General features: G+C 47.4%; 3 protein-coding genes and 1 non-coding gene across 7 annotated transcripts; 3 read left to right on the forward strand and 1 right to left on the reverse strand.

Annotated features, from left to right (window-relative positions):
• Positions 1-308: 308 nt before the first annotated feature.
• Positions 309-19261, forward strand: LOC109549248 (solute carrier family 2, facilitated glucose transporter member 7; the record flags this gene model as incomplete). Its single annotated transcript, XM_033840990.1, is given in 16 exon segments — positions 309-398; positions 3821-3981; positions 6315-6351; positions 6354-6444; positions 7248-7400; positions 8912-9034; positions 9513-9599; positions 9602-9699; positions 10340-10397; positions 10400-10449; positions 12733-12813; positions 16445-16479; positions 16481-16509; positions 18310-18357; positions 18360-18433; positions 19040-19261. Coding segments are annotated over 16 exon segments (1437 nt in total), but the record flags the coding sequence as incomplete, so codon positions are not given.
• Positions 19262-25235: 5974 nt separating this feature from the next.
• On the forward strand, positions 25236-25308 carry TRNAV-UAC (transfer RNA valine (anticodon UAC)). The gene has a single exon. It is a non-coding gene; the product is annotated as a tRNA-Val (tRNA).
• A 10008-nt stretch (positions 25309-35316) lies between these two features.
• CA6 (carbonic anhydrase 6) lies at positions 35317-65695 on the reverse strand. Of its 3 annotated transcripts, none has more exons than XM_033843747.2 (9): positions 60576-60702; positions 59045-59504; positions 58236-58415; positions 52327-52475; positions 51592-51684; positions 47818-47887; positions 44208-44365; positions 41290-41413; positions 35317-35856 (listed from the first exon to the last, which is right to left on the reverse strand). In XM_033843747.2, the coding sequence occupies exons 2-9, from the start codon at positions 59199-59201 to the stop codon at positions 35807-35809; spliced, it is 981 nt and encodes a 326-aa protein (XP_033699638.1). In that variant the 5' UTR covers positions 59202-59504; positions 60576-60702; the 3' UTR covers positions 35317-35806. The 3 variants fall into 3 exon arrangements, with proteins under 3 accessions (XP_033699638.1, XP_033699641.1, XP_033699634.1); XM_033843750.2 differs by lacking the exons at positions 35317-35856; positions 59045-59504 and adding exons at positions 40178-40600; positions 65626-65695 and having other exon boundaries at positions 60576-60716; XM_033843743.2 differs by lacking the exon at positions 35317-35856 and adding an exon at positions 40178-40600.
• Positions 65696-109658: 43963 nt separating this feature from the next.
• ENO1 (enolase 1) lies at positions 109659-124625 on the forward strand. 2 transcript variants are annotated; one of them, XM_073796588.1, is made up of 12 exons: positions 109659-109680; positions 112638-112731; positions 115230-115325; positions 116724-116782; positions 118461-118530; positions 118991-119124; positions 119513-119735; positions 120867-121064; positions 121713-121914; positions 122325-122433; positions 122683-122741; positions 124191-124625. In XM_073796588.1, the coding sequence occupies exons 2-12, from the start codon at positions 112647-112649 to the stop codon at positions 124258-124260; spliced, it is 1305 nt and encodes a 434-aa protein (XP_073652689.1). In that variant the 5' UTR covers positions 109659-109680; positions 112638-112646; the 3' UTR covers positions 124261-124625. The 2 variants fall into 2 exon arrangements, with proteins under 2 accessions (XP_073652689.1, XP_004315377.1); XM_004315329.4 differs by lacking the exon at positions 109659-109680 and adding an exon at positions 110106-110261.
• The last annotated feature ends 15040 nt before the right edge of the window (positions 124626-139665 follow it).

Below are 139665 nucleotides of genomic sequence, written 5' to 3' on the forward strand. Positions count from 1 at the left end.
CCTCACTAGAATATAAGCTCCTCAAGGGCACAGTACGCTGGACCTTTTTCCTGAAGCTTCTCCTACTTCATCCAGGGCCAGGCCCAGAGGAGACGCATAGCTGTATCTTTAAGGAGGGGGATTTGTTCAAGGAACAGGAAATGATGCCATCCACTCCCCCCAACCTCCGGCACCTCCCCCACTCCCCTGGACATGGCCTGGGGTCCTCCACCCCCACTTCCAGCCCAGCCTCGGCCTCACTTCCGGAAGTTCCCAGGACTAACCTCCCAGTCCCTGATCGTAAACCTCCTCTCCCGCAGCACCTCTAATCCACGCTGGTGCTGGCCACGCCGAGCACAGCCTTTGGCCAGGCCTTCCAATACGGCTGCAACATCGCTGTGGTTAACACACCGCACAAGGTGGGTGGGCAAGAGGTGGGCAGGAGAAGGTGGCCATTTTGTTGTGTGGAGGCCGCCATCTTTCTTCCGGAAGCCACCGGCTTTCTTCCGGAAGCAGCTGCCTTCCTCTAGTAGTCCTGGGAGGCAGCCTCTGCAGACCAGGGAATGACTAGAGTTGTGGACTATTCCCCTCCCCCCCCACCCCCACCCCCCCGCCCCACAGTGTCATCCTTTCCAGGCACATTGGGAAGCGGGTGAGAGGAGATGGGCTTGGATTCCCTGCCCAGTCGCTTTGGGCCTTAGTCTCACTGCCTTTCCCCTGGGAAGACCACTTGCAGATGACAAAGAGGATGGAGTCAAGGACTAAACCCTTAGGGGTTAGGATTGGGGTGAGGGGAAGCAAAGGAAAAAGAGTCTCCCAAAGGCCTAGTAAAGCATGTGAGTCAGGAGGGAGGGACAGGCCCTGATGACGAGTAAAGATGAAGCCTGAGAGTTGACCACTGGCTTTGACCTCATGGAGGGCATGCGTGACCTTGACAAGAGCAGCTGAGTTGAGACAAAAGCTTGACTGCAGTGGGTTCGGGGAGGATGGGCAGAGTGGAGGAGAGACAGCTTTTTAAGGAGTTTTGCTGTACAGGGGAACAAAAATGAAGCTTAGTGAAGGGAGAAGGGGGGTTGTGTTAGGGTTTTATAGGGCAAGAGTCATGTTTGTATTGTGATGAGAAGGATGCAATAAAGAAAGGTGTATTGGGAATTCTCTGGTGGTCCAGTGGTTAGGACTTGGTGCTTTCACTGTGAAGGGCCCAGGTCAGGGACTGAACCTGGGTCCACAAGCTTCAATTCCACAAGCTTCAATCCCACAAGCCATGCCGCGTGGCCAAAAAAATAAAGGAACCAGTGATGCAGGACAGACAGGGAATAGTTACAGGAAGAAGGTCCCTGAAAGGGCAAGGACAGGACCCAGTGTCTGTTCCTATGCATTTGGGTGTATGAGTCCTGCTCTACTTTTAAAAATCACTGTCATTGGGCTTCCCTGGTGGCGCAGTGGTTGAGAGTCCGCCTGCCGATGCAGGGGACACAGGTTCGTGCCCCGGTCCGGGAAGATCCCACATGCCGCAGAGCAGCTGGGCCCGTGAGCCATGGCCGCTGAGCCTGCGCGTCCGGAGCCTGTGCTCAGCAACGGGAGTGGCCACAACAGTGAGAGGCCCGAGTACCGCAAAAAAAAAAAAAAAAATCACTCTCATTACTTTATAGCTACACTTAATTCTGCTTTATAGGAGGTACTGCAGTAGTTGCTCATGGCTTATGTTAATATACTTATCATTATTACCATTGAAGGAACATTTTTTTCTCAGTCAAGCAATGTACCATCACTATAGCACAGTGAAGCTCTTAAATTCTCTATTGGATATATATTATTTCTATAACCAAGGAGGAAACTAAGACTTACAGAGGTAGAACTTGCCCAAAGTCATACAATTAGTAACAATATTTCTTTTTTGTTTTTTTAGCATCTTTATTGGAGTAAAATTGCTTTACAATGGTGTGTTAGTTTCTGCTGTATAACAAAGTGAATCAGCTATACATATACGTATATCCCCATATCTCCTCCCTCTTGCGTCTCCCTCCCACCCTCCCTATCCCACCCCTCTAGGTGGACACAAAGCACCGAGCTGATCTCCCTGTGCTATGCGGCTGCTTCCCACTAGCTATCTGTTTTACACTTGGTAGTGTATATATGTCAGTGCCACTCTCTCACGTTGTCCCAGCTTACCCTTCCCCCTCCCCGTGTCCTCAAGTCCATTCTCTACATCTGCCTCTTTATTCCTGTCCTGCCCCAAGGTTCTTCAGAACTTTTTTTTTTTTTTAGATTCCATATATATGTGTTAGCATACAGTATTTGTTTTTCTCTTTCTGACTTACTTCACTCTGTATGACAGACTCTAGGTCCATCCACCTCACTACAAATAACTCAATATTGTTTTGTTTTGTTTTTATAGCTGAGTAATATTCCAGTGTATATATGTGTCACATCTTCTGTATCCATTCATCTGTCGATGGACATTTAGGTTGATTCCATGTCCTGGCTATTGTAAATAGAGCTGCAATGAACATTGTGGTACATGACTCTTTCTGAATTAGGGTTTTCTCAGGATATATGCCCAGTAGTGGGATTGCTGGGTCATATGGTTGTTCTGTTTTTAGTTTTTTTAAGGAACCTCCATACTGTTCTCCATAGTGGCTGTATCAATTTACATTCCCACCAACAGTGCAAGAGGGTTCCCTTTTCTCCACACCCTCTCCAGCATTTATTGTTTGTAGACTTTTTGATGCTGGCCATTATGACCGGTGTGAGGTGATACCTCATTGTAGTTTTGATTTGCATTTCTCTCATGATTAGTGATGTTGAGCATCCTTTCATGGGTTTCCTGGCAGTCTGTATATTTTCTTTGGTGAAATGTCTATTTAGGTCTTCTGCCCATTTTTGGATTGGGTTGTTTGTTTTTTTGATATTGAGCTGCAAGAGGGGCTTGTATATTTTGGAGATTAATCCTTTGTCAGTTGCTTTGTTTGCAAATATTTTCTCCCACTCTGAGGGTTGTCTTTTCGTCTTGTTCATGGTTTCCTTAGTTGTGCAAAAGCTTTTAAGTTTCATTAGCTCCCACTTGTTTATTTTTGTTTTTATTTCCATTCCTCTAGGAGGTGGGTCAAAAAGGATCTTGCTGTGATTTATGTCATGGGGTGTTCTGCCTATGTTTTCCTCTAAAAGTTGTATAGTGTCTGACCTTACATTTAAGTCTTTAATCCATTTTGAGTTTATTTTTGTGTATGGTGTTAGGGAGTGTTCTAATTTCATTCTTTTATATGTAGCTGTCCAGTTTTCCCAGCACCACTTATTGAAGAGGCTGTCTTTTCTCCATTGTATATTCTTGCCTCCTTTATCAAAAATAAGGTGGCCATATGTGTGTGGGTTTATCTCTGGGCTTTCTATCCTGTTCCACTGATCTGTGTTTCTGTTTTTGTGCCAGTACCATACTGTCTTGAAGTAACAATATTTCTTATGTCGCCTCTTGCACAGCAAGGTTCTGCAAAGTGAATTTTTTTGTTGTTGCCATGTCGCTCAGCATGTGGGTTCTTAGTTCCCCAACCAGGGATCAAACCTGCACCCCCTGGCGTAGAAACTTGGAGTCCTAACTGCTGGACCATCAGGGAATTCCCAACAGTGAATTTTTAACATTTTGAGCAGCCTGGTTCCTCATCTCACCCCGTCATACTGTAGGCTTTTTTTTTTTTTATCTCCAGGTAACAACAGAGAATCAATTGTGTCCTGAGCGTATTGATAGACACATCCTTCAGGACAATGACCAGGGGCAACTGAGAACATTACTTCTTGGTCTCTCATGAGTTGCCTGATTGTCTATGGATGGGGCAATGTCTTCCAGGTCTTGAAGTCCTTTTATAATGAAACCTACTTTGAGCGACACGGAGCCTTCATGGACGAGAAAGTCATGCTGCTGCTGTGGTCCTGCACCATGACCATGTCTCCTCTGGGCGTCTTGGTGGGGTCCCTGCTTATTGGCCTGCTGGTTGACAAATGAGGCAGGTAAAGAAGAAGGGTGCTGTTGTCACTCAAAATTCATATTAGTAAAGCATGTTGTCTCTTGGCACTTGTGCACGTGGTGGGGAGTTGTGCGACCTTGAAAAGCAGGAGGCCTGAAGTCCAGCCCCCACTTTGCCATAGACATCCTGACCCTAAAGCAAGTCCTTGAATTCCTTGGGATTTCTTCCCCTTGTCAGCTGCATGGGAACAGCAGCCCCTCTGTTGTCCACCCCGTGGAGATGGATCAGCCTTTGAGAGCAAAGTCTTGACCATACTCAGCACTTCTAGCAGGTGTTCAATAAATGCTTGTTGACTGGGTTTGATTCGAGGTCAGGTGACCCATGGCTCCAAGTTGTAACAGCTGCAGCCTCTCCCCGTGCAGCCTCATCCGTGTTGTTCTGAGCTTTGGGGTTCAGACCGAGTCAGTCCATGTGCCCCTGACTTGTGTCTTGTTTGAGAATGAAGAATAGTTCTTGTACTTTGCTTGGTTTATACAGACTCACTAATCTTTACACGTAAGCCCAGTTGCTGCCAAGACGTGGTTCTGCAGATAAGGAGGGATGCCCAGATCAAGGTTCCCGGGAAGGAAGGGAGTGAGCCAAGTCCTCAGGGCGAGGCCGCACGGAATCCCGTATGGCCAGATCTCACTCTTGGGAATTCGCAGTTACACTTGGACTTGATGTGCCATGGCCGGCAGTTTGTAGGGAGGAGTGGGGAGTCCTCTAAAGAAAACTAGCTCTTAAAGAACCATACCAGTTCAGTATTCATGCATAAAGGAAAATACTGGGGAACTCCCTGGTGGTCCAGTGGTTAGGACCCCGAGCTCTCATTGCCGAGAGCCGGGGTTCAATCCCTGGTCAGGGAACTAAGATCCCACAAATGGCAAGGCTCAGCCAAACAAACAAACAAAAACAAACAAAAAAACGAAGAAAATATTGGCAATTGAAAATTAATTATGTATTAAAGCAGGACTCATAGGACCTCTTCTCATAGATACTTGATTAACAATTAATTTGCCATTCGCTGTATACTTGAATGAAGGAAACATTCACTATTTTGCAATTATGCCATAATCCAGGCTTTTTTGTGACTCACACTGTGCTGTTCTCAGCTACACCAAGAGTGCCTGGACTGTTCTAGCAGCTTGGCCCCCACCTCCTTGTCTGAACCCAGAGTTACAGAACTTGGGACCTCAGAGATGGCTTCATCATTGCCCTCATTTTGCAGATGAGGACCCTGAGACCAGCTGGTGCGGTGGAGCTGGCCTTGCCCTAGTGGGGTCAGGACCAGCCCTGAGCTAAGCTAAGGCTTCCTGGTCACCAGGAAGGGGTTCGTGTGGGCTGTTTGTTCTCTCCTAACCTGCAGCCTCTGGGCTGGCTGATCCTCTGCTCTGAGTTTGGGCTTGGATGGCAGTTCTCTCAGAGGTATGGCCACCCCAGGAAGAGAAAAGTGGCCTGAGAAAACCAGTCTGTGTATCTGATGAGTCCTCAGTGTTGCCTAGAAGGGGACTTTTGTAGAACTCTTACGACTGTCCCCCCAGGAGGGGTGTCTGGGTTTCTGTTTAGAGATCCCCCTCCTCCACTCCTGGCCTCAGAGATGATGCACCTGTGTCACTCAGGGCCCTGATGGTCCTCGAACGTGGGCAGCGTGTGGAGAGATCACCAAGGGTGGTGCAGCCAGCAGCTACCCTATAGCTGGGCCACCATCTTCCTTCCTGATCCACTGCTGTTTTCTCCTTTGGCAAAATCCAAGCCACATGTGGGGATGAGGGGGGCAAGGGAGCCACGATGCCAGTCAGCATGGGGCACAGAACACAGTCTGGAATGTAGCTATGGATCCTGGGAGACAGGCAGGGGCATCCAGCGTGTTCTATTCTTCAGACACTCCCTCCCCCCACTTCGTAGACTCATGGTTTTTCAGCCTTGGGAGGAATCTTAGCGATCATCTAATCCAGCTCTGTCTCCCACCTGTTGTGGGGTTCCCCTGTTCACCATTCTTGACAGTCTTCATCCGGCCTACTCTCTGCTTGAATACCACCAGTGACAGGAAGCTCCCTCCTTGCAGAGGCAGGCCCATTCCTTCCTCCTTCCTCACTGTCTTCAGTCAGCTCCAATGGTTAGCATGCTCACGCTCCTCCCGCCACCCCTGCTGACCCCAAACCTCCCTTCCTGGGGCCTCTGCCCACTGGTCCTTGCTTTCCGCGCTTCCCAGCCATCAGCCTTTCTCAGGCACGTTCCGGCACTCCTGTAACGGCTGCCCTGGAGAATAGGAGTTGGTGTCAGGAGAGCTTCTGCTGCCTCAGCCCCCATGCCCTCTGGGCTCTGCTGTCCTTGCAGAAAGGGAACACTGCTGATCAACAAAGACTTCGCCATCCCTGCCATCCCGCCATCCCGAAGGGAGTCAGCAAAGTGACCAAACCTTCCGAGCTGATCATCTTTTCTCGAGTGGCACTGGGATTCTGTGCAGGTACCTACAGTGATGGCTGAAGCCCCAAGCCCATGCTCAGGGTCAGCTGTGGGGAGAAGGGTCTGAGTCAGACACACTGGCCAAGGCGGGAAGCAGGGGCAGCAGGGTCTTCCTGGTTCTGAATGGCTCTTTTCCCTTTGGGGGCATCCTCTTGTCTCCATCCCCAGACTCTCGAAAACCTCATGTTCTCTCTCCCCTTCCCCTTATTTAACAAACTCTATCAGAGGAAGATCTTTAAAAACACACTTTTACCTTGAAGTACAAACTGATAAGGCTTTACAAGGTATCTTCCAAGGAAGGTGTCTAGTTCACGCGGAGGGTGAGAAGCTTCAAGCAAAAGAGCACAGAATTTGGGGACTGTCAGCAGGGGACCGAGGTTTCTTAACTAGGGTGGTTTCTTCTATAAAAAAAACAAAAGTGATACAAGTAACCTGTGCTTCAGAAAAATCAGAAAATAATCCCAAGCAAAAGACCTATCTTTCAGTCCCACATCCCAGGAACACAGTCTCGCCTGTAACAAGTGGCCCCAGCTCCGCAGCTAGGAAGGAGAGGACATCCTGCCGTGTCCCCTGGGAGTCTGAGGATTCTGGAAAGGTTTCCTTCTTAGTGCGAACTAAGTCCACGTGGCCAATTTCCATCTCCGTGGAGGGGAGGTGGGGGGCGTACAGGCTGCCTGTCCGTGGTGCTGATGCCACAGAGAAACTCAGGGACTATGAGATTAATTAAATCTCAGGTTTCCGGGGCCCCAGGAGACTGGGACTGTTTCTTTTCTCCTCCCCTGGTTTTTGTTTTGCTAGATCCAGGCACCTCCTACAGTGCCCTTCCCGTGTAGCTGGGAGAGTTAGCTCCCAAGAACCTGAGGGGTGCTCTGGGAACAATGATGGAGGTGTTTGTCATCGTGGGAATCTTCCTGGCACAGATCTTCGGCCTGCAAGCCATCCTGGGCAACCCTACGGGTACCTGTGGCTCACCAAGGTCCGGGGGTGGTGGTGAGAGGGAGCATGGGAGCTATGGGGGGGCCGAGGGGGCGGGGTCTGGACACATGGGCTCGGCTGTGCCCGTGTGTCTGGCGGATCAAGTGAGGTGAGGCCAAGAGGTGCCCTTTGGGTTGGGCAATGTGTGGCTTGTTTGGAGACGGGTGACCTTGACGAGAGCAGTTTGGGTGAGCGATGGGGACAAATTGTGCATGGGGCTGGGAGGAGATCGGAGACAAGGGGCACACACGACTCTTGGGAGTTTTGCTGTAAAGGAAGGAAAGAAGTTGGGGGGTAGCTGTTTCGCTTTGTTTTTTGTTTCGCTTTGTTTTTTCAGCTGGGACGCTGTGCGAGTGGTCCTGCAGCGAGGGCAGTCGATGCAGGAGGGGCAGGCCCACAGCCACGGTCACTGTCACGTGGGTGGATGGTTGCCTCTACTCTCCAAGTGGAAGGTGGCCAGGCCATTGCCTGAGAGGGAGGGTTGGGGAAGCAGGAGGGAAGCTTTAGGACAGAGGAGAAAGGGGGAAATGGCCCTCTGGGGGAGTGGGCGAGAGAATGGCCTCGAGAGTGTGGCTGGAATGCAGGCCAGCATTAAAGGCCCACAAGAACACAGTGGGGTTTCTTTCTTTACTTTTTTTTCCTCGTAAACATTTTCAAGTTACCTAAATTCCACAGGAATTCCTTAATGGGTGGACTTATGACTTTGTATTCCCCAGAGTACCTTGAAGAGACTCAGGACCCAGTCGTGCTCAGTGAAAGGTCATTAGTTTTAACGATTCCCAAACTACCCCAGTGCAGCTGAAGGGGAAGCCAGGCTGGGCCCGTTGCTGCCAACAGCTGCCTTGTAGTGATGCCTAGTGTGCGATGCCTGTCACCCCTCACCACTCTTCAGGGGGCACTTTATCACCATCATCATCATCATCATCTTTATTTTACTGATGAGAAAACTGAGGCCTAGAGAAGTAAAATGCCTCTTCCAGTTCCCATCATAGCTAGTAAGGCTTAGATGAGTCTCAGTGCTGCCTCCTGAACCCAGACCTTCCCGAAGGAGCTCACACAGCCACGGTGCTGGTTCCAGCACGCTCCTCGACCCCCGCCTCCAGCAAGGCAGAGATTATGCCATTTCCAGCCATAAAGTTAGGAAGCAAGACATGGGTTCACCTTTTCCAAGGCTCACACTTTTAAATCATATGCTGTTCCAAGAAAAGCAATACTCTTCCTGCAGAACGAGTTAACAGCAGATCTTTTGAAAACTGTAATTATTTTGTCCATTTTAAAATGTGGAACCCTGCTGTGGGTGGGTTCTGGGCAGCCACGTCTTGGCAAGGACTAGGTCCCTGCTGTCCTTGGCTCTCACGGAGGGGTGGAACAATGTGGGCGAGTGAGTGTGTAAGAGGAGAGTCAGGACAGAGTCGGGACATGCGGAAGGTCAGCTGAAGGGCAGGGATTCCCCAGTGTTGGGTGTTCTTGTTCTCAGTGTTGGGTCCTTCCAGGCTGGCCGGTGCTCTTGGCACTCACGGGGGTCCCCGCACTGTTTTGGCTCCCCTCTCTGCCATTCTTCCCCGAGAGCCCCAGGTCCACCCTGATTCAGAAAAGAGATGAAGAAGTTCGACAAGGTACTGGAGATACAGGCTGCTCCGTCAAGACCCTCCCACCACGTTCACTTCCCAGCCGCCTCCCCGTGCCGCCAAACATCCCTCCCTAGTGCCCGAAGCAGAGAACGGGCAGGGGGCAGGGTGGGGAAATGCACTCCGCAACGCAGGCACCAGTGGGACGGGACAGAGGTGCCCTTGGCACTGGGGAGTCCAGGGCAACTCTGAGGTGTGGTCCAGCGGAGAACATGGTGAGAGCCGGCATCATGGCTGGTGGGCCTTGACTTCTGCAAGCTTGCCCAGGTGGAGGTGTGGTTGTGACTGGGGACACGGTCACGGTGTTGGGGACCTAGCTGGGGTCCAATGAGCATCCTGCCCTGGGAAAACGGGGAGCCTGTGGCCAGGGCTGGGCCGAGCTCCTGGGGAGCTGTGCCCCTGTGTTTCCCTAAGCCTTGGGTCAGCTGCTGTCAGCGACAGGAGGGGACCGCTCTGCTCCCCACAGCTCTGCGGAAGCTGAGAGGCTGGGCAGATGTGGAGGACGAGGTGGAAGAAACGCGCATGGAGGACCAGGCCAAGAGGGCCGAGGGCCACTGTCTGTGCTCAGCCTCTTCACGTGTCCGCCTGTCCACTGGCAGCTGGTCTCCATCGTCTTGCCCATGGCCGGCCAGCAGCTCTGCAGGGTCAACACGGTATGCGCAGTTCTTTTGCTATAATTGTATCTATTGATGGTGTAGGCGAAGGGTGAAGATCTGCAAAAACAGGGCTGGGAGGCTGCTTCCAGAAACGTCGGAGACTGGATGCGTAACCCATACGGTGCTTAAGGAAAGTGTCAGGAAGTGATGGCATCAGGCCCTCGGGGACTCACGGCTGCTCAGCGGGAGACGTCGAGTGGTACACAGCTCAGGCAGGAGCCAGGGCACGTGGTGGCTTTCGGAAGTGCTGCATTGCCCACATCCTTGGGGCTGGGCCAGGAGAGAAGCTTGAGCCTGGGGCTGCCTAGGCCTGGAATGAGAGGCGAGGGGTCATTCTGTGGGGCCTGAGATCATAGACTAACAAAGCGACAGAGGGAAAATTCTCGGGGTCCCATTTTACAGATGCAGAACTCAAGGCCCCGAGAGGGGAAGAGCTATAACCCGGGCTCCGGCAGAGCCAGCCTCCATCCCAGGTCTCAAGTCTTCAGGTCACGGCTCTTTTCTCCCACCTACTGCCTCCTTCCTGTCCAAGGGGTCCCCTAGGCTTTCAGGACTGTGTGTCCTGACTGAGTCAGGAAAGTTGTCAGCGGCTTGGGCCTTCAGGTCTCTCCTCACAGCCCTTGTGCTTTTGTTTTAGGTCAGCTACTACGCGGACGTGATCTACGCCTCCCTCGGCTGGCATGGAGGGGTTCATTCCCCATAACAGTGGGTGCCAGCGTGGTGAACACAGGGATGAGCTTCATCTTGGTGAGCCACCCACAAGCGTCCCTCCCATTGGGCATCTCTGAGTCGGTGCCCCGCAGACAGAGAAGAGCCCCCCAGGGTCCACTGCTGGTGGCACTGCTCCTGGGGTGACTGGAGTGACACAGACTTTCGGACGTGCCCACACTTACCACTGTGTGACCTTAACCAGGCCACTTAAACACCTTAAAATTCAAGTTTCTTCCTTTGTACAATGGTTATGGTGATTGAAATACCCAGTATACTGATGCACGTGTTGTTACTGTTGGCATAAAACTATTATTTCAGAGTTTATATTTAAAATCTGAACCACTTATGCCTGTGTTAAAAAAGTGAATAGACAGGGGCTTCCCTGGTGGCGCAGTGGTTGAGAGTCCGCCTGCCGATGCAGGGGACACGGGTTTGTGCCTCGGTCCGGGAAGATCCCACGCGGAGCGGCTGGGCCTGTGAGCCATGGCCGCTGAGCCTGCGCGTCCGGAGCCTGTGCTCCGCAATGGGAGAGGCCACAACAGTGAGAGGCCCGTGTACCAAAAAAAAAAAAAAAAAAAAATGTGAATAGACATTTACAAGGTCAAGTGACCATGATGGTCCTTTCTCTAGAACTTTTCCGAGTTATCTCACTATTATTTTAGTTCCTGTTTCTTGAGTTACCTTGGAGTTTAAAAGTGTTTTAAAAAATTATTTATTACTTATCTGTATTTTCCCCAGAGCCAGTTTAAGCCCCAATCAAACTTCAGAGGATTCAGCATGGTGGGGAGGGCCGAGTGAAGGAAAAGAGCCGGAAATGGGAGGAGCTGGGAGGCCCCCAGGCCCAATTCTCCACCCTCCCGGGAGTCTGTGCACCCCTTCCTCCAGCGGATTCCCGTAGCCCCTCGCCTTCCTCTAGGGCAGGGTCCACCCTCTGTCCTCAGAGCCCTCCTCCTCTAGGGTACATCGTCATAACTAGGACCCTCTTCCCCATCATCCTACCTGGAGAAAGCCAAGCCAGAAAGACAGGGGCGCCTCCCTCTCTCTCCCTGAGGAGCGGTGTCTGGGTACTAAGCACAGAAGGAGACGTTGGGCTTATCTCTACCTTGTTTATACAATCCTGGGATTGCCGTTTTGCTCCTGTTGGGCCCTCACTGAATGGCAGTGATAATCCCCGTCTGTAGGGTTGTTGGAAGGACGGAGGGGACGTGTAAAGTGACCGTACAGGGCCTGGCGTGGGGTGACAGTGATGCCTTGCTGGTAGCACTGCTGTGGGTGCTACAGGTGAGGATGGAGTAGAATGAAAAGGGCATTAGAACAAGAAGGAAGGCAGGCATGCTGGTCGGACGAAGCATTGTCCAAGCTTGGAATATTCGAGAAGGTACCGGCTGATCAGGAGGTGTGTGTCCTGGCAGTGGAAAAGAAAGTACCTGGGGGTGAGAGGGACCCTCATGAAGTGAGGCCAGATTCTGGGCGGCCTCGACGTGAATTGAAGCAGCAGGTAATGGGAGGGGGTTATGTGAAAATGTAGGTATTATTATTATCTCGGGGGTGTGAGATGATTGCCCCTGAAAAGGCAGCGGTGCTCACGGTTCCCAAGGGAGAGAGGTGCACACAAGGCCACATGGAGAAGCATCTGGCGGGGGGAGGCGGACAGCAGTACGTGGGCAAGAGCCTTTCTTATGGTTTCCGTGGGAAGGAACAGGCAAGGCAGGGTAAGCAGGTTTAGGACTGCCTAGTTTGAAAGATTTCAGGCGGTTCCCGGGCACCAATGCCGGGCTGTTCCTGGTTGTCTGGTACCTGCCCTGGGCGATAAGGCAGAGGGACGCTGGCTGGGGGCGGCGGGGGCAGGTGAGAGCCTGATGGAGCAGGGGGTGGGGTGGGGTGGGGGCGGCTCCGGGCGGGTTCCATGTGAAAGGCGCACGCACAGCTGAGCGGTCTGCTATCTCTAGAAACCGGCTAACGGTGTGTGGGGGGCAGTCCCTCCAGCGTCAGGAAGGCCCCCAGATGTCAAAGCATCAGACGCAGAAACTAGAAAACATAGTTATTACAGTGCGGGGGGCTGGCGGGGGAGAGGTGGTCAAGGAGCCTAGACCCGGGGTCTGTAGATGCCTGAGACAGGGAGGAGTAGTGGTGCAGAGTCTGCGGCACGAACGTCAAGTTCCCGTCGGGATAAGGGCCTAAGTTCCACGGAGCAGGCAGCAGGGGCGAGCGGGCACTTAAGGAGGGGCTGAGGAGATAGTGGTGGCCCAGGCCCAAGAATTCCGGGCGCCCCCCGCCTGGTGCCGTCGAGGCTCCTCATCGCCCGTCCTTCCCCTCCAGGCAGGCGCTGTCGAGCGGCTGGGTAGGCGGCGCCTCCTGCTGGTCGGCTACGGCATCCGCGTCTCGGCGCTGAGCTTCCAGGTCGGACCTCGCTCTTCTGCCCGGAAGGGACGGGGCGGGGGCACGCAGAGGGGTGGGGCGGAGGGCGGGGCACGCAGAGGGGTGGGACGGGGGCCGGAGCACGCAGGGGAGGATGAACAGGGTGGGGTGGGAGGTCCCTGTAACAGAACCCACACCGCTAGGGCCAGTGATCTCAAACTCTGCGTGTCAAACTCCACGCCCCCTTCGTGTGCAATGTAACGCCCCGTCCTGAAGTAGAGTTCGTGGGTGACTTCAATTACCTACCCATGTACATGCAAATAAATAATTAAATCGAATGTCCTAACCATGAAGTAAAGGAGAAACAAGAAGTTCCATAAAACATATATTTCAATATGCAAATGTTTAAGCGCACTGCACTAGAAGATGTCCACCAATAATGATCTAGAGTAGAATAAAGAGACGGAAGATCGGACGTCGTTCCATTCAACAAGCAGAAGAAACTGAGGACGGAGGTCGGCGTGGACGGCAGACTCTACACTAGCGTGAGGATAAGTGATGACCAGGGACCAAACGCATTCGTATGCGGGAAGACGAAGAGAAAGATACCTTAACTGCAGTAGGAACACCACTCACAGGCCAACCGGAAGGTTAGGATGGGGGACATGAAGGAAGGTGAGGTGCTGGCAGGTGAGCTTGGTCTGATTGATGTGTGCCGCGAGTACAAAATGGGGTAGAGCTCTCATCTTGAAATCCTAACACGTGTCAACAAGCATGTCGGTCTCTACCATTAAAAATATCTTGGAGCCCAGATCAGAAAGAAGTAGGGAAAGAAGCAATGAGAGGCTATGGAGTAACTGGGAACAGTGTCAGAGCGAGATTAAAACACAAAAGGCCGCCCAACAAGAAATACGTCACTCTAATTTGTCATTTTCTTAGCATATTTTTGTTATACGTGTTATACAAAAATGTTGAAAATACATAGGATGGCCATAGTATGAAATATTCTGAAAGCAGACAGCATTTTGTATATCCTCAGCTGTTTCTGCCCTGTTGTTGCTTTTGCAGTAACTGTGCCTTTACAATTAAAACTATACGCAGGGGCTTCCCTGGTGGCGCAGTGGTTGAGAGTCCGCCTGCCGGTGCAGGGGACATGGGTTTGTGCCCCGGTCCGGGAGGATCCCACATGCCGCGGAGCGGCTGGGCCCGTGAGCCATGGCCGCTGAGCCTGCGCATCCGGAGCCTGTGCTCCGCAACGGGAGAGGCCACAACAGTGAGAGTCCTGCGTACCGCAAAAAAAAAAAAAAAAAAAGCATTTAATACACCTAACCTACTAAACATCATCACTTAGCCCAGCCTACCTTTAATGTGGTTAGAAAACGTGCATTCGTCTACAGTTGGGCAAAATCATTTAACACAAAGCCTATTTTATAATGAAGTGTTGAATGTCTCATGTAAGTTATTGAATACTGTACAGAAAGTGAAAAACAGCGTGATTGTCACTGACCTTCATGATCATGTGGCTGACGGGGAGCTGCCTGGCATCACAAGAGAGGATCGTACTGCCTATTGATAGCCCGGGGAAAAGATCAAAATTCAAAGTACAGTTTCTTACTTTTTTTTATAAATTTAGTTGTTTTTGGCTGCGTTGGGTGTTCATTGCTACACTCAGGTACGGGCTCTAGGCGCGCAGGCTCAGTAGTTGTGGCCATTCGTGGCATGTGGGATCTTCCTGAATCAGGGATCAAACCTGCATCCCCTACGTTAACAGGCAGATTCTTAACGACTGTGCCACCAGGAAACTCCCTGAAGTATAGTTTCTAGTGACTGTGTATCACTTTCCCACCATGGTAAAGTTGAAAATTTTGGACCTTCTTAAGTCAGGGGACCGTCTGTAGTTGAAAATGCAATCGTATGTGAGGATGAGAATGTGCGAAGAGATTATTCTTGTAATTCAGAGACAATGTCTTCATTCTTCGCCTTTTTTGCCAAGCTGTCCTCTCCATCATGACTTCCTTTTTAATTCCTGGGTGAGCACAAGGACCTTCAGGGGGACAAAGCTGGCTGTGTTCAGGGAACAGCAGGGCAGGGGAGCCTGTGGAGGAACAGGCGAGGTGAAGGGTGATGATGCAGCTATCGAGGAAAATGCTAGTTACAGGGACTTCCCTGGTGGTCCAGTGGTAAAGAATCTGCCTTCCAATTCAGGGGATGCAGGTTCGATCCCTGGTCAGGGAACTAAGATCCCACATGCTGTGGGGCTACTGAGCCCGCACACCTCGACTAGAGCCAGCGTGCCGCAAACTACAGAGCCCACACGCTCTGGAACCCGCGTGCCACAGGTAGAGGGAAGCTCGTGCACCACAACGAATATCCCGTGTGCTACAACTAAGACCGGACGGAGTCAAAAATAAATAAATAGATAAATAATAAATAAATCTTTACCAAAAAAAAGGAAGTGATTTTTTTAAAAAAGCTAGTTACAGTCCTGTTTTGGTTTAATCAAAGTTTCCTTTTTAAATACCTTATTTTCTCATTTGAAAATAATCTAAGTTCTTAGAACATTTAGGGACTTAGGTGAAAAGAAGTAAATAAAACTGGACATTATCTATAAAGATAGTTGCCAGTTGCCTTTTGGAGACCTTGGTGGCATCCCCGGCAACTTTTTTTCTCTCACTCTCTCCTTCCAACCCATTGGCCAGTCCTGTTGGCTCTGCCTGAAAACGTAACCAGCAGCTACCCAGGTGGCACCAGACCCAGGATATCCCTTCCAGCTGCAGCCAACTCCTCTCTTGCTTCAAATACTGAAATGGACCCCATCCTGCCTGCCTGCGTGAATCAGAGCTCGTCACGCCTCTGCTCAGCGGCCAGGCTGGCTCTTCATCCCCAAGTCATCCATTCTAGGAGGCTGCCCCTCCCCCAGCTCATCTCTCACCTTGCCCCTTGGAGACAACTTCATTGAAGGAGTTGTTCTTGGTTCACCTCCACCGCCAGCCCTGCACGAACCCCACCTTCGCAGCGTTTTTCATAACTGTAGTGAAATCGTTACCTGCATACTTAGTTTGGTTGAGGTCTGTTCACCCTGAGTATGTGTCATCTGTTGCCCCGGTAGTGGGGAGCAGAGATAGGGGTCTGCCAGCTCTCCTGGTCTGATGCCTTCTAGAAGGATTCTAGCAGAGAGTGCAGAATCCGGGTCCCAGCTCCATCTGCTGCTGATCATTTGACTTGGGCCATTGCTTGACCCCTGAGGGACCCAGTGTCCTCTTTGTCTGTGTTCAGGCTCTCTGTGCTCTGATTCCACATTTGTAGGATTGAAACAATATTATCCTCCCTCAGAGGGGTGTCAAGAAGATTCAGCGGGTTAGCATCTGTGAAGGGCAGAAAATAAATAAGTGGTCGGCATTCCTCCTGTTACGTTTCTCTCAATCAGGTACGGCTCCCGGAGGCCCCCGTTGACTAGAATGCTAGGTTCACTCCTGATCTCATCTTCCCTCTCTTGCCCTCAGAGCCCTGGAGGCCCACGCAGGTGCTCAGAAATCCAGGTGTGGCTCCTTCCTGTGGCAGGAAGGTGAGGCCCGCATGTGGGCTTGTCCGCATGTGGGGCTCTTGGCCTCAGGCTCTTAGAGGTCCCAAGCCTGGGCCTCTCAGGCACAGACAGCCCTGCCTCTCCCCACAGAGCACGGTCCCTGAGCTGTCTTACCTTGGCATCATCCTACATCCCAGGACATTCCATCGGGCCCAGTGAGCACCTGCATGCCCCACCTCCTCCCAGGGCCCAGCACATAGGAGGTGCCCGGTATTTGTTGAATGAATGGATGCCCTTGACTGGTATTTCTCATGATATTCTCTCCACCTTTTCCCCTGTTCCTACACAAGCCCCATCCACACTGGAATTCTCAGTTCAGTTTACCTTTTTCTTGAAAGGCCATTCCAGCTCACATTCATTCATTCATTCATTCATTCAACAAACATTTACTAAGTTCCAACCAGTGCCACGGCCAGGCTGGGGCCCCCCAATCTCCTGTGGCTCCCAGAGTTGCCCAGCTTCAGTTCCAGTGTCCAAGAACGGGATGAGCCTCTGCAAAGAGGGAGCTCTTGCCAGCCAGACCCCACTGGGGGCCCCTCAGTTTGCATCCAAACCCTCTACATGCTCACGTTAGCCTCCAAGCCCACAGCCCACCCGGGGCTCAGTTGTCTTTGGTCCCCTGGCCTACAGCTACAGTCCTGTGTTGCTTTATCCCCGTGTCCATGTGCTGGCAGCCTTGGGCCTTCACTTCCACCTTCCTTGGGGGCAGCCTCCAGACTCCAGGCTTCCCCTCCCCTGTGTGTCCTCCTGAGAATCTAACGCAGTTCCCACTGCTTGCGGAAAGACCCCTCTGACTCCTAAGACTAGAATATTCCCTGCAGAATCTTGGTTTTGAAAGAGCTGTCCATAAGCCAAAATAAAGGTATTGATCCACTGAACACACGCTGATGGAACACCTGCTGTGCCAGGCACTGGGGATGCAGCTGTGAATCAGACCGACACGGTCGTGTTGAAGGATATTTAAGTGGGATTTTCAACAGGAAGCCTTCCCGGCACACCTCCAATATGGAGGCAGGAGGGCCTGGTGGGAGCAGTGCTGGTGTTTGTGTCAGGAGACCTGGGTTCTGGGCCATTCCACCCCTTACTGCCTGTGCGTTTCCCAAAGCAAGCCACTGTGCTTCTCTGGGCCTCGGGCTCCTCCTGGAAGACCAGGAGTAATCAGCTGTGCCGGCAGATGTGGGATCAGATGGTGGACTGATTTGACATGTGAGCTACCTCCTAAAGGGCTGCTTGGCTGCCTGGCCCCAGGGGGCAGGAGGCAGGAGGCCAGGGAGGGCAGCGTCGATAACTTCCCTCACTGCTACCCCTTTAGGGCACAAAGCCCTGAGGAAGGGGCCCCCTCCTCGCCAGTTGTAGGAGTTTCCCATTTGACTTCCCAAGGGCAGCGCATTCCGGGGCTCTGAATTCCTCTCCATCTTCAAGGGTCGGAAATTAACTGGGGGGAGAGAGAATCTTATTTTTGTAATAAAGAATATAGATAATATGTTAATATATAATGAATATATAAAGTCATAGATAGACCTACTGTATATAAACGGATATAAAGTATATCTGTTGTATTATAATTTCATGAGGGATGGTGATTAAGGGGGAAAAATGGCCTTAGACATTTTAGACAAGACTCCTGAATGAAAAAAGGCTGAGAAACTGCCCCAAGGCAAGGTGCCTGCCATTCCCCAGATCTACCACAGGGGGCAGCACGTCCCACGCTCAAGCGCTCATTCAGCTCTGCTCCCCCTCCCCTTGTCTGCGAATTTCAAAATGACACCACCACGGGGAAGAGCGGCCTTGGTGTGACCTTGAGGCCCTCAGAGGCTCAGCTTGAAGCTCAGCTATGGGCGCACCCAGGAGGAGAGATGTGAACTTCCTCCCTCGGCCATCCGGAACAGACTGTGCCCCTAAAGGGCCCTCCGCGCCCCTCTCCGCTCCCCTGGTCCTGCGCTCTCTGCCCCCAGGTCCCGTGCCCTCCGTGGTGAGGACCGAGATCTTCCTGCAGCCCTCGCGGCCGCCTTCGCAGTGGACGGGGCCGTGCTCGGGCTCACCAGCGTCATCGTGGGCTTCGTGTTCCCGTCCATCCAGGTGAGTGGGGACATGCGGTGGGGAGCACGGCGCGGGGGGGGGGGGGGCGTGCGGCCCCTTGCCCCCAATTCCTGCTCCACCTGCCTCCCCCGCCCCGCCCCAGGCAGAAGGGGCTCCGGGAAATAGGCAGGGGTGCCTCGTCTGCTAAGAACATCTGCGAATTCGACAAGGGGGGGCGACTCTCCAAGGTCCATAAAACACACAGGGCGCCACTTCAGCCAAACTGTAAGTACGCCAGTTTCCCACCACTGAAGGCAGGTCCCACACTCAGGCGGTGACGCGTTCATTATGCAGGGGCTCTGGTCGGCCAAGTGCAAAGCAAGCTAGAGCCAGGGTGAGGGAACGATTCCCCCACGTCCACCTCCTCCCTCTGTTTCTGAAGGTGTGCGGTCAAGTCTAGAGGACATTCTGTCCCTGTTGTTAAAAGGCCGAGTCCTTTCTGATGTGAGGGCAGGACCCAGTTGTCCAGCTCTTCCACTCCTCTGGGCGTAAAGCAGAACTGGCCACTGAGAAACTCCTGTGTGACTCACAGAGCCCTCACCCAGAGCTGTCCCCGGCATTCCTTTCTTCCTCCGTCCCCTCCTGTTTTCTGGTCTCTTGGCCTAGGAGGTCAGTGGTGCCTACAGCTTCATTATCTTTGCCGGAATCTGCCTCCTCACTGCTGTTTACATCTATGTGGTCATTCCTGAGACCAAGGGCCGAACATGTGTGGAGATAAAGCGGATTTTTGCCCAGAGAAACAGAGTGGAGTTTCTGGAGAAGAAAGAAGAAATCACAGATGCTGGGCCTCACATACCGTCTCTGCCTCCCAGGGAGACTTCCTTTTAGTGGCTCCACACATCCCCCAGGTGGCACATTTAAGGCTTCCTTCTCTGAGGAAGGGTCTCCCTGCCCCAGGCCTCGAGGGAGGGTGACTGCTGTGAGATTTCCGTGCCCCCAGGGGCAAATGGAAGACTTTGGTCTTCCAGTTGGGTCCCTGATTTAGTTAAGAAGCAGTTAGCTTCCAACGCTAACCCTGGGAGGAATGACCTAGGAGGACGGGCAGGTAACGTGAGTATTGATTGGCAAGAATAGATTCTCCAATTCTACATCAGCATCAAAACTCAAATGGTGGCTGCACACACTTTTTTAAAGTAAAAATTTTCAAGTTCAGCATTTGATATGGAGGCTGAATCCTGATCAAAGTGTCAGAGAATCGAAGAACTAGAAACCAAGGCTCTGGATCCCATCGCCTTCCTGGGGTGGCTTCCTCTCTCTCTGTAGCTGTAGGTTGCAGGGCTAATCCTGGTCAGCGTGTACAAATTGCAGGAGTTGTTCACTCGCATTTCTGATGGTTGATGCTGGCTGAAACTGACGCATGATCTGGGCTTCCTCATACCTTGGTAGCTGGATTCCTGCGTGTGGGGGAAGGAGAGAGAGAAACAAAATGGTATACACACTCACACCCCTAGCTTTGAACATCACATAGATAGCATCAGTTCTGCCACATTCTGTTCTTTAGAAACTAGTCACTAATTCCAGCCCACACTGAGGGTGGGTGGAATCAGACTGCAACTTTTGAACAGAGGCATGTCAAAAAATTTACAGAAATCGTTTAAAACCATCTTAAGATCTTTTTTGGGGCCCCAACATTTTTGCCTATTCTGGTCCTTTGTCAAGTAAGTTAATCTTGTTTAGCTTCAGTTTCTGCATCCCTGAGTTAAGGCTCATCATTCTTGCCTCATATAAACCAGGTGGAAACGCTGGGTAAGTTAAGAAGCATTTTACAAATGTCAGGGGTTATTTTTATGATTACTGTTATAACCTATCTGTTAGCCGAGCCCCCCAGCACACTCATCCCAGAATGCAACCCCCCGCAGGCCTCGTTCTCTTTACAAGGATATGTCCAATGCCCTGTGGCAGTGACTGAATCTTCAGGAGGTTCAAGATGTGGCCCCAGCAGGCCCTGTGGCTCATCCAGCCTGGGTGTTTCATACAGGAATTCCAGGAGCTCACCAGGATTCTCCCCCAGAATGATGATTCCTCCCTCCTAGATCACATACCGCATCTAGAGGTCTTCTCCACCAGCCTTTCCCATGAGCCACAGATAAGCCTGTCCTGAAGTGGAAGCCCAGGTCTCATGGTGATGGGCCCAGTTGGTGGTTGCAAGAGCAAAACAATAAAGGAGACACCCACCACAATGTTGGCCGAATGAGCCCAGGGTCATCCAAACACATTAGCTGCCTCTGGAGTAAAATAGAAGGTGGTCTGGTGCATTTGTCATTGGTAGGAGTGGACGTATAGTCTGAGCCTGGATAAACGTGACTCGCTTCTACCCAATAGAATACAGCAAGGTGATGGGATAAGAAGGGAATATTATGAACAGTTTTATGCCAATAATTTGGCAACTTAGATGAAATAGACAAGCTCCTCAAAAGATACTAAGTGCCAAAGGCCACACAATAAGAAATAGATAACCTGTATAGTCCTCCGTCAACTAAAGAAATTGAACTCATGGTTAAAAACCTCCCCACAAAGGAAACTCCAGGCCCAGATGGACTTACTGGTGAATTCTACCAAACATTTAAGGAAGAAATCATACCAATGTGACACAAACTCTTCCAGAAAATTAAGAGGAAGGAATACTTCTTAAATCACTTTAGAAACTATCATTACTCTGATACCAAAACCAAACTAGAGACAGAAAACTACAGACCAACACCCTCATAAGCATAGATAGGAAAATTATTAACCAACTTTAAATAGAATATAATAAAGTGTTATAAGGACAATAATATATCCTGTCCAGGTGGGATTTATTTTAGGAATGCAAGGTTGGCTTAATCCTCCCCAAGTTGATCTATAGATTCAACACAATTCCAATCAAAATCCCAGCAGGACGTCTTGGGGGGGGCATAGAAATTGACAAGCTGATTCTACAGTTTATGTGGAAATGCAAAGAAGCTAGAATTACCAAAACAACTTTGAGAAAGATGAAGTTGGAGGACTCATATTACCTGATGTCAAAATTATTATAAAGCTACAGTAATCAAAACGAATTTAGATATAGACAACTGATTTTTGACCACAGCAATTGAATGGTGACAGGATAGTATTTCTAACAAATGTTCTGGTGCAACTACAAAAAAGCAGAAGAAGAAGAAGAACTTTTATCCATACTTCACATCATATATAAAAATGAACTCAAAATGGATGATAAGCCTAAATGAAACTAAATTAAACTTCTAGAATAGAACATAAGAGATAAATATTTGTGAGCTTGAGTTGCACAAAACAACACCCAAAGCACAATCCATACAAGAAAATGTTGATAAATTGGACAAATTTATAATAATTGGACAATAATTGGACAAAATTAAGAATTTCTGCTATTTGTAAGGCACTGTTATGAAAATGAAGAGACAAGCCATGGACTGGCACAAAGTATTTGCAAATCATATCTCTGAGAAAGACTTGTATCTAGAAGTATAATGTATAAAGAACTCTCAAAACTGAATAATAAGAAAACAAACGACTCCAGTTTTTAAATGGGCAGAAGATTTGAATAAACACTTCCCCAAAGAAGGCATGTGATGGTAAGTGAGCACATGAAAAGATACTTAAATTATTAGTAATTAGGGAAATGCAAATTAAAACCACAATGAGATACCTCTACCTACCTCTTAGAATGCCTAAAATTAAAAAGACCAACTACATCAAGTATTGACAGGGATGTGGAGAAACTCTTGGTGGTACACGGCTGTTAGGAATGCAAATGGTACAGCTACTTTCAAAGACAGTTTGCCAGTCTCTTCCAAAGTTAAACATACATCTACCATACGATCCAGCATTCCCTCCTAGGTATTTACCCAAAGAAATTAAAGCCTATGTCCGTATGTCCATACAAAGGCTTGTACACAAATGTGCATAGCAGGTTTATTTGTAATGGCCCCAAACTGGACACAGTATCAAAGTGCATCCCTAGGTGAATGGATAAACAACTGTGGTATATCCATACAGTCGAATACTATGCAGCAATAAAAAGATATGACTGTTGACACATGCTACAGTATGCATGGATCTCAAAGTAATTCTGCTGAATGAAAGAAGCCAGACAAAAAAGTATATACTATATTATTTCACTTATGTAAAATTGTAGGAAATGCAAACTAATCTATAGCGACAGAAAACAGATCAGTGGTTGCTTGGGAGTAATTTTGGAATGATGGAAATGTTCACTATCTTCCCTGTGGGGATAATATCATGGATGTGTACAGATGTCAAAACATCAGATTGTGCATTTTAAATAAGAAATAAAATGGCTAATAAAAACATTTTCAAAATTCACATTAGTAAACCATGCTGTCTCTTGGAGATTGTGCACGTGGTGGGGAGTTGTGCGACCTTGAAAATCAGGAGGTCTAAAGTCCACTTTGCCATAGACATCCTGACCCTAAAGCAAGTCCTTGAATTCCTTGGGATTTCTTCCCCTTGTCAGCTGCATGGGAACAGCAGCCCCTCTGTTGTCCACCCCGTGGAGATGGATCAGCCTTTGAGAGCAAAGTCTTGACCATACTCAGCACTTCTAGCAGGTGTTCAATAAATGCTTGTTGACTGGGTTTAATTCGAGGTCAGGTGACCCATGGCTCCAAGTTGTAACAGCTGCAGCCTCTCCCTGTGCAGCCTCATCCGTGTTGTTCTGAGCTTTGGGGTTCAGACCGAGTCAGTCCATGTGCCCTTGACTTGTGTCTTGTTTGAGAATGAAGAATAGTTCTTGTACTTTGCTTGGTTTATACAGACTCACTAATCTTTACACGTAAGCCCAGTTGCTGCCAAGAGGTGGTTCTGCAGATAAGGAGGGATGTCCAGATCAAGGTTCCTGGGAAGGAAGGGAGTGAGCCAAGTTCTCAGGGCGAGGCCGCACGGAATCCCGTATGGCCAGATCTCACTCTTGGGAATTCGCAGTTGCACTTGGACTTGATGTGCCATGGCTGGCAGTTTGTAGGGAGGAGTGGCAAGTCCTCTAAAGAAAACTAGCTCTTAAAGAACCATACCAGTTCTCATGCATAAAAGAAAATCCTGGGGAACTCCCTGGTGGTCCAGTGGTTAGGACCCCGAGCTCTCATTGCCGAGAGCCGGGGTTCAATCCCTGGTCAGGGAACTAAGATCCCACAAATGGCAAGCCTCAGCCAAACAAACAAACAAAAACAAACAAAAAAACAAAGAAAATATTGGCAATTGAAAATTAATTCTGTATAAAGCAGGACTCATAGGACCTCTTCTCATAGATACTTGGTTAACAATTAATTTGCCATTCGCTGTATACTTGAATGAAGGAAACATTCACTATTTTGCAATTATGCCATAATCCAGGCTTTTTTGTGACTCACACTGTGCTGTTCTCAGCTACACCAAGAGTGCCTGGACTGTTCTAGCAGCTTGGCCTTCACTTCCTTGTCTGAATCCAGAATCACAGAACTTCGGTGGTAGAGGAACCAGAGATGGGTCCCATCACCTCCATCATTTTGCAGATGAGGACCCTGAGCCCAGGAGGTGTGGGGAGGATCCATCCTTGTGCTAGTGGGATCGGAGTTTGCCTGAGGCGAACACGCTCCTGGTCATCAGGAAGAGCTGTTGCACGGCTAGCAAGGTTTGGGCTCCAGCAGTTCCCCAGGGTTCTCCTCAAGATGTGGAGCCCGGTGGCCACTAGAAAACCCACTCAGCAGAGATTTCTTCTAGGCCCCCACCCACCCACCCCCATCTTCTGGCATCAGAGCCTCCTAGGTTGTCTGTCTGGACCAGATTTTCAGGTACTCCCCCTGCCTCTTGATAAGATCTTGGATTTCAACACTGAAAGGGGCCTTAGCTGTCTCTTAGTCCCTGTCCCCAGTAGGAATCCCTCGTTCAACATCCCTGCAGTTGTTATCGGACCTCTTCTTGAATGCCTCCATTGACAGGCAGTTCACTACCTCTAAAGACAGCCCATTCCAGCATGGACTCTGGAGACAGACTTCCGGGCTCTGCACTCGGGTGAGTTACTTAACTTCTCTGTCTCATTTTCCCATCAGAAAAATGGGGATAATAATAGTATTCGCACCTGCCTTGTAGGATTGTCGAGAGGATTGTATGTGTCAACGTGTGGAGGGCAGACACCCTCCGCGTGCTCTGGCTAACACTCTATGTCCATGTCTGCCTTCCTTCTCTTCACCTGAAGGCACTTTTCTGAGCCCAGGTGAGTCCGAAGAGCTGGGTGGTGGGTGCCCTGCACCGCTGGCTGATGGAGGTTGTGTGTAGATGCTCCGGTTTCCACAGCCCCCGCCAGGTCCATCTGAGTGTGTTCTACATGTTTCCTCATGTCCCTTCTGGGATTAAAGCAACAGATGCCTGTTGGTAGCTGGCCCCAGAACACACCCTTCATGGGCTCCTTGCTCTTTCCAGGATCATTTCTCCACTCCCTTGCCGTGTTTTCTTCCACTTTCCAAATGAACTCCTTGCCCTTGACTCAGGCTCTGCTTCTGGGGAACCCGAACTAAGCCAATGTTGAAAGCACTTTGCAGAGCGGCCGGCATGAAGTGCGTGCGTATTCATGTTAGCAACTGGTGTCAGCAGCTTTATGCCATAAAACACTCCTCCTACATTGATCCCAAACCTTCCTCATTGCAGGTGGGCCCCATGGTCCTCACTTTTGTGTTTGTCCCATCCATTGTCCTGTCATAGACACCTTCCCGGCATCTCCGTAAGGATGCTCACCCATTACATTCCCCCTTGTCATTCAGTTTGTTGCGTTTTTATGTCAAAGTTAGATACCACCATCTCTGGGACTTCCCTGGTGGTCCAGTGGGTAAGACTCCACACTTACAATGCAGGGGGCCCAGGTTCGATCCCTGGTCGGGGAGCTAGATCCCGCGTGCACGCCGCAACTAAGAGTCTGCATGCTGCAACTAAGACCCTGTGCGGCCATTACATAAATAAATAAATAATATATATTTATAAAAAAGAGAGATACCCCCGTCTCAACCACCTTCTGTCCCCAGAGTCTGACCCTAGGTCATGCCCTTGCTCCAGAAGGGGAGCCCCGCTGATCAAGAACATTTTCACCATCATTCCCGTCATCCTGATGGGAGCTTCAGAGTGGTCCAGGCCTTTGAGCTGAAAGACTTTTCTTGCTGGCAGTCTGTACGTGCACAGACTGGTGGGTGCTTGTGCCCTGGCCCTGTGCTTAGGTCACCAGCTGGGGGAGGATCTGTGTGCTTTGGTTTCTGAGAGGGACGGGTCAACACCATTGGCCAAGGTTGGAAACAGGAGTGGACAGGGTTCAGGGCTCCTGCTGATTCTCCTGACTTGGCAATTAGAGTCTTTGCTTCCCTGTGAGGGCACAGAATGTGAGCAAGTAAGAGAGTCCCAGACTCCAGTGCTTATTCCCCGCTCTGCCTGTCACAATCCCTTAGTCCTCATTCTCAGGTCTCGAAAGGCTCCAGTCTCCTCAAACTCCTAGATACGTCCCAGTAATGACTTTTTAAAAAAAAACACTTACAAATTTGCCATATTTCCTCTCCTCCTTCTTTGTGGATATATTTTAAAGTAAATTACAGACATCATGAATTTCATCCCTAAATACCTCATTATGGATCTTTTAAAAATAAAGTCATATTTTTATTAAATACTTTTATTTCACATAAAAATTTTTCAAATATCAGTAAGCCCTTCATATCATTTAATATTTCTGCCATGTTCAAATATCTGCAATTGTCCCCAAAACATTTCTGTGTGTGCTCCTGTCAGGCACCAGGAGGGGCCATTGAAGTTTCTAGTTGGTTTTTTTTTTTTTGGTTTAGCTGGGTGTATGTGCTTTTCTATTGTTTTTATTTTTGAGTCCTTTTAACAAACAGATAATATGAATTTGAACCCTGAAGCCAGGGAAGGGCCAGCTGGTGTTTATGAATATTTGCTCAAGGCCCACCTTCTCACCCTCCGCCTAGATCTGAGACCTGGATGCTGTCTCCCTTTATTGGGTGGACTTGTGTCCTGCTCTCCCTTTTGCTGAAGGTATTCTCCCCAGGGTCCCACTTTAGATAGGGGTCCCTGTTCCAGTTCTCCATCTTGGGAACTTCTCCATCTTGGTTGCCGAGCCCAGAGGACAGAATCCTGGAGCTTCTGGCGCCCACTTTGAGGGACCACTTTCGTGAGAACAAGGCCAGAGGGAGGAGGGCAGGGCTGAGGGAGGATGAACTTAGTTCTGACGACATGGTGTGAGCTGGAATCCCACCGAGCCTGAATTTTTTTGTGCTTCACCTGAATTTTTCAGTTCAGTGAACCAATAGATTTCCTTTGTTCCTGAAACCTGCTTGATTTGGGTTTTCTGTCTCTGAAAACAAAAGTCCTGAATGAAATAGCTTCTTAAGGAACAAAGCAAGTCAGAGAAATTCTTCACAGGTCACTGGAGATTCAGACCCACACCCCAGTGCAGACTTCTGGTAAACTAGGTAAGCGACACTAGCAATTCTCAAGTGCTACGTCAGCATGACCTGGGAGCCTGTTACACATACGGATTCTAGCCCCCACCCCCAGACCCCCTGAATCAGAAACTCTGGAGTGGAGCCCAGGAATCTGTGTTTTAACAAGCCTTCCCGATGATCCTAACCTAACACAAGGCCCTCACTCAAGTCTCACCCTTGGACCCTGTCAGCATTCCACTTTAGAAAGGTTGTTTTGACAGCAGCTGGATTGGAATTGAGCAACCAAGTGTGGAAATAAGGAGACTAATGAGGAGGCTGCTTTAGTAGCCCAGGGAAGGGATGATGGACTTGAAAGGGGTCAATGGAAAATAGAGGTAACCGGAGAGAGTTAAGAGGTATTTAGGAGATAAAATCAATGGGACTTAGGAGTGGATTGGATGGTGGGTGAGGAAGAGGGAGATGTTTAAAAGGTTTGCTGTTTTGTTTTGGTTTTGTTTTACATCGTTCATTGGGTGCATTGTGCTACCATTTAGAGTTTGGGGTCACAAGAAGGATACTGGGTTTTGTGGAGGAAAACCCTGAGTTTAGTTTTGTGCATGTTGTGGTTGAGTTCCCCCAAATTCTGGGATTGGCTTTGATTGGGCCACTTGGAACCCTGTATCCCTGAAAACAACCCTTGTGGCCAACAAGGATGGAGCACGTGACTGACCACCCCACCCAAAGCGCGTGGACTGAGTGTTGGGGAGGAAGAAGAGAATTAGCTGCTCCTCACAGAGACCTCTAAGGAAGGGGGCTCTGGGTCAGGAATGGGTATTCCTGGCACCCTCAGCCAGTGCTGTTGAAACACCAACTTGATCACACCACCACATCTCAAATATACGCTATAGCTACTCTTTCAACTTATATTTCATACTTTTTAATCTTGAATTCTACATTCAAGCAACCAAGACTTGCTTTCTGTTTGCATTTGCCTGGTATGTAAGCACTCACCCCTGTATTTTTAGCCTCTCTGTGTCTTATGTTTTAGACATGCTCTAGATTTTTTTGTTCTTTGATCTAATCTGAGAGTCTTTGCCCTTGAATATCAGAGTTTAATCCATTTATATTTGTTATAATCAACGTTTTGCTCTTTGGCATCTTATTTTATGTTTTGCTTCTTATATGTTCTTGCTATTTTCTTTTTCCAATTTCCATTCTTTTGCTATATTGATTAACTTTGCTTATTTTTATATACACATTTGGAAGACTTGCATCCTAATTTTATTTTACTAACAATGCCCACAGACCCCCTGAGGCCCATATAGGTGCTCAAAATCCCAGGTGTGGTTCCTTCTTCCTGTGATGGAGGGTGGGATCCACAGGTTTATCCATGCACTCAGGGCTCTCAGAGGTCCCAGGCCATGCCCCCTCAGCCACAGACAGTCCTGCCTCTGCCCACAGAGCTTGGCCCCTGAGCTGTCTGACCTTGGCTGTGTCCTCATATCCATTTCACTTTGTACCTCCCCTACCACCACCATCCTTCCAGGAACAGCCCCACTGATGCCCTAGCAAACCTTCTTCTGTGGCCCCAGAGGTTCCTAGATTCAGATCCAGAGCCCAGTAAGGAGATGAGGCTCAGTACGGTGGCCTCACGGCCCACCAGGCTCAGGTGGAGGTTCCTTTGGCTCAGTTCTGAAGCCCTTTAAACCCTTGGCTTGGACGACAGACCACGGGTCACCACAGAGAAAATAGTTTCCAGCGCCTTCTCACCTTCCAGACCCTCTTTCATCACTGTATCCATGAACCCTCAAGCCAACCACCTCAGGCCCTCACGCAGTCAATCCTAGCCCTCCAGCAGCCTGTGACACTCCAAATTACTCCCACCTCTTCATCCTCATCAAAACCACCATTCTGGGGCTTCCCTGGTGGCGCAGTGGTTGAGAGTCCGCCTGTCAATGCAGGGGACACGGGTTCGAGCCCTGGTCTGGGAGGATCCCACATGCCGCGGAGCAACTGGGCTCGTGAGCCACAATTACTGAGCCTGCGCGTCTGGAGCCCGTGCTCCGCAACAAGAGAGGCCGCGGTAGTGAGAGGCCCGCGCACCGCGATGAAGAGCGGCCCCCGCTTGCCACAACTAGAGAAAGCCCTCGCACAGAAACGGAGACCCAACACAGCCATAAGTAAATTAATTAATTAATTTTTAGAAAATGCATTCTATGAACCTCTTTAAAAGAAAAAAAGAAGAAAACACCATTCTGGGGCTTCCTGGTGGCGCAGTGGTTGGGAGTCCGCCTGCCGATGCAGGGGACGCGGGTTCGTGCCCGGTCCAGGAAGATCCCACATGCCGTGGAGCGGCTGGGCCCGTGAGCCATGGCCGCTGAGCCTGCGCGTCCGGAGCCTGTGCTCTGCAACGAGAGAGGCCACAGCAGTGAGAGGCCTGCGAACCGCAAAACAAAACAAAACAAAACAAAACACCATTCTAAACCCAAAGGAAAAGTATCACAGTCCTTCACCTTGCAAATATTTACTGGGCTTGAGCTATGCCATTTAATTCACACTAAGATTTAAATAACTGGTAACAGCCTAATCTTTGAACTCCCCGTAGTGTTTTCATTTTCAAAGAGAAGCTTGTGGGTTTTTTTTTTTCAGTCTTAATGATATTCTAGGTTTAATCCAACATATCTAAAACATTATTTCAACATGTAACCAACATAAAAATAATTATTACTGAGATATTTTGACATTTTTTATGCTCAGTCAGTGAAATCCCAGGACATCTCAATTTGCACCAGCCACCTTTCAAGTGCTCGATAGCACATTTGGGGATTCAAAGAGAAGCATGTTGACGATAAAGGATTTTTAATCTCTGATGGTATAAACTTCTGACAGAAGCCCTGTGGTTCTCCTCAAGTGGGAAATGAGTAGAAAAAAACTAACCTAAGGAACAGGAGGCCTGGCTCTAGATCTTGCTCTGCCATCTGGTACCCGAGGCACCTGGAGCAAATGGCTTAACCCCCTCACCTCTGTTCCTTGCTCTTAAACGTGCGTGATATGGGTGCCCTATCTCGTGGGTACGAATACTGCATCCTGAAGGGTGAAGTGGAGCTCACCAGGTGGAGAGGCGGTGACAGAGTGAGAAGCACATATGACGCCCTCCTTGTTGTACGTGAGGAGGGGGCACTGCCTCAAGGGACCCTTCCATGGATGGTGGGTTCTTTCATCCTTGACAAAGGCTAGTGGTCCCATCTGGTATTTTTGATCCAGGGCCTAATGATGGCTCTGTTTGCCCACGTGTGTCTCCTCTAAGAAAGATGTGATCAGCAGGTTTCTCCCGCGTCCCCCCGAAAGAGGGGCCAGTGCTTGAGCAGCCCACCCCGGAGCAGTGGGGGGCCTCTCTCTCTCTCAGCTTCCACCCCCAGGAGCCTGTTATGCTATTAGCAGTGGGGTGGGGAACTCTGGAGCAGGAGCCAACGGGACATTTACCATGTTTCTGGGAGATGCTGGGGTCCTGACACCCTAAAACTCAGCCTAGGGGTATTCCTTGGTGGAGCTGAGGCTTCTGAGCTGCAACCCCGAAAATGAACACCATGCCTCTTCCTGATTTGTTCCCTAAGTCAGTTCCAACAGTCGAACGGGTCAACAAGAAAGTGGTTGCAACCCAGGACTTCGAGTTCGCGCTTCCCTACTAAGATGCTGTGTGTCAGAGCACGCTATCTTGTCCCAGTTTCTTCAACTGGAGATAAACCAGGACCTCCAGCATCCCTGGTTGCTTCAGAGGCTCCAACAAAATAAGACGTGTTGTGTCTTAGTTGGGGATTGTGTGTTTGTGGAGAACAAAAATGCAATCATGCTTGCTCAGTCAAGACCTGGGGCGGGGGTGCGGGGGGCGGGATTTCCAAGGGCAGGAAGTACGGCCCATACCAGTGGTCACCAGCAGGTCATCATCACCCCCCACCTCAGCCACGCTGACCCCCCTCTCTGAGGCCTGGAGGTCCTTCTCTGCTGCTCTCCAGCACCTGCCTCCTTCTCTCTGGACACAGCTGTCCCTGGGAGGGCAGGGTGTCTGCTCCTCCAACATCCACTTATGTGAGGTGTGGGGTTACCAGGTGCCAGTCCTGGGCCCCTCAGTACGGCCTCATGTGAGCTGGGCCTCAAGTCGCTAACTCAGGCCTGAGAGGGGGCATCTGAGTGGCCAGCCTTGTCCATTCAGCGGGGGCAGGGGAGGTGGCCCCCCAGGTGACAAGAAGTTAGATGGGAACGGTTGGGTTTCTATCATCCAGGGTGACGGTGCTTTGAAATTCTAAAAGCAGGACATAGGGGCAAGAGGGACCATAGCCCAGAGCAATCCCACGTCTTATTGTGTGAGAAAGGATGGTAGTCCAGGAACATGCATTGTGTTGTTTGTCCCTGACATGCCTGTAACTTACAGGAGACCTTTAGGGGTCCTGTGTATCCCAGTTTACCAATAAGAAAGACGGGAGGGGTGGACGGGATAGCCAAGGTCTCCTGGGCACGGACCTCGCCATCCTCAGAGTGGCCACTGGAGGGCAGCAGCTTCCCTGCAAACGCAGCCCGTCCGCTCAGCCTTCTAATCCGTCCTCCGCAAACACCTTTGCTTTAGTTAGTTTTTCACAAAATGGCACTAACACAGAAGGCCTTTGGGGAAATTTCTGGCACTGGTGAGAGAGGAACATCAGCTGAGAACACCATGGAACAGCTAAGGGGCCGTTTCTAAGGGATATTTTGTTTCTCAAAACTTTTCTCGAGAACCACGAACTCACAGAAACCAGTTTGGGAATTCTGAAATCCCAGGGCCCGCTAAGGGGGGTGGTCTTCCCAGCTTCTGCTCCCGGGGGACCCAGCCTTGCCCTTGACGGGGGCAGTCGGCCAGGTGACTTTCTTCCCACTGACAACCAGCAGCTGTTTTTAAGGCTGTTTAAAAAGCAGATTCTTTCTGCTTTCACCGGGAGAGGATGTGTTCTCCATCCTCAGCGGCTCCCAGGAGAAAACTTTTGGAAAACAAAGTTGACAGCAATTTAGTTTAAAAAGTGTTCACAGTGACAATCTAGAGAAATAACATTAGCCCCAGATTAATACCACCTAAAGCCATTTTATTTTTTTCCTTGGGTGTTTTTTTTCCTTGGGTGTTTGGTGTTTGGGGGAATTTTGTTATCTTAGTTGGTTTTTTTTTAGTTTTTAAACTAAATTCATCCAAATTCCTACTCTGTGTCGTTTGTAATAGTGAAAAGTTAGCATCATAAATTAACAGTAAGTAATAATACGATTAAACAGTAGTATTTATAGTTTCTATAAAAGTTATAAAAATAGCAATTGATGATTAGAAACTTTCATTTTCAGCCTTTCAATAAGGTCTGTGGGAACTTTGGGTAACTTTTGAAGCACAACATAAATGTGAGTGGGTTTTAATTTTATGTAATTAAAATGTCCCTAGAAGCTGGGTCAATGCTGAGTCTGACTCCTGCCTAGCTCATCCCAAAGCCTCCACCAGCCTCACACCTTGTACTTGGAGTTGTGTGTCTCCCCAGAGCAATGTCTCAATCCGCTGGTGGCCCAGGGAGGCTGCAGAGAGCACGTGGCTCATCCAGCCCAGGGATTCATTGGAGAGGACCCTGGAGACCACCACGATTCTACCCGCAATGACAGTGCCCCCCCCTTCTACATGACACATCTTGTCCAGAGTCATTTTACAACCTCTTCCCCCATCCACAGATGCGCCTGCCCTAAATGACCACACAGCAATGGGCCCAACCCTGGTATCATAGTTCAGGAGGGTGAAGAAGCAGCCCACTGCAGTGCTTCATAAGAGAGCCAGGGTCATCTCAAGCTCATTGTCAATCTCTAGGTTAAAACAAAAGCTGGTCTGGTGGCTTTTGTGGAGATGTGAGTAGAGAAGCATAGCAAGAAAGAGTAAGAGCCTATGCCCTGCATTCAATGCAGGGAGAATAGCATATGCAAAGGCCCTGAGGCTGGACCGTATTTGGTATGTCTGGTATGGCCAGAGCTCAGTGAGCAAAAGGGAAAGTGGTGACAGAAGATGTCCAGGAAGTAGCCAAGAGCCAAATTATGTAGACCAAAATTAGGGCTTTGGAATTTATTCAAAGTGTAATGGGAAACCATTAGAGGGTTTTGAGTAGGAAAGTGATTCCATATTTTAAAAGGAATAAATAGTAATTAACGAAGAGTAATGACCAGCCATGTATCCACCACCCATTTTAAGCAATGTCATTACAGACACAACTGAGGGCTCTTTCTTCCCACCCCTCCCTCCCCATGCTGGATGCAACCACTACTCTTGTAATAGGGAAGAACAAATCTGACTCCATATTAAATCTGTTTCTTTTACTTTAACCTTTGTATTCTAGTACTTTTGCTTCCGGTTAAGAATGTTGCCTATAGCCTGAAGTATATAGGATAGCCTATTCCCAAGGCTCTGACCTTTAAGGGTATAACACTTTTCCATTCATACACAGATAAAAAGTTACAGAACAGAGAATAACATTTTTCTTGTTGGAGGTTTACAGGAACATCATGACCTGACCCACGTGGACAGCTGCAAGAACAAAGGATTCCAACACCAAGAAGTCTGCAACGACCAACAATGCCCCTCCCTCACCTTGCCTTTTAAAATGCTTTGCTGAAACCCTTTGGGGAGTTCAGGGTCTTGGGGGCACGAGCCCCCCATTCTCCTTGCATGGCCCTGCAACAAATCTTTCTCTGCTCCAAACTCTGACATTTCGGTTTGTTTGGCCTCACTGTGCATTCAGTAACATTCTGAATTTGGAGTTTTTCTTATGAATCACCTTTACCGTGTATTTTTAAATACACCTTAAAATTATGTAGGTATATAATTCCCTTGTTATTGTTCAGCTTTTATAAATAATACAACACTATATTTTTCCTGCTACTTATTTTGTTGCTTGTGACTTTCTACCATGTTGGTAGGTGTAGTTCTGGTTCATTCATTCTTTACTGCTGCCCAGTATGTTATTTTACGTGATCCTGTTCAAAATATTTCCCCTATTTTTCAATTACAAGTACTGCTGCTGCGAACACTTTTGTTTCTCATGCATATACGCAGGTTTCTCTAACGTAAACCCCTAGGAGTGGGGTTTCTGGGTCATAGGATAGGCACATTTTGCAAGTATCGTCCAAGTGCTTTCAGAGCTGTTGGAGCAGCTCACACCCCCACCAGCAGGAGGAAGTTTGCTCCACAACCTCAGCAGCATGTGGTATCGTCAGATCCCAATCTGGGGTGTGAAATGGTATCGCATTAAGCTTTTCATTTTTATTACCTTAATTACTAGTGAGACTGAGACTCTTCACGTATTTATGGATCCTTCCCATCTTCTCTCTCTGTAAATTGTCAGTTCATCCCCTTTTCTGATTTGCTCTGGGGTTGCTGGACCTTTTTTTTTTATTGGTTTTTAGGATTCGTTTATACAGTCTGGATTCATTCATTCAGCACCTTTTCATTGAGCACCTTTATGCGCCAGATACTCCTCTGAGGTCCTTGGAGTTCATTGTCACGGAGCTTATATCTTCTTGGTGAATACACGTTCTTCTATCCTCTGAATTTCCTGAAAACTGCCTGTTATAGTTAAAGCCTTAATTACATCCAGGTTCAAAAAAAAAATTCTCTTTGCCACTGGTCCTCATGGGCAGTGCTGGGTACTCCAAGACGTCCAGAATGTCAGCTTGTTCCACGTCAAGTGGCGTTAACCCTGCTAAGTGTCCTTAAATCCATAGTATGAAGACCCTGTCAACCTTCCATCTGCAGGTGTGAGGGACCAGTGATGATCAGCTCTTGGGCCCATTTGTTCATTCAGTTGCAAGATGATTCTTTCTGAACTTAATAGCTGGAACTGCTCCAGGAAGAGCTTCCTTTCACCGCGTGCAGTGGGTTGGATGGCGGCCCCCAAAAAGATACGTCCATCTAGAAACTGTAGACGTGAACTTATTGGAAAAAAGGATCTTCACGGATATAATGAAGTGAAGGGTTTTGAGATGAGATTGTCCTGGATTATTGAGATGGACCCTAAATCCAGTGACAAGTGTAATAAGAGAAAGACAGAGGGACACAGACACAGAGACGAGGAGGAGGTGAGGTGAAGACGGAGGCAGAGGCTGGAGGGATGCAGCCACAAGCCAAGGGACACCTGAAGCCACCAGGAGCTGGAAGAGGCAGGAAGGATTCTCTCCTGGAGGCTTTGCGGGGAGCGTGGCCCTGTCCACACCTTGATTTCAGATTTATAGCTTCCAGAACTATGAAACAATACATTTCTGTTCTTTTAAGCCATGCAGTTTGTGGTCATTTGCTATAGCAGCCATAGGAAACAAAAACAACCAACTATGAGGCTACTGTACTTTGAAATACAATTTGGACAGGAAAAGCAGGACAAATGCTTGAGTCTCCCCCTCTATTTGCCGATTTACAGAATAATAAGTGGTTTCCCTGGCAACCTCCAAATTTGGCCAATGAGTTTTATTTTTTTATTATTATTATTATTATTTTAATTTATTTTTGGCTGTGTTGGGTCTTCATTGCTGCACGTGGGCTTTCTCTAGTTGTGGCGAGCAGGAGCTACTCTTTGTTGCGGTGCACGGGCTTCTCATTGCGGTGGCTTCTCTTGTTGGAGAGCACAGGCTCTAGGCGCGTGGGCTTCAGTAATTGCAGCACGTGGGCTCTAGAGCGCAGGCTCAGTAGTTGTGGTGCACGGGCTTAGTTGTTCCACAGCATGTGGGATCTTCCCAGACCAGAGATCGAACCCGTGTCCCCTGCATTGGCAGGCAGATTCTTAACCGTTCTTAACCACTGTGCCATCAGGGAAGTCCTGGCCAATGAGTTTTCCTTCCTTTTTTTTAGCACCATTATGAGTTCATGTCTTTCTATATATTTGCTGCGTTTCAATCCATTGCAGCTATTCTTCTTTTTCTGATATTATTCTTTTTGATGCTTAAGTTGTCTCAGGAGCCGCTTCAAGACGATCCCTGTTCAATATATGCAAATCAATCAATGTGATACACCATATTAACAAATTGAAGAATAAAAACCATATGATCATCTCAGTAGATGCAGAGAAAGCTTTTGACAAAATTCAACACTCATTTATGATAAAAACTCTCCAGAAAGTGGGCATAGAGGGAACCTACCTCAACCTAATAAAGGCCATATATGACAAACCCACAGCAAACATCATTTTCAATGGTGAAAAACTGAAAGCATTTCCTCTAAGATCAGGAAAAAGACAAGGATGTCCACTCTCACCACTATTATTCAACATAGTTTTGGAAGTTTTAGCCACAGCAATCAGAGAAGAAAAAGAAATAAAAGGAATCCAAATCAGAAAAGAAGAAGTACAACTGTCACTGTTTGCAGATGACATGATACTATACATAGAGATTCCTAAAGATGCCACCAGAAAACTACTAGAGCTAATCAATGAATTTGGTAAAGTTGCAGGATACAAAATTAATGCACAGAAATCTCTTGCATTCCTATACACTGATGATGAAAAATCTGAAAGAGAAATTAAGGAAACACTCCCATTTACCATTGCAACAAAAAGAATAAAATACCTAGGAATAAACCTACCTAGGGAGAAAAAAGACCTGTGTGCAGAAAACTATAAGACACTGATGAAAGAAATTAAAGATGATACCAACAGATGGCGAGATATACCATGTTCTTGGATTGGAAGAATCAATAATGTGAAAATGACTATAATACCCAAAGCAATCTATAGATTCAATGCAATCCCTACAAATTACCAATGGCATTTTTTATGGAACTAGAACAAAAAATCTTAAAATTTGTATGGAGACACAAAAGACCCCAGATAGCCAAAGTAGTCTTGAGAGAAAAAAATGGAGCTGGAGGAATCAGACTCCCTGACTTCAGACTATACTACAAAGCTACAGTAATCAAGACAATATGGTACTGGCACAAAAACAGAATCATAGATCAATGGAACAAGATAGAAGCCCAGAGATAAACCCACGCACCTATGGTCAACTAATCTATGACAAAGGAGGCAAGGATATACAATGGAGAAAAGACAGTCTCTTCAATAAGTGGTGCTGGGAAAACTGGACAGCTACATTTAAAAGAATGAAATTAGAACACTCCCTAACACCATACACAAAAATAAACTCAAAATGGATTCAAGACCTAAATATAAGACCAGACACTATAAAACTCTTAGAGGAAAACATAGGAAGAACACTCTTTGACATAAATCACAGCAAGATCTTTTTTGATCCACCTCCTAGAGTAATGAAAATAAAAATAAACAAATGAGACCTAATGAAACTTAAAAGCTTTTGCACAGCAAAGGAAACCATAAACAAGACAACCCTCAGAATGGGAGAAAATCTTTGCAAACGAATCAACGGGCAAAGGATTAATCTCCAATATATATAAACAGCTCATGCAGCTCAATATTAAAGAAACAAACAACCCAATCCAAAAATGGGCAGAAGACCTAAATAGACATTTCTCCAAAGAAGACATACAGATGGCCAAGGAGCACATGAAAAGCTGCTCAACATCACTAATTATTAGAGAAATGCAAATCAAAATTACAATGCGGTATCACCTCACACCAGTTAGAATGGGCATCATCAGAAAATCTACAAACAACAAATCCTAGAGAGGATGTGGAGAAAAGGGTACCCTCTTGCACTGTTGGTAGGAATGTAAATTGATACAATGGAGAACAGTATGAAGGTTCCTTAAAAAACTAAAAATAGAATTACCGTATGATCCAGCAATCCCACTACTGGGCATATACCCAGAGAAAACCATAATTCAAAAAGACACATGCACCCCAATGTTCATTGCAGCACTATTTACAATAGCCAGGTCATGCAACCTAAATGCCCATTGACAGATGAATGGATAAAGAAGATGTGGTGCATATATACAATGGAATATTACTCAGCCATAAAAAGGAACGAAATTGAGTCATTTGCCGAGACATGGATGGATCTAGAGACTGTCATACAGAGTGAAGTAAGTCAGAAAGAGAAAAACAAATATCATATATTAACCCATGTATGTGGAACCTAGAAAAATGGTACAGATGAACCGGTTTGCAGGGCAGAAGTTGAGACACAGTTGTAGAGAACAAATGTATGGACACCAAGGGAGGAAAGCCACAGTGGGGTGGGGATGGTGGTGTGCTGAATTGGGTGATTGGGATTGACATGTATACACTCATGTGTATAAACTTGATGACTAGTGAGAATCTTCTGTATAAAAAAATAAATAAAATTCAAAAACTAAGAAAAAAAAAAAGACGGTCCCTGTGTCTTCTGGGCATGACCCCAGTAGACTTAGGTAGATTTCTTGTTTGCTGGCCTAAAAAGATAACCCAGGTTCATCTTGTGTATCCTCGCCCCAGATCTGGAATCAGCCACTTCTCCAAGGAGCCCTGGTTCCTATTAGTGGGAAATAACATTGAGAGACCACTGTCTGGATATAAGGGTGTTCATTGCTATGGGGTTACTGTTGCTTCTACACCTGAGTGCACAAAGCGAGGAAATACCTGCTTTTTTTTTGGCCACGCAGCACAGTGTGCGGGATCCTAGTTCCCTGATCAGGGATGGAACGCCCACCCCCTGCACTGGAAGCATGGAGTCTCAACCACTGGACCACCAGGGAAGTCCCAATATGTGCTTTTAGAAAGAGAAAAATATTTTATAAATTATACTGATATTTCCAATTCAAATCTACAAATACAGGGCTTTTACTTAGCTTTTTTTTTTTTTTGAATTTTTCAATTTTGTTTTATTTTTTTATACAGCAGGTTCTTCTTTTTACTTAGCTTTTTAAATTTTATATTTGGATCTCTATGTTCCTATGCTGAAAATCATGCTAATCTGACATAAACACAATTATTTATGTATATATAGTAACATATTATAGTAATTACACACACACACACACATCCGTTCTTCTTGTCCTTAGGATTAAACCTCGCTAGGTATGATAGTAAAAATACTGTGTTTAAGGAAAAACTCTTCTCTCTGTGTTTGTGCTACCAACTCAGTGTATGATTGTTCAATCATTTTACTGTGTTTTTACATTGTAAGTTAACTGAAGTTTTAGGGATTTTAAAAATCCTTTAAATTTAATTTAATTTTATAACTATTTAAAACTAAGATTCCAAGGTTAAAACTACCAAACAGGGTGCCTCCAGAAAAGTCCATTTCCCAGCCCACCCTACACCCTGTCCCGTGCCCACCAACCCCCTGCTTAGGTAACCATTGTAATTAAGTTTGGTTCCTTTTTCCCTTTTTTTCAACCTTTATCCAAAACTGTAAAAAATGTTTAAAATGTGTAGTCCTGAGCTTCAGATGCTGAACTACAGCCTCACAGGCAAGTGGGGAGAGAGGGTCAGGATGGAGGTTCAGAGTTCCTCCCACCCCCGTACCACGCTCCCGGTGTGGTACAGGATTAGAACACCAGGGCCCTATGGAGGATGGGACCCCCTCTCTCCTAGCACCAGACCAAGACCCCACCCACCCCCCCGCTACCCTTCCTCTTCAATGGAGAAGACACAAAATTCCTGAAACTTGTACGGGAACCTGGAGCATGGTGCACGTGGCAGGCAGCTAGCTAACCAGGGAGGGTCAGCGCTGCCCCCCTGCTTCCTGGCGGGCAGGATGTGAAGTCAGATATGAAAGTGCTTTGGATACGATGAATAACGACATGGAAGAACAAAGATAGTAATGAGAGCAGATAAAGGGATTCAGAAGAATGAGGGTGAGCTCAGTCGGAGATGAGCAGGAAGCTGAAGAAGGACGAGGAAGGTCCTCCGTGAAGAGGATGGTAACTGGCCGGTAAAGGTTAGCGGCCACTCTGCGGGCTGCTCCCCAGGCTTGTCTTACTTACTCAAAACCACAGCCCTAAAAGACAGGTAATTTTATTATCCCATGTGACTAGTGACAGCAGACACCATCGGACCAACAAGGACACGACCTCAGGGAAGCCCTTACCCCTCCCCCCAGCCCCCACCCCCACCTCCTCTCCCGGGAGCCCGCCTCCTCCCTCTTCTGTCTCTCTCTGACTCACTGGGCACGATCACTGCTCCAAACGTCTCCACCCACACGTTCCTAACGTAAGAGGAAAGCACCAAGTCCTAACCGCCGGACCGCCAGGGAATTCCCAGGTCTCTTTCCTTTTTCTTAATCTTCGTCCTGGAAATCCCTCCCACCTTGATTTCTACCCCATCACCTGGGTCTCTCAGGATAGAGCAAAGAAGGGATATTTGAAGTGGTACAAAGGCATAGAAAAGAGAAAACTAAGTAACAAATTTCCAAAGTTACTTTATTTCATCTAAATGCTATAGGGATGTTTGGGCTGATTTGTAATTTAGGCACATCAATGTGCGTGATTCGAGAGGAGGATAGTTAGGTCTCCATCTCCTTTAGATTTCTATTCCAGTCAATTCCCATTGACGTTGTCTAACTCAAGTCCCTTCTCATATATTTAAGCCATCTCACTTCCTTTCATGGATGGTGGTTTCTCCTGTTTTAATCATAAATTAAACAGGTGCCTCAGTGGGAATGGTGTGATCCAGACATACAGGGCTTCTTGGAGACAAGGCAGGGCTCACTCTTCAAGGTCATTACCCTTGTCTTTTTCTCTTTGCTTTCTTCTGTTCAGTAAACCTTCTCGAGTACTCAAGGTTACTGTCAATATTGTTTGGATAAAACTGGAGCTCAGAGCCTATAAAAAGAAGAGTGAATAGGAAAAGTTCAGAACTTTGGAGGTCCTCATGCCTACCTCCAGCACCCTGGTGTCTGCAGCTTGATCTCCAAGAAAAGGGAGTAGACAATTGTGGTCTAGTTAACCCCACCTTGAGGGAATTTATAGGAGGAGCTGTGGATGGGTTTGTAATAGAGACCAAGATAGAAGTGTGAAATATCTGAGTTGGATTTGATAAGATTAACTTGAGCCAAAACTCTTATGGGAGTATCTGGATGTTGCTTGATATCTTGCTTCTCCTACTGTCTCTGGCCAAGACTAGGTGGGTTATAAATCATGTAGCTTCTCATACTCATCGTCCCCTCTGTTTTACTCACTGGTACCACTGTCTGGACTGGGAAAATGAGTCACCCCCTTTGCCAAAGTCCTGTACAGCCCTGAGCCTCCTGTTGTTTAGATAACTCTCCTTCCTTTACTATTTTTTTTTTTTAGGCCATGCCGTGTGGCATGAGAGATCTTTGTTCCCCGACCAGGGATCGAACCCATGCCCCCTGCATTGGGAGCATGGAGTCTTAACCACTGGACAACCAGGGAAGTCCCTTTTCCTTCCCTTACTATTGCCAGAAGAGATGGGTCCACCCAGAGAAGCAGGAAAACAGGAAATTATAATTGCAACTTGCAAAGAACAAACAAGAGTTGATCTCACTCACACTGATTAAGTTGAGACATAAAGTTGGCTTCTACCACTCTGTTGTTCAGGGTCTGGGTCCCACGGTAATCATTGTGGATGGTCTTGTTCTGGTGATTCAGTAGGGAATTCTCCAGCTTCCAAACCTGCAGGAAACGTGAAGGGAATTAAGGAGAGGAGAGGCACTGGGTGAGTTTTTAAATTTAGCTAGCAACTGAACTAGAGCTTGGATTTATATAACCCTGATAAAGCGGTTGTGAGAAGATCTCAATTCCAGAAGTGGTTCTGCGTGCTGTGTGCCAGGCCATTAATCCACCCATTCATTTCTCCAACAATCTCTTTTAATCTTTTTCTATGAGTGTTTAGTCAATAGTAGAAAGGAGAGGAAGAAGTAAACAGAGACATACCAAGCAGCAAGCTCAATTTTTGTTTTTTCTGAAAATGTCTGTATTTTGTCTACATTCTTTTTTGGTTAACATTTATTTATTTATTTATTTTGTTGCTCCGGGTCTTAGTTGCGGCAGGCAGGCTCCTTAGTTGTGGCTCACTCACTCCTTAGTTGTGGCTTGCCAGCTCCTTAGTTGCAGCACATGCAATCCTTAGTTGCAGCAGGCAGGCTCCTTAGTTGCAGCATGTGGGCTCCTTACTTGTGGCTCGCCAGCTTCTTTTTTTTTTTCGGTACGCAGGCCTCTCACTGTTGTGGCTTCTCCCATTGCGGAGCACAGGCTCTGGACACACAGGCTCAGTGACCATGGCTCACGGGCCCAGCCGCTCTGCAGCATGTGGGATCTTCCCGGACCAGGGCACAAACCCGTGTCCCCTGCATCGGCAGGCGGACTCTCAACCACTGCGCCACCAGGGAAGCCCTCGCCAGCTTCTTAGTTGCAGCTCACCGGCTACTTAGTTGCAGCTCACAGTCTCCTTAGTTGTGGCTCACTGGCTCCTTAGTTGCAGCATGTGTGCTCCTTAGTCACAGCAAGAGGGCTCCTTAGTTGCACCTCGCAGGATCCTTGGTTGCAGCTCACAGGCTCCTTAGTTGCAGCATGTGCGCTCCTTAGTTGCAGCAGGTGGGCTCCTTAGTTGCAGTTCACTGGCTCCTTAGTTTCAGCACATGGGCTCCTTAGTTGCGGCTCACCAACTCCTTAGTTATGGCTTGCAGTCTCCTTAGTTGTGGCTTGCTGGCTCCTTAGTTGCAGCACGTGAACTCTCAGTTACAGCATGCATGTGGGATCTAGTTCCCTGACCAGGGATCAAACCTGGGCCCCCTGCATTGGGAGTGCAGAGTCTTATCCACTGCACCAGCAGGGAAGTCCCTTGTCTATATTCCTGAGAGATATTTTTGCTGCCTGTACAACTCTAGGTTAGCTATTCATTTCCCTCAGTTCTTTGAAAATATGGTTCCACTGCTTTCTGACTTTCATTGTTGCTGTGTTGAATCTACTCTTGGTCTATAGTATTTTTTTCATGAAAATCTGTCTTTTCTCTCTGGTTGATTTTTAAATCTTCTCTTTGTCTTTGATATTTTGTGGTTTCACTGTGATGGTTTAGTGTGGGCTTCTTTTTGTTTTCATTGACTCGTTGGGCTTCCTTCATATATGACATGGTGTCTTTCAATTCTCTGGAAAATTGTCAGCCAATATTTCTCAAATTGTCCCTCTTCTCTATGCTACCTCTCTTCTCCCTCTAAATTTCAACCAGACATTTGTTGGACCTTTCTAGTATGTTCTCTATATCTCTTTACTTCTTTTTCATATTTCCATCTCTTTTTCTCTTTGTGCTGCATTTTACATAATTTTGTCAGCTCTGTCTTCCAGTTTACTAATTCTTTCTTGAACTGTGTCTAACATGCTATTAAACCCATTTGTTGGGTTGTTAATTTCATTACTATCTTTTCATTTCTAGAAATTAACAACCCATTTGGTTTTTTTTTTCTTCTTTGAGTTTACTTCGTCATTTTTATACTTTGTTCTTTCCTCATATTTAAAACTCCTATATATATTAAACATACTAAATATGTTTAATTTTACATATTATGCATTATTTATGCATATTAAACATATTTTATATTAACTGACTGATAATTACTATATCTGAAATCTTTGTAGTTCTATTTCTGCTGACACTCATTCATAGTGCCTTTTTCCTGATATTTTGTGATTTTTTAAAAATTGAGCTCATTTCAGGTAACTTTATTCATGTAAATTCTTATAGATCTGGATTTAAGGTGCATTTTTCCTGAGATAGTTTACATTGGCTTTTGTTAGGTATCTAGGGGCACTTCAAACCTGGTTGGCAATGTTTTTTGTGTGGTTATAAGAATAGGGGTCTTTCCACCTTTTTCCTGGAATAGGGAAATGAAAAGTTTAAAAAAAGAAATATTTGTTTCTGAGGACGAACATCACCCAGAAGGAAATGTCAGCTTTGTTTTGAAACCTCAGTAACGTTTGTCCTTTATTTAACTCAACAAATATTTATTATGTACCCATGCTATGATGAAGGACAAAAGACAACTGATACAGCTCTTCCCCTCAGAGAGCCACAGGGATTTTATGTGATGAAAGGCTAAATATGAAGCTATCCTTCTTGCATGGAGTCATTTATGAAGTAATGTGTTACTTCATATAGAGCAGTGCCTGATGGGAGCAGCACTCAGTAAATATTTGCCTTCACTGTGCAACTCTTGTCCTATGACCTGGACCACGTCCCAGTTTTTTTTTGTTGCATTACCTATAGGTTTCTTGGATTCCCTGATGCCTGTTTGCCCATTTCTGCCACAACACTAGTAAGATCTCCCCTAGCAATAGAGGTGAGGCACTGCAGCCCTGTACATGGAAAACACTGTAGGAGCCCAGGTATCAGCATTAGGTGAGATTTAGGGAGCGCTCTTGTTAACCAGGCCGTTGAAAGGAGAGACTTTGATAAAGTGATTCTACACACTACCTGTGTCCTGGAGAGCTTGACGGTATCTGCCAGCACAAACCAGTGGACATTCTCAGTACAGGGAGGAGTGGTGAGTGACCCCCAGTAGCTGTAGTAGTAGTGGAGGTTCCCAGGTAGCATGTCCTGAACATCAAGGCCCCTCAGAACTGTGCTTTGTCCTAAAAGAGGGGACAAAAAAGAATGTTAGGAACCACTGCTACCCCTTGCAAGGACAGCCCTGGCTCAGATCTCACCATCTTTAAATCTCCTGATTTAAGCAGGGGGACATAGAACCTGGTCATTGGGAAACATCCCCCAGTGTTCTGCTTCCAGGGGGGTGTTAAGAGCAAAGACTTTGGGCAGAAACCCACTCAAATACCTCCTCCTGGCTGAGTGGCCCTGGCTGGGTCTGTAAAAAGGGGACCCCCAGGAGCATTGGGGAATGTGTTTATAAAGTGCTGGCATTGGACCAGCACATAGGAAAGTGCTCATGGGTGTAGCCATCACCATCATCATTGTTAGGCAGAGGATATATTTTATGATAAATGAAAGCAATTATGACTCCTAGGGGCTTGTGGGTAAGTGCTCTCAAAGAAAGAACAAAATTCCTTGAGTTGTGCTCATCTGTAAATGAAGGGGAGGGATAGAGATTAGAAAGGCAGAATCAGAACTAAGCAGGAGTCCAGGTGCAGGCGTCAGGCCACGAGCACCTCCTGCCATGCGCATTGGCAACCAAGCTCAGCCACAGGTGAGGTGTAGAGAGGGGGACATCCACAGGGCATCCGAAGCCTCCACGGCACCCACATTTATCGCTGCATCTAGAGAATTCCTCTTTTGTTCCTGTCAGTGACGCTGAGTCCCTGAACTCAGCAAGAGACTCTATCAAAGCAACACGGAGTTGAGTTGACTTTTGCTTCACCTTCCCTGAGCACTTTTGCATTTTTCAATGGCAAAGACGATATCATTTTGATCTATACATAAAAGGTTTCTTTAACCAAGCATGTGAAGTGTAGTAGTGCATAATCCCATGAATAAGTAAAAGATTTCTAAGTTTTGTTTGTTTTTGTTTTTTGCGGTACGCGGGCCTCTCACTGTTGTGGCCTCTCCCATTGCGGAGCACAGGCTCCGGACGCGCAGGCTCAGTGGCCATGGCTCACGGGCCCAGCCGCTCCGCGGCATGTGGGATCTTCCCGGACCGGGGCACGAACCTGCGTCCCCTGCATCGGCAGGCGGACTCTCAACCGCTGCGCCAGCAGGGAAGCCCTAAGTTTTGTTTTTATTGGATAGATTTCAAGATATAACCGTCTAAAGGACTCTATTGCATAGATTTTGTTTCATAACTCCAATACGTTCAAGTCAGTGAAGAATTCAAGAACCATGATGAGCCACTGTGGAAAATAATATGGTGGTTCCTTTAAAAATTAAACATAGAATTACCGTATGATCCAGAAATTCCACTTCTGGGAATATACCCCAAAGAATTGGAAGCAGGGAGGTAAAAACAACAGGGCCCACTGATGGTTTGGGTGTGGCAGGGCAGGGTGGGGAATGAGAAGAGGGAAGTCCAGAAAAATTTTGGGATTTTTGGCTTAAACAAGGGGATAGATGAGGATGCTCTTTGCTGAAATGAGGAAGTCGGTTTAGGGACAAGCCTGGAAAGGGATGGGAATAAGTGATGCTTTGACCATGTTAAATTCTAGATCCATCGGACAACATCAACTAAACAGTTGGGTAAAGGAATCCAAAGTTCAGAGAGAGGCCAGTGTTGTGGGCAGTATTGATCAGCAGTGGAATTTATTGAATTGGAGAAGGAAATATATCAGGATCAGTTAGTAGAAATAGAATATCTGAGGTCAGTGAATTCAAGGCAACTCCTTAGTTATACCACAGGCCTGTGGTGTCTCCTGCTGGCTTTGTTCATGGTCAGTAGATGAACTAGACAGTTCTTGCCTCTACTTTGCCTCACCTGTCCTGCCTGGTGCTGTTGTTGCCTGGAGGACCAGATAGAGATTTTTGGAGTCCACAGCCTAAAGATGACATTTCAGGCCATAGGACTGAAAATGAGGTCACCGAGAGAAGTCAGAGTCCTGGCACCCTCTGACATTAAGGCAGGAGCCAGGAAGAGAGAGCAAGAGAGTAGTGCTGGGGGTGGGGGCGGGCTTTGGCCAGAATGCAAGCCGCGTGTAATGCATCACTCTTTGGAGGTGGAGCAAGAGAAGAGAAAAGTGCCCAGGAGATCTGACAACCAGGATGACCTTGAAGGCTTAGGGTGAGTGAGAAAAGAGAACAGGACAGTAGACAACTCTTTCAAGGGGAGATGAGAATGGGGTGGAAGCTGAGGGAATGATGGGGGTCAAGAGATGGAGTTTGTGTTTTGAAATGGAAGAAATGAGAGCACTGTGCTTTGTGTTGAGTGGAGTGATCGGGTGAAGGGTGAGCTGCAGGAGAGAGGGGAGACGGGCAGGAGAAAAGGCCCTGAGAATGGGGGGGTCAGTGCCCACATGGAAGGCTGGTCCTGGACCAGAGCAGGGACCTCTCATCCAGTGTAACAGAGGAGGGAACATGGAGTTTGGTCAGACGCAGGCAGGTTAAGATGAGTGAGTTTCTGACTACCTTCTCCATGGAGTGGGAGGCCAGGCATCACCTCCAAGGGAGAAGCTGGGGCCAGAAAGGAGGGGCTTTGGGAGAGAGGAGAAAATATGATGCAGTAATTTTGGAGAGGGGAAAAGCAAATGTCTAGAGTCGTATTTCAGGATTTCTGAGCAGTGTTAGTACTTGTGTATATTTGTCGCTGTGAATGAAGCTAGAAATCTGTGTGCTTCTCTCTGGCTACATTCAGCCATTTGGCTACAGGCTGTGAGCAAGTGGGAGTTAGTCTGGGGCTTTGCCAGGTGAGCTTGTGGAAGGATGGAGGGCATTTGAGTGGGCGTGTCAGAAGTATGGCCCGTGGAATCCAAGCTAGAGAGATGAGAGGCATGAGGCGTGGCTAATAGTGAGAATGCGGAGGTCCATGGATAGGAGGTCAGCAGATTGCTGGAGGGGGTGAGGACTGAGGTCAGGGGCCTGGAGTCTGGGAGATGTGGCCAAAGTGAGATGCACACAGCCAAGGCTGCAACAGACCTGGTTACTGCTCAAGGTCAAGGGTTGACCATGGGAGTGGGCAGACACTCTGACAAGAACCCTGCCTTCTGGCGGCAGAGATAAGGGAGAGCAGCCCTGTGTCTGTGTGTACAGGCACCGTGACAAGAGGCTTCACTCTTGAGATTCTGCTCAGCTTGAAGCCAAGGAGGTCATCTCTCTCTAGAGACCAGGATCATTACTACCAGCTGGGGCCAGAGGGGAGAGTCACTTAAACGAAGGTATCCCTCATTAGTGGAACTCTGGCCATCCAGAAGTTCCAACTGTGGCAATTGACAGGTAGAGTTTATGAACGGGTTTCTCCGAGGTGTGCACAGCCTGAGCCAACCTTGGGAATTGCTGGAACCAGAGACCCTGCACAGGGAGGGGAGCGTCCCCTGGCAGGCTTATCTGCCACCCTCTCCACCAGTGACACTCTTCCCTGCTCCCCTGCCCCGCATCACACTCACACTCATTCCTCTGCCCTCATGCAGCCGCTGTCGGTTTCCCTTACCTGGATACCTGATGCTCTTCAAGTGAGAAACGAAGTTGCTATAGTAAGTATTTTCAGCATCATCCTTGACCTGCAGGAGAAACACAGAGCAGTTCACCTAATGGAGAAGGGCCGTCCATCCAGAACTATCCCCGCTAATCCAGCTATTTTGTAAACTGGCTGATTGGGCAGGGCCTCAAGGGCAAGGAGGCAGCCCACCCGTGCCCCACTTGTGCTGGGGGAGACCATCTGGCTGTTCTTTGCCACCAAGTGCCTGGGCTTCCCTGTCTCTTCCAGAAAGACAAGATCTGAAGCATTTTGGCAGCTTCCAGGGAAAAGAGCTTCTTGGTGGTGACTGGTGATGTCCTCAAGGAATGGCCAAAAGTCACTGTCAAGATATCCCCAGTGACCCTGTTTTGGGCAATGTCAGCCACAGTCAGATTCACTGTGTTTTTTCATTTGTTTGTTTGGTTTTGGTTTTTTGGCCATGCGGCATGCGGAATCTTAGTTCCCTGACCAGGGATCGAACCCATGCCCCCTGTATTGGAAGCATGGAGTCTTAACCACTGGACCGCCAGGGAAGTCCCCAGATTCATGGTGATGCAGGGGCTTGCTCTGAAGTGCTCCCTTCTTCATCCTCAGGACTTTTGACTGAATGAAGGAAAGCCAGATGTCCAAGGCAAAACTGCTCCAATTCTGACCACCGCCATCCTTTATTTATTGTATGAGTGTTGACTTTTTAGAAGTCAGAATAGTTGCTTTTTGTGAAAAAGGTCTATGGACAATGGTTCTTTTCAGTCAGTGATGCTGACCCATTCTTCCCCTGGGTGTAAATTCAGACTTTCTTGGATTTCTGATTGCCATTTATTTGTTTTCTAAATGTCTCATCTTTTTCTGTTCCTCTCTTCTACCTTTTGTGTTAAACTCTGTTCTATACTTTTAGTGTACCAGTTAACCGTGTTAGGTTATTAGTGGTTGCTCTAGTGACTACCACATACAACTTATCACAATCTATATCAGGTAAATACTAACTTAATTCTAGTAAAATATAGCAACTTTGTTCCAATATAGCTCTATTTCTTCCTCATTTTTCTTCTATTTTTGTCATACATTGTAAAGCTAATACTACAGGGGTATAATTATTGTTTTAAACAATCTTATGGTTTTTTTAAAAAAAGAAATTAAAAGAAGACAAGAATATGTATATATGTATATATATATGTGTATGTTTGTATATGTGTGTATATATATATATATATTTACTATTTTCTGGCAGTCTTCATCTTTTTCTGTGGATTTGAGTTGCTATCTGGTGTGATGTCCTTTCAGCCAGAAGGATTTCCTTTAATTTTTCTTGTAAGACAGATCTGTTAACAATTATCTCAGTTTTACTTTAACTGGGAACGTCTTTATTTTGCCCCATTTCTGAAGATTGGTTGACTGGACATAGGAATCCTGATCGTCAGTCATTCCACTGCCTTCTGATGCCTTGCTTCTAATGAGAAGTCAGCCATTAAAGCACTGTCAGTCCCCTCTATATAATGAACCCTTTTTCTCTTGTCAATTTTGACCGTTTGATTTTGATGTGTCTAGGTGTTTATCAGATTTGGAGTTTGTTGTGTTTCTTGGATTGGTAAATTATTGTTTTTTCATCAAATTTGGGAAAATTTGGTCATTGTTTCCTCAACAGTTTTTTCTGCCACTTTCTCTCTCTGCTCTCCTTCTGGGACCCCCATTACATATATGTTGGGAAGCATGATCTTGTCCCCATGAGTCTCTAAGGCTCTGCTCATTTTTCTTCTAGCTTTTTCCTTTGTTCTTCAGATTCAATAATTTATTTAACCTGTCTTCAAATGCACTGATTGTTTCTTCAGCTGCCTCAAATCTGCTTTGAGCCCATGTAGTGAATTTTTCATCCTTTTATGATACTTTTCAACTCTAGACTTTCCATCTGGTGCATTTTTATAGTTTCTGTTTCTTTATTGAGATCCTTTTTGAATCATTGTCATCATATTTTCCTTTAATTCTTTGAACATAGTTTCTTTTCATGCTTTGAACATATTTATGATAGTTGTTGAAAGTACTGTCTGCTAGGGAAATCCCTGGTGGTCCAGTGGTTAGGACTCCATGCTTTCACTGCTGAGGGCCAGGGTTTGATCCCTGGTCAGGGAACTAAGATCCCACAAGCCACGTGGAGTAGCCAAAAAATAAAATAATAATAAAGAAAGTACTGTCTGCTAAATCACTCTTGGTCTACTCAGTTTATATTGACTGCTTTTTTTTTCTCCTAAATATGGATCACATTTTCCTATTTCTTTGCATGCCCAACTTTTTCTTTGATATCTGGACATTTTAGATAATACATGGCAGCAAATCTGAATTCTGATTTTTTTTTTTTTTTTTTTTTTGCAGTACGCGGCCTCTCACTCTTGTGGCCTCTCCCATTGCGGAGCACAGGCTCCGGACGCACAGGCTCAGTGGCCATGGCTCATGGGCCCAGCCGCTCCGCAGCATGTGGGATCTTCCCGGACTGGGGCACGAACCCGCGTCCCCTGCATCGCAGGCAGACCCCCAACCACCGCGCCCCCAGGGAAGCCCTTGAATTCTGATTTTTAAAAATTGTCCTGAGGGGTTTTTGTTGTTGTTCATGTGACTGTTTAGTGACTTGCCTGGACTTCTTCTGCAGGATATGTCTCACAACAGTATATAGCAGCTGATGAGCCTGCTTAGGTCTTAAGTCTTATTTTTAATTTTTAGCCTGGGGCCATCTAGGGTCAACATAGTCTTGTGGCCAATGACTTTGCAGAGGTTGTGCTCAAACCCCATGAGCCCAAGATTTGCACCCTCTGCTGATGGATCTGTATGTGGGTTGAGAAGCACATTCAAAGCTCAGCCAGTTACTAAGTCAGCCTCAGCCTTTACTTTCCATCAGGGTTTCTTGGGAAGCTTATACAGCCTTCCTGTGGCTCATCTCCCAGTTAAATTTCTGATTGGTCTGCCACTTGCCACTCGCCTCAACTAGGACTGCAATCTCAGACCATCAAACCTGCAGGTTTTCCGTTTTCTGTCTTTTCGGTTGTTTGCTACTTTTACCAGCAGTGCCCCCTGGGCATGGGTTTTCAAGTTCTACTCCAAATCAAATTAGTCCCCTGTACCAAGCAGTGAAGCTGCTGGTTTTCCTGTCCATGCTGCCCTGATAAAACTACCTTGCTGACCAAGTTAGGGGAAGGGGATGGGAACAGCCCCAGGCAAGATGTCCACAAACTCCCATTGTTCTTACTCAAAATTATAGCCATTTATCATAAATAAATGCCTCACCTTGTTATTTGTCTTTGGTCCATTTCCAGAGCACTGATACGGTTGTTTTTGACAATTTTATCCAATATAAAACTTGTTTGGGGGTGATTGGATTCACTGACCACTTCTTTCTACCTAGACATAAATCCCACCCTCCAGACTTTCTGAGAAATGCAGAGATGTTGGCTTTGTCTAGGGGGTTGCAGGCTTCCTCTTGCCCTCAGAGCAGTTTTTGTCAAGTGGACCCTTCCGTGATCCCAGCTCTTTTAAGTCAGCTCGTCCAAGTTATGCAATGTCCTTGAGGTTGGTGACACAGAAGGAACACAGTAACTGTGAGCAAGGACTGGAAAAAGGGTAGGTCTTTCATTGGGTGAGTGTTTCCAAGAAGTGTGAGCTCAGGAACAGATGAGGAGGGGCAAGTAGGAAGACCCTTTGTCTACACTTAACACCTTGTTTTGACACCAGTTTCTAACTCTGCATGTGTAGTTTCAGCTTTACCTCAACGAGGGCTGCCAGCACAGCCAAACCATCCGGTGCTTTCTGAGCCTGGTCGTAGCTCTTGTATTTAGAATTGTAATGAACGACGTGAATCTGTGGAAGCAAGAAAGTGTAAGTCGAGGGCAGTTCCTGTAAACCTCCAGTGCTTCAGGTTTTCAGGGAAGGAGGAAAATAAAAAAGGGTGCTCCATCCCACACCTCAGCTGACCCACATAAACACCTCTGACCACCATGTCCCTCCCTCTGGGCTACAAGATCTATCAAGACCAGAAAGTTCTCCAAGAATGCGAAGAGTATGAGTGGTATTCTGGGGAGATGGCAATTCACCTTCCCCCAAGCAGACAAGCTGGCAGAGTCCAAGGGATCATATGAGGCCACTGGGTTCTCCTGAGGTCTCCCTAGAGTGGGCATGTGCCCCCTTACCCCAGGAGGCCACTGTAAACCTGTGGTCATCCTGAGCAAGAGGGGGAACCGGCAAATCTACCACATAGAAATCCGGTTGAAACTAAGGAGGGCTTGCCCCACTCTGTGGGCTGTAAACTCCTGCGTTGGGGTGACTTCTGTGAGGTCAGGGACCCTGCCCGAACCCCCAGCACATAGCAGTGATCAGTGAATTGTTGTAAATCAATGAAAAATAAACTCAACCTCAGGGTGACTTGACTCAGCAAAGCCTTTTTGGCTGTTTTAATAAGAAAAGTGACCATGGGGTTTGAAAGAAAGAGGATCCTCAGGGTACCTCCATCACATATCTGATCCCGTCAATGGTGTGCTCGGAACCGCTGATCTCCAAGGAGGCGCCACCCCAGTGGAAGTGCATCTGCTGGGCTATGTACTGGGTACCATTGGCAGCCGTCATGCACATGGTGGGGGGCAGGCTGATCTGTACTGGAAGAGAAGACGAGGGGCAGGGAGTGTGCAGATGGGCGTGGATGGCTCAGGCCTACAGGTGAGGCAGCTTCCCTGGTCACCTGCCCACTCCTGGGGCAAGCTGGTACTATAGACAGGCCTAGACTGCCATGAGCAGGGTGACCAACAGAGAGGGGGCACCTGGCACATGGGGAAGGATGGTGACCAGACACTGAGTAAGCTGGGCTGGACAGGCACCCGTCCCAGGGCACGCACCTTCCCACCCAGGACCAGAAGGTCAGGGGCAGGACCTCTAAGTGGCAGGTCCAGCTTGTTAGCCCTAACGAAGGGGGGAGCCCTGAAAAAACAGGGCTAATGAGTGTGGAAATCAGAATTCCGCTCTCCACCTCTGGCCAATTTTGGAATTTGCCCACAGGATAGGGATAGGAAGTAGGGCCTCTTGGACTATTTTGATTACTTTACTACCCAGCGTGAGTACTCTGTAAGGTCAAGTTGAGGTCATTATCTTCTCTATGATGTGGTTAAAATCTTCATCCCATATCGACTTCTAGAACTAGACCAACTACCAACCCATCCCACTTCGTAGAAAGTAGCATCCCTGCGGGGCTTCAGTACTTTTATTTTATGGACAAGGAAGCCAACCTTGGTAGAAAGATTTGCAGAGTCACTCAGTTCATTGGTCAGGGCAGAGCTGGGCCAGAACTGGGCCTGGACAGGACATCACCATTATAGGCTTCAACTTGTCTTCAGAAGACGAAAGACCACATTCCGCGGCAAGTCAGGGGACACACAGACTCTTGGCTTGGGATTGAATTTGACGTGATCATCAACAGATGCTTTCAAACGTTAGGTTCTTGCCGATGGGAAAATGGATCCCTCTTCCAGCTTCCTTTTGCCCTGTGCCCCACAGACTTTCTACAGGGAGGTTACTTTGGTGAGACAGCTGCCTTGTTCATTCCACTGGCTTAGGTCTTAGAGAAATCTCTATATTTTGGAATGACCCAGGCAAAAGGGAGACATGGAGAGTGACCCCAGAAAATGACCAAGAAAAATATCTATGAGGGTATAATTTAGGACTTGAAAAGGGACAGTCAGCATCTCTCCTGATAACAAGGTTTTTCTATTTAAAGTCATCGAAGATGGTTATAAACAAGTAAATTTTCTTAAAGAGCAGATAGTAGGTACTTGATATCTGTCAAATGACCCCTTCTTCCCTTCCAAATCATCTAAAGCAGCAGGAAGCTGTGATGAAATTCATAACATAATATGACAGAAGGCAGAAGTCCAGCCTCAAAGATTCTTACACGCCCTTTGGCAGAACAGGTGCTTTGTATTCAGTGCTTAAACTGTAGCCGGCCTCAAAAATCACTGCTCACGTGAGAAAAATGGAAGAGGTTTTCAAAGGAGATACGCAGTCATCTGTTCCCAGAGATTGGAGAGCTGAGGAGAGTTAGTACCACAGGAGCAATAACAGAGATCCAGACAAGCATGTTTCCCTTGAAACACAATTCCCTGCAGACAGAATGTCTCAATTCTCAAGCTGTGTCAATAGAATCGCACAGGCCAGATTGAAAAATGGCGGCAATTCTGGGCTTATCACTGTGCTTTTGCAAAGGTGAGGCCAAATATCTGTCCTCCCACAAATCAACTTGCTGAACCTTCCAGATTCTGAAAAAAAATGGATTTAACTTGCAGAACTTACTCCCCTTTGTTTGAGACTAATTTAACCAAGTTCTTATCAGACCAGAGAAGAAACACATGATCTGAGCGTTTACTGTGCTCAAGAAACAACTGCAAAGCGTCAAGGTTACAAAAGACTGAGGAGCTGACCATGATTGGAGAAGACTAAGGAGTTATGATGACAAAATGCAATGTGTGGTCCTGGATTAGATGCTGGACCAGGATAAGGACATTCTGGGCAAGTGATGAGATTCAAATGAGGTCTAGAGTGTAGTTCATCATGTGGTATCAACACAGTCCAGCTATAAGATAATAAAATTAGGGGAAGTGGGAGAAGGGTATTTGGGAACTCTGTACTATTTCTGCAATTTTTCTAGCCTAAAACTATTTCAAAATAAAAGTTTAAAAAAACAAAGACAGAACCAGTCTTGCTCCTGCAGCTTTCAAAGATCAAAACCTGCTCAGGGGACTTCCTTGGTGGCACAGTGGTTAAGAATCCGCCTTCCAATACAGGGGATGTGGGTCTGATCCCTGGTCAGGGAACTAAGATCCCGCATGCTGTGGAGCAACTAAGCCTGCGTGCCACAACTACTGAGCCTGTGCGCTCTGGAGCCCACGAGCCACAACTAGAGAGAAACCCGGGTGCCTCAACGAAGAGCCTGTGCGCCGTAACTAAGTCCTGACGCAGCCAAAAAAAAAAAAAAAAAAAAAAAAAACCTACTCAGAATACTGCATCGCTCATGGAGCCTATTTGGGGATTTATCCTTTCGTGCACAAGTCTTTTCGCCTCAAATGCATTAATCTATGTCAGGCTCTGTGCCAGGTACCAGGATAGAAGGATGAATAAGAGATCATCCCTCCTTTCAATGAGCCCAATAAGTGGAGTGGCTGATAGTACCTATTAAGAGAACAGTGTTGCCCTTCCCCTTGAACACTACAGGCCCAGTACTCCCAGCCTTTAAGCTTTTCTGGAGCCTATGCATGTGTGTTTCGGGCAATTAAAAAAAAAAAAAAAATCAATCAATCAGTACTGGTCCACCTACTGTCCCTTGTTTACAACAAAATAGAGAAATTGAAAATAAGCTTTAGGGCTTCCCTGGTGGCACAGTGGTTAAGAATCCCTGCAGGGGACATGGGTTCGAGCTCTGGTCCAGGAAGATCCCACATGCCACAGAGCAACTAAGCCCATGAACCACAACTACTGAACCTACGCTCTAGAACCCGTGAGCCACAACTACTGAAGCCCGCACACCTAGAGCCTGTGCTCTGCAACAAGAGAAGCCACCGCAATGAGAAGCCTACGCATCGCAAAGAAGAGTAGCCCCCACTCACCTCAACTAGAGAAAGCCCGCGCAGCAACAAAGACCCAATGAAGCCAAAAAAGAAAAATTAATTTTAAAAAAAGTAGAATTTGAAATTAAAAGCACAGTAATTAAATTAAATAATTAAATTTAATTAAATAATTAAATTAAATAATTAGGTATAATTAAATTAAATAATTAAGTTAATTAAATTAAATAATTTGGTATAATTAAACAATTAAATAATTAGGTATAAATTAAATAATTAGGTATAATTATTAAATTATTAGGTATAAATTAAATAATTAGGTATAAATCTAACACATTACATATAAGATCTATATGAGGAAAACAGAAAAACTCTGATGAAAGAAATCACAGAATAACTAAATAAATGGAGAGATATTCCATTTTCCTGGATAGGAAGACTCACTACTGCCAAGATGTCAGTTCTTCTCAATTTGACCTAGAGATTCAATGCGATCCCAGTCAAAATCCCAGCAGGTTATTTTGTGGATATCAACAAAGTAACTCTAAAGTTTACATGGAGAAGCAAAAGACCCAAAATAGCTGACACAATGTTTAAGGAGGGTAACATAGTTGGAGGACTGATGCTACCCAACTTCAAGGCTTACTATAAAGCTACAGTAGGGACTTCCCTGGTGGTCCAGCGATTAGGACTCTGCGCTTCCACTGCAGGGGGCACGGGTTCCATCGGGAACTAAGACCCCACAAGCCACATGGTGTGACCAAACAAAAAAAAGTATAGTACTCAAGGCAGTGTGGTCTTGGTGGGAGAATACACAAATAGATCAGTGGAACAGAATAGAAAGCCCAGAAAGAGACCCTCATAAATATATTCAACTGATCTTTGACAAAAGAGCAAAGATTATCAATGGCGCAAAGAGAGTCTCTTCAACAAATGGTGCTAGAACAACTGGACATACACGTGCAAAAAAATGAACCTAGGCACAGACCTTACACCCTTCACCAAAATTGACTCAAAGTGGATCACAGACCTAAATGTAAAGTGCAAAACTATAAAATTCCTCGAAGATAACATAGGAGAAAACCTAGACAACTTTGGGTACAGTGATGCCTTTTTAGATGCAACACCAAAGACACAATCCATGAAAGAAAGAATTGATAAGCTGGACTTAATTAACATTTAAAACTTCTGTTCTGCAGAAAAGAATATCAAAAGAATCAGAAGACAAGCCACAGACTGGGAGAAAATATTTGTATAAGACACATCTGATAAAGAACTGCTATCCAAAATATACAATGAATCCTTAAAAGTCAACAATAAGAAAACAAATAACCCAGAGACCATAACAGACACCTCTCCAAAGAAGATATACAGATGGCAAATAGGAAAAGACGGTCCACAGCATAGGTCATCAGGGAAATACAAATTAAACCAACAATGAGGTGCTCCCACACACCTAATAGAATGGCGAAGATCCGGAACACTGACAGCACCAAATGCTGGCAAGGTTGTGGAGGAACAGGAACTCTCACTCACTGCTGGTGGGAATGCAAAATGGTGCAGCCACTTTGGAAGAGAGTTGGACAGTTTCTTACAAGACTAAACATACTCTTACCATATGATCCAGCAATCACACCCCTTGGTATTTACCCAAACGAGCAGAAAACTTATGTCCACACCAAAATCTACACACTGGTGTTCAGTGATGTTTATAGCAGCTTTATTCATAATTGCTGAACCTTGGAAGCAGCCACATGTCCTTCAGTAAGTGGATGAATAAGCGAACTGTAGTGCATCCAGACAGTGGAATATTATCCAATGCTAAAAAGAAATGAGCTATCCAGTCATGAAAAGACACGGAGGAAGCATAAGTGAAAGAAGCCAATCTGAAAAGGCCGTACACTTCTGCCAACATGCTGGTAGCTTCAGAGAGTAACTTTGGAAACAGGAACGTGATACGGGTGATAAAATGAGGCTTTCACGAACTACGTGTGGAGGTCAGTAATCCAAATCACAGCTGATCTGAGGGCTACTACCTTCACCAGCCCCATCGAGGGCAATTGGTTTTATTTTCTTAATAGTGCAAAAAGGAAATCTGAGTCCTATGACCGCCCCCACATACACCTGTGCGAATGGACAGTAAACTGTCCCAACCCAGGTGGGAGTGGAGAGGGAAGTTTCCAAGGAGGACATGACCGAGGAATCAGACATCCGAGGCCTGGATCCAGCTCGGCCACTAGAGACTGTGTGACCATAAGTCCCTTGGCCTCCCAAAGCCTCTGGTTTCAGCTTAAACAATGCCCCCCTCTGGGCTTGTCATAAGGCTCAGAGGAGACGAGCCCACTTGAAAAACATCAGAAGGATGTCTGCAAACCTTAAGCAGGATTTGATGGTTGTCCAGTCTAGGCTTCTGGAATGGAGGCCCCCCAAACCAGCTTTTCCTGTCTGACCTTCCCACATAGAAAATATGGCAGATCAGACCTGGGCACAGATCAACAGAACAGACAGTGGGTCATGTGGCTTCTCGGTGTTGCCTCTCTGTCCGCTGAATTTCCTGCTGGTTGGGTCAGAGTGAGCTCAGAGAGAGGCCAGTGCAGGATGAAGGGGCCAGTGGGGAACCGAGTCTACAGACGGATGCTGCCCAACCAGGGACGAAGTACCAGGGCTCGACACCGGTCTGCCCCGAGTCTGAGGCCTGCAGCCCCCAGGCCGCACTCTGGATCTCTGAGCATACAGCTCCTGGCAGCCTTGCCTGCCTGCCTCCCCCCGATGCCCGCGCGGGCACGGGAGCCTGTCGCCCGCCCTTACCTGTGTGGCCATTGTTGATCATAAGGAACGCCCCGTGCTGGACCTCGTAGCCTGACAGGTTCAGAGCCCTCAGGGAAGGGTTGTACCACACTTTCTCCCTCTGCAGGTCGATGGGCGACTGTCTCTTCCCCCCGCAGTCGGGGTACTCCCTCGGCCAGTGTGCTTCATCCAGCACCCCATCTGACACAGGAGAGAGTCCAGGGGGTCACAGTGCAAGGGGCTCCCTCTGGGCACTCACTCAGGGCCCGCTCGACAGGAGGCCTGCAGAGGCCACAGTCGAGACTAGAGGCCTGTCTTCTAGAAAGCAGGGCCAGGCCTCCAGAAGGAGGTGGGAGGGGCACCTAAATCAGCTCCACGGACCCTGGTGTCTGGGGGGCTTTGGGGCTGGTTCGTAACTTTCCTGTTGCACCCACTGGCCCTGAGAACATGCCTTCGTGTTTTGAAAGCAATGGATGTCTTTAATACAGAGCTTTGGTTTTCCGTTTACGTGACTGTCGGCTGATAAATGCACTCGAGGGCTACTTGGGCTTCGCATGCCTGTGTTACTCTCAGGGCCTTTTCCTCACTTCTTCTGAAAGACAGTTTCTCTTTCCCAGCCCCCAACAATACCACGGCCCACTCCACGCCCTACGCCCTACGGCAGGACCTCCCCACCTCCTTGCTTGACCCCTCCCCTTTAACTGGTTCCCAATATGGTAAAGACCACCTGGGTGCCTACACTTATGGATTCAGGACAAGAAAGGAAGCATCGGGTTCAAGGATGACCTAGAATGATTAGTTGAAAAAAATATCAAAATAAGGAAATTTACCTTTTTTTAAGGTAGTTACTAATGACAGAAGAGAGGAGAGAGGGTGATAAAAGCAAGTCATTATAATGGGTGACTCGGCCTCCAAACAACTGTGGGTCCTGGTCTCATCCATTTGCAGTAGGGAATCCAACTCTCTTTCCCCCTTAGGGGACAGCATCACCCATAGCTTGTTTTGAGGAAGATGTTTGTACTTAGGCCTCTCACAGCTTCTCGGTTCAATAAAAAAGGCAATTCTTTTTTTCTCTGTTCCTCTCTTCACTGTTTAATAATACAAACCAATCTGTAGACAATTCTTTCCTAGGGGCAGGTGCCAGGAGCAAGGCCAGACGTCTTGAACAAAGCCCCTTCGTGGATCAAAAGGTTTTTTAACAGCATTGGTGTTTCTCAAGTATCCCCGACAGGCATTCGCAGCAGCTGCTGCCGGAGTTCTCCTGGGCCCCGTCTCAGAGGCTGTGTTGAGCTGGGGAGGACAGACTCCACTGTCGGAATCCTCTCTCTTCCTTACCCTCGAACCACACCCAGTACCAATGGGCCTGACCGAGCGGAAGCCCCGGGGTCTCGTGGCACTGGGCCGGGTAGGGGAATCCTCTGGTCCAGACAGAGCAGTTGGTCAGAGTCAGCTGTCCCGCCCTCTGAAGCTGGACTTCCTGAGCCTTGCCACAATGCTCCTAACTCTGCTGCCCTTGACTTAGAGGGCACACATGCACCCTGGGAGGACGCTTCACCCTGTATCTGCGGCCAGGGCAGACTGTGCAGAGAGCAGGCTCAAAACCCTGCTTGCTCCTGGCTCCTGCATCAGCCAGCGGCCACGAGCATCCTCTCCGGCCCCATGCCTCCATCCAGGACAGAAAAGAGGGGGACCAGGTAGGCGCTCTCTCCCCTGCCACACAGAAGGGGTGTTTAGTGTCTGAACCCCACTGTCTTCCTCTCTTTGGTCCACACGTGGGCCGGGACCTGTGCTAAACGCCAGGGTTTTCCACTTCACGTCCTATAAGTGGGGTTCTGGATGTGAGACTGGGTCTCAGCACGGCCACGGCGACCAAGAGAGGCCAGCCTGGAGGCCATGCAATGGTCACTGGGTTCTCGGCACGTCGAGACGCTCTGGATAGACCGTGTATCATGAAATTTCCGGGAAGAAAGTGCTGGCAAACCCCACACACCCTCGGTGGGGCTGCAGGGAGCCCCCTGCAGCGGCTTTACTTTCTGTCTACACAGACCAAGAAAGCAAATGGCTTTGCCCTCGTAAGCACTAAGTGGGCTCTCAAGCCAGCTTCTGGGGCAGCAAAGCAGAAACCCTGCGGGTGGCTCAGGGATCCGGGAACAGGGAGAGTTCTGCCCTCCGCTCCTTAGCCGAGGTCTAAGTTCAGTATGCTCTTGCCCCAGCCCGAGACCTTGAGACCCCAGCAAGCACCGTACGCAATCATCAGGCATGGTCACCCCGAAAGGCCAGGCTTCGTCCTCGAGAAGTGGGTGCCCCCTTCCTTGACGTGATGGCAGAAAGGCGGCGTGCAGCCCTTGGGGTGAGCCTTACCTGAGTAGGTCCACTCGGTCCCGTGCTGGGCCTGGGGTCCCAGCAGGAGCAGGGACAGCAGGGTGACCAGAGCCGTCATGACGCTGTGGGTCTGGAATCAGGGCCGATTCTGGGGAAGCTCTTCTTTTAAAAGTTCAGAAACTGTAAATAACAATTTACCGAGTGTGGTCAGCTGATCCACACTTTGCTGCACCCGCTGATAAACAGCACGGCCTTCTCACCGGCTTCACTCAGCCAGGTGGTGTGCACCTGTCTCAACAGCCCTGGCATCAGCCGTGACGTGTCCACTTACCCAGGGGTTTGGTTGTTCACTGTCTGATTTATGAAAACTCACTCACAGGGTCCCACAGGGCAGCCTTTGTGGACGAGCAACTACAGGCCAGGGAAGGACCCAAGGCAGAGAGAAGCAGGATGGAGATGCATTCCCAGAACAATGGCATTTCCTGTGCCCTTGCTCCTGGCAAGGGCGGCCCAGGGAGCTGGTGAGGGGCATCATGGGTGCCTGAAAATGCCAGCCGGATGCCGAGGGGTATTTCCTGCCTGTCTCAGCAATCGACACCTGCCACTCATGCAGACTCAGGGCTGCCCTCAGCCAGGCGGTGAGAGAGATGGCCTGGGTCCCACGCATTGGGCATAAAGTGGAGAATCCAACTGGCAGCAGTCCTGTTCTCATCCTAATTCTTAAATCACTGGTGGACCCCTAGCCCCAGCTCACAAGTCACATCCCAACACGTGTCCTGGGCTGTCCGAGCTGCTATAGGCGTCCGAGCTTCTCCGTGGGATGGATTTGTTCTGACAGCCGCAGTGCGCTTGGTCACACCCAAACCCACCCAGCGCGTCAGATCAGTGGATTGCCTAATCCTCCTGCATTCACTTAGGTAAACAGTCCTTGAAATTAGCTGAGGGAGGAACTTTTGAGTTTATACCTGCTGACAGGCCAGCTCTTCCCATGCCCTTCAGAGAGGGCACAGGTGAAGGGCAGCAGCGTTCCTGGCCAGAAACAAAGGCCAGGACACGTGTTGTTCTGCAGAACATCTTGTTCTGCAGAACAGAGCTAACGCCCTCTGCAGCCTCTTTTATCTCATGGCCCACTTTTTGCTGGAGTCTGAGGGCTGATGGAATGGCAATACGGTATGAATTAATGAATGAATGGCATACAGTAGCATGAATTAACCATGGTAAAGAGCAAGGATTCTGCAGCCAGACCCACAGGGTTCAGATCCCTGCTCTGCCACTTACTAGCTGTGTGACCTTGGGCAAGTTACTCAACTGCTCTGTGCCTCCATTTCCCCGGTTTAATAGGATTTAATGATAGTACCTCCTCCTGAGGATTCAATAACAAATCTGTGTGTAAGTAGCACCTGGTTTAGCACCTGGTGTGTATCATTTCCTTTCTCATTTTACGGAGAAAGGAAATGGGATCGTTGTCACCCAGCCTGTTTGTAAGGGAACTAGAGGTGAGAATGAAGGACTCGATCTCCAACTCATGGAACTGCTTCCCATGATTTCAGAAATAGGAAACCCACTCTCCAGTCTTTGCTGAGAAAGTCAGATCCCTGCCCGCTGGGCCCCGGTCTGGCTTAAAGGGCCACCTTGTGAGACGCCAGCTCTGCTGAGGACAGCAAGATGGGCATCAACCTTTAGGACCTTTTAGATGCACCAGGGAGCCCCGACATCCTGCTCAGAAAACAGAAACTGAGACATCTGAATTTTTTTCTTGAGAATGACACAAAGAATTAGGGAACTGCAGAGGGAAGCAGAAGGATCACGATGTGGGGAAGCCAGGGAGGCTTGCTGGGGTGAGAAGGAACTCTGAGTAAGCCCGAGCCATGAGGCAGGGGAAACTGCAGAGAGAGGGAGGCAAGAAGGGGCTGTGGGGAGTGGAGACGGGGAACAGATGCTCGGAGAAAGGAGGGCTCCTGGACCCACACAGCCACTTCCAATGGTTCCTGGGCTCTCACGGGAAGTGCGGTCCTGAGGTCAATGCTTTGGGATGCCCAGGAGAACCCTGGTGCTTTCATTGCCCCACAGAATCCTCGCAGTGAGTGCATCTGGAATGTTAGCAGCCCTCCCATGGAGCCCTACTGCAACACAGGCCTCCACCAGACCTGCAGTTTTGCCCTGGTTTCTCCGTATCTTTGGCTCAGGAAGAGCCAGGGCTGGCTGGTAATCTATGCAGCTAATGCTGAGAATAAGTTGTTAGAGTGAGTGATTAAGTTAATACAGCAATCAGACTAGTCAAGACCCATCTGCTAACGAGGCACGTTGCCAGAGAGTGGTGGGGGTCCCCTGCCTCTCCTAGGTAGCATACTCCAGGGATCTCATCCACACCAAATCAGACACTTTTTTTGTTTTTGTTTTGCGGTACGCGGGCCTCTCACTGTTGTGTCCTCTCCCGTTGCGGAGCACAGGCTCCGGACGCGCAGGCTCAGCGGCCATGGCTCACGGGCCCAGCCGCTCCACGGCATGTGGGAACTTCCAGGACCAGGGCACGAACCCGTGTCCCCTGCATCGGCAGGCGGACTCTCAACCACTGCGCCACCAGGGAAGCCCGAATCAGACACATTTGTTGCCTACTTTCTAACTCACTGTGTTCTTCAACCCTAAAATTCTCCATTAACTTTGAACATGAGTTTCCGCCTCGCAATTTGCAAAGCACATAGTTTGCTTGGATTCTGTTTCTCTTGTGCCACATTCCACTCTGAACTTGCTTGTTCTGCCTTCATCCAACCACATCTCCAGCTCATCAAGGATGTATCTTATGCTCAACTCTTGTTTTTCTGGAGCCTATGATTTGAGTGGCTGTCTGAGACGCGTTGACAAGTATGCCATTTTTAATCACAACGCAATGTCAGAAATGAGGAAGATTTGTTCTTCCTTGGTGCCACGACAGCTCTGCGATGGAGGCCCGCTGAGGCCAAGAAAAAGGGAGGGCAGCGAGGTGTGGTCAGCCCAGGTAAGCAGGGAAGTACTATCCACCCACATAAACAGGGAAGTACCATAAGCCCAGGGGAGCATGGTGGCACCGTCAGCCCAGGTGAGCCAATGCTCAGCTTTACACAGGACTGGCATGGAAAATGAATCTGGGGGACTTCCCTCGTGGCACAGTGGTTAACAATCCACCTGCCAATGCGGGGACATGGTTCTATCCCTGGTCCGGGAAGCAACTAAACCTGTGCGCCACAACTACTGAGCCTGCGCTCTAGAGCCCGCGAGACACAACTACTGAAGCCCACGCACCTCGAGCCCGTGCTCCGCAGCAAGAGAAGCCACTGCAATGAGAAGCCTACGCACCGCAACAAAGAGTAGCCCCCGCTCACCTCGACTAGAGAAAGCCCACATGCAGCAACGAAGACCCAATGCAGCCAAACAATAAATAGATAATTTTTTTAAAAAATCTGGCTACGTGAGAATATGCACATTTTGACCCTAAGTAATACAGACAGGCCATTGTTCTGTTTCATTCAGGAGTTCCAGCTCTGGCGTCCTGAAGACTGAGTCATTCTGGACAAGTTAGTTATCTAGATGAGTAAAGGCTCAATTCTATTTAAGCGCCAAGACGTTTAGTCCACTTTGGATTAAAACTTCTAAAGTGGACCCAGGGAACTCTGCTCAATATTCTATAATAACCTAAATGGGAAAAGAATTTGAAAAAGAATAGATACATGTATATGTATAAACTGAATCACTTTGCTGTACACCTGAAACTAACACAGCATTATTAATCAACTATACTCCAATATAAAACTTAAAATTGTTTTAATATTAAAAAAATAAAGTATACTGTGCTCTTGCCTGCTTTTTTAAATAGATGAAGCTGAATGCAATTAAACTTTTTTTTTTTAATATGTATCTATTTTTTTAGCTGCACCACGAGGCATGCGGGATCTTAGTTCCCCGAGCAGGATTGAACCTGCACCCCCTGCGGTGGAAGCGTGGAGTCTTAACCACTGGACCGCCAGGGAAGTCCCAGTTAAACTTTTTTTAATGACTGAGACCCACTAATATACATATCAGTTGTTATCCTGCATTGTAATATGTTGACGCCCGCTGGGCCTATAATTATAGATTCTTCTCCCTATGTGAAACAACCCTAACTGTTATACTTTTGGATTTCTTATTTTATATTGAGGGGGGGATTCAATTGCTCAAATATTAAAGCAATGTACACCTATGTTCACGGGTGAGAGCCAATTATTAACATGCATAAGGCCAGGGCAGGACCAATCAGAACAGAAATGAGACTTCGTGCTAAGACAGGGTCCGGAAGCCCCTGCTCTGCCAGGAGTTAACCCTTTAGTTGATGGATTATAAAGAGATTGGGAGATCCTGGGGAAAGGCTGGGCAGCTGGGGTCCTGGAGGTACCAGGGTGTGTATGTTCACTTTTTAATAGTTACTATTGCAACATAGGCTGCCAGCTGTTTCCTCTTAGCTGTCCGTTTGCCTGCCCTCCTCTCCTGACTTACTTGCTGTTTTTGACCTATTTGGCCAGCGATCAGATGACTGCACTTCTCAGAATTATATGCACAGGAAGAAGAGATAGAGCTGAACTGAGAGTCCAGAGGCTGTTCTAAAACCAAAGAACGCAAACACTGAAATATTCGTTTTGACTACTCACAAAATTTTTATTTCTTTTCTGACTTTTGGTTATACCCATATAAGTGAAGCATTACTGAATTGTCAAGTTAAATAAACTACTTGCAGAATATTCAAACGTATCCAGCCCCAATTCAGTGGGGCCCATGTTTTCTCTCACCAGCCTCTTAGTGGATGAATTCCCCAATCTTATAGGGTATTTCCAGTCTCGTCTGTCCTCCTAGAACTCGGCACCTATCATTTAATCTACCAGCAGGCATTTTCCTCCGTTATATCTATTCTTCTTCCTTACTGGGCACCAGTAACCCACATCAGAAAACATCGAGACCAAAACCCTGGTAGCGATTCTCCATTATTAATATAGGGATAAGCAACGTAGTATCCAAATACCTAAAAATATTCACAGCTCAGCCTGCCATCCACATTCTGCACCCCTTTTCTGTGCAAACTCACCGTAGGACCTGCTGTTGGAGTTGGAAGTCCCATTCGCCTCTCCTTCTGGCTGTCCCTTTGGCTTCTTGGAAGACTCTTGGGCCAGGTCTTGCTTCAGTCCCTTTTATGTACTCCTCCCCTAGTTGATTTCTGTAGGACAGGTTTGTGTGCCTTCACCTCCACCCTTAACTGTTCAATATGCGATTCCCAATCTATACTGAGTCCTAATTCTCCCCTTACCCCCAAGGGACTGGTACACAAGTAGAAGACTGTGACAAATTGCCACAAAGTCAGTGCTTAAGACAAGACGATGTTATTGTCTTAGAGGTTCAGAGGTCAGAAACCCAAAATCAGTTTCACTGGGCTGAAGTCCAGCACAGGCAGGGCTGGTTCCCTTCTGGAGGCTCCGAGGGAGAATCCATCCCTCGTTCTTTTCAGCTCCTGAGGCCACCTGCACTCCCTGACTCACGACCCCTTCCTTGAATCACACCGATCTCTTGCTTCATTCATCACATCTCCTACTTCCTCCTTTGATCTTCTTGCCTCCCTCTTATAAGGATCCTTGTGATCACATCTAGGGTTCACCCAGGTAATCCAGGATCATCTCCCCCATCTCAGAATCCTTAACTTAATCACCCCTGCAAGTCTCTTTTGTAACATTCACAGGTTCTGGGCATTAGGATGTGGAAATCTTTGCAGGGCCGTTATTCAGCCTACCACAAGGGTTCAGGAGACTACCAAGCTAAATTAAACCACGAGTAGCTGAAAATGGGATTTAGACTTTAAAGAACAGAGGAACAAATCCACAATGTCATGAAATACACCAGGAAAGGAGGGGCTGTGGGAGAACAAGATGGACAACAGCTGATCTGTTGGGAGAACACACAACTGCCAGGCACTTCGCTGAGCTCTCAGTGGTCATAATGGTATGACCAGAGTCAGCTGGTTGGATTGGAACAGCAACCCAGCAGCCTGAAAAAGTCTCAATAGCATGGAGGAGAACGGGTGTAGCCAATCTGCCAGGTGTGGGTGGGACCAACACCCTCTGAATGTGTCATGGGAGAAGGAACCGTCAGCCTTTGGCTTGAGTCATGCATGGGGTGCCTCTGCATCAGATACAGAATCCTTTGCTCTGTGCCCACACAACCCTCTAGAGGACAGAACAGTACAATGAAATTAAAAATCTTCGGCAAAGGTTATCCCAATACTTCAAATGTGGGACAAATTACTTTTTTTTTTAAAATCTCTCTAATAGCATCAGAGATCATCAAGGCAGACTTATATAAATAGGATAATATATCACCAGAGGTTGGGTTTGTCCCAGGAATGCAAGGTTGGTTTAACATTTGAAAATTACGTAACAAAAATAGGAGAAAAAGATACCAAAAGCATTTCAACATATGGAGAAAAATCAATTGATAAAATTCATCATCCAGAAGAGAAAATCAAAATCCACTTATAATATTTTTAAAAAACTAAGGAAAGGGCTTCCCTGGTGGCGCAGTGGTTGAGAGTCCGCCTACCGATGCAGGGGACACGGGTTCGCGCCCCGATCCGGGAGGATCCCACGTGCCGCGGAGCGGCTGGGCCCGTGAGCCATGGCCACTGAGCCTGAGCGTCCGGAGCCTGTGCTCCGCAACGGGAGAGGCCACGGCAGTGAGAGGCCCATGTACCGCAAAAAAAAAAAAAAAAAAAAAAACACTAAGGAAAAAGGGTGGATTTCCTCAATCTAAACTGTAGATAAAGAATATCCACAAAAAAAAATTCTACAGCAAACATCACACTCAGTGGAGAAATAGTGGATTTTCCCCATGAGTTTGGGAAAAAGAACTAGGATGCTACCACAACTTATATCAAATTTTTCCTGGAAGTCCAGGCGAATACAATAAAGGGGAAAAGCTTTAGGTATTAGAAAGGAAGAAATAAAACAGTCTTATTTAGATGACATAATTGGGTAGGTGGAAAATCCAAAAAGATCAACAGGTAAATTATTACAATTAATGAGCAGGTATATAAAGCTAATATACACAAAGTCAATACACTAAATGCAATTGGATTTCTATATAACAGCAACAGAAAATTAGGAAATAAAACTTAATTTTTTTTAATTTAAAAACTGATTCCACTACAGGAACCGTCTGCATCATGTTTGTAAATTTTTTGTAAAACTAAAACTATTCTAAAATATGAAGTCTATTTTTTTAAGTATATCATTTACAGTGGCATCAGACAATATCAAATGCCCTTGGATAATTCTAATAAAAGATTACTGAGGGAAATTAAAAACGTTAATACCTAAAAGAATAGGCAAGAATTTCTTAAACAAGATATAAAGAAAAAGATTGTTTGAACGACATTAATATTAGAAACTTTAGTTCATCAAAACACCATACCCAGGCTTCCCTGGTGGCGCAGTGTTTAAGGATCTTCCTGCCAACGCAGGGGACACGGGTTCAAGCCCTGGTCCAGGAAGATCCCACATGCCGCAGAGCAACTAAGCCCGTGCACCACAACTGCTGAGCCTGTGCTCTACAGCCTGCGAGCCACAACTACTGAAGCCCACGCGTCTAAGAGTCCGTGCTCCGCAACAAGAGAAGCCCACACACCACAACGAAGAGTAGCCCCTACTCGTGGCAACTAGAGAAAGCCCACATGCAGCAACGAAGACCCAACTCAGCCAAAAATAAATAAATAAAATAAATTTTTAAAAAAAAACCCACCATACCCAGTGAAAAATTAAGCCCTATCGTGGGAGAAGATATTTTCCAACATTCATGTCCAGATTGTATAAAGAGCTCTTACAAATCAGTAAGAAAAAACATGCAACAGCTCATAGACAAATAGGCCAAGACTTGAGTCACTTTAAAAGAGGGACTTTCAAATGGAAATAAAAATAAACAAATGGGACCTAATGAAGCTTAAAAGCTTTTGCACAGCAAAAAGGAAACCATAAACAAGACGAAAAGACAACCCTCAGAATGGGAGAAAATATTTGCAAATGAAGCAACTGACAAAGGATTAATCTCCAAAATTTACAGGCAGCTCATGCAGCTCAATGTCAAAAAAACAAACAACAATCCAAAAATGGGCAGAAGACCTAAACAGCTATTTCTCCGAAGAAGATATACAGATTGCCAACAAACACATGAAAGGATGCTCAACATCACTAATCATTAGAGAAATGCAAATCAAAACTATGCAAATGAGGTATCACCTCACACCGGTCAGAATGGCCATCATCAAAAAATCTACAAACAATAAATGCTGGAGAGGGTGTGGAGAAAAGGGAACCCTCCTGCACTGCTGGTGGGAATGTGAATTGATACAGCCACTATGGAGAACAGTATGGAGGTCCCTTAAAAAAGTAAAAATAGAGCTACCATACGACCCAGCAATCCCACTACTGGGCATATACCCTGAGAAAACCATAATTCAAAAAGAGTCATGTACCACAATGCTCATTGCAGCTCTATTTACAATAGCCAGGACATGGAAGCTACCTAAGTGTCCATCGACAGATGAATGGATAAAGAAGATGTGGCACATATATACAATGGAATATTACTCGGCCATAAAAAGAAACGAAATTGAGTTATTTGTAGTGAGGGGGATGGACCTAGAGACTGTCAGACAGAGTGAAGTAAGTCAGAAAGGGAAAAATAAATACCATATGCTAACACATATATATGGAATCTTAAAAAAAAGATTCTGAAGAACCTAGGGGCAGGACAGGAATAAAGACGCAGACATAGAGAATGGACTTGAGGACATGGGGGAGAGGGAAGGGTAAGCTGGGACTAAGTGAGAGAGTGGCATGGACATGTATACACTACCAAGTGTAAAATAGATAGCTAGTGGGAAGAAGCCGCATAGCACAGGGAGATCAGCTCGGTGCTTTATGACCACATAGAAGGGAGAGCTAGGGAGGATGGGAGGGAGACGCAAGAGGGAGGAGATATGGGGATATATGTATATGTATAACTGATTCACTTTGTTATACAACAGAAACTAACACACCATTGTAAAGCAATTATACTCCAATAAAGATGTTAAAAAAAAAATAGAGGGACTTTCCAGACAGACAATTAACATCAGAAAAAGTTAAAATTCTTTAGTGACAAAAGAAATAAAAATTAAAACCACAGTGAGGTAGCACTACACAGTCATCCTTACCCTGATGGCAAACACTTTAAAGCCTGATAATACCAAATGTCATCAAGATTGCAAAACAATCTGAACTCCCGTCCATTTCTAGTGGGAGCGCATGAAATTGATTCAGCCACTTTGGAAAACTGTCAGTATCTACTGAAGTTGAATATAAACAAACTCTATGACCTAACAATTCTTCGGAAAGGTATAGCCCAACAGGAAGCCATACATTTGTGTACAGACAGGCACACGAATATTTCTAACAACCCTATTCATTATAGCCCCAAACTGGAAACAACCCAAATGCCCATTAACAGAAGAATGGATAAGTAAATGGTGGTATATTTGTACAACCGAATGAATTAGCTACTGCTCCAGGGAACAACATGGATAAACCTCAAAATATGTTGAATGAAGTCAATCACAAAAGAATAAATAAAATATGATTTTATATTTATGCAGTTCCAAAATGGACAAAACTAATCAATGGTGTTAGAAATGAATGGAAGGGGACATAAGAGGTATTCTGGAGAGCTGGTCCTGATTTTGAACTGGGACAGTTTACACAGGGATGTTGATGTGAGACGATTTAATGAAGCGTACGTTTATGATTTGTGCAATTTTCAATATGTAAAACTGCAATCATAAAGTTCATAATGGGGGGCTTCCCTGGTGGCGCAGTGCTTGAGAGTCCGCCTGCTGATGCAGGGGACACGGGTTCGTGCCCCGGTCCGGGAAGATCCTACATGCTGCGGAGCGGCTGGGCCCGTGAGCCATGGCTGCTGAGCCTGTGCGTCCGGAGCCTGTGCTCCGCAACGGGAGAGGCCACAATAGTGAGAGGCCCGCGTATCGCAAAAAAAAAAAAAAAGTTCATAATGAAGGAAAACAGTTTGGTAATTCCTCAAAAAGTTAAACATAGAATTACCATATGAGCTAGCAATTCCTCTTCTCAGTGTAGACACAAAAGAATTGAAAGCAGGGACTCAAATACCTGCACGCCCATGTTCTCAGCAGCGTTATTCACAATCGCCAAAAAGTGCAAACAAATGCCCATCGACAGATGAGAGGGTGAAAAAAGTATGGTAGACCCGGGGCTTCCCTTCCGTGGTGGCGCAGTTGTTAAGAATCCGCCTGCCAATGCAGGGGACACGGGTTCGAGCCCTGGTCCAGGAAGATCTCACGTGCCGCGGAGCAACTAAGCCGTGAGCTACAACTACTGAGCCCACGAGCCTCAGATACTGAAGCCCTCGCGCCTGGAGCCAGTGCTCTGCAACACGAGAGGCCGCCGCTGTGGGGAGCCCGCGCACTGCATCGAAGACCCAACGCAGCCAAAACTGAATAAATAAAATTTAAAAAAAACAAAAAAAACATGGTAGACCCATACAATGGAATATTATTCAACCTTAAAAAGGAATGAGATTCTTTTTTTCTAAATTTTTTTCCCAGCTTTATCTGGATATAGTTGACATATAGTATAAGTTTAAGGTGTACCACATGTTAATTTGTTAATATCGCAAAATGATTGCCACCATAGCATTAGCTAGGAATGAAATTCTGATACATGCTACAACGAGGATGAACCTTGAAAAGACTGTGCTAAGTGAAATACGCCAGACACAAAAGGACAAGTATTGTATGACTCCACTTAAATGCAGTACCTGGAATAGGCAAATTCATAGAGACTGAAAGTAGAATAGAGGTTACCAGGGCCTGGGGAGGAGAGGGGAATGGGGAGGTTTTGTTTAATGGGTACAGTTTCTAACCGGGATGATGAAAAAGTTCTGGAGATGGATGGAGGTGATGGCGCTACAACACTGTGAATGTGCTCACGCCACCAAATTACACACTTAAAAATGGCTACAATGTTCAATGTTGCAAGGTGAAAAGAGTTCTGGAAATGGGTTGTACAGCAATGTGAATGTACTTAACACTACTGGACCATAATTTGGTCGTTGCTGTTGGCCTCACCACTTGGCTTGTGGGATCTTAGTTCCCAACCAGGGACTGAACCCAGGTCCCCTGCAGTGGGAGCATGGAGTCCTAACCACCAGGACCCCACTGCAGCGGCCACCAGGGAATTCCCCGAACTATACTCTTAAAAATGGTTAAGGTGGTAAATTTTATGTTATGTATATTTTCCCACAATTTTTTAAAATTCTTAAGTTTTATGGTTAGAATGAATATCTTTATATGTATTTTACCACAATAAAAAAAAGAGTTAATAATCAAAAATGCTTTGTTCATTTGAAAACATAGATCAAATGGACACATTTCCACAAAAACACAGTGTAACGTAATGTCTCTTAGGAAGAGATGACCAGAACAGTCCTATAATTATTAAAGAAATTGAATCAACTGTTTAAAAATATTTTCACAAGTCAAAAACAGGCCCATGAGGTATTACTGGAGAGTTTTCCCAAACATTTAAAAAACAAATAACTCCAAATGCACATAAAACATAGCCTAGAACAGGGATAGGGAAACCACAGCTTGTGGGCCAAACTTGGCCAGGACAATTCTTTTACGTATTGTCTGTGGTTCTCTTCACACCATAACGGCTGTGCTGAGTAGTTAGGACAGACATCATAGAATCTGCAAGGCCTAATATTTACTCTCTAATGTTTGCCATCTGGCCCTTTACAGAAAAAAACATGCCAAAAATAGAGAACTCTCTCCCAACTCATTTTATAAGGCAAGTACAGCTTTGGCACCAAAATCTAACAAGGATAGCATGAAAAAGAAAAATTATAAGCCAATGTCACTTGTGAACTTGGACAGAAGAAACCTAAACAAGACAGGAATGAATGAATGAATGAATGAATGAATGAATGAAAGTCTTCCTGAGACTTTTTTTAAAATATTTATTTATTTATTTATCTATTTGGCTGCGTCAGGCCTTAGTTGCGGCATGCGGGATCATCGTTGGGGCATGTGGGCTCAGTAGTTGCGGTGCACAGCCTCTCTAGTTGTGGAGCACGGGCTCTAGAGCACATGGACTTAGTTGCCCCATGGCATGTGGGATCTTAGTTCCCCAACCAGAGATTGAACCTGTGTCCCCTGTATTGGAAGGCAGATTCTTAACCACTGGACCACAAGGGAAGTCCCATCTTCCTGAGACGTCCCTAGTTTTCAGTCTATATTCACTGGGCTTTTTGGGTCCCTTAGATGAGTGTCATCTTTTTATTGATCAATTTCTTCCAATTCGTTTACTCAACCCTGGAAGGCATCATTTCTGGCTAAGCATCCCCTTTTCCTTGCCCACTTCCCAGCCCCTCTTGTAGCTAATAGTAGTCATGTCTCTCACTGAGACATAAAGGGTAGTCAGCTGGGGACATTTCTGGGAAATCTTTTGCTTTCTTATAAAAACAAGCAAGAGGAGAGCTTGCCAACATTGTTTCTTCCCCCTTTTTTGGCACTAAAATCAGGTGTGATGCCTGGAGCTGAGGCATCTATCTTGTGAGCGTGAAGATAAAAAGCCAGGGTGCTAATGATGGCAGAGCAGAGTGAAAGGAAAGTTGGGTCCTCAGTGGCTTCATAAGGCAGCTAAAGCAGTGTTAACAACTGCTTCTAGACTTCTTGTTATCCAAGAAAAATACCTTTTTTTGTTTTTGCTTTTGTTTTGCAGTACGCGGGCCTCTCACTGCTGTGGCCTCTCCCATTGCAGAGCACAGGCTCCAGACGCACAGGCTCAGCGGCCATGGCTCACGGGCCCAGCCGCTCCGCGGCATGTGGGATCTTCCCGGACCGGGGCACGAACCCGCGTCCCCTGCATCGGCAGGCGGACTCTCAACCACTGCGCCACCAGGGAAGCCAGAAAAATGCCTTTTTTAATGAGTCTCTGCTAGTTGGGGGAGGGGGGCTGTCAACTGCATATAAAAACATGGGATACATCCACAAATATACAATATTTCTGTCACTTTTCTAAGCTATGCTTTCACAGGGCTTACATTCTGGGTGGAGGAAACAAATAAAAAAAAGTAGATAAGGTTTTTCAAATAATGATAAATACATTAAGAAGATAAAGCAGGATAATGAGATAGAGGATGAGGGGAAGGTGGGAGGAGGAAGACGGGGGGTCGGGGAAGGGCTCTCTGAGGTGGCATTTGAGCTGAGGCCTGACTGAGAAGGAGCAAAGTGAAGATCTGAGGGGAAGAGTATTCCTGGCAAAGAACAGTTTTTTAAAATTCATCTCTTTATTGCATATTGCTATGTTTTTAAAGTATATAGTCTCATAAGCCGTACAACATTTTTTTCTTGGTACTATAGCAACAGTCTTGCAGCTAAAGACTAAGTGGCTCCAACTGCTAAGCTAATAAGACACAAGACATATAATTAACTTTACAAATTATAATGCTTTTTCTTTTTGGCATTAATTAAAAAACAAAAACAAAAACTTTTAAAATACACACCTAAGAGGAAAGTGACCACTTACACCAGCGCCCATCTAAAAAGTAGTTTGTTTTTTTCAGCAATGGCACATGGAGTTACCTGCACACAGCTTTCAGGGAAAGAAACAAAAAATGGAAATGGCCAAGGAGCCCCACCAGGATGGCCACGCAAAGGTGGGAAGAAACTCGGTAAGTGTGAAGGTCACCCACACACAATCCATTAATGCCCTGATCCATCGTCAGCCTGATCTAAGCCACTAGATCCCTTGCTTGGACACCTGCAGTGACCTCCACCTGGTCTCCCACTTCTACTCTGGTCCCTGACGTCTATTCTCCAAGTGGCCACAGAGATCCTTCTAAAACATGAGCCAGCTCAGGGCAATCCTTGCTCAAAGCCATCCAATGGCTCCGATCTCACTCAGGGTAACAGAGTCCTCACCATGACTTCCAGGCCCTACACCATCTGCCCTGCTCTTTCTGCAACACCATCTCCTACTACTCCGCCCTCCTCTTCTGCTGTTCCTTAAACCTACCAAATGTGTGCCCTCACCACAGGGCCTTTGCACCTGCCGTTCCCCCTGCCTGGAATGCTCTTCCCCCAGATAACACACGGCTCCTCCTTCATCCCATTCAGATTACTGCTCAAGGGCCATCTCTTAAGAGAAGCTTTCTCTGACCACCCATCCCGAAACACCCACCTGTCACTCTGGGTCCTTTGTATTTATTCCTGTGCTATAGCTGTGAAGACCGGGCAAATCTTCTTTTTAAGTTCTGAGTGTGATCTTTTTTCCGTACTGGAAGTCCTTAGCGTTAAGGATGGGGAGAATTGGGGTGAATTCTCAAAGTCAAAGCACCCCTCTCTTCACTCCTCGGTTTGCTCAGTTGTTGGGCTGCTGCTCTAAATCATCTATTGTTGAATACCTCATAGAAATAAAAGTATATTTTTTAGAAGTCTTATGCAAATTTGTGGATATTTCCTTTTTTTTCCAGCCCCCTGGCTCCAACTTCCCTAAGCCCAGATTTCAACAATTCCACCTTCATGAACATGAATAGGCTTTTAACAAACCATTAAAATCCTTATAACTTGCAGACAGACCCACCGTGGATAAATGACCCACCTTCCGTGGTGTCCTTGGAAGTATTAGATTTAACCTCTCAAGAGCCCCAATTTACTTCCTACTTTGTTCACTGACCTTCGGTCCTCATTAAAAAAATGTTAATGATGTTATCAACACAGGCGATTTCCCATAGCCAAGAGGAATAATTAAAGGGGCTGGTTTGCACATTCAGGGCTTCCTCGGCTACCCCAGCTTGGACAGGAAACCAAGAGTACATTTATCAGTGAGGAAGTACTGGTGCCAAAACTGGGCATAGCCAGAACTTCCATAATCATACGATTATGAAGTGGGATCAACTGTACTCAGGACGATTTACAAGGAAGTGACTCTCTAGTGAAATTAAAAGACCAGTCAGTGGGAAATAAGATAGTGACGACTGGCATCTACTCGTCCTCATTTTAATTTTCTGGTTGAGCAGAGTCCTGTATTCTTTGAGGTCAAAGAGTCCCAGGTCACTCACCTTTCTTGGTCAAAATACTTGAGAAGTGGCCCTAAGAATACCTTATCTTAGATTTTGATTTTCTTCCCGTAACGGGTGACCCATTGAAATATCCTGGAAAACACAGAGAAGAAGCCAGTGCTGTATTTTTGCTTGTCTTCAATCACCCGTATTTTGTTTGCTTCTCAGTCATACCTGCAGAAACAAACTTTGCAAGGGCTCATTACTTGATTACTTCTCAGGCACCCTCCACGCGGTCATGCAGGGGAGTGCTGCGAGAGTGGACGAAGCCGTGTTCCCCTAAGCGTGCTGTTTTTCTAGCTGAAGCATATACTGTGCGCTCATGACACCCAGTGGTCAGAAAAATACCATGCAGAATTTTCTAAAGTTTTATACAAGAGCCAGGGTAACTGCAAACAGCTGATCTGCACAGGGATAAAGGATCCACAGTGAAAGAGGGATGCGTTTGGTATCTCGCTGCTGAGATGTCAAGGAGAATCCAGGCTGGACCAAGAAACCTATTTGACGGATGCTCAGAAAACGTGGTTTAGCTTTTCCCAGAACACTCGTGGATGAGCTGTCTTTTCATTCCTTGTCTGCAGCCGCTGCTGCTGTCCATTCATCCTCGGGCAGTGAGTAACCCTGCCTCTGCCTCTCTAACTAACCCTTCGCTATGACAACACAAACTTCCAGAAAAGCATAGACCTTAGTCACAGGAAGTGCTGCGGTCGGCACCCCCTCGTGTAAGAGGGTGTTACGTGTCACTCTGTGAGGGGAGCAGGATTAGGGACACCCTGCTCTCCCGCAGTATCTACAATGCTGTACAACCCAATTCCTGGTACGCGCAGTGGGAGATCCCCCTGTGATCCTGGCCAGTCACATCTCGAGGTCGGCATATTTTCACCTCTTCTTTTGGGATGAACGAGGAGCTGCACCACCCAGGTCCCCCTTCAAAGAAGGATTTGTTGCCCCAGTTGAAGCCTCCAGCTATGGTTCCTTCAGGAACTACCTCAGCTGCAGGATGGCATCTTGCCTATAATGATCACCTCTTCCAGTCCGGCCCACCCCTGCGACTGACCACATGGTGGGTGTAAAGGCCCAGCCATCTCAGCCCTCCAGGGATGACTTTGCGGGACAATATAGGCTCGAGAGCTCCGCAGGGTGGGCTGAGATCTGTCAGACCTGTTCGACTTCCCCCATGCCCACCCCTGCTCTCTGCCCTTTCCTTCCATAGGTGTTCGTCCCTAATAAACATTCATTGTGCCCAACTCCAAAAAAAAAAAAAAGAAAAGGTGGTTTAAGGTCTTCCCTGCCAGTCCAGTGTTTAAGATTTCGCACCTCCACTGCAGGGAGTGTGGGTTCAATCCCTGGTTGGGGAACTAAGATCCCGCATGCCACAGGGTGCGGCCAAAAAAAAAAAGTGGTTTGGATTTTCAGGAAATCCCATTTCCCAAACCATCAAATATGTGGTTATAGAGAAAGTGATAGAATTTTTTAAATTGAGGTGAAATTTCCATAACATAAAATTAACCTTTTTAAAGGGTACAGTTCAGTGTCATTCAGTCTATTCACCATGCTGTGCAATCCCCATGTTATTAGCTCCAAAATATTTTCATCACCCCCGTGAAACTCCTGTGCCCATCACTCTCCATTCCCTCCTTCCTCCAGCCCCTGGCAACCACCAATCTGCTTTCTGTCGCTGTGGATTTACCTATTTCATATAAGTGGAGTCGTCCTATATGTGACTTTTATGTCTGGCTTCTTTCACTTAGCATTTTTTTGAGGTTCCTCCATTTGCAACATTGTATTCCATTTCTTTGTTTATCCATCTAGCTATTAACGGACATTTCCCTTCTTTCTACCATTCGCCTGTTATTAATGGTGCTGCTGTGAACATTTGTGTGCAAGTCGTTGCTTGAGTACCTGATTTCAATTCTTTTAGGTATAACCTAGGAGCGGAATTGCTAAGTCACGTGGTAATTCTATTTAACTTTTTATTTTAATTTTTATTGGGGTATAATTGACTTACAATGTTGTGTTAGTTTCAGGTGTACAGCAAAGTGAATCTGTTATACAAATACATATATCCACTCTTTTTTATTTCATTTCTAATATTTATTTATTTATTTATTTTGGTTGCACCGGCTCTTAGTTGCGGCACTCAGGGTCTTTGTTGCAGCATGCAGACTCTTTAGTTGCCCCTAAAGTTGCGGGATGTAGTTCCCCAACCAGGGATCGAACCCTGGGCCCCCTGCATTGGGAGCATGGAGGCTTACCCACTGGACCACCAAGGAAGTCCCTATCCACTCTTTTAGATTCTTTTCCCATAAAGGCCATTACAGAGTATTGAGTAGAGTTCCCTGTTCTATACAGTAGGTCCTTATTAGTTACCTATTTTATATATAGTAGTGTGTATGTGTCAGTCCCAAACTCCTAATTTATCACTCTCTCCCCATTCAACTTTTTGAAGAAAAAAATGTTAGGCTCCTTGAACTTGAGAGAGAAAATTGAAATAGATTTTTAGATTCTTTGAAATGGATAGAGGAAGAATTTCATTTAGACCAGGATCAAATTTTCCCAAATGACCTATTGATCTAACTTGCTAGCCCTATCTGAAAGTACCCACCGGAATGAATGCAGATGGGTGACATAAAAGAACCCATTCAGGGGAAAGTTAATTGCCTAAGGATTCTCTGTTGGCATTTGTTTAGCTTGAGATGACAGCTCAGCAAACAGAAATTCTTGCCCCAAATCTTTTGTATGAACTCTGTCTTAACATTTTGTTTGAAAATTGCTTGCAGACCTAGAATGAATTTGGACAGCCAAAGGGAATTAATTAAGCTGAAAAGAACTCTCCAAACAAAGATTTCCCTGATGTGTTTTTTATTCAAAGCTTCCAGGTCACTAATTTGTCATGTTTGCTTTAAAAGGAGAAAGCAGTGAGGGGGTGTATTGGGTGCCCTTTACAGAAAAATATTCTTGATTTTAGCATCAATGGAGAAGGAGCTGCTTGGCATAAACGAAAGTTCTCTCGAAGTCCCCATGATAAATATGTTAAACATTTTGGATGAAATACTTCTAAAACTGAGCGTTTGATTTCCTGTTTTATTAAACAGAACGTTCTGAATGTGATTATAAACACATCAGTCAGACCCAGTTTGAGCTACAACACAGTGGTCTTCTCAAGAGCGAAGCTTGGAAAGTGGGGATAGTGCCTGCAATCTATTTTTTTAAAATGTTTATATATTTATGTATTTTTATTTATTTGGTTGCGCCGGGTCTTAGTTGCAGCAGGCGGGCTCCTTAGTAGCGGCAGGCAAACTCTTAGTTGTGGCATGCATGTGGGATCTAGTTCCCTGACCAGGGATCGAACCTGGGCCCTCAGCACTGGGAGCGCAGAGTCTTATCCACTGCACCACCAGGGCAGTCCCTGCAATCTACTTTAAAATCCTTCAGTAGGATCTACCTGTACATGTGAATTAGTTTCAGTCTACTTCCTAGGGGCAACCCGCTCAGCTAAGCTGGAAATGCAAAAATCCAAAGGTAGTTAGAACCTACATTTAAGAGACTCATCAGAGGGTTTCCCTGGTGGTGCAGTGGTTGACAGTCTGCCTGCCAATGCAGGGGCCACGGGTTCGTGCCCCGGTCCGGGAAGATCCCACATGCCGCGGAGCGGCTGGGCCCGTGAGCCATGGCCGCTGAGCCTGTGCGTCCAGAGCCTGTGCTCCGCAACGGGAGAGGCCACAGCAGTGAGAGGCCTGCATACAGCAATTAAAAAAAGAAAAAAAAAAAAAAAAAGACTCATCAGAGACACTGCTTTGGGAAAGATCCTCCGTGTTCTGCTTACTTTCTGCAAATACTAAACCCTCGCTTCTCCCAATGTTTGGCTTGGTTGTGTCTTTTGGCTCAACACCCGCCAAGAGGTGAACCCAGTTTTCCGGTAACATAATGTTATTATTCATTACTGTGAAAGACCAATGTGTTGGTATAATTTTTTCCTTAAAATTAATGTAATTAAATAGGATTAATTCGGGAATTCCCTGGCAGTCCGGTTCACTGCCGGGACGTGGGTTCAGTCCCTGGTCGGGGAACTAAGATCCTGCAAGCTACAAGTCTCGTGGCCAGAACTAAACAAAACAAAAGGAAAACCAAATAAATAAATAGGATTAATTCACTACAAACAATAATAAAATAAAAGACTCATCAAAGCTCACGTTGACTCTCTTTACCTCCAATCAATGCCAGACGGTTTGTTAACTAACACAGTGGGTGCTAAGAATAAAGTTTCATCGATGAAATGATGGAAATGCCAAGGATATTGTCTAGGATCCAGACTCTAGACATTCTTACCTGCATATGAGCAGGGGCTATGAATCTAATGAGCACCCCCCCACACACATAATTTTAATTCTCTAATAGCCACCTTTTTAAAAAGTAAAAAGAAGCGGTGAAATTAATTTAAATAATAAATTTTATTTAGTCCAGCATATCCAAAATATTATCATTTCAGCAAGTAATTTATAAGAGAAATATTTATGAGATATTTTGCGTCATTTTTCATGTACTAAGTCTCGGCAATCCATTGTGTGTTTTGCATATTACTAGCCATACTAGCACTGGGCTAGGAGCTTTATACGCATTTTATATCTCTAATCCTTAAGACAACCCTGAAAGTTAGGGTATCTTTGGACCCATTTTACAGACGAGCAAATGGAGGCTGGGAGGAATTCAGTAACTTTCTCAGGTGATATAAAGGTATCAGTGGCAGCCTGGCCAGCCAGCGGCAGCCAGGTGTAGTGGATAGTATAATCACATCCAGATCCCCTCTTCACGGCAGGTAACCATCCTCCACCTGGTGATGCGGGCATACAAAGGCCCAGCCCTCTTGCCTCAATTTAGGACCAGAGCTTTCCCGCAGGATGGGCCTCAGTTGCAGCTACTAGGGTTGCCTTCTCCCTGTGCCCAGTCCTGCCCTCCTCACTGCCTTGGGCATCTCTCCCCAGAGACTCCCCAGGCAACCTCTGCAGTGTTTCACCGGAACCCTGTCTAAGACACCAGGACCCAGCTCAGACTCCAAAGCCCTCGCTTAGGAACGTCTCCTTCCTTATGAGCTAAGCCTTGGCAGTCTTCCGGACACTGTGTCTCCCCACCAGGTTAGGGAACAAGCAGAGGAGTCCTTTCTCATGTGGAAAGGGGTTTTCCCAAGAGGGGATGGAGCGCTGCACTACTGACCCTTGGGTCTCTAGAAGCTCGGCAATATGAACTCAATAAGGAAATAAACTAAGGGGTAAGTTATCTGCATTTTTAGAGCACACACACAGAGCAACCAACGAGAATAACACAGGGATGATTTCTGAGGGGTCCCCGCCCCCCGTAACAAAATGTGTCTTTAAAATGTTCATTGAAAAATAGCAAGAATCTTCGCAAAGCCTTTGTCACCTGAATCTTTGTGTCACTTTCAATCAGCTCAACCTCAGAGATTACAGCAGCAAAATTCTCAAGTTGGCCAATAGCAGGTCAGGGTCACCTGGGAGTCACCTCTGACCCAGTTGCCCATCCCCAGAGCATGGACTCACCCAAGACCACTGTGTTCATGTAGAAGCTAATCTGGGGGGCCCTCCAGGACCAGCAAAGACATTATAGTCTTTGGAGACCCCTTACTGGGAGACCCAGGTGGTTAATTAAGCAAAACAGCCCTAGTCACTGAATTTGAACTTTCTGTTCAGCACAACCTCATGCTGACTATGCATTTGATTCCTGGGGTCCCGCTGGTGAAATTATGTAAGGCTTTTTCTAAATAATCAAAAGAACTTTTGGAAACATGCCCTGGCTGGTCCTTGACACCCCACTGGGGAAGACAAAGCAAAAAGAGACTGAAGAAAATGCATCACTTTTATTTACTTCTGGAACCCAGGGCCAACTCTGCATAGCAAGGAAAGTCATCATCAGACAAACCCTTCCCCAGAAAAGAAGAAAAGGCCGAGGGCCAAAGTGGACCCTGCAGGGCCCCACCAAGAGGTCCACCTAGCTTGTAGCTCATAACCCCGCTGGGGGCGAGGAAGTGAAGATGAAAACCCAACTGAAGCTAGCCATGGCCGCTTCCCCTCCTCCCCTCCCCCTGGCCATTCCCTTTCTCCAATCTGCCCGAGGGGCACACATGACGTCACCCCCTCTTGTCGGGGCCACCCCTTACTGTACCTGATCTGAATCCCAGCCACAGGCAAATGTGTGCGGACTACGAAATTGTACACTACAAGTAATACATGCTTGTTTTTAAAATAAATAAATGAAATAAATAAAATAAAATAAAGCAATAAATTAAATATCCAAGTAGTGTATCAAGGAATAAAAATAAATCCATTTCCTTTCCTCCACTCAGCCCACTCCCCAGAGGCAGCCACTGTTAACTGTAGGAGTGTGTCCTTCTAGATATTCTCTAGATGCACACATACACACACGTGCACACACAGTTGGGTTCATATTATGCAGATGGCGCCAAGGTTAGATTTTTTTTCCACCTCTGTACCGTGGACATTTTTTTCATGTCGTACAGATTTTGAGCAGAGCAGGACCACAATCTGATGATTCAACTACCCTGGGCACTCTGTGCAGAGAACAGGCTGCAAGGGGCAAAGGATGGAAGCAGTGTGGCCAGTTAGCAAGCAATTACGATAACACAGGGGTGAGATAACCTACGCCCAGCCTACCTGGGTAGCAAGGGAAGTGGTGAGAAGTGTTTGGAGAAATATCTAGAGCTTGCATGTATTTTTTGTTGTGTGTGTGGCCTCACTGCGTGGCTTGTGGAATCTTAGTTCCCCAACCGGGCATCGAACCTGCACCCCCTGAAGTGGAAGCGTGGAGTCTCAACCACTGGACCGCCAGGGAAGTCCCTGGGGCTTGCATGTATTTTGAAGGCAGAGCTAACAGGAATTCCTGATGAATTGGATCTGGGGTGTGAGAGAGAAGTCAAGGTTTGACCTAGACTTCAAGGTTTTGACCTGAGCAACTGGAAGCTGCCATTTCCTGAGACAGGAAAGACGTGGTTCCCCCAAAGACAAAACTGCAGCAAGAACCTGGGGGCGGGTGGTTCACTCAGGGGGGATCCAAGCAAGTAGAAGAAGGGAGCAGGGAGAGTGAGACAGTTAGGAATAATACATCTGGGACCGTGTCATGTTTCTCCTTGAATATATAAATAAACATGCGGACACACGTGTGAATTCACATTCCCCTCCCCACACTTTTTGCTTAAAAGCTAGCATTCTACAAAACCTGTTATGCACCTAGCTTTGTTCACATTACAGTAGATCCTGGCACTCACTCCCTGGACATGCTGAGTTTGGATGTTCATTGGCCCCAGAGGGAAAAGTGAGCTGGCCCTTGAATGTGCATGTCTGGAGCTCACAGGAGGGTCTGGCTTGAGATCTAAAATTGGGAGGCAAGTGAGACCACCCAGGGCATGACTGTAGATACAGAAGTGGTCTGGGATGGAGTCCAGGGTCACACCATTGACACAGTATATTTTAAAATTTTTTGTTCTAGAAATGTTCAGCCATGCATAAAAGTAGAGATAATGGATACTGAGCTTCCTTAAGCTCATCACTCAGTTTCAACTGTTATCAACATTTTTCCAACTTTGTTTTATCTCCTACCACATGCACTTTTGGGGGATATTTTAAAGTAAATCCTGTGTCATTCCACCCTTAACTGCTTCGTTATATCTCTAACTGACAAGGCCTTTAAAAAATAATAATAATAATAACCACTGTATTAGTTTCCTATTGCTGCTGTAACAAATTACCACAAACTTAGTGGCTTAAAACCATACACACTATAATCTTACAGCTCTAGAGGTCAGAAGTCCAAAATGTGTTTAAAATCAAAGTTTGGGCAGGGCTGCGTTCCTTCTAGAGCCTCTAGGGGAGAACCATTTTCCTTGCCTTTCCCAGCTTCCAAAGTCTCGTACATTCTCTAGCTTACAGCCCTGCATCACTTCAGCCTCTACTTCATGTTCCCCTTCTGCTTTTGACCTTCCTGCCTCCCTTTTATAAGGATCCCTGTGATTAAAAAAAAAAAAAAAAAAGGATCCCTGTGATTGCTTTCGACTCACCCAGGTAATCCAAGACGATCACCCCATCTCAGGTTCCTTAAATTAATCACATCAGCAAAGCCCCTTTTGCCATGTTAGGTAACGTATTTCTAGATCTGGATTAGGATATGGGCGTATCTTTGGGGGCCTGCCAGAACGACCATGCCGTCCTCGCAATTAACGAAATTTACGGTAATTCCTTATTATCATCTAATGCCCAGCCCGTATTTAAATGTCTCTGATGTTTTTCAAAAGTGTCTTTTACATTTAGTTTGCTTGGATCTGGAGCCACATTGTGGCAGGTCGTCAGGTCCTATAAGTCTCCATTTTCCTGTACCAGTCACTCCTTCCTTCCTATTTCTTTTCTTACAACTGTGATTTGCTAGAGAAACTGGGTCATTTGTCATGTGGAGTATGTGGATTGCTTCCTTGTGGTTTAATTTAACCTGTTCCTCTGTCTCCTGTGTTTCCTGTGAAAGGGCAGATCTAGATCCAGTTTCCTTTTTTTTAAGCAGGAATCCTTCAGACGTTGGTTCCCAGTATTTTCTCTAACATCAGGTCATGAGGACATGTCTGCTGGTCCTGGTACTGTAATGTGAGGATTGAGCACAGGGCAAAGATAGTAGAAGCCTCATGCCTCCCCCAGAGCCAGAAAGCAGTCTGCAAGAGGCAGACTTGGGCATCATGCAACCGCACACATCACTACCAACCTTCTGCCTCACTGCTTTAGCATCCATTGATAATTGTTGTTGCATCAAGGACACACAATGTCTATTTTCTACTTTTATCAGTCTACATTTATTATCTGGCATTCTTCTGTAAGCAGAGCTTTCCCCTATCAATGGATGCTACTTGGTTACCCTGAAATAGTTTCTTTCTTTTTTTTTAAATTAATTCATTTATTTATTTATGGCTGTGCTGGGTCTTCGTTGCTGCGTGCGGGCTCTCTCCAGTTGCGGTGAGCGGGGACTACTCTTCGCCGCAGTGCACGGGCCTCTCGCCGTGGTGGCCTCTCCCGTTGCAGAGCACCGGCTCCAGGCACACAGGCCTCAGCAGTTGTGGTGGGTGGGCTCAGTAGTTGTGGCTCGCAGGCTCCAGAGCACAGGCTCAGCTTCAGCAGTCATGGAGCACGGGCTTAGCTGCTCTGCAGCCTGTGGGATCCTCCCGGACCAGGGCTTGAACCTGTGTCCCCTGCATTGGCAGGGGGACTCCCAACCACTGAGCCACCAGGGAAGCCCCTGAAATGCAGTTTCTACCAGGATAAATGCTCTCATTCTTTTCCTTCAATTACCAATTTCCAGAGAAAAGAGTTTGTGTTATAGTCATCTCCAGTGGTAACAAATGAGACGGACATATTTTTAAGCTTTTTTGTCATATTTTTTTCTTGGTTATTATTGACTTGTGGATTTTAATATATTTATTATGGTAGAACTCACTACAATCATCTACTATTCTTCTCCCTTTTTTTTTTTTTTTCTGGCAGTGCCACTCGGCTCGTGGGATCTTAGTTCCCTGACCAGGGATTGAACCTGGGCCCGGGCAGTGAAAGCACCATGTCCTAACCATTGACCACCAGGGAATTTCCATTACTATTCTTCCTATATCCATTAGGGTTTGACCAGAACCACTAAGAATGAACTACAGAAGAAGGTACTATTTTGAGGTATTGACCTTGTGTGAATGTGGGAGCTGGTCACATAGTTTATGTAGAGCTGTGTTTCAGTGTAGGCAGACAGTTGAACAGGAAAGATGGACATAAAATGGGGAAAGTAAGGATAACTGGAACCCACAAGGATGAGCTGGACCCATGTTTGTCTATCACCTCCTCAATGCCTCCAACTTCAATAGTGTGGGTGACCTGCAAGAGAAGTCGGGGTTTTCCCTCCAGAGTTACACACAAACCTGTCTGGAAGAGGTCTGGCAGGAGCTGGAGTTGCCTTGGACCACCTGTGGCTCCACACCAACAAGGTGAACCTGTAATGATCAACATGTGTGAGCTGCAACAGTGCCTGACGTAACACAGACCCTCCCACAGAAACACGGCTGCTTCACTGCTGAAGGTACATGTGGCTGTCCAGTGAGCCACACATGGTTACCAAGCACCAGAAATGTGGATAAAGTGAGATGTGCTGTATGTAAGATGTACACCATACTTCAAAGAAAAAGTGAAAATATCTCATGAATAAGTTTTTATATTAGTTACATATTGAAATGACATTTTGAATATACTGGGTTGAATAAAATATAGTATTAAAATTAATTTCACCTGCTTCTTTTCACTTTGTTTAATGTGGCTACTAAAATTTTTAATTATATATGTGGCTTACATTATATTTCTTTTGGATAGCATGGATATAAACAGTCAGGTCATCTTCAAATGATGACAGTTTGGTTTCTTTCTTATTCTTCTACATTTATTCTATTTTTCTTGTCTTACTGCATTAGCTAAGACCTCCTATTTCATATTAAATAGAACTGTAATGGTGAGGATCCTTGTTATGTCCCCAACTTAAAAGGATGGTTTCTTGAATTAAGGAATTTTCTAGTTTATGTTATGAGTTGAGTTGTACCCCCCCTCCTTCCAAATTCATATGTTGAGGTACTAACCCCCAGTACCTCAGAATGTGACTGGTTTTGAAGACAGGATCTTTACAGAGATAACTAAGTTAAAATGAGGTCATTGGCTGGGGTGGGGGCAGGAGGAGTAAACCAATATGACTGGTGTCCTTGTTAAAAGGGGAAACTTAGCCACATAGAGGGAAGACAGTTTGAAGAGGCACAAGAGAAGACGGGCGTCTACAAGGAAAGAGGCCTGGAGAAGATTCTCCCTCAGAGCCCTCAGAAGGAACTGCCTGCTGACACCTTGATCTCAGACTTCTAGCCTCCAGAACTGTGAGAAAATGCTTTTCTGTTGTGAGTCCCCTTGTCTGTGGTGCTTTGTTAGGGCAGCCCTAGAAAACTAATCCACTCAGATTCAGGAATTTCCCTCCTATTCCTAGTTTTGCTAAGCTTTCTTACCGTTAATGACTGTTGACTTTTCTCACATGATTTTTCCAGGCTATTGAGATCATCATATGGATTTTCCCCTGTAACCTATGTTTGTCGTGGACTACTCTCAGCCATTATCTTCTCAAACATTGCCTCTCCCCATTCTCTCTTCTTGCTGTGGAACTCCAATGAAACTTACGTTAAACTTTATCATTCAGTTCTCTGTGTTTCTTAACCTCTTGTGGCTTTTGTCTGTGTCTCCTTGTGCTGCATACTGGCTAACTTTTTACACTCAGTCCTCCTGGTGATCTATTCTATCTTCAATTGTGTCTAATTGTCTGCTTTTAATCCATTAATTTTCATGTCTAAAAATTCTATTTGGTTCTTTTAAAATTGTACCTGGTCATCTTTGGAAGTCTCTTCTGATTATTCTTTTTTTTAAAAAAAAAACTTTATTTCTTTTTTTTTCTTTTTTTTAAATTTTATTTATTTATTTATTTATGGCTGTGTTGGGTCTTCGTTTCTGTGCGAGGGCTTTCTCTAGTTGCGGCAAGTGGGGGCCACACTTCATCGCGGTGCGCGGGCCTCTCACTGCGCGGGCCTCTCACTATCGCAGCCTCTCTTGTCGTGGAGCACAGGCTCCAGACATGCAGGCTCAGTAATTGTGGCTCACGGGCCTAGTTGCTCCGTGGTATGTGGGATCTTCCCAGACCAAGGCTCGAACCCGTGTCCCCTGCATTGGCATGCAGATTCTCAACAACTGCGCCACCAGGGAAGCCCTGATTATTCATTTTTTAAACTCTTTTTTCTTAAATTTCACATACCATTATTTAGTGTTTTGTATCTGATTGTTCCACAATCTGAAATCTTAGGTGAGCCAAGTCTGTTGTTCATAGTTTCTGCTGATTCTCACTCACGATGGCTGGTTTCCTTATGTGTTTGGAAATCATGTATCGTGAGCCTGTATTTAGTTGAACTTAATCTGTGTAATCCCGAGGGCTAGATTGGGATACTTTCCTCCAGAGAGGAGTAACGTAACACAATCAGCTACAAAATGGAAAAGCAGTGAATGATATATAGTAAAATGCCTGGTGGTCTGACACTGTGGAAGCACTAAGTGTCCCAGGAGATGAAAAGAGAGAAAACATCTGATATGGGTGTTAAAGGCAGTGAAAGAAATGGGTAGTTGTGTGACAAAGTCATGTGAGATCCTTTTTCTTTAGAAAAAAATTATTTTCACAGTCACACAGGAATGTTACCACATACAATCTCTTTGGAATCCTTGCTAACTTGGCTGGATAAACTTAGCCAGGAAACGGAACTTCAGCCTCGAGGACACTGATACAAGCTGAGCAGGAGCTCCAGAATTTCTGGGTAATACAGCATCCGGGGCAGAAGAGAGACTCAAAGATTTGCCTTAAAACTGTACTCGTGCACATTTTTATCTAGATCGTGTTTGGGGAGATGACTTGGGGGAGATGCTGGTGGAGATTGTAGGGAAGCTAAAGACCCTCTATTGATGCCCCCACTAAGGTCAGTCCACAAGCTGCAGAGAAATCAGTACCCCTCCCTCCATTCAGAGAGGTACTGAGCCCGGCCTGGAGCTGACGTTTTCTCAGCCTGCTCCACGTGCCCTCTTTGACATGGTGTTTGGAGCCAGAGTGCCTTGTCAATTGCTGATTACAGGAGAAAAACATTATCCAAACAGCAGATCGGTGCCAAAACCAGCATGTCGTGGATGCCTGGCTAATGCTGCCTCGGGCAGCCTGCTGAGCTGAGTTGCTAACTGGGTTCATCCTCTTGGTTCAGGAAGCTGGGGAGAGATGTGGCTGGCCCACGAATCCACGTACCTGCCGGAGTCCAGAGAGATCCTGCTGGAGCCACGGGAAGACGGAGGGGTCTCCTGCAATCCCCACAGCCAGTCCCCACTGGAAAGGGGACCTGGATGCCTGCAAAGCCTGGATCCCATTCTCCTTCAGATGCTCACGGGTGCAGGTAGATTCCTGAAGAAGGTCACCGGCAAATCTCAGTATTGAGACATTGAGAGGATAATGAGAGCAAGCTGAGACTCAGAGAGGGGTTCTCAGGAAGCTAGAAAACGGCATCCTACATCCCCTACGGAGAAGCACTTCATCCCTCCAAAGAAAACGCATTGAGCATCTGCTTTGAGTTGGACGTGGGGACATGACGGTGAATAGGAGGAGTCCCAGCCTGGTCTTCCCTGTCTGATGGGGGAGAAAACCTTGCGAGCAGGCGGTGTTAGATGTGGGATATACAGGTGCCAGGAGCCCAGAGGAGGGAGCACCCAGGCCACGGTCTAGGGGTCAGGAGCGGTGTGAAGATGGAAGAAGCGGTAGTTGGTTTACAAGTCCTCCGTACGGGCTCTATTTAAAGCAACATAAGAGGCTTTGGTGTTCTGTCATTTTTATCAGCCAGCCAAAGAGGAAGAGGGTCGGTACCTCAGGTGGAAGAAACCCCACGAACGGAAACACAGGTTGTTGCAGACCTCCCCACGTGTCCCCTGACCCTACCAAACAGCACAAGGGTGACCAGAGCACAGGGGCTGGGACATCAGGCTTCCTCATCCTTGAGCCTCAGGCTTCCTGGCCCTGAACCTGGAATTCTACCTCCCCAGGTACTGTATTTCTGGGTTGTACAAACTAAGGTCATCTCACTCCACATCTGGACATCAGTGCTTTCCAGAAAGCTAGAGATTTTTTTTTTAATCAAAGTATAGTTGACTTACAATATTGTGTTAATTTCTGCTGTACAACAAAGTGATTCAGTTATACATATACATACATTCTTTTTTATATTCTTTTCCATTATGGTTTATCACAGGGTATGGACTATAGTTCCCCATGCTATACAGTAGGACCTTGTTGTTTCTCCATTCTATACACACCAGTTTGTATCTGCTAAGCCCAAATTCCCACTGCATCCCTCCCCCACTGCTCCTCCCCCTTGGCACCCACAAGTCTGTTCTCTATAAAGACATATTTATTAATATCACTAATTCATTGACTTTGTCCAGAGCTTTATTCTTTCCAGTCCATGCTTGGGTTTGGGAAACAAAAACCATCTTCGCCAACACTCAGCTGAGAACCAGACCCGACTGTCTGCATTAAGGTGACTTCACTCTTCCCCCGTCTTCCGGAGCAAGTCTTTGTGCTGCCCAGAGTCTCCTGTCCAGGAAAATGGTTTGATCATCACAAGAAATTGCTGAAAGGCCCATCAACTCTTCAGTGGAAAAAGCACCGACAGACAGTTTGCACCCTAAGATTCTCTGGATCCCTCGAATTCTTGGCTTATTTCAAAATCCTCGTCTTAACCGTTCCCACAAATCCTGGACCATTGAGTCATGATTCTTACCCAGACCTAATCAAGTCTCCTCATTGAACGATTTGCCTGAAGCCACACTTCCAGCTCTCAATCAATTCTGACCTTGCCTTGCCCCTTCAGAGGCCCTGGGGAAACTTTGCTAAGTGGGATTCCTCCTTACCTGGTAAGCAATAAACTCAACTTGGTCTTCTCAGCAGATTGTGTTGGTGATATTTTTTGGAGCCAGTTTTCAACAGTTCCTTTTTGTGACAACCTTCTGAGTTAGGCAGGACAGGTATTTCTTCCCCCATTTAGCAGATAGGGAAACTGAGGTACTGAAAGTCACAAGGTATGTCCCAAGTAGGGGCAGGACCAGAGAGCCCCAAGCTCAGGGGTTCATCCCCTGACAACAAGCATCAGCTAGTTCCCAGAAGGAAAACCATCACTAAGCCAACGATGGTTCAAAGGAGCCAGAACCCAGCTGCCCACAGGCCCCAGTTAGGAAAGGCCTGGACAGAGCTCTGTAGAAACCAGACATACAATGAAGGTGGTTGGAAAACTCACTCAGGTGGCTTCCCCCAGCACTCTGCTGCAACAACTGGGTACAGGTGAACAGGACTAGGTGATGAGGCTGAGAATGGGAGGGATTGCCATCGTGAGAAATCAAAGGACAGACACGTGGCCCCAAGAACAAGAATGTTCAATGTTCATCCAAGTTCTGTTGCTAACATCAGACGGAGGCACCCAGGACTTCCCTGGTGGTCCAGTGGTTAGGACTCCACTCTTTCACGACCGAGGGTGTAGGTTCAACCCCTCGTGGGGGAACTAAGATCCCACAAGCCACGCAGCATGGCCAAAAATAAAATACAATAAAATAGAAAAAGGAGCATTCAAATATCCATCACCAGTAGACTGGAAACACAAAGCTGGGTTATTCCTACAGTAGGGCCCTATTGTGTTGTGAAAATGAACGGGTTAGAACCACATGCAGTAATCTCAGGTATGAAATATTGGAATCCAGGGGCGGGGGGCAGGAAGGGGGTGACAGAGTGAGAGGAAAACAGAGTATAGTTCTATTTCTATGAAGTTCAAAGACCTGTAAATGACACAGTCTATTATGTAGGGATACGAGCACGTGTAATATAACTTCAAAGAAAGGCAAGGGAACCATAAACACAGTTCAGGACCATGGGCTCCCCCAAGGAGGGCAAGGAGTGGGTGGAATCGAAGGACCAGGGGTCTTCATAGAGAGCCCCATGTTCTTTTTCTCCAGTGGGCGGTGGTCCCGGTGTTCAGTGTATCTCTGTCATCCATAACTGACCTTTATTTTTTTTTAATTTTAATTTTATATTGGAGCATAGTTGATTAACAATGTTGTGTTAGTTTCAGGTGTTTCAGTTATACTTACACATGTAACTATTCTTTTTCAAATTCTTTTCCCATTTAGGTTATTACAGAGTATTGAGCAGAGTTCCCTGTGCTATACAGTAGGTCCTTGTTGGTTACCTGTTTTAAATACAGCAGTGTGTGCATGTCAATCCCAAACTCCCAATCTATCTCTCCCCCCGACCCACTTTCCCCTGTGGTAACCATAAGTTCATTCTCTAAGTCTGTGAGTCTGTTTCTGTTTTGTAAATAAGTTCATTTGTATCTTTTTTTAGATTCTGCATATAAGCAATATCATATGATATATGTCATTCCCTGACTTACTTCACTTAATACAATAATCACCAGGTCCATCCATGTCATTGCAAATGGCATTATTTCATCCTTTTTATGGCTGAGTAATATTCCATTATATATATGTACCACATCTTCTTTATCCATTCCTCTGTCAACGGACATTTAGATCGCTTCCATGTCTTGGCTGTTGTAAACAGCACTGCAATGCACATTGGGATCATTTATCTTTTCAAACCATGTCTTTCTCCAGATATATGCCCAGCAGTGGGATTGCTGGGTCATATGGTAGTTCTATTTTTAGTTTCTTAGGGAACCTACATACTGTTCTCCATAGTGGCTGCACCAATTTACATTCCCACCAACAGAGTAGGAGGGTTCCCTTTTCTCCACACCCTCTCCAGCATTTATTGTTTGTAGCGTAACTGACCTTTAAAATATCATTTTGGTACTTCCCTGGTGGCACAGTGATTAAGAATCCCCCTGCCAATGCAGGGGACATGGGTTCAGGCCCTGGTCCAGGAAGATCCAACATGCCATGGAGCAACTAAACACATGTGCCATAACTACTGAGCCTGCACTCTACAGCCCGAGAGCCACAACTACTGAGCCCATGTGCTGCAACTACTGAAACCTAGAGCCCATGCTCACAACAACAGAAGCCACCACAATGAGAAGCCCACGCACCGCAACAAAGAGTAGCCCCCGCTCGCCCATCGCAACTAGAGAAAGCCCACGTGCAGCAACAAAGACCCAATGCAGCCAAAAATAAAATTAAATAAATAAATTTAAAATACATATATATATATATTATTTTGTGGGGCTTCCCTGGTGGTACAGTGGTTAAGAATCCTCCTGCCATGCAGGGGACGCTGGTTCGAGCCCTGGTCGGGGAAGATCCCACATGCCGTGGAGCGACTAAGCCCGTGTGCCACAACTACTGAGCCCATGAGCCACAACTACTGAGCCTGCGTGCCTAGAGCCCATGCTTTGCAACGAAGAGTGGCCCCCGTTCGCCACAACTATAGAAAGCCCGTGCACAGCGACGAAGACCCAACGCAGCCAAAAATAAAGAGATAAAATAAAATATCACTTTGTATCTAATCCAAAATTTACTCAAAACGATGACAAACAAGAGAGGTAAGCCTGTGCTGCTGAATTGCCAACTCCTTTCTCCTGCTCCTGCTCTTTCTTTTCATGCCTCACCTCTGTCTCCTCGTCTGGGACATGACCAGACACGCTGGTTTTCAAGTACGAGCCTCTTGTGTCCTGTATTGAGTCCCAATGGACCGTTTTAACTTTTAATCATTTTTTAAATTTTTATTTATTTATTTATTTTTATTTTTGGCTGCGTTGGGTCTTCGTTTCTGTGCGAGGGCTTTCTCTAGTTGCAGCGAGCGGGGGGCCACTCTTCATTGCGGTGCGCGGGCCTCTCACTATCGCGGCCTCTCTTGTTGGGGAGCACAGGCTCCAGACGCGCAGGCTCAGTAGTTGTGGCTCACGGGCCTAGTAGCTCCGCGGCATATGGGATCTTCCCAGACCAGGGCTCAAACCCGTGTCCCCTGCATTGGCAGGCAGATCCTCAACCACTGCACCACCAGGGAAGCCCTCATCATTTTTAATCCCAGAATTTCATTTTAGGTACATTTTCTGTATTTGGTGTCAGTCCTTTTTATACCCAAAATGTTTGAAAATTGAATTGAAAAATCCCTAAAATCCTTCTCAGGAAGCATGCTGTTGTCAGTTCAGAGCTCTCTGAACACTGGGAGGGTCAGCGGGTCACAAAGGAGCTGAGGACAGTGTGAAACCCCAGGGGGACTCCCTGCCCCTGCTAGCCACACAGTAAGCCTCCCCCTGCGGAAGAAATGGCCTCCCTCCCTCCTGCAGGGCCTTTGTTGGGGAAGGAACCCCGGCCTGAAGGCACCGAAGTGGAAATACATGACCCACACTCCCAACAGTAAGGAATTCTTATGATTCTCTATTAGAGCTTTATTGATATTTTAAAATTATGCATCACTCCACGAAAACAGACAGTTTGTGTTTTGTTTGGCTTTAGTATCAAAATACCCCCAGAAAAGTTGGGGTGGGGGCCTCTGGTGGGCTGCTTACAATGCCACCTCCTAAATATTATTTTCTAGACACAGGTTGTATTTTGCCCAAAACATGCATTTGTTTTTTTGTTTGTTTGTTTGTTTTTGTTGTTTTTGCGGTACGCGGGCCTCTCACTGTTGTGGTGGCCTCTCCCGTTGCGGAGCACAGGCTCCGGACGCGCAGGCCCAGTGGCCATGGCTCACGGGCCCAGCCGCTCCGCGGCATGTGGGATCTTCCCGGACCGGGGCACGAACCCGTGTCCCCTGCATCGGCAGGCGGACTCCCAACCACTGCGCCACGAGGGAAGCCCCATGCATTTGTTTTTGAGATTAGAGTTTGGGCATACTTAATGATATGAAAAGATGTTTCAGCAAATCAAAACGACAATGAGATATCATCTCACACCAGTCAGAATGGCCATCATCCAAAAATCTAGAAACAATAAATGCTGGAGAGGGTGTGGAGAAAAGGGAACCCTCTTACACTGTTGGTGGGAATGTAAATTGATACAGCCACTGTGGAGAACAGTATGGAGGTTCCTTAAAAAGCTACAAATAGAACTACCATATGACCCAGCAATCCCACTACTGGGCATATACCCTGAGAAAACCATAATTCAAAAAGAGTCATGTACCAAAATGTTCATTGCAGCTCTATTTACAATAGCCCAGAGATGGAAACAACCTAAGTGTCCATCATCGGATGAATGGATAAAGAAGATGTGGCACATATATACAATGGAATATTACTCAGCCATAAAAAGAGACGAAATTGAGCTATTTGTAATGAGGTGGATAGACCTAGAGTCTGTCATACAGAGTGAAGTAAGTCAGAAAGAGAGAGACAAATACCGTATGCTAACACATATATATGGAATTTAAGAAAAAAAAAAATGTCATGAAAAACCTAGGGGTGAAACAGGAATAAAGACACAGACTTACTAGAGAATGGACTTGAGGCTATGGGGAGGGGGAAGGGTAAACGGTGACAAAGCGATAAAGAGGCATGGACATATATACACTACCAAACGTAAGGTAGATAGCTAGTGGGAAGCAGCCGCATAGCACAGGGAGATCAGCTCGGTGCTTTGTGACCGCCTGGAGGGGTGGGATAGGGAGGGTGGGAGGGAGGGAGACGCAAGCGGGAAGAGATATGGGAACATATGTATATATATAACTGATTCATTTTGTTGTGAAGCTGAAACTAACATACCATTGTAAAGCAATTATACTCCAATAAAGATGTTTAAAAAAAAAAAAAAGAAAAGAAAAAAAAAAAGATGTTTCAGAGTATGTTTTTAAATGTAAAAAAATAAAAGCAAGCTACTTAACAGTATGTTCAAAATGAGTCCATTTGTAGGGGGAGGGAACCCCTATATCAATATGTAAGCAAAGGAAAAAAGATGAATATGACATAAGCATTTCACTTCTAGGTTTACACCCAAGAGAAATGAAAACGTGTCCACACAGAAACATGAATATGAATGGTCATACAAGCATTACTCACAGTAGCCAAAAAGTGGAAACAACCCAAATGTCTACCAACTGTTAAACAGATAAATAAAATGTGGTATATCCATGCAGTAGATTATTAGTTGGCAATTAAAAAGAAATGAAGTTTTGACGTATACTACAACATGGATGAACTTTGAAAAAATTATGGTAAGTGAAAGAAGTCAGACACAAAATGTCATATATTGTATGATGCCATGTGTATGAGACATCCGTAATAGGCAAATTTTGCCAGAGATAGAATATAGATTAGTGGTTGCTTAGGACTGGGGAAAATGGGAATTATCTGCTAATGGGTAAGGGTTTCTTTTAGGGAGGACAAAAATATTCTAAAATTATGTTATGGTAGTGACTGCACAGCCTTTGAACAAACTAAAAAAAAAAACTGAATCAAATACTTTAAATGGGTGAATTCTCTATTATGTGAATTCTATCTGAATAGAATAAAGCTGTTAAGGAAAAAAAACAACCTGCAAATTGTTAATAGGACTGTTTATGGGATGATGAGTGGGTGTAATTTGCTTCTTTTCACTCATCTGTATTTTCTAAATTTCTGACCACTTTATAAAAGGAAAAGGGCTATTTTTAAAAAGATTATGTTTCACAGTGACTATGCATATTAATATTCTTGCTTTGCTCCTTTTGCTCTGACCACGGTTCACAACCTTCAGACTGTTTTCAGAAAACAAGGGAATTGGTTTTTTCATGTAATACCAGTCAATAAACATTTATTAAGGTCTTACTGGGTCTTACCATATACTCTATTTGCCACTAATTCTACTTGTCCTAAGGCTTACTGGGGACACTGACCTCTACCTCCATCGGAAGCTAACTTTACAGATAACAAGCTTGAAGTTTTAATGATGGGCTTAATAGATGGTTTATGGTGTTTCTTTTAAGTATGAAACTTACATAACATTTTTCTAGCTGATTGGAAAATGTATGCAGGTTTAATAGTGTTGACTGATGGTAATCTAGTGATTTGGTGGCCCTTGGTTTTTGTTTTTGGGGGCTTTTTGTTTGTTTGTTTTTTACTTTTAAGTGTAGATGATCTCTACTTCCTACTGAGTTTTTTACATTTTGAGCTAATCTCAACTGAGGTGCCGAGGAATGTCCCAGCCTATGAAAGGGAAGGCTTCGCCCCAGACAGAACTGCTGGCTTGGGTGAAGCCAGCCAATAAGCAAGTTTCAAATTTCGTTACTCCCCTCTCTCACTCCTTCTGCTTAGAGGACTGCAGGGGCTAAAGAATAAACATGGGGAATAAACATGGGGGCTTCCCTGGTGGCGCAGTGGTTAAGAATCCACCTGCCAACTCAGGGGACACGGGTTCGAGCCCTGGGCCGGGAAGATCCCACATGCTGAGGAGCAACTAAGCCCGTGCGCCACAACTACTGAGCCTGCACTCTAGAGCCTGCGAGCCACAACTACTGAGCCCGCGTGCCCGCGTGCCACAACTACTGAAGCCTGCGCGCCTAGAGCCTGTGCTCCGCAACAAGAGAAGCCACCGCAATGAGAAGCCCGCGTACCTCAACGAAGACTAGCCCCCGCTCACCACAACTGGAGAAAGCCCGCGCGCAGCAACAAAAACCCAACACAGCCAAAAATAAATAAATAAATTTTTTTTAAAGAGAATAAACATGAAGAGAAGCTCAATTTAGCCTAAACTCATAAATACAAATGCAAATTAAAGCAAGATAATGCCCTTCATCTCACAGACTAGCAAAAATTAAAATATTGTTATTATCAAATATTGGGAAAGACATGGAGACATGAGCTCTTTTTTGCTGGCAGTGGGGTCATGGAAATTTGTATGGTCACTTGAGCAATATCTATGAAAATGTTTTATATTCGTACCGTTTGACCCAGCAGTGCAAATTCTAGAAATCTGTCCTACAGAAACACTTGCACACTAGGACGTTTGTCAGAGCCCTACACATAAGAGTGAAAATTTGGGAACAACGTAAATGTCCATCAGCGGGACACTATTAAATCCTGAGTGATATTTAAACGATGACATCCAAGGTAGCCTTTAGAAGAGCAAGGACAGGTAAATGGTAGTGGTGTTCTTGGAAAGATACACATGATATAACAGTGTGGGGAGGGCGGCAAACTGCAGAATGTATATACCATTATTCCATTTTCTTTTTTTTTTTTTTTTAAAGTATGTAACCATCTCTATGTGAATATGTATATGTTTCTTGGAACGTGCATAGAAAAAAACCTGGAGGGTCACACACCAGACTGTTAACAGCGCGAAGCAAAATAAAGAGGAAACGGAAGGAGTATATTTCTGTTTTGACATTTTTTAATAACCAGCATAGAGTACTTTTGTTATTTTAAAAAGCAAGTAGCAAGAAACTCAACTGCTTCTTTTCTGCCCTTTTTTTTTTAAAAAAAAAAAAAAAGGGACTTCCCTGGTGGTCCAGGGGGTAAGACTCCGCACTTCCAATGCAGGGGGCCCGGGTTTGATCCCTGGTTGGGGAACTAGATCCCGCATGCTGCAACTAAGAGTTTGCATGCTGCAGCTAATAAGCCCGCACGCTGCAACTAAAAGATCCTGCATGCCACAACTAAGACCCAGCACAGCCTAAATAAATAAATTTTTTTTAAAGGGAGCATCTTTAAAGATATAAACTGCTAGAATTTTATATTGAGAATTTTCGTATGGATCATATAGTATTCATACACACAGCAGTCCCTTTCCCCCTGAGAACTGTTTTAATGGTCTCTGTATCATTTACCACCAACTGAGAATCTATATATTTACTGGCTTATTGTCTGTTTTCTGCACCAGAGTATAAGCACCATGAGGGCAAGAAATTTGCCTTGTTCTCTGTTCTGTCTCCAGTTCCTGGTAGATACCAGGCCCTCAATAAGTATTTGTTGAATGAGCCTTGACCAGCAGAGGAAGAGCACAGTAACTTTAGAGTATGTAGCCTGCATATTTCATCACAAATCAGAAACTAAAGGTATTGCTTCCCCAGTTATGACATTGTCTGGGAGGAAAAACTTTTCCTCTACTCTCTTGGGCTCTGTCATTGGGGTCCTGCAAATTAAAACTGACAAAAGACAGATCAGCAAGAAAAAAAAGATTTTTATTCACATATATAGGGGAGTTCACAGAAAAATGTAACTAGAGGGGATTAGAATTGGAGGCTTATATACCATCTTACTAGGGGAAGGGAAGGGAGGGAAGGGAAGGGAGGGAAGGGCCCTTAGGAGAATAGATGGGACATAGGACAGTTTCGTGACAATGTCTGTTTATAAGAGCCAAGGGAGTTCCCTGGTGGTCTAGTTGTTAGGATATTGCGCTTTCACTGCCGTGGCCTGAGTTCAATCCCCATCCCGCAAACTGCAACATGGGGCCAAAAACAAACAATTTAAACAGGAGCCAATCTTCCCTGGCTTATCCCAGAGAGGGAATTTATGAAAAATTGAGTTCTTTTGGGAGGTTCTGCTTTTGGGCAGATAAGGGAGTTCAGAAGAAAAAAAATCCTGTTCTCAAATGCCTTCAGCTCAAAATAATTCTCATGCCACAGGGCCATATTCCGGACCCCATCAACATTTAACTTTGCATCACAGCTGTGTATGCTTTTGTCCACTCAGCCAGCCCAGGTGTCTTGGAAGGCAGGAACTGTATTTGACTCATCTTGGAATCCCCAGCACTGAGCTAGTGGGTGGAAGGTATTTAATAAATATCTCTGTGTGAGAAACTTTTCTGAATAGCTCATGCATAAGGCAAGCAAGAAGGGGGTGCCCTCTCCCCTACTTACATCTAAGAACAGCCCCAAACTCTGCGTGACTCTACACACAAATGTACTCTTTTATTGGGCGAGAACCCCAAATTCAAAAAAGGTATAAAACACTCTTTGAAAGGTAAAAACTACCAATTTGTCGGGTAGAAATTCATGCCTATTCTTTTTTTTCCTTTTTGGTTATATTCTTCTGACATATTTATCATAGATTCTCCGAATTAAATTGGCAGGGGGTAATTCTCCCTCCATAAGATGCTGAGCTAAGCTTCTGACTATTTTTCTGGGGAGTAAAATGCCAGAATCAAAGACTTTGATGTACCCTAGTACCGACACATACCCAATACACAACACAGGTGCAAGTAAGCACTTGCCTGGCACAGGAAAGGACTGGGAGCCAGGAAAGCACACGTGAGGGGCCTCTCACCTCTTGTTTCCAAGGGCATCTCCTGAGAAGCTGGTAGAAGAGGAGAGACAATGAATGAGTTCCTTCAGAGAGTGTGGAGAGCTCTGCAGCTCAATGTAACACAGTTCCTGAGCTTAAAGTGGAAAACTATGATCTGAGGTCAAAGAGTACAGCAACATTTTACAGAATTTACAGAAAAGGTAATTCATTTGTTCCAGTGATACAGATATGCAAAGACAGAATTAATCAGGGCAGCCTCTGGAGCAGTGGTTCTTTTTTATTTTAATTAATTTATTAATTTATTTTTGGCTGCGTTGGGTCTTTGTTGCTGTGCGCAGGCTTTCTCTAGTTGCAGCGAGTGGTGGCTACTCTTCGTTGTGGTGCATGGGCTTCTCACTGCAGTGGCTTCTCTTGTTGTGGAGCACGGGCTCTAGGCACACAGGCTTCAGTGGTTGAGGCACGCGGGCTTCAGTAGTTGTGGCACGCAGGCTTAGTTACTCGGCAGCATGTGGGATCTTCCTGGACCGGGACTCGAACCTGTGTCCCCTGCACTGGCAGGCGGATTCTTAACCATTGCACCACCAGGGAAGTCCCAGAGCAGTGGTTCTTAATCCTTGGGGGCCATGGACCCCTTTAGGAATTTAAAGCAGAACCCTTAGCCACATAAAATGTGCACAGACACACCACATTTGTACACAGTTTGGGGCATTCCTTGGACCTCTAACAGCTTGTTCATGGGACTCCTGCCCAGATTAAGAAACTGTGCTTTGCAGTAAGTGGGACTTAGGATATTGACTCCTCTGAGGAATGAGAATCAATCAGACTTACAGTATAAGAAGCACTGCCAAGATGTAAGCTCCTGCCTGCTGAGCTGGTACCTGTGGATCCGGCAGGCGTAAAAGCTCTGTCCAAAAAAAAAGGCTCTGTCCACTGTGAGCCCAAAGACACCATTAGGATGGGACCAAGAGACGGACCCTGGCATCACATTAGTGAGGCCTGGGACAGTGTCCAAATGGGGCAGACTTTAACTGAAAAGTAACAGAAGCATCTTTGTCTTTGCTGAATCATCTTTGTCTTTCCTGGATCCAAAAATCTATCTGCAATTAATGGAAGAAGAGGCAGGATACTGGAATGTTAATTCTCAGCCTTGGTTTTCTTGTTTTTTCAACTATTTCTTATGGTTTTTATGATGTGTGTCTTTTTTTTTTTTAACTGCGATCAGTCTTCCGGTTTTGTTTATCTTTGTTTTTTTTAATCCCAAAGTAAGTTTCACATACTCTAAAAATCTCAAAAGGAATGAAAGTAAATCAATTTTAATTCACCATATATAGAGATATATATACACCACGAGCAACTGCAGACCCCAGACTCTCCCTGAACAACTTCCAGTGGCAGGAACTGTGTGTCGTTTTGGAAAAGATTTCTTCTTTCTATTTTCTCTTAAATTGAGTAGCTCTCCGCTCCCCTGTAGCCCTCATCCTCAATTCTGGAGCCAGAAAAATTAAATTTATGCCCTTTACTGCCTAATAATCCTTCAATAATTCTTGTTTGCTTCTCAAGACCCCCCAAGTCTGCACTCCTCCACAGGGGGGTATGGTCCTCCATACCTACCCCCCAATCCTACCTCCCTAGCGAGGTCCCAGGTGAGCTTGTTACTCAGAACTCAGCACCCTTCTCCAGACTTGACCTTCACACTGGACGGGCATCTTCTATTAAGTATTAAATATTAGCGGCCACATCACCCTGGGCCAGGAATTAGGGTGAGGCAAGTGAGGCACTCGCCTTGGGCAAAAAAATTCAAGAGGGTGCTGAAAACCTCAGGAATTGAGAGAAATCATATTTAAAACATCAACATTTACACCAAAAATCCACAAGAAGCAAAAATATAAAAATTTTAAATAAGAACCTGAAGCAAGAGGAAAGATGTATGGCGCCCCCCCCAGTACATTTTTATGTATTTTTTAAGCGATTTTTTTCAGAACTTTAAAATGGTTGAAAAAAATATTTAAAAATTGAAAAGTAGGTGTATTAAAACTCACATTATTTTAAGTTTAAATATTTTACTTATACCAAAAAAAAAGATTGATTATAATTTTACGTTCCTGGCTTTAAAGGAAGCAATCTCATCATAGTCTTTTCCAAATCTTCTATAATAACGTGCACTATTACGACGACCAATCACACACCCCCTCGATGCTTACAGTGAACTAAGTCCGAAAGCAGGGTCATCACATACATGCCCTCAGGATGCAACACCCAAGGGTGCCTCTAAAGAGGCATCATTTCCATCATGGCCATCTTTCTTATTTTGACATTTTGATATTTTTATTATAACTGTAAACTCCTAAGATGGAAGCAAAATGTCTCGAGGAAGAGGTGGCTTTTTCTTATCCCCACACAGGAGCGCTCTGGCCCAAGGGCAGCCCTGCTCCCATGGGTTTTGCCCCACCTATGCCTGTTTGCCTCTCTCCCTTGATCCTTGGTGCTTATTTTCCCAGTCTTGATTTAGTATGTACTGATTTTATCGCAAACTTCCTTCCAGGAATCCCAGATCTTTTTTAAAAGTAGGTGGGGTAGAAATAAAGAATTCTGTGCTTTGCTCACATCCAGCCCATCTGCAAAAACATCAGCTCTGTTTGCAACTATATCTGGAATCCAGTCACTTCTCACACCTCCACGGCTACCACCCTAGGAACCTACGGAGCCACCATGGTCTCTCTCCTAGACAGGCCTCCTGTTTCCAGCCCTGCCCCTGTGGAAGACTGGTCTTGGTGGCCCCAATGAGCCAACCTTTTGGTATCCACATGGGTAGCCGCTCCCACACTCATGCTAGGCTTGACCATGTGACCCGCTTTGGCCAATAGGACATCAGCAAGAGGCGTCTCCATCACCTCTTGCACAGAGTCCTGTCCTCTTGGATGGATGCTTCTTGGGCTACCGCTGCCATGAGAGAAGCTGGGACAGACAAAGCCAAGGGATGGGCAAAATTTCTCTATAAGGATTACGTTTAGACAAATACATGATGTGGCTTATATGTGGAATCTAAAAAAATGGTACAAATGAACGTATTTACAAAACAGAAGTAGAGTCACAGGTGTAGAAAACAAACTTATGGTTACCAAGGGGGAAGGGGGGGAGGATAAATTGGTAGATTGGGATTGACATATACAAACTACTGTATATAAAATAGATAACTAAGGGGCTTCCCTGGCCGTCCAGTGGTTAAGACTTCACATGTCCACTGCAGGGGGCATGGGTATGATCCCTGGTCTGGAAACTAAGATCCCACATGCCATGTGGCGTGGCCAAAAAAACCCAAAACCTGATAAGAACCTACTGCATAGCACAGAACTCTGTTCAACACTCTCTAATGACTTACATGTGAATAGAATCTAAAATAGAGTGGATATATGTGTATGTATAACTGATTCACTTCGCTGTACAGCAGAAACTAACATAACATTGTAAATCAACTATACTCTAATAGAAATTAATTTAAAAAGAAAAAGGGTTAGGTTAGGCTCTGCAGGCCTTATGGTCTCTGCTGCAACTACTCAACTCTGCCACTGTAGCTTGAAAGCAGCCATAGACAATATGGAAACAAAGGGGAGTGACTGTATTCCAATAAAACTTTACTTACAAAAACAGATTTGGCCCATGGGCCATGGTTTGTCAACCCCTGGGCTAGACTGCTGAATGATGAGGGGCTGCAGGGAGACACCCTACAAGATGGGAGGCTGGACTGGGTTGAATAGTGTCCCCCAAAACTTCATGTCCACCTGGAACCTGTTAATGTGACCATCTTTGGAAATAGGGTCTTTGCGCATGTAATCAAATTAAGATGAGGTCATATTAGATTAAGGTGGGCTTTAAATCCAATGTGACTGGCTTATAAAAAGAGAGAGGTGTGGTGCTAATCCTCGGTCCAGTCAGTTGTGTGGAGGTGGCCAAGGACTGCCCAGTCTGCGAAATCCTTCCAATGGCTCTCTGAAAGTGGCAGGGACTCATAAGCTCCTCAAAAGGGGCACTTCATCGGCCTGGCACCTTGCTTGGCCCTTCTGGTGTGAATCCTGAGTCAGCCCTTCACTAGGGCAGCTGTCCCGCCCAGCTCTGCTGATCTGTGAACTTAGGGCTGCGTGTCCTCGCCACACTCCTCCAGGGGCGAGCCTTTAGTCTGAGATCAGCCCCTTAAGAGACCCATGCAGCCAGGTCTAAACCCCTCCGCCCTGCTGCAGTCTGCATGGCTCTTCTGGCCACAGGAATATCCATCCCGATGGACTCTGACAAATGCTGTGCTGAAATCCACTCTCTCCTCTTCACTTTCCTGGCCACCAGGAAACAAACAAATGAAACATCAGATCAGTCAGGGAATTTCAATGTAGGAGGACCAGGGATCTCGCTTCAAGGGAACTGTCAAAGATTGTAGAAAATCAGAGTTTCTCCCCTTTTGTTTAGGAAATGCCAGCAAATGCCACCACGAGTGTGGGGTTGGGGACATTTTGTAACTGGAACTCGAATTGCCATACAACGTAACTGCCACTCCCATTCTGTGGGCTGCTCTCATCTTCCAGCTGAAAATTTATTTGAGAGAGAACACAGTATCTAGCAGACATGAAACCTTCCTGAGTCCTGCTTCTCAAAACCTGACGCTGTTACAGTTAAATTCCGTGTATGGGGCTTCCCTGGTGGCACAGCGGTTGAGAGTCCGCCTGCCGATGCAGGGGACACGGGTTCGTGCCCCGGTCCAGGAAGATCCCACATGCCGCGCAGCGGCTGGGCCCGTGAGCCATGGCCGCTGAGCCTGTGCGTCCGGAGCCTGTGCTCCGCAGTGGGAGAGGCCGCAACAGTAAGAGGCCCGCGTAGCGCAAAAAAAAAAAAATTCCGTGTATGGTTATAGTCACGGCTTAGAGGTGCAAATTCAGCGAGGGCTCTTTGGGCTAAGTTTAGTGTCCTGTCATCTCATCCAAATCCAAGGTCAAAGTGAACTTCATCTCGGAAGAGCAGAATGCTGAATGGTTGCGGGGGCGAGGCCTGGGGAGCCAGGCTGCCTGGGTTGGTTCCCCACCCCCCAACCCCCGACCCTGGGCCTCCATTCACTAGCTTCAGGCTTGGGCAGCTCAGCTCACCTCTCCGTACCTTGAAAAGCAGAGATGGCCACAGGGAGCAGGATTAAATGAGCTACACCTGGCAGATAACTTGGCCTCAGTAACTGATCAGTCACTGATAGGAGGAGGAAGGAATTTCTCATTATCAGGCCAGCCATGCAAGGCCTCCGTGGAAACCCTACTCTCAGCGAATCACAAGGGGCCACTTCCTTCTGAAGGAAGAACTTGGCTCCTGTTTTTCTGTCTGGAGCTCACACACTGCATCCTCTGACTTTTACCGAGAGCAAGTTCGTGTGCCCAGCGCGCTCTGAGGCCAAGCAATACCGAAACATCAGCGTTTGGAACAGAGAAAGGTTTACTGCAGGGTCATGCGAGGAGGCAGGTGCCTCATGCCCCCAAAACGCGGAACTCCCAAAGGGTTTCAGCAAAGCATTTTTAAAGGCCGGGTGAGGGAGGCGCATGGTTGGCTGTTGCAGACTTCTTGGTGTCAGACTCCTTTGCTCTCGTAGCCATCCACGTAGGTCAGGTCACGATGTTCCTGTAAACCTCCAACAAGACAAATGTTATTCTCTGTTCTGCAACTTTTAATCTCTATATACATGAGAAAGGTCAGAGCCTTGAGAATGAACTATCCTGTATATTTCAGGCTATAGGCAACATTCTTCTTTTTTTTTTTTTTTTTTTGCCACACCACGAGCCTTGCAGAATCTTAGTTCCCGGACCAGGGATTGAACCTGGGCCCCAGAAGTGAAAGCGCCAAGCGCAGAGTCCTAACCACTGGACAGCCAGGGAATGCGCTGTAGGCAGCATTCTTAACACAAAGCAAAAGCAATAGAATACAAGGGTTAAAGTACAAGAAACAGATCTAATATGGAGCCTTCCCTGTTACAGGACTTCTCTTTCCTTCGCAGCGACTGGCATGTTTGGAGCGGGCCATCTGAGGGTCTGGTGCTCCAGCCTCTAGGAGGGCTGCCAGCCTGGTGACTGGAGATTGGGGTTTCTTGGCCCCCAGGCTGCAGCTGCCCTGGGCCTCCCTTTAAGAGAAATCCTTAAGAACTGTGAGAAAAAGAGGATGGGGACAGATAGAGAGGAAAAGGGAGGCTGCTGGGGATGGGGCCGAATGCAGCTGCTATTTAGTGATATCAGTGCCTTGCAGGCCTCCATTCCAGCCGTAAGCAATGATTTCCAAACTGGTGGTAAGAGGACTGTTGGGGCTCAAGACTGCCTCCTGAGGGTAGTCTTTTCACACCCATTTCAGAAATTAAGGAGCTGAGGCACAGAGGATCCACGCAGAGCTTTTTGACACAGGACAGCAACTCTTCCCCAAGATTTTCTCTTGCTGGTGCAGAGCCCTCTCAGTCTCCATCTGCCCCCTCTTCATTAGCTCCTCCCGGAAGCTCCTGGTTTCCCTGAGACTCCTGGGGTTTCTTTCTTTCTTTCTTTTTTTTTGCAGTACGCGGGCCTCTCACTGTTGTGGCCTCTCCCGTTGCAGAGCACAGGCTCCGGATGTGCAGGCTCAGCGGCCATGGCTCACGGGCCCAGCCACTCCGCGGCATGTGGCATCTTCCTGGACCGGGGCACGAACCCGTGTCCCCTGCATCGGCAGGCGGACTCTCAACCACTGCGCCACCAGGGAAGCCCTGGGGTTTCTTTCTTTAATCCCTCTGCTCCTTACTCCCCTCATTTGGGCACCCCTGATAAATGCCCTCCTAGCAATGACTTTGTTTAAAAACCATACTGTGCTCTCCCTTCTGCCTCCCCAGAGTCTGCCTTGCCCGGTCCCTACTTCTACAGCTGACTTTGTGAGGGGCTGTTGACAGCAGGGAGCCCTAAGAGGTGCCCTCAGAGCCATCATAAGGGTAGAATGCTGACTGTAACTTACACAGAGGGCACGAGGGTTTCCTTAAGCAAAGGACTTGGAAAGGATGTTAAATTGAAAATCAGTAGGGACTTCCCTGGTGGTCCAGTGATTAAGACTCCGTGCTTCCACTGCAGGGGGCACAGGTTCGATCCCTGGTCCGGGAACTGAGATCCCACATGCCATGCGGAAAAAAAAAAATCAATCAAATTTCTAGAAAGGAATTGCAAAGGAAGAGCTGAATTTTATTTTTTTTACATCCAGGTCAGAACTTGTATTCACTGCTGGTGGAAGTACATAAAGATACGAATACTCTGGAAAACAAAGTTGAAGATGCTTATAACCATGACCCAGGAATTCCATGTCCAGGTGTGTGTCCTAGGTATTTGCCCTAGAGAAACTCTTTCTTGTACCTGCACCCAGGAGACATTTGCAACAAAATTCATAGCTGCAGTGTTGGTATTAACAGGAAAAAAAGAACTGGGAAACTCAAATGTACACTGACAGGAAAACGTGTGATAGTCACACAATGGAATACTATTCAGCACTGAAACAAACCATCCACAGCTCACAAATGTCAAGTTGAGCCAAAAAAAATTGTAGCAAAGGCTAGAAACAGTATGATGCCATTTATATAAAGTTCAAAAAATATTTAAAAACCACAAAGTGAGGGGAAAATAAACACAAAATATAGGACAGTGGTTACCTCTGGGGCCAGGGAAGAATACACAGGGCACGTGAATGGCATTGCCAGTATCCACTTCTTAAGCTGGCAAGTTGGGTACACTTCTGTTTATTATTTTTTACACCAGATATACTTTATGCAGTCTTTGGTATATGTTAAATACTTAGTGGTGTAGAATGGGGAAAAATGCACAATCTAAAAGTTGAGGATTATGTTGTATTCAGTGGACTTACTGAGGGCTTAAGCACAGGATACATCCTCTCAGATAGCTCTGAGGGACTATTCCAAAGAGGTATGGGAGGAACCAGGATATACAGAAGTTTTTGCAAAAAAAAGACCCAGGTAGTTGAACAGCAAGAGATTACTGCTAATTACAGAAAAACCTGGACATCTCAAATTAATGAATTTAGTACTTTTCTGTGTATGGGAAGATACAAGAATCCGGGCTAAATGAAATTATTCTTTTGAGATGCACCTTAACTATCTAGGGCCAGTATCTTATTTTTCTCCATCCTGAATCCCCACAAAGTGCTGGAGGTGGCTGCAGTGGCTGATGACTTGATGGCTGTAACATCCTTTGTTTACTGATAAGGCAGGCGTCATTCTTTGTCCTCAGGGGTAAACAAACACAAAAACTTCCTAGTCTGTTAAGGGGAGGGGCGATCCACCTAGATCCCCTGAGGGCCTTCCTCACTCATCTGACCTCCCTTGGGCTGCTTCTCCAACCCAGAAGTTTCCTATCTGTCTAAAGACCTGCCTTCCAAAAGAGGTATGTCACTTTTTCCACCGACCAGCAGTTTTCAACCAGGGGTGCGCAGACCACAGATAGAATCAGTAATCCAGGTGGGTCATAGGCTGCTGCAGATTCATCTTCCCTCAATTCTGATGTCCCCCTGCAGATGTCATGCAGGCCCTACCTGCAGTGTGGTCTTCTGATAATAGCCTTGCACACACGTTTCCCCTCCCTGCCCACCAGCCTTTGGTATGCCACTGCACTAAAACTGCTCAATGAGCATACTGTCAACTAAATGCCTGTAACAAGGTAAATGCCCCTGCACTGGACTGAAGGCTCACACGGGTCCTACAGCCTGCTAGCAAAGCCTCAGGAGCTGTGGAGACAGGCAGGGCATTTGGCAGCTTGCGGATTTTGGAAAGGATCTGAGGGCACATCTCATTAACAGTTGAGCTACAATTTGAGGTCGAAGTGCTGGCTCAGAACACTGTGCTGTGGCCTCCAAGAATCTTGCAACAGCAGCAGTCTGAGATCATGTTCTACATCTGATTTCCTGCTAGGAATCACTGGTTGTGGCCAGAAACCCGTTATAAGAGCCATGTCTTTCTATCTTTATCTCTCTAACCATTTTAACATAAAATGAAAGAGATTGTTTTGGAGCCCTTTCAGGGCCACACCTTAGAATTGCTCTGAAAATAAGAGCTCTAAGTGTCTGATTTCTGTTGAGTTCTTAAGGTTTAGGAGATAGTGGCTGTTGATTTAGCTGCTGGGTCATGGGGCTGGGATCTTGGTCTTAAGCAGTCTGAAACACCAGTGTATTGCTGGGGAAACCACAAACCCTGCTTGCAAAATTCACGTAATTCTTTAGGAAACATTTTACAATTTCCTTGTTGTTTTTTTGCTGAATTTAATCCTAAAGTTCTTTCTTCTTAGTCAATGGAAAACAAACACAGTGGACTCAATAGGTCTTCAGCTTTACCCAAGGCTAGGAATTAAGGAATAAAAGCAGTTTTTGCAGCTGACCAGAAGAAATAATAATTAAAATCAAATATACACTCGAATCTCTCCATGCAAGGCAATGGGTTAAGTATGGAGATGAATGACATTGTTTTAGCTCTCAGACTTACAGACCAAGAGGAGCACTAAGAAAATACAAAAATAACTCTATCATAAAACGAAGCCCTCCCTTGAGTGTGTGTTGCGGGGTCGCGGGGAGATGTGCTGCAGAACTGATTTGAAATGGTATCAGTCTTTCTTCATCAGAAGGGGAAAATAACTGCACCCACTCATGCCTGTTTTTCATTTGTCAGACTACTCTGGAATATTACCTGTTTTGAACTTTGAGAAATTCCCCGAGTCTGTGTGAAATTCCATTCCCAAATCAGTACAAGTATGGTTCACGTGTATGGGAAAGGGAGGTATAGAAGCTTACTTTCAAGATCCAACATAAACAAGAGCCGAAGAAGGAACTAACCCTGGGCACTCACGTGGAGTGCCTGCCACGTAGGAAGCGCTCAAAAAGTATTAGCTGCAATTAAGGGAAAGCGAACATCCTTTCGGCTCTTGGCCTAATAACTCCTGTGTGACCGACGCAAGGACAAAGAGACCGGGTCACCTTGGCGGGCTGTCGGGCGCGCAGGGCGCAGGCGCGGGTGGGCACACGTGGCCGGCCTCGCGACCCCGCGGCCCGGGAGCCGGGTCCGGGCGCGCGGCCGCCAACTGTCCAGGCCGCCGGGGTCTCCTGCACCGCGCTGCGGGGCGACGGGTGAGGCGGCCGGGAAGGGCGGGCCGCGAAGGTCGTCACCAAGGTCGTGGGCCGGACGTGCGGCGCCGGGGCGACGCGGCGTGCGTGCGGGACTCGGAGTACGTGACGGAGCCCCGAGCCCTCATGCCGGCCGCGGCGCCCCGCCCCTCCCCCCGGGCCCCGGCGCCACAGACTCGGCTCAGCCGCGGATCCCAGAGCGGCGGGCGGGAGCGAAGGCGGACGGGGGCTCGCCCGCATCCCCACATAGCCGCGGGGTAGTTGGGACGCCCAGCCCGACCCCACCCCAACTCCCCGGGACATCGCCCCCTCTTCCAGTTCCCGGCGCCCGCAGTCCCACCCCTCCCTCGGAGGCGAGGGCCCGAGTGACGGCGCGCCGGGCCAATGGCGAGGCAGCGCGGAGGGGGTGGGCTTGAGGGGCGGGAAGTGGGCGGGGTCCCCTCGAGCTGGGCAGGAAGTCCAGGCCGGCGGAGCGGAGAGGAGCTCGCGGTACTTGGAACGTCTGGACCTTGCGCCTTAACGCTTGCCCTCGGTGTCCGCAGCACCCTCTGCTTCTCTCTCGTGCGGCGACCTCAGGCGGCCGGGTGAGAACTCAAGGAAGGGCTGCCGAGCAAGCGCCCGGGCAGGCGGCGCGTGGGTGCCCCGGGTCCGCGGGCGCTCCTGCGCCTCAGACGGCGTGCCCGGGGGTTCGGCGGGGAAGGGGCGGGTTGGCGCGCGCGAGCGGCCTCCCCGGGTCAGAGTTGCGGCCCGAGGCGGGGGCGCGGCGCCCGGTTTCTCCTGAGGGGAAGGTGCAGCTCAGCCTGTGATTACGAGTACGGGGCCGCGTCACTGTCCCGGGAGGTTAGAGGTAGAACACGCGGTCACCAGGACAGCAGGGGGTGAGGGTGGAAGGTTTGGCGAGCGCTCCAGGCCTAACCCGCGTGCTCATTAAAGCCAGGCCCTTCCGAAAATGGAGAAAGGGGGCCGGAAAAGGAGAGATGCCCGGGAAGCGGCAGCCCACCCCACCCCCGCGCCCGTGCCTCCCGCTGGTGGCCCTCGGCCTGGCGCCTGAGTGTCCATCCCTTTGCTGCTCCGGAATGAGCAGGGACTGATCTGCCTTCAGAAGGCACTTGATCTGGAGGGGACTGCAGGCGACCTCGCCCAAGTCGGGCACGAGGCGCTCCCTGTTCCCTGGGCTGGCCACCAACAATCGGCCCCTGATCTGACATAAAAAGGATGCACTTTAAGAAAATTTCCTGTTCGCTGCTTCCTCTGCAGTGTGGTCTCTTCCTCCTGGGCGGTGTGGGCAGCCGGTTGACCTGCTTCCGGGGCACACCTAGGCCCCAGCTGCCCGGTGTGCTCGTGCAGCCCCTGGTCCGGGCTTCAGTTCAGGCAGATAAAAGGCTGTGCAGGCTCCTAGTCAGACCCATCTTCCGCCCTGCCTGTGCTCCCTGCATTTTAATGACTTCGGAGAAAAGTTTTTCTATCTAATTTCAAGATAAGTTGAATTTTATTTTCACATCGTGAAGTCAGTCGACTGCCTTGTTTTGTATCACTAAAATAAAACCAGAAATGAAATCTTACAACTGTATGATGAGGAAGTGTAATGAAGATGTGCTTAAAAGTGCATCTAAAATCTGTGAAGTAAATCAGTGATGGCATGGGGGATGCAGGGGGGAGCAATGACTGGAAATGGCCTCTGGGGACTTTTTTGGGGTGGTCATTGTTACACACGGGTATATGATTTACCAAAACTCAAAGTTAACTAAAATTTTAAAACTAAAAGATTTTAAGCAAATTTGCCTTTCTGAGATAAAAACTAGATACCTTTTTATTGGCTAATGAGTAAAATTCCATTGTTACAAAGAAAAAACAAAGCCACAGAAGTGACTTCAGTATCTAATTTTGAAACTTAAAAAGATGCCATCTGCTGCTTCAGAACATTCCAGAGAAGATAATGGAGAGGAGCCCAGCTAGATAATGGCTTCCAAACGCTGATTTGGTTCCTCCCCTCCACTTCAGTCCTACAAGTTGTTCAATTCTGTTGTTCCTTGGAGAGCCTCTGGGGGAAAAAAGCAAGAAAGGGGCTTTCTTTGAGCTCTTGATATTTGTTCTCTGTAGCTGCAAACCACCCCCCTCCCCTTTTTTCTAAAGGTGTTTTCAAAGGAAAGCGCTTCCCTTGGCGTATCCTGGTGCTCAAAGATAGAATCCTTTCTCTAGTTACAGATCACGACATTTCATAATTAAGTTTTTTAAATGGGGTGAAATGCCCATTGAAAGCAACACTGACTAGATAATGTTATTTGTTTGCCCTGTCTTGCTGAAGACCCAAATACTCTGAAATTGGCAAAGATCACAGCACATAGACCAAGGAGCTCATTCCTGGCCTCCAAACTCAGAATTTCTAACTGATTATCCAACATCGACCAATTGAGCATTCTCCTGCTACCTCAGGTTTTACTTGATGAACTGTGTTCCCAACTTTTAATTCACTGTTCCACTACAAACCAGATTTTCCTCCTGGTAACCCCCGCCCCTTTTTTTTTTTTTTTAATCTTAGATGGGTTTGCTTGTGGCCCTCACGTCCCCTTGGTCCTGATTTGGTCCCTTTCCCATGGCCCCGCACCTACCCTTGTTGGTAACTAATGACAGCCGGTTTCAGACTCTCTCCTCTTCAGGCACCCTGCACGCCATCAACGTGTGAACCTTGCCCGCCAGCACGCGCACTGCCGGACTTTCTTTGCCAGTAGGACAAGACCTGAACTACTAGGGCCTTGCAGAGCTGCCCCTACCTACTTTTTAGGAACAATTCCCAGTGCTCTCCAGCAGGCATTTTCTCCCACTCCAGTCAGCCTTCCTACATGCAGTTTCTGGTTTATGCAGAGTCTTTCTAGTCTAGGGATCCTCAGAAGTGACCCCTTGCATAATGAGTTGAGACTGCATTATGGTTTATGGAAAATATGGACTGTGCTTCCCCACAGAAATTCACCATGTCTGTCCTCAAGATCCACGCCAGAGAGATCTTCGACTCTCGTGGGAATCCCACCGTTGAGGTTGATCTCTACACCTCAAAAGGTATGGGCCACCTTTGTTTCTATAGACCATAGCACCACACTCCATTTTTTAAAACTTCAAATGACAGAGCCTTAGGCGAGAAAACATCTGTTACGGTAAAAGCCTTTCTTTCTGGTCTGCACATGCTGGTAGGCTGTGGTTCCCCACTGGGGGAAGGTTGGGAGGGTTTTAAGGCAAGAGGCCCTTGTCTTGGTGCTTCTTGGTACGTAGAGCAGAACACAGGTTGGCTGCTAGGTCAGTGAGGTGGGGAAGTAATGTGATAACCTTGTCCCTAAAAGGGCCTATCACTAGTTTGCTTCACAGCTTGCTGTGACCAAATACGTAGATACAGCAAGATAGGATGGGTCTTTCTTCCTTGTAAAGGAAAGAGATTAGGGGACTACAAGGGTATATATAGTGTTCTTATCTGCGTTTCCAGAAATCACTCTTAGAGGATCCGGGACAGTTTTTACTTTGGGGTGTTGGAACATTCCAGAGGCTCATATTTTTACCTGGCTGTAAGTCCCTGTAGGAAGAATTTGCCCACGTGAGAAAAGAATAGAATGGGAACCCTTAAAAGCTCCCCCATTTTTCTTTTTTACTTTAAGAAAATCTAGTGCTTCCCTAGCCCTGCATTACCTCCAGCAATGTCTCAGCTGCTTTCTAAATGGTTGAAGTTGGAAAAGGAGCTTCAGGCAGAATCACCCAGAGGTGCTGAGCACAGACCTGCCAGTCAGAGCTGAGTCATGGTCTGAATCACAGGCCTGGCTGTGGAACCCTTCCCTTCCTGTCCTCCCTTCCCCCTTGCCCAGAAAATGAAGGCCCCTCGAGTCGAGATTCACAGGGCAGGAGTCTGCCTTTGCTTACTCGGGGTGCCCTCAGAACACAATTCCTTCTGGGCATGTGCCTTGTGGCAAATGCCGTGTGTTCTCAGAAGATGGCGAGAATTTCCTTTCAGCTTATGAAACTGGCACACTTAGTCAGAGAGTGGAACTTTCCACTTGGAAATTAATGGACTTTGAACGACGAAAAAAGACCCAGGACACTAGAAGATTGTTGGGAGGGGGAATTTTCTTTGAAACTCTTTAAAATGACTAAAATTAATGTCTTTTGACATTGAAATGAATGGAACTTTCTCTTATGTGTCTTAATCCTTTTAAGAAAAGAAAAAAAACCAGGAAGTCATAAATTTGTTAAGAACCTTTCATCACTTCTTTCGTTCTTAGAATTTATTTTTTAGACCAGTTTTAGGTTCACAGCAGAATTGAGTGGAAGGTACAGAGCATTCCTATCTACCCCCTGTCTCCACTATCACCATCCCCACCAGAGCGGTACCTTTGTTACAGTCGAACGTGTGTTGACACATCATCACCCAAAGTCCACAGTTGTCCTTAGGGTCACTCTTGCTTTCCTCATTTCTTCACCTGGCCCAGCGCCTGATGGATACAGAGAAAGCCAGGGCCTGTGTCGAGAAGAACGTGTGTCCTGCTGGTCACACAGTCAGTGCGGTGGCACAGGCATGCAGCCAAGTATGACTGCGATACTTGGTTGGGTTTTTCCTCTTAGTTCGTTGCCTTCACATCTCCCACACCCCCTAGTTCTCGGCATACCTCAGATGGGGAAATCCCTAACGGTTTCAAGGAGATTCAAGAGGCTGCCTACACTTCCTGCTCCCCTAACCCTCCTGCCCCGTGTAACCGGATTTCTGCGGTACCTTTCTTGGCACTGTCTGTCCTTCTCCAAGAAGATTTGCCGCTTTTCTGCTCCACAGTCTCGGCTTAGCCAGGCAGCTGGTTTCTGTATCTGCAGGACTGCGCAGTGCATGCTTGACTGGGTTCTAGTGTTATTGTGCTTATTCCTTTCCTCTTCCAGTCTGTCCTGTTTTCTGGTTTCCTGTTATGCAGAGAAGCCCCATATAGCATTTATTGCTCCTTAAGCTGAGGCAGATGAGCTGTAGATTCCTCTTGAGCCAGCGCTTTCAAGGCTTGAAAGCTGGCAACCTGATCTCACTTGTCTAAGGGAAGCTTGGCCACGGTGCTCTAGAGCTGGACTGTCTAAAATAGCCCAGTGTTTTCGTGGATTACTAGCTGCTAGACAAGCTTAAATCCCGTAGGTGGCCTGCATTGTATTTCTTTTAGGCCACGCTGCTGGGGGTGGTCCACGGCCCAGCTCCGGGGCACCCATGGGGAGCTTTGAGAGGTGTGGGCTCAGACCTCCCATTTGTTTTGGAATCTGCACTTTAACCCGCAGGTGATATGTGTGCACGTTAAAATCCGAGAAGCTCTGCTCTAGACCTTTTTCTTTAGAGAAATTCATCAGCTGTGCTCTAGTGTCTGCAGTGCGGAATCATAAAAACATGACAGGCAGGAGAAGCAGCCCGTCTGAGTCCTCCCATCGTTGGGAGGAAGTAACTGTTTCCTAAGGGCAGCTCCCTCAGTGAGCAGGGAGGGACTTGGTCAAGGGCGGGAGCTATTTCTTAGTCATTAACTATTTCTTGCCCTCCCTCTCTCAACATCCAGGTCTCTTCAGAGCTGCTGTGCCCAGTGGCGCCTCAACTGGTATCTACGAGGCCCTGGAGCTCCGGGACAATGACAAGACGCGCTACATGGGCAAAGGTAAGGGCCGAACCCAGGCCGGCCTCCCGGCAGCCACAGCCTCCCTCCCGCTCCCCGTGGCTTGCGTTTGAGGGTAGCAGACCTCTGACTCGGCCCAGAGTGTGGGCAGCGAGTATGGGCGCCGCACGTGGAGGAGAGGGGAGAGCGGGCTGATGGGTCCCAGCACCCCTGACCCCGTAGCTCAGGGCAGGTGCCGTAACACTTACTTCTGCTGCGGTTTGTCTCCAGTCTGTGAAGAACTCCTGGTTGGGTCAGGGGATGTGGGAGAAGAAGAGGACAAGTTATCTAGTACTAAGGGGCAGCCTCGCATCCTCCGAGAGGACTCAGAGGGCCTTCCGGGCCATCAGGCCTCTTCAAGGATCTAGTCGCGGAGGAGAAGAGCTCCCAAAGGCCTGGCTGATGGCTCACCGTTGATGGGCTGTCGTTGTCTTTCGGTCTCTGGCAGAGCCAGCCTGCGCTGGGCTGTATGCAGACGGGCTGGAAACTGTGTTGGCAGTGCTCACCTTTCTGTAGATAGAACCTGTGTGGCCAAACTCCAGAAAAGCAGATAGGGCTAGACCGTGCATTCTCAACGGGGACGGGAATTGGTTCTGGAGAGGAAGCAAAAACATCACGACAGTTCATGGTTTGTGGCCCTCCGAAGGGCCACACGTGTAGACAGGTGGAGGGCACGTGTGCTGCCAACTCTCCAGGGAGGGCGATTAGGAAAGAGTCCAAAAACACTGCAGAGGAGGGGGCGCGGGCGAGGGCGAGGTGGGGCTGGGGGCACTGGGCCAGGGTCCCAGCGGCCCGCTGTAGGGAGGCAGCTTGTGCAGAGAGCTCTCCCCAGGGGCCTTGCAGCCCAGGTGGTACGTGCCTACAGCAGCAGGACAGCGCTGTGCCCTGACTGTGATGAGGACAAATGCATGGTCCCTGTCTTCCTGTTTCCTCTCTTTCTCTCACTCAGCCTCCTTCCCAGCCTGTTCTCTTCTCAGTCTTTCTTTTTTCCTTCTCTGCCCATCTCTACTGGTCAGGTGTCTCCAGACCCGTTAAGTATATTAACGAGTTCCTGGCACCAGCCCTGTGCACACAGGTAATACATACATTGGGCGTCCTTTAGTCTCTGCAGCCGGCCTGCCCAGTGCATGGTCTTGCCAACTAACCTCCCTTCAGACATTCTGGATGGTTGCTCTGTGTGTGGCTCTAACCCTTGGGGGTCCTAGGTAAGAGCACTCAGACTGGGCCAGAAAGCCCTCCGATTCCGGGGGAGAGGGCGCTGGGGATTTGAAGGAGGTCCCATTGAAGGTATTTGGTGGGCTCTGAATATCTGGGTTAACGTGGTGAGTGGTTCTCTCCAGCAATGCTGCTCAAGCCTGTCTTTCATTAATGTCGGTAATTTGATTTGATTATTCCTTCTAGGTGTCTCAAAGGCTGTTGAGCACATCAATAAAACTATTGCGCCTGCCCTGGTTAGCAAGGTAGGACCTGCCTCCTGATAACTAATGTATGTTAATGCTATCAGAGCGCCTCCCAGGCCAGCCCAGGAGGCTTTTCTGTTCATGGAGAGCTTATTCTGAGAGCTAAAGAAGCCGGTTGGATTCCCTGTCGTGCATGCGAATAACTTCGCCTTTCCTAACCCACCCTCGGCCTGTCCATGTGTCCATGGCTAACAGCGCATGGAATTGGATCTGAGGGACGGGAGGCTCTTAGAGCCATGATGTTTCCCCACAACCACCTTGACCTTCGGGGGGTTAAGATCCAGATTTTAAGAACGGCTCTCAGGGACGTTAAATGTAGTATCCGTGGCGACTGACTCATTTTTCGTGAACTGTGGAATTATTTACTGTGTTTTTAAACAGCAGAACTTCCGTTATATAAATTCCTACCTGGAGCCTCAATGTGTCAAACAGATAAAAGCGGAGCTGCTGTAGGTGAAGTGGGTCTGGGGATCCCACAGCCCAACCTACTGTGCAGCTTGGTCTTGTTGATCCTCCCTCCAGCCCCGCTCTCCGTAGCTGTGGCCCTTTCTCGGGTCCAAACCCAGCCTCAGCCTGTGTGTCCTCCTTGGTAGGGCCCCTCTCCCGGCTCCACCCTGCACGCAGGTGGCAAGCGGCTCCTCTGCCGATCCTCTCCCCAGCTTGCCTGCTGTGGCCTGGCCCACATGGCTGGCTGTAATCGTCCCCAGGCAGAGGTTTTCAGCACTGCCCTGCCGCGCACACCTTCGTCCCGGCCTCCTGGGGCCCTCCACACGCCAATGTTCTTTGTGCCTCAGCGCCCTCACCTGGCCTGACAGTGAGCAGGGCTTTCCGGGACATTTTTCTTTACCTGGGGGAGACAAACTTCAGTCTAACTCTTGGTGAGGGTTGGCCTCAAGCCATCTGCCGGGGTGGCTTCTAACTTTACCCAAAGATGCCTTGTCATGAAAGCCAAAGATGCCAAATTGTTAACGTGGCATGATGGACTTACAGATTCTGGTTTTCTTTCATATTTTAGCTTTTATATAAGAAACATTATAAATAACATGCTGGTATCATTCACTTACGGAGTATTTAAAGTAATGCCGACTTGTATTACATTACTTTGAGCCAGTTTTTAAGACACTAGTTTTATTTATACTCTCGCCAAAAATAGTCATTTTCATCAGTCGTCAAACATCATGCTAAATGATGGTGGACTGCATACAAAACTCGTATCTCCCATCAGATGATGGAGTTTGCTGTCAGGGCAGCCGAGTGACGGCAGAAACTGACTTTGACGGTAAAGAACAATGAATTCTGTTATTTGCTGCCCCAAAAGTCACACTGCTTTGGAGTAATTCCTTCTTTAGCATGAACCAGACAATTCTGCCTTGTGTGTAACGTGACCTCGGACTCCCTCGGTAGACTCCCCTTCACGACATGAGGACCATGCATTGTCGGATCCCTCGTGCTTGGAGAAGTGCCTGATGCTCTTAAAGCAAGTGAAGGGCATTGTTCTGCTTCCCCATTTTCTCTTGGCATTCCCTCCTTTTTTTGCCTGCCAGACGCATGGATAACACAGAACTGATCTGGGCTTCGCACGGTTCCCAGGGTTGATGGCTCTGGGACAGGAGGGCACAGGGCATGCAGGTAGAGACCCCACTCCCTCCCAAGCAGCTTATCCTCGCTCTCCCTGTAGAAACTGAGCGTCGTGGAGCAGCAGAAGATCGACAAGCTGATGATAGAGATGGATGGCACGGAAAATAAATGTGAGTGGCCTGAGGTGGGGTCTTTGCCAGGGAGGTTGCGGCTTCTCCTGAAGACCCTTGAAGTCCTTTGGGGAGAGGTCGTGTCGTCCCTAACGATGAATTACGTAACTGTCTGTGGTCCTCCCCTAACTCTAATAAATCACGTTTTTGAATATCAGGAGCATAGCCAGCTGACAGCAGCAGGCATGCAGGGTTACTCAGAAGAGGCTCGTGCTTTATATAATCGAGCAGTTTGTGGAATTTTCCAGAGTCCCATGGACCAAAGAAAGGGCTTTCTCTTTGGGGGAAAAAGCAGCCTATGTGGAAGGCTATTGCATTTCTGGTGTGAATATGCAAAGGAGATAGAAAGGAAAAGGTTCCGAATACAATCCAGGGTACACACAGTGGTGCAGGCGGGGGCGGCCAGCAGGAGGAAGGCTGGTGAGTAAGAAATCCCTTAACGTAACCTGTTCTGTTCTAGCCAAGTTTGGTGCGAACGCCATCCTGGGTGTGTCCCTGGCTGTGTGCAAGGCTGGCGCCGCTGAGAAGGGGGTGCCCCTGTACCGCCACATTGCCGACTTGGCTGGCAATGCTGAGGTCATCCTGCCAGTTCCGGTGAGTGGCGAGTGTTCGCTTTCTCATGGGGTCCTGAGACCTCCCGCCTCTTGACCTCATCCACGTGTGACTCTCCACACGGGTTAGGAGCAGGCTCTGGGGGTCTCGGCTGCAAATAACTCTGCCGCCGCCGCCGCCAGCTAAGAGTGACCCTGAGCAGGTGACTCAGCCACCCTGCACCCATCTCCTTAGTTGTCGATGGGAGATGAAAATTGTACCTGCCTTGTCGGGTTGTGTGCACTTGCGGTGGTAGTGACTGCAGTGCAGAGAGACCTGGTGGCTTCAGAGCCGCACGGGCCCCACATGGGAGCCATGCACCTGGGCGTCGTGGGGCTGCTGAGGGGCGGGACCCCCCGGGCCTGGAGCTGTACTTGTGTTTCTCCCACAGGCTTTCAACGTCATCAATGGGGGCTCTCACGCTGGCAACAAGCTGGCCATGCAGGAGTTCATGATCCTCCCCGTCGGGGCCGAAAACTTCCGGGAGGCCATGCGCATTGGAGCGGAGGTATACCACAACCTGAAGAATGTGATCAAGGAGAAATACGGGAAAGACGCCACCAACGTGGGAGACGAAGGCGGGTTTGCTCCCAACATCCTGGAGAACAAAGAAGGTAGAGGCTCCGGAGGAAGCCCCTGGGTTTCTGAGCACCGCCCCCAGCGTCTGCGAGCCTTCCACGCCTGCCCTCAGGGGCGCTGCTCTTTCCACCGTTCGTTCATTAAGTAGCAAAATGCAAAACCCTGCAGACATGGGAGCTAGCGCTTCATTTTTTAAAAAAACAAATCACGCGAAATTATCTTACTAGTTCGACTTCTGAATGTCCTGATGATTTGCTTAAACTGGGCTGACGGTGGGGTTGGGAGGCAGTTCGTTTTCTTGCTGTCGTCCCTGCTCCCCCAGCGATGGCAAGGGTTCGCAACCTGCTCCGTGTTCAAGGATGCTGGCTGTGATGAGGACTGCTGCCGTCAGTAACCATTTCGGGTCATTCAGCTGCCGTAATGCTGCACAGGCTTTATTTAACTTTGAATCCTTAGGCACAGGATGAAATGTGAGAGTCGAGTAGAGAATACAGAAGTCCTAGGAAAAGAATTCACGGATGAATTTTTTGTTTTAGGAGAACAAGTAGGGTTGCAAGCATATTTCATTGCCTTCAAGGATGGCTAGTGAAGGAAATGTCCATCCTGCTCATTGGGTCAGTCATACGAAATTGCTGACGTTCGGCTATTTTAACCTATAAAAAGTGGCCCTTCACGCAGTTTGAATCTTGGGGGTCTTGGGGACACTGGAACAGGGGCCGGTGTCTGTCAGTTTCCCTACCGGCAGCGCTGCCGAGCGAGGCCGACCCTGAGCCTGGGCCGGACAGCAGAGCTGGAGCGGGGGCCTCGCTGTGCGGGCTCCCTCTTGGATCTCAGCATTGGCTCTATTTAAAGCCAGTCCTGCGGGACAGCTGATCTCAGCTGGTCACTGTATCTTGGCCGGCACAGCTGTTCTTTGGTGCTAAATTTGGGAGCACTTGTCAGTGAAAAAGCCTCTTAGAGTCCATTTCCAACTTGGCCATGCACTAGTGGCCCTGACCAATGGTTTCTTGCCCCGAAGCAGAAAAGAGTAACTGGAATCTTTGAAACTGGTGCTTGGGGCCAGAGCACCTCTTCCTCTTCCGTTACGGTTCCCATTTGGCAGAGTTAAAGGGGAATTTTATCTCCATCCTCCTGGTTTCCAAACTCTCACCGCCATCTCTTTCCAGCCCTGGAGCTGCTGAAGAACGCCATCGGGAAGGCGGGCTACACCGATAAGGTCGTCGTTGGCATGGATGTGGCCGCCTCTGAGTTCTTCAGGTCGGGCAAGTATGACCTGGACTTCAAGTCACCCGATGACCCCAGCAGGTACATCACACCCGACGAGCTGGCCAACCTGTACAAGTCCTTCATCAGGGACTACCCAGGTGAGTGCTCCCGGAGCGGCTGCAGGTGTGCGAGTGGGTGGAGCCTTCACTGGGGTGCCTGGTGCAGCAGAGCGGGCAGCCGGCCAGCCGTGGTGCAGTGCGATCGCCTCCTGTCACTGTCACAACAGCCTCCTGAGCAAACGTGGTCCTGGCTCCACTGACAGTGAGGAAAGGAGCCGTGAGAGCCAGGACCACTGGGTGCTCCTAGGCTCTGCGTCACCTGATGCGCATGGGAGAGGGGACACAGAGGCACAGAGTGGGTTAGAACTTGCCCAGGGACACACAGCAAATGGTGGCGCAGGTGTTCAGACCAGGAAGCGTCTCTAAGTCCCTGCGTTTAACGTTAAGTAACTTGGTGGAAGCGGAGCCAGGACGTGGAGCCAGGACACGAAGCCCGGTCTTTACCCCTCTGGGTCCACAGCTCTGTTTTTACTCTCAGTGGCGCTAAACTCACCGTCCTGGGCCGCAAGTTTCCCACTTAACAACTGTGGGGTTGCAGGATTGCACGTGACTGCAATCCCTGTCCCGGGAGGGGGTTGGGAGGCCAGGTGAGTCGGGAGGGAGGACAGGAGGGGGCTCTGGGGTGCTACGGGTCAGCAGCCTGGGAGGACACGCTGAGGGAACACGCCCTTGCCCTGCTTTGCTCAGTGGTGTCCATCGAGGACCCCTTCGACCAGGATGACTGGGAAGCTTGGCAGAAGTTCACTGCCAGCGCGGGAATCCAGGTGGTGGGGGACGACCTCACCGTGACCAACCCCAAGCGGATTTCCAAGGCTGTGAGCGAGAAGTCGTGCAATTGCCTCCTGCTCAAAGTGAACCAGATCGGCTCCGTGACTGAGTCCCTGCAGGCGTAAGTGCCCTTGCATGGAGGGCGGGGCCTCCTGACTGGGACTCCTGGGGACCTTTAGAGTAAGCTTTGGCCCCAAGGGGATCAGGGTGTTGGGCGGTTGTGTTCTAATCCTGACCACTTGGTGACCCTACACTCCTGATTTACTGTCACACGGAGAACGTTAGTCAGGAGACACACGTCTCTGTCCCTCGAGGAGGCTGAACCCAGTTGTTCAAACGTGACTAGAGGGCAGAGAAAGGTCCTCGGGCCCTTCAGAGTCGGTCGAGGGTTACCCTCTTCCCCAGCAGTTGGGAGCTCAGGGCTGCCCCTGGCCCCCCACCAGGAGTGATGAGTCATGGCCTCAGGAGGCCAGCAGGGGCCACAGTGCCCAGGCAGTGGAGCCATGCTGTCTGCTTGTCCCTGGCTTCTAGGTGCAAGCTGGCCCAGTCCAATGGGTGGGGCGTCATGGTGTCGCATCGCTCCGGGGAGACTGAAGACACCTTCATCGCCGACCTGGTGGTGGGACTGTGCACTGGGCAGGTAAAGAGCTCCCTGGAGTGAAGGGTGCTCCCTGCTTCTCTCTCTGACCTCAACTTCCTGAGCACAGACTTGGGGGGCAGGGGGGAGAATGGGGTCCTGGGTGCCCCTTTTATCCCCTCCTTCCTAGGGCCAGGGATCCTCTTTAAGAAATTGCTGGCTCTCTGCCATGGCACCCTCCCCTTACCCAAAATGCCCATGAAGATTCAGTGTCCACTGTAAGCAACCGTGGCCTTTCTTTTCTCCTTCCAGATCAAGACTGGTGCACCATGCCGATCCGAGCGCTTGGCCAAGTACAATCAGATCCTCAGGTAAAGAGGCTACCTTCGCTGCGTGTGTGGGCTTGCTTGGTCTCCAGGAGGAGCCCCTGGCCCTGTGGGGCTGGTACAAGGGTTGGGGCAGGGGCCCTGGCCCCTGATAGGTTAGGTTGGGGCGGTCGGGTGCCTGGCAGCATTGGCCCAGAGCGGGGCCTGTTCCACACGATGCTGCCATCTTCTGGTGGGAGAGGGAACTGGCTCCCCTTTAGACAACTGAATCAGAAGTTGGGGAGCTACAGGGAAGCCTTAGTGATGCTCTCATTTTACACCCTTGTTTTGTGGACAAAGATACCAGAGCTCACAGAGAGGAAGAAGAATCGCCAGCGAGCACACAGCAGGGTTTCAGTGTTCAGCGCCTTCTGACGTTCTGGTCCCTCCCCTTTTTGTCTCAGTGTGTCCTTGGGAAGCACCTATAAACACAGGGAGACCTGCCCTTTTGTTATTTTATTCCAGTCTTGAAGGGAAAAGGAACTTCCATTTTATAAGTCCTCCCACCATACCCCATCTTTAAAACTTTATCCTGGAAAATTTCAGGCATATAAAAAAATCAGTGGGGCTTCCCTGGTGGCGCAGTGGTTGAGAGTCCGCCTACCAATGCAGGGGACACGGGTTCGTGCCCCGGTCCAGGAAGATCCCACATGCCGCGGAGCAGCTGGGCCCGTGAGCCATGGCCGCTGAGCCTGCGCGTCCGGAGCCTGTGCTCCGCAACGGTGGAGGCCACGACAGTGAGAGGCCTGCGTACCGCAAAAAAAAAAAAAAAAATCAGCGAACAGTAGAATGTACTCCCTTCCCCATTACCTGGATACACCAGCTGTCTGTGTTCCTCCATGTTTTGTCTCTTTACACCCTTTTTTCCTGGAGAATTTTAAAGCGAATTCCAGGCATCTTATGATTTCACTTGTATATATTTCTTTCAGATAAAGACTTATTTTTGTTTTTTAACATAGCCACTCTACAATGATGATGCCCACGATTAGTGGTACTATCAATACCCCCTTTTTTTTTTTGATATCAGGATCCAAACAGAGTTCACACTAATGAGTGCTCCCTCCTTATTTCCCTGTGCCATTTGTTGCAGAAACTGGGTTATCCTTTCATTGAAAAAACATTTTCTTAAATATTCTAAGAAATAGCAATCCTACCATTTCTTCTCCTTTGTCCTTCAGAAACATTGGGGGGAAGAGAAGGAAGGCGAAGGGGCGGCCAGTGGACAACTTGTTGGGTGAATTGGGTGGACGGAGAGAGCCGAATGCTCTTCTATTCCTGGCATCTCCAAGAAGCTCAAATTTAGGGGAATAGTTAGACAGACTGGGCGATGGTTGGGTCCCCAACTTCCTGGCAGGAAGTGTGTCTTTAACCACTTTTCTGGGTGGGAAAACTTACTGCATTGATGTGTGACTTCTCTCTTTCCCTCCCTGTCTCTCTATCTTTCTGCTTCCTAAGAATTGAAGAGGAACTGGGCAGCAAGGCCAAGTTTGCCGGCAGGAACTTCAGAAACCCCCTCGCCAAGTAAGCTGTGGGCGGTTGAGCCCTGCGGTCACTCGTCGGCTAATTAGACCTGCTCCTGATGTCACCTGGGCAGCTCAAGGCCCCCGCCGATGCTCTGAGGGGCCTCTGATAGTTAACTGCCCTCTCCCCTTCCTGTGACGTTCTCACTGCTTCCTTAGACCCGCTGCAGAAGCCGAGCTTGACCACCTGGAACCCTGCTGGAAACCCTAGCTCTCTAATTATATAATTGGCCCAAATCATTGTTTCTCTCACCTCGCTTCCACCAAGTGTCTGGAGCCATGTGTGTCTGCATTGTAATCTCCGAGGTGTCTACAGGCAAGATCCCCGGTGGTTTTGTGTGCAAAATAAAAGGCCTCAGTGACCCATAGGGATGCTCTGTGTGTATGAAGTGGTCCGTCAGTCTGTCTGTCCTCACGTCTTGAGTATTCATGGAGCACCTCTACAAGAGCTGAGGCTTTGTGTCATGACAGAAGGGGGGAGGAGTTTGTGCAGGACGTCACGTAAGCCCTGGGGAAGGGCAGGTTTGGGAAGAGGTGGGAGACGGGGTAGCCTGTGCCCTTCCGCAGCAGCTCAGGCAGCGCCCGGACCGGAGGCCTGACTTCAGGATCAGACATGTTAATTTGGGAGAAAAGAGTTCTCACAGGTTACCTCAAGGACAGCAGCTTCCAGGTCACAGCATGAGTCCAAACCAGAGGGAAGCTGAGCGTCCTGGGCAGGCTGGGGGGCAGGTTCTCCATCCTTAGGGGAAACTGGTAAAAGAATGGTTAGAGGTAGCTCTGGGGCGGTAGGAGGGCATCCAGAAGGTCTTGGAGAACCCTATTTAGATACATTAAAATTTAATTTTGGGACTTCCCTGATGGTCCCGTGGTTAAGACTCCACACCCCAAATGCAGGGGGCACAGGTTCGATCCCTGGTCGGGGAACTAAAATCCTGCATGCTGCACAGCATGGCCTAAAAAATTGAAAGAAAAAATTTTTTAATTTAATTTCTTTCCTCATTTTCACTAACCTGATTTCAAGTGCTCAGAGGCTCCACGTGGCTAATGCCCACTGAGTTGGGTACCACGGGTGTGAAGCATTAGCACTGCAGAAAGCACCATTGTAGAGAAACGACTGAGCACCAGTGAGACATGAAGTACTATGGTTGCTCTGAATTGTGTTATAATACCTGGTGAGGCCCCCCAGTGGACACTGTTGTTATTGCTCATCTGTATCAGGGTTTAACCCAAGAAGCAGAGCCAGTAGAAGGTACATATATTAAGGGATTTCTCACAAGGAATTGGCTCCTGTGATTGTGGCTAAGCTAATCCACAATGCATAGGGCAGCCAGTCAGAAGGGAGGGGACCAGGACACAGGTGAAATTTCTCTTGGGTCAGCCCTACTTCTAAGACCTTCACCTGACTCAGGCCCACCTGGGTCATCCAAGATCATTCCTTGTTCAGAGTCAGCAGATAAGTGGTTTTAATTATGTCTGCAGAATAGCTTCACAGTAATACCTAGATTAGTATTTGACTAAACGGTAGGACTCGAGTCATGTCACAAAGCCACCACCCCTTTTGCACTTGGCAACCACACACATACGTCTTAAACCATAATCTCCAAGTAATAACAAAACCCTTCTTCACCTAATGTGGTACAGCTGTCCTGTGTACAGCCAAAGCCACTCACCTGTCCCAGCTTTGTATGACTGGTTTCCATCTAAAAACTGACTGCAAGGAAGTGAGTCGAACTCGGCCTGACAGTCTCACTAGAATGTTCGTTCATCCAAACTTTAAAGCAGCAAGTTAGCATTACTGTCTCTAAACTTGGTTTCATGTCAACATTTCCTGACACTTTAATTTTAAAACAATGACTGGCAGTTAAACGCATTTATCACTCTTGGGTTAAAGGGCAAGGAGCCCTTTCAGATCTGCTCCACCCGGAAGGAAGGCTGCTGGGGCCTCCCTGGCCCTGGGGACACTGAGCCCCTGGGGAGAATGGTTGACAACTCTGACCCAGCAGAGACAGCACGAAGCATGTTCCTGATGCGGATGGGCAGGAGTAGGCCAGGAGGAATTGCAGACCCTTGGCCTCTTCCTGGGGGCCCTGTGTGAAGCAGGACAGGCTACGTTAATTCTGAGTTTCCAGAAAGCCACTCTTGGGCTTTAAGATGAGCTATGATGTTAAACATTTCTCTGGATCACAACTGCAGGACCTTAAAGTGTTTTTAAAGTAAACATCTTTGGTAGTAGTCTCTGGACTTGCATTATGTGTTTTCTTTTTAAATTTTAACCTCATAATACAAATACTTTCCCGCAAAATATTTACTTTTCATCTGTGGTGGTCTTCCAGATTCCTGCAACATCAGAACAAAAATCAACTGAAAAGTTGAAACAGTGTAGTTTGCAAACCTGGCCATACACTGGAATCACCTCGGAAGCCTTTAAGTCTCCCATTGCCCAAGCCAAGTAAATCAGAACCTCAGAGTAGAAACCAAAGACTCAGTATTAAATTTCCCAGCTGACTCCAATGTGCAGCTCAGCCTGAGAAGCACTACAGCACAGGAGGTGGATTGCAGGACTGGCGATGACCAGGCAGGCCTAGAATGCCAGGCTCCCCTGAAACAAACCCGCCCGCCCTGGTAATTTTATTTTTGTTGAATGCAACTGAGGCCGGAAGATGGCGTCCGAAGGCAGTCAACTCAGGCCACAGAGCTGCGAGCTGTGCCATCTGCAGGGAAGGAGCCTGGCTCTTGACTAGGAATTCTGTGTACACTCAGCTCTCCTCCCAGCAGTGGAGATCCTGCTGGCCACAGCAGCCCAGGCGTATGCGGTGCAGTGGCTGAGCGCACAGCAGGAGCTGGACCACCTAGGTTTGGATTCTGGCCCTCCCACTGAACAGCTGAACAAATCTGTACGATGAGGCTAATACTCCAATAGTGCTACCTCATGGCTTGTTACAGAGTATTATAAATGGTCACATCGACTTAGGCTCCCACTCAGCATAGATTAAACCATCAGGTGCTGATACACTTACTTAGGAAGAGGTACAGGGCATAGGGAAAGAGGAGGAAGGTCTTTAGAGCATATAAAGCACCTGTGGCCATGACTGAACAAAAAGGGACAGAGTCTGGAATGGAAAGTTCACAGCAACCTGGGAGAAGTGTGGGGACCCACTGAACCAACCTCAGTGACGTATAATTAACATTCAGTAACAGGCACCTGTTTTAAGTATACAGTTTGAAGTGTTTTCACATATACGCCTGGGTAACCAGCACCACCACCACAACAGACTGTTTCCAACACCCCCAAGAGTTCCTTGAGCCCCTTCCCGGCTAATCCCCACCCCCACCCCCGCAAACGCAGGCAACCTAGTGGTTTTTTTTTAGTTCAAATGAGTTGTCAAAATCTAAAAACAGATTCCTTGTAAAAAAAAGAAATCTTGCCTGGTGGCGCAGTGGTTAAGAATCCGCCTACCAATGCAGGGGACACGGGTTCAAGCCCTGGTCCAGGAAGATCCCACATGCCACAGAACAGCTAAGCCCATGCGCCACAAGTACTGAGCCTGTGCTCTAGAGCCCGTGAGCCAGAACTACTGAGCCCACATGCTAAAGCCCATGCTCTGCAACAAGAGAAGCCACCACAATGAGAAGCCCACGCACCGCAATGAAGAGCGGCCCCTGCTCGCTGCAACTAAAGAAAGCCCGTGCACAACTATGAAGACCCAACACAGCCAAAAATAAATAAATACATTTATTTTTTTAAATATTCCAATTTCTGCATTCTAATGGATTGGAAAATTGCCAACACTGGGCCCGCATCCCTAGAAGACAACAGTTGGCCACCATCTTTTTTTTTAAGCCATTTTTTTTTTAACATTTATTTATTTATTTATTTTTGGCTGCGTCGGGTCTTAGTTGTGGCGTGTAGGACCTTTCCATGCGGCGCGAGGACTTGTCTGTAGTTGTGGCCCTCAGGCTCAGTAGTTGCAGTGAGTGGGCTTAGTTGCCCCACGGCATGTGGGATTTTAGTTCCCCGACCAGGGGTTGAATCTGGGCCCTCGGCAGTGAAAGCCCAGTGTCCTAACCCCTGGACTGCCAGGGATTCTTCTGAAGGCAGCCCCCTGCCTCCTGCTTCTCTTAGTTACAGGCCTGCCCAGCCCTCCACGGCTTTTGAATTGGCCACCCCTGGTCCAGGGTCTCTTCTGCAGGCCGACATCTTTCCAAATCTTTCCTTTTTGTAAGAACCCTCTATCCCCAGGGGTTCCGGAGTTCAGGTCCTCCAGGGCTCCTCTGCCATTGACAACTCATCTCTCGGTGCCTCCAGGTAATAACGGCTCCCCAGACGCAGCCTTGAACGTGTCAGCTCATCTAGGCTCATAAATGTGGCCGGCAAGGCACCACCTTCATCCAGTTCTGCTCTAGGGGGAGGCCAGCCTGGCCTTCTTCCTGCCCATCTTGCTGCAAAGTGTGAGGGCTTGGTAATCAGGGCTGCCATCCACAGGGACCAGGAATGGTAGCAGATTCATTTGCATATGTGACCTAAGACAGTAATTAAACCCAGGCGCCCCAGGGGTGAGGAGTAAGCACATTAATTCAGGAGCAATTAAAACCCTCCAACATCACTGTCACACAGCCACCACTTCTGAAACCAGCTGTAACTAATGACAGTCACCTTTGGGCCCCCTCTTTTGGCCACCAGACTGCCGCCATGACTGCACATTCTTGAGGGGGGCACTCTTGTGCCTAAGCGGGGGCAGCTTCCCCAGACGCTCGGTCTTTCTGTAGGGCCCCTGATGCTATTATGGACAAGTTACTGAGAAAGACAATGCCTTAGTCTTTTTTGTTTGTTTGTTTTGTTTTGTTTTGTTTTGCGGTACGCGGGCCTCTCACTGCTGTGGCCTCCCCGTTGCGGAGCACAGGCTCCAGACGCGCAGGCTCAGCGGCCATGGCTCACGGGCCCAGCCGCTCCGCGGCATGTGGGATCTTCCTGGACCGGGGCACGAACCCACGTCCCCTGCATCGGCAGGCGGACTCTCAACCACTGCGCCACCAGGGAAGCCCGCCTTAGTCTTTTTCTTTTTTTGGTGGCAAAATATGCATAGCAAAATTTACCATTTTAACCATTGTTAAGTGTACAATTGGCTGGTGTTAAGTACATCCAAAGCTTTCATAACCATCACCACTATCTATTTCCAGAAGTTTTTCATTATCCCAAACAAATTCTACACCCGTTAAGCAATAATTCCCCATTCTCCTCCCCCCACACTAACTCCTGGTAACTTTTATTCTATTTTCTGTCTCTGGGTGTAAATTTGCCTATTTGAGATATTTTATATAAGGAGATTCATACAATAGTCATCTGGCTTATTTCACTTGTTGTAATGTTTTCAAGGTTCATACAGGTTGGAGCCTGTGTCAATACTTCATTCCTTTTTATGGCTGAACAATGTTCCATTTTAGAGATATACCACATATATCCATTCATTTGTTGATAGACACTTGGCTGGTTTCTACCTTTTGGTTATTGTCAGTAATGCTTCTATGAACCTGGGTGTACAAATATCTGTTTTAGTCCCTGCTTTCTTTTTTTTTTGTTTTTTGTTTTTTGTTTTTGTTTTAGTCCCTGCTTTCAATTCTTTTCGGTATGACTTAGCAGTGGAATTGCTGGGTCACATGGTAATTCTATGTTTACCTTTTTGAGGAACTACTAAGCCATTTTCCACTACAGCTGCACCATTTTACCTTCTCACCAGTAATGTATGAAGGTTCCAATTTCCCCACATTCTTTTTTTTTTTTTTTTTAAAGAAGATGTTGGGGGAGCTTCCCTGGTGGCACAGTGGTTGAGAGTTCTCCTGCCGATGCAGGGGATGCGGGTTCGTGCCCCGGTCCGGGAAGATCCCACATGCCACGGAGCAGCTGGGCCCGTGAGCCACGGCCGCTGAGCCTGCGCGTCTGGAGCCTGTGCTCCGCAACGGGAGAGGCCACAACAGTGAGAGTCCCGCGTACCGCAAAAAAAAAAAAAAGATGTTGGGGGTAGGAGTTTATTAATTAATTTATTTATTTTTGCTGTGTTGGGTCTTTGTTTCTGTGCGAGGGCTTTCTCTAGTTGTGGCAAGCGGGGGCCGCTCTTCATCGCGGTGCGCGGGCCTCTCACTATCGTGGCCTCTCGTTGCGGAGCACAGGTTCCAGACGCGCAGGCACAGTAGTTGTGGCTCACGGGCCTAGTTGCTCCACAGCATGTGGGATCCTCCCAGACCAGGGCTCGAACCCGTGTCCCCTGCATTAGCAGGCAGATTCTCAACCACTGCGCCACCAGGGAAGCTCTCCCCACATTCTTATCAACACTTGTTATTTTCCATTTTTTTTATTATGGCCATCCCAGTAGGTGGGAAGTGACATCTCACTATGGTTTCGATTTGCATTTCCCTAGTGTCTAATGATGTTGAACATCTTTTCATGTGCGTATTGGCCATTTTTTAATCTTTCCAAGTTGCTTGGTCATTTTGTTCATTGGGTTGTCTTGTTCCTGAGTCATAGAGTTCTTTATATTTTTTGGATCCTATTAGATATATGATTTGCAAATATTCTCTCCCATTCTGTAGTTTGTTTTCTCACTTTCTTGTAGTCTCTTTTAAACTTTTTTTTTTTTTTTTTTTTTTTTGGCCCGGCCACGCGGCTTGCAGGATCTTAGTTCCCAGACCAGGGGTTGAACCTGGGCCCTCAGCAGCAAAAGCGCGGAATCCTAACCACTGGGCCAGCAGGGAATTCCCACCTTGTAGTGTCTTTTGATACACAAAAGTTTCTAATTTGAAGTCCAATTTATCTATTTTTCCTTTTGGTGCTTGTGCTTTTGGTGTCATGTTTAAGAAACCATTGCCAAACCCAAGATGATGGGGACCTCCCTGGTGGTCCAGTGGGTAAGACTCCATGCTCCGAATGCAGGGGGCCCAGGTTTGATCCCTGGTCAGGGGACTAGATCTCACATGCCACAACTAAGAAGCCCCCATGCCCCAACTAAAAAAAAAAGACCCCACATGCTGCAACTAAGACCCAGCTCAGCCTAAATAAATATTTTTTTTAAAAAAATCCAAGGTTATGAAGATTTGCCCCTGTGTTGTTTTATGGTTTTAACTCTTGTATTTAGGTGGATTTTTTTTTGGTTTTTTCTTTTGGCTGCCTCGGGTCTTCGTTTCTGCGCACAGGCTTTCTCTAGTTGCAGCAAGTCGGGGCTTGTTGTGATGCGCGGGCTTCTCACTGTAGTGGCTTCTCTTGTTGCGGAGCACGGGCTCTAGGTGTGCAGACTTCAGTAGTTGTGGCTCGTGGGCTCTAGAGCACAGCCTCAGTAGTTGTGGCACATGGGCTTAGTTGCTCTGCGGCATGTGGGATCTTCCCGGACCAGGGCTCGAACCCGCGTCCCCTGAGTTGGCAGGCGGATTCTTAACCACTGCGCCACCAGGGAAGTCCCTGTATTTAGGTTTCTAATCCATTTTCAGTTAATTTTTATATATGGCATAAGGTAAGGGTCCAACTTCATTCTTTTGCATGTGCCATTTGTTGAAGAGGCTGTCTTTTCCCCACTGAGTAGTCTTGGCACTCTTATTGAAAATCAGTTCGCTATATATACGGGTTTATTTCTGAGTTCTCTATTCTATTGGTCTGTATGTCTGTCCTGATGCCACGCCACACTGTTGCAATCACCTTCACTTTATAGGACATGACCTGGCCTTTTACATACATCCCTTCATCTCCTCCTCACCAAACACTCTGAAGTAGGCATTATAATCATTCTTACTGGGTAAAGTCAGGCCTAAAAGGTTAGGGTGACTTACCCTCCGTCACAAAACTGGTGGACGTATTATCCTTTGCAAGGTGACATTGCAAGTGCTCCCAGGTTGACAGACATACAAAAACAGTGAATTCTTGTATCTTGACCTTAAAAACAACCTCCATGGTCAGGTGATGTCTAGCCAGGCCTTCAGCAACTATGATCCCAAAGCCAGGATCTTCCAAGAGGAAGAAAGTGATCCTGAGCATCTTTGATCAAGGTGAGGACAAGAAGGTCCTTCCCCGCCAAGGCCACAGATCCCCTCCTTGAGATGGCTGCTTACAAACTCCCGTTGCCCAAAGGGCTGAAGCTGCCTTCTTTGCACCCCAGCTAAATTTTTCCTTAAAAGAAGGAAACCCTGGAGCTGTTTGGGTTTGCTTTCTCTGGCCACGATTCTGGGCAGGTCTTGCGAGGAAGTTTCCCTCTGACCTGCTCTACAGTCTGGGCGTGTCTGTTTGTTCGCGAGTTCCCCGCCTATTAGGATGCTGGGACTTTGAGAAACACTTTCAAGACGAGGGGGTGCTGCCATCTCCCCCGAAATGCACATACACACACACACACCTGCCCCTGCTGACCCTCAACCCCCTACCCTGCTGAATTTTTCTTCAAACCATACGACATCACTTAAAATATCCGGCATCTGCTTTTTGGTCTTCCTTCATCAGAATGTAAATTCCACGAGACTTTATCTTGCAGGGACTTAGTTTTGCTGACTGCAGTGTGTCTGAGGCCGAGAATAGTGCCTGACACGTAGCAGGTGTCTCAGGCGTGAGTGAGTGCGTGGACCAGACCTGCAGGCCACACAGGCCACGCCAGGCGCCATGCATGAGGAATTGTAGCCACGTCTGCTGAGAGGACCTTTGAGCTCAGAAGCTTGGGTGCTTAAGATGAAAAGGAAAGGAAGACTTTTTTTAATTACAGAGATTAAAAAAAAAAAGTTAGTGGTTGAAGTCCGAGAGCATGATCTCAGAAGCAATCAGCTGAAGGAAGGGAAAACCTGGAGAATGGGGTCAGCCAGGAATCAGATGTTTTCAGAAGGTGAGATCACGAGGAAGGTAGCGCCTTGGACCTGAGAGCACCTGAGTTCCTGGATCCCGCAGGCTGGGGCTTCCCTGAGCTGTGAGGCAAGAAATGTCAGCCTGGGGCTGCTGGGCCCCTCAGGGAGCAGTGATGTTTTCAAGGTTCATCTGGGTCATGGCTTGTATCAGTATGTCACTTGTTTTTATAGTATTCCACTGTACAGATATACCACCATTGCCTAATCCAAGGTCTCAAAGGTTTACACCTATGTTTCTTTCTAGGAGTTGAATAGTTTTAGCTCTGGTATTTGGGTCTTTGATCCACTTGAGTTAATTTTTGTGTAAGGTGCTGCCTGTGGATATCTATTCATCAGTGGATGGACATTTGGGTTGTTTCCACTTTTTGGCTATTATAAACAATGCTGCTGTGTACATTCACGTACAAGTTTTTGTGTGGACATATGTCTTGCATTTTCTTGGGTACATACCTACTAGTGGAATTGCTGGGTCATATGGTAACTCTATGTTTAACTTTCTGAGTAACTGCCAAAGTGGTTTCCACAGTGGTTGCACCATTTTACATTCCCACCAATACTGGGAAAGTAAAACTGGGAATTTTCCATATCCTCACCAACATTTATTTTCTGGTTTTTTTAATAGTGGTATCTTACTGAGGTTCTGATTTGCATTTCATTAATGTCTAATGATGTTGAACATCTTTTTTTCAGTGTGCTTATTAGCAATTTGTATATCTTTTTGGAGAAATGTCTATTCAAATCATTAGCCCTTTTTTTTTTTTTTTTTTTTTTTTTGCAGTACGCGGGCCTCTCACTGCTGTGGCCTCTCCCGTTGCGGAGCACAGGCTCCGGACGCGCAGGCTCAGCGGCCATGGCTCACGAGCCCAGCCGCTCCGCGGCATGTGGGATCTTCCCAGACTGGGGCACGAACCCTTGTCTTGCACGAACTCTCAACCACTGCGCCACCAGGGAAGCCCCATTAGCCCATTTTTTAAATTGGTTTATTTGTCTTTTGGTTGCTGAGTTGTGAGAATTCTTTATATATTCTGGTTACTATCATATATATGATTTGCAAATACTTTTCCCCATTCTGTCGTTTGTTTTTTACTCTTTTGATAGTGTCTTCTGGTACACAAAAGGTTTTCATTTGGATGAAGTCAAATTCATCTCTTTTTTCTTTCCTTGCTTGTGCTTTTGGTGCCATATTTAAAGGACAATTGTCTAATCCAAGGTCCTGAAGATTCACAGCTATGTTTCTTTCCAAGAGTTTAATAATTTTGGCTCTTACATTTATGTCTGTGAGCTATTTGAGTTCATTTAGCTGTGGTATGTGGATATCCAGTTGTTCTGGCACCATTTGTTGAAAAGATGTCATTTTCACCTGATTCTCAGATGTCATGGTCACCCCCAGCACCCTGCCTCACCCTTGGCTGTGATTCTTGCTATCTTTCAAAAAAAATGAACTCTGGGTCTTCCCTGGTGGCGCAGTGGTTGAGAATCTGCCTGCCAATGCAGGGGACACGGGTTCGAGCCCTGGTCTGGGAGGATCTCACATGCCGCGGAGCAACTAGGCCCGTGAGCCACAACTACTGAGCCTGCGCATCTGGAGCCTGTGCTCCGCAACAAGAGAGGCCGCGATAGTGAGAGGCCCGTGCACCGCGATGAAGAGTGGCCCCCCCTTGCCGCAACTAGAGAAAGCCCTCGCACAGAAATGAAGACCCAACACAGCCAAAAATAAAATAAAGTAAATAAATAAATAAAAAGCCAAGCATTTGAAGCCCTTTAAAAAAAAAAATGAACTCTTAGGGTACAGCAAGGGCTGTCAAAACTGCTGCCTCAGCTGAGCTCAAACCTGGCTAGGACTGGGAAAACGAAATTCCCAAGTCAGCATGAAACCTTCAGTCTGTCTGCTGGTGTGGCACTAGGACCCCAGGCGTGTAATGCCCGGGGCTACAGGGGTAGAAAGGACCCCAAGCCCTCAGCACCCTGGCACGAGAGCAAGGTGCCCCTCTGTCCACCATCCTAGGGTGAAAGTCAGGGCCAGGGCTAGGGTGAGGCAAGAGAAGCCTGCGGGGCACAAAATGTAAGGAGATGCTCGCTCCCGCTCTCTCGTCCTGGCTACTCAGGTGCAGAAGGTAAGCTAGTGGCCAGCAGTCTGGGCTCATAGGGGGTTGTGGGCGCTAGGGCAGCCCTTAGCCACCAGGGGGTGCTGTGGGAGCTGCCCTGAGCCCTTCGGCCTCCCGGCCTCGCCCTGCCTGCTGGGCCCATCCCGCTGGCTCTGCCGGGCTGGCCAGCCTCCCAGCCCTCCTCTCCAGCCCCAGCTGACACTACCCTGTGGTTCTCAGGGGCTCGGGGCCAGGGCCAAGACGGCCCAGAACTCTGGGCAAAGCTCTGTGAGATGAGTGGAGCTGTCACAGGACAAAGGAAATTCCTGGACAGTGTCAATACCTGCTCTTCCCCTGTCACACAGATGCTGTGTCGAGGCACAGAGGAACCGGCCACTGCAAAGGCCACCACAGCACCACGGGGACATGGCCCAAGGGAGCTGGTCTGGCTTGCTTTGCTCTCTGAACCTTTCAGGATGCATATCCCTCCCTTCAATTTATTGCACGTTGTTCAGTCTTTCCAGGAACCAAGGGAAGGAGAAGGAAGCCGGCAGAGGGACATGCCTCCCGCTCTTGCTGTGCTGCCCCTAAAACCACACTCTGGGGTCAAGCAGTGGGCCTCAGCTCGCCTGCCCAGCCTCCCGGGGACTCGGTCCAGCACACAAGGGCCGGCGTGGCTCTTCCTGGGAGGCGCCCCAGCAGACTCTCAAGGAGCAGGGCCCAGGCGGCTGCACCGTGGTGGGTGAGTCCACGTGGCCCTGCTCCCAAGGAAACCACTGCTCGCTGGACGCCTCTGCGCTCAGACAGCAACACGAGCTGGGAATTTCCCACACCCTGAGTGAGAGCACCCGTTTCCAGGGGTGCTCTAGGGTCGGCTTTCTGGCCTTGCAGTCTGGCTCTGCCCTGTTCTCTGTTCTTCTCTGCTTCCATTCAGGGAGAATCAGCAATGGCCGGAAGGGCAGGGATGCCTAGTCTGGGGAGGGATGGCCCGAGGTGGGGCGGGGGCAGCCACCACTTCCTCGAGTCTCTCCTTTGTGGCACCTGCTTTCCTGGAATGTCAGCCCTGTACTGTCTGCCAGCATCAGGTGCAGCCAGCCTCCAGAGAAGGGGCGCTGAGGTATTTGGCAGAAAGAGCCTGTGGCATTAAAAGACTGGCCAGCACCTCCATGAGCTCTAGAAATATCAGTACTGGAGGCATCTGAATCCTAGAGCAGAAAGAGAGACACCGGCTGAAAGAGCAAGGGCTTGACCCTCGCTTCTCTGACCTCAGGGGAGGCTGTGTATTGTGGGGTGTGGCCCCTCCTCCTGAAAGAAAGCCACTCGCTCAGCTTGATCCACCAGGACTAATGTTTCCATACTCGTATCACCTCAATTCAAGTGCCCCCGAGTACAGAGACTTAGAAATTAACCACTGACCTTGAGTGCTGGAGCTAAAAAGAAATGCCTCCGCCCGTGTGGGCGTCCTTTGTCCTAACCGTGCCTGCCCAATAACGCAACAGCCTCTGTATTCACAAAATCTTGTCGTGCCCTGAGTCCCATTCACGTGGAAGGGTGGGGATGCGGGTTCCTCAGGGGTGTTGGCACGTGAGGTTTGGAGTAAAATCCCCCAGAAACTGCACACAGACTGGGGGTGCCATATCGTCGGACAGCCCTTGAGATCTCGGGGTGCAGCTCTTGCCAAAAACGGTGTTTGTCATCCATGAGCCCACAGCAGAGCAGCTGCATCTGTCACACCAACAGTGATGCTGGAAATTCATGCTGACATGGGCACAGACTAGCTCCCTACCGTGATTTCTTTTTCCCTGTAAGGGATTTCTCCCCCTACCTCCTCCCCCAGCCCCAGATATTATGAGGAAACGTCTGTGAAATAAAAATAACAAAAGTTTATAAGATACAAAGCTTATAAAGTTTTACATATAGGTCCCCATCATGGTTCCTGCCTCCTCTGAGACGGTAGATGGAAGCTTCCATTTCACTTGTCTCTAATTATCTCCTGTTTAGGAGGACGAAGAGCCCATAGGGTGACTGTTAAGGAGGCAAAAGGAAATGCACGGAGGGCATCCTGGGCTCTGCTGAGGGTCCCACTCTCCCTGGAGCTAATTTGATCCAAAGGAGGGAACTAGAGCAGAGCAGCAGCCTCCTGGTCACCTGTCCCCGCCCGCACCTATCCTGGGCTGGGACCTTGTCAGGGGCCGGGTTTTAAAGGGCAACACAGCTTACAGAGCAGAGACAAGCTGAGGCTAAGTCCTGCTGCAGTAGAAACCCCAGGGAGGGTTGGAACGGTGCTCTGGGGGCTTGATGGATCGGCTGAGGGCAGTTTGGTGTCGGGAGGGGGCATGGATTTGGAGTCCACTTGGTTAAGGACTTTTCGTTTGCAAATGGCAGTGACCAATTCAAATGGGCTTCAAACAAAAAGAACGTTTATTGGCACTTAGCTTCAGGCATGGCTGGATCCAGAAGCTGAAAGACTGTCACCAAGACCCAGTATCTCTCCATCTCTCCACTCTGCTGTCCTCTGTGCTGGCTTTTACCCACAGGCAGGCTCTCCAGGCTTGGTGGCCCCTCCCCACCTCTTTATGTTCAGCTCAGCTGCCCCAGCTTCTCTCTCACAACTGTTCTAGCCAAAATCTTAAACCTGACTCTCACGGGCTTGAACTGGGTCATGTGCTCATCCTTGAACCAATCATTGTGGCCAAGGGGGATGAAATCACTGATTGGTTAGGCCTGGGTCACATGCTTACACCCAGATTCTGGGGCCAGGTTAGACGCACTCAACAACATGAACTAAAATTAGGGAAGGGACATTTCCCAAAAGAAGAACAGGGATGCTGCAACTAGAAAAAGGGTGAATGGATGGTAGTCAGGCAAAAACTCCATACCTGCTCTCTCAGAGCAGCAACTCCTGCCACCTCCTGGCTGTGTGACTTTGTCCAGGTCACTTAACTTCTCTGAGCCTCAGCTGGAAACACAACTTGCTTCAGTTTTAATGTCCTTTCCTTTATAAAAACAGGGATGGGGTAGAGATATCCTAGGGCTCTTACTGTATTGGAAACTTCTGTTGGAATAGATTACAAGGTGATTTATTAAGAATTCAGTTCCTTTAGCCCAGATAAGCAAAGGATGAAGAAGAGGAATGGAAAATAATGATACTGGCAAAGGTAAACCCCTTAGGGTTCGCTTTCCCTTACCTTTCTTTAAAGGTGTTCGGCAGGGCTTCCCTGGTGGCACAGTGGTTGAGAGTCCGCCTGCCGAAGCAGGGGACACGGGTTCATGCCCTGGTCCGGGAGGATCCCACATGCCGCGGAGCGGCTGGGCTCGTGAGCCATGGCCGCTGAGGCTGCATGTCCGGAGCCTGTGCTCTGCAACGGGAGAGGCCACAACAGTGAGAGGCCTGCGTACTGCACAAAAAAAAAAAAAAAAAAAAATGTGTTCAGCAAAGGGAAGTAGGAAGTGGATCTCAGATGAGGAGGAGGCCCAGCTCAAGGGCTCAGGGGGACTAGGCAGCCTTGTCAAGGTCCAGGCCTGTCTGAATTTGTGTTGGAGCCTCAATTCTCCCTCTGGGGCCTTGGAGCAGTCAGGGCTAAGCAGAGACGGAGTCAGGCACCTCCACCTGGCCCTCTGTTCTTCCTGGAAAGGCTGGAGCAAAGGGGTCCTTACCTGTTTTTACAGCATCTGGACAAGGCGGCATGTTGATTTCAGGGACCCATCCACAGCCAGGGTCTGAGCACAGTTATGCAAGGTGGTCTCTTTCCCTTGGAGCCCCGAGGGCGCTGCTGGAGGCTGGTCCGTGTGCAGCCGACATCTGACCTATTTATGGCCACCGCTCTGCCGGTGACCATGCTGGATTCATCCTGGCTCAGCGGAGGTGAAGGGTGACCAGTCCTTCCTTCTGTTTCCCAGTGACTCTGAACCGGTTTGCCTGGAGCTATGAATAAAGCCCCAGATCCCTCCAGCTACTCCTCCCAACCTCTCCCTGTTCTTCCCGGCATCACTTACAGAAGAAGGGTTTCTTGGCTGTTATGCTTATCACAGTTTTGTACAGAGTTGTTTTGTTTTGCTTTGTTTTTTAATTTTTATTGGTGTATAATTGATTTACAATGATATGTTAGTTTCAGGTGTACAGCAAAGTGAATCAGTTATACATATACATATATCCACTCTTTTTTAGATTTTTTTTTGTCATAATAGGTCATTACAGAATATTGAGAAGAGTTCCCTGTCCTATACAGTATGTCCTTATTAGTTATCTATTTTATATATAGTAGTGTGTATATGTCAATCCCAATCTTCCAATTTATCCCTCCCCCCGCCCACAGAGTTTTAAATGCAAAGTATATCAGATTGATCTTTCCTGCACCATCATAAGCCATCATGCTACGATTGAAAATGGAACAGATGGGGCTTCCCTGGTTGCGCAGTGGTTAAGAATCCACCTGCCAATGCAGGGGACACAGCTTCGAG

The sequence above is a fragment of the Tursiops truncatus genome, chromosome 1 (assembly GCF_011762595.2).
Source record: "Tursiops truncatus isolate mTurTru1 chromosome 1, mTurTru1.mat.Y, whole genome shotgun sequence".
Lineage (NCBI taxonomy): Eukaryota > Metazoa > Chordata > Mammalia > Artiodactyla > Delphinidae > Tursiops > Tursiops truncatus.

Bases quoted from the DNA above. Each gene is read 5' to 3' on its own strand.
- CA6 (XM_033843743.2), bottom strand. From the start codon at position 59,201: ATGCTGTCCCCTAAGGGGGAAAGAGAGTTGGATTCCCTACTGCAAATG. The intron at 47,888-51,591 runs GTAAAGCTGAAA...TTTCTCCTGCAG, and splicing joins TGCTGGCAGCCCTCGTTGAG to GTCAAGGATGATGCTGAAAA. The intron at 44,366-47,817 runs GTAAGGGAAACC...CCCCTCTTTTAG, and splicing joins GAAGAGCATCAGGTATCCAG to GACAAAGCACAGTTCTGAGG.
- ENO1 (XM_073796588.1), top strand. From the start codon at position 112,647: ATGTCTGTCCTCAAGATCCACGCCAGAGAGATCTTCGACTCTCGTGGG. The intron at 112,732-115,229 runs GTATGGGCCACC...CTCAACATCCAG, and splicing joins TGATCTCTACACCTCAAAAG to GTCTCTTCAGAGCTGCTGTG. The intron at 118,531-118,990 runs GTGAGTGGCCTG...GTTCTGTTCTAG, and splicing joins GGATGGCACGGAAAATAAAT to CCAAGTTTGGTGCGAACGCC.